Genomic DNA, 121896 nt, shown 5'->3' on the forward strand with positions numbered 1-121896 from the left:
ATAGCAGGCATAGAAGCAGGGAAGGCAGAGGGATTTTCAGGGCTCAAGAAAGGCGGTCTGTTCCCCAGGAAAGGGATAGTTGTCCCTCTCTAATTCAGTCATGTTATTTATTGCCATGGTTTTGTTTGGAATAGAGTTAAAGCTGGTAGAGTGTGGTGATTTGGATTTAGTATGAGAATAATATTGATAACACAGTGATGTTTTTAGTTGTTGCCAAGCAGTGTTTAGACTAAGTCAAGGACTGTTCAGCTTCTCACGCTCTGCCAGTGAGAAGCTGGAGGGGCACAAGAAGCTGGGAGGGGACATGGCCAGGACAGGTGACCCAAACTGGCCAAAGGGACATTCCATATCATATGGCATCATGCTCACCATATAAACTGGGGGGGAAAGCTGCATTGTGCATCACTAGTTTTATATATTACTATTATTATTAATTTTATCAATATTTTATCTTCTTCCTGTTCTGTCCCTTTAAACTATCTTTACCTCAATCCACAGTTTTTCTCACTTTTGCCCTGCCACTTCTCTCACCCATCCCACTGGGGAGGGCAATGACTGAGTAGCTGTTTGGGGATTATTTGTCAACTGGGCTTAAACCACAACATTTACAGAGCCATAGAAAAATAGCAATGACAACATACAGGGAGATAATAAAGTTACAATTATTATATCTGCATCTATCACATTAAAGTGTAGCTAAAGAGTTCTAGTTTACTTTGATAGAACACTGCCAGTGAAAAGTGCAGCCTTTTGAGAGGATTTTGGTCTCTTCTCCTACCTATGCCTCTTTTATTCAGACCTGTAGACACCTATGTTTGAGGGCCTATGTTGAGAACAAGTTCTTCTGGGAACGGGACAAAAGATGCAATTTAACAGTTGCTAGATAGGCTCTGTGCTCTTGGATCTTGCTGCTAGAATCATCGCTCTCAATAAAAGAAATAGAAATCATTTGATATCTGTACTAGTTACAAATACAGCTACAGTAAAAAGTAGAGAACCCAAGAAAAGAAGAGAGAACCCAGGGAAATGCAAAATTAACAAGCCTATGTGGCTAAAGAAAGACTCAAATTTATCATAAGAAATAGTTCACAGCAATTCCAGAGTTTCTTATTTTATGGACTCAGAGACTTCAATTCCTGTATTTCTGATGTAGATCTCCCTACATTGAAAATCATTCTCTCTGAATTTTGTAAATATGCACACATTTTATAGCACAATCTGAGCACTAAATTGGAGAAATAGAGAAGCCTTACATACCCATCTCCTTCATCCTGGGATTGTCTTGTCAGTCTGAGTTAACCTAAAGATACCCTGATGTTGTTGCAGAAGATAGTTCAGCCTTGCTCTTTCTATTACACTAGCCAAAAGATCACTCTTATCTGAAGATTTGGAAACCTCTGAGGTCTAAGTTTTTCATTTGTTTTATGTGAAACTCCATGCTTCATTGTAACAAAAATCACAATAGATGTGTCTCAGCAATGCACTTTCCTTTCCTTGGCTTAGGTTACTTTCACCTTCCTAGTACTAGCCATTCAAGAAGACCCCTAGTTTATTTTACTCTAAGTCATAATTTGCAGCACCAAACTGAGGGTTTTAGTATATATTCCTTGAGCACATATAATTCCTTATGCATGAAAATTACATGCAGTCACAGAAACCAAAATGTAGTCTTGCAGATGTAAATTCCTTAAGGAAGGCATTTTACTTTGCTTTTTGTACAGGCCAGAAAGTAAAGCCCTAGTTCTTCTATGAACCACTCATATTGGTGAAAGGTCTCAGAAATTACAAAATATATACATAAAAAGGTATTTTAAATCTTTCCTTCCCTCCACCCTCTCTAAAAATTATGTTTCTGAGCAGTTAAATCTTGTTGGCCAATGGTGGAAGAGCTGCATTTTGAGTTGCCTTCTGGCAAGGCCCAATGAGCAGAGAAGTTCTAGAAAGACCATCTTAATTGGCCCAGCTCAGGAGAGCCTTTGGTTCATTTTAATCCTGAGATCAATGGAAAACTTTTCTTATTTCAGTTTCTGCAACAAGTATAATTCAGCTAAAATGAGAGTCTGGCCAAGCAAGAAAAATAAAGGCTTTAAAAGTACAATTCCTCTGCCACATTGTTTGTCAGAGAAAAATCATTTTATAGGAGATTCAAAATCAGCATCATGCTTAATCCAAGGTTCTTTCTAGATTTTTAAAAGCTGAAATAACATATAACAAAGAGAAAGACTATGGATCTCTGTACAACATGTAAAAATGTCAAAGCTGGTATTTTGGTTTTGAAATAACAGCATATCTTAGCATAAAGCTGGTGAGTTATCCACATGCTAAGCATTTGGAAAGTCCAGATGCTCTTGAGAAATTTGTTTTTAATAACAGGAAAGATTTTGTTTCCTTTAATTTTTTTAAAAGTGGAAATAAGAATTATTCCTTCTACTCCAGGTTCTGAACCTGGTTCACTGAGTTGCTATTTTTTTCTGAGGTATCCTAAGCACCTTCTTCCAACACTTGAGCAGAAACTGAAGCCATACTAAAGTCTGCCTACGAAATGGATTTTTTCACACTCACTTTGACAAGAATAACGTCAGCAACCAGATTGAACTAGAACAACATAATTATTTTGCTGTTCTTTAGACAGTATTCCCACTTAATAATAGGGAGTCCTAAAGATAAAATTATTCCTGGGGAATGGATCTTCTGGTGCTACGTGCAGCACTCTTACTTCAGCAATCACATTGATGACTTACCATACATCTTTTCATTGCCAAAAATGCAATTGGAATATTGCAGGACTCATGGGTTTTGGATTATACTCACCCAATTTTTGATTTGGCAGTTTATCCAAGTAATAACAGAGATGTACAGATAAGGGATGGTGAGAAATAAGATAAACTTGTTAACCTCAGTACCTACACTGTACTTCTGTTACGTTGATCATTAATTATTTCCGCCTTCATTAATTAATTACTTGAGACAGAAACATAACATCCAGTATTTCTGGTGTGTAGGCTTCATGCAGGAAGGTAGGCACAGCCTCCCAGGGCTCTGCTCAAGGCCTTACACAACCAGCCCAAGGCTTCCTCAAGCAACTCCCATTCTGCTGCATGGCACAACACTATACCATGTTCCATGGCTGGTGTGTGCCTGGCACCACCAGGAAGATAAATAGATTTGGAATTTAAACATTTTCCTATTGCATTTATCGTGGAAAGTTTATCGTCTCTAGGATAAACTATTTCTTAGATTACAAGAAAGTAGAAAATAATCAAGGAAGGAGATACCTTCTCAGTGGCATGGACACAGGACACAAGTTGTCTGGATTAAGGAGATATATCGAGCTGTTATTCAGGCACATTTTTCACTCACTCATAACCAAGCCTTGATTAACATTAACTTTTAAAATGGATGCCTTGCAGCCATAGGTCCGAGAAATGCTTCAAATTGTATGTCAGGATTTACAGTCATTTTATACTATTGGAGAACTCACATACAGCACATGAAGACTTCCTCCAATCCATTTGGAAAAAAAATGCACCGGTCTTTCAAATAACAGTTATACATTCTCAGATTCTAACAACTGTTTTGGTTAATGCTCCAGGACTTAACTCAGCCACCTATTTATTAAGAAGTCAAGCCAACATTTTCTACTAATGGTAGATGAATGAACAACTTTCAGAATTTCATCACCATTCACCTTTTGCATTACCAAATTAAAAGAGATCACCATTTTTGTACAGTGTTTTTTGACTTAGCATCTCCAAATGCCAAAGATGAAAATGAAACCTTATCTCCCAGAATACACAGTAAAATATTTCAGTATCTCTCCTGTACCTTTAGGATACAGATAGAGGGAATTGTTTTCCCTGCTAAGTATGAAACACAGTAAAGGTTAAATTGGCTAGTGGCTTGAGGTGACACATTTTTTCAGATGTTCTGGATGAGATCGTCCCTGAAATTCTATTCTAGAGGTCAAAGTCCTTTTTTTCCTCATGGTAAATAGGCAGTGACTAACTGAAGAACAAGGATAACGCTCAGGTTTATTAGGTGTTCCACAACTACTTGGAAAATGTTTACATCTTTACTTTAAGTGAGTTTGATGGTGACTGAAGCCAGTGATCAAGCAGAGGGTTTGGTAATGCAGAGTGCACTCTGAAAGAAGAACAGCACTGACTGGAACATAAGTGATCGCTTGTGATTCTAGCAGAGGAACTGCAGTCATCATTTAGTCAATGATGTTTATTATTAACTGTGAAGAATGAGCTTTAGGCAGCAGAGTGGGAAATCACTGTGGGTGCAGTGGAAGTAAATGAAGATTTTTGTCCACTCAAGATAGGTTCTTAGATATTTCTGTTAGATATTGATTTTAAGCCTGAATCGAATAAATTATGTTAAATTCACCCTGGCTTCCTATAAATATCATAGCTGCTGTATGGTTCTGTTCCTTTCTTCTACCAGCCCTTTATTGCTCACAAACCTACATGCAAAATAGCATTGATAAATGAAGTATAGCAATTATGAAACAGTAAAATGGGAAAAATTTTCCTGAATGTTACTGTTAAGATAAGAGAACACAAGACGGTCTCTGCTTTGGTGACACTGTCAGCAATTTACTGTAGGATAAATAAGTTTTGGGAAGGTACCATAGTTTTTTACATCTTTCTTAAGCCATATACTATTTACATCTAGTCCACTCAAGTGCATTCCATGAGTGCTGGGGGACTTCTAGATGACTCCAGAAGGTAAAAGCAAACCAACAAAGATGATGTTATGTACTTTCCTTGAGCTTCTGTGCTTAGGAAGCATGAAAGTCAACTTGTGCCTGTGCCTCGTTCAGAATCATTTTTCTTTTATGCTCCACTGTACTCTGAGCAATTTCAGTTATAATGTGATACATTTTCTCAAAGTCAAGGTGACATAAAACAGTAAGTGTGTTTCATAACAGATAATTCCTGACCACTGTAATGTCATATTAACATTTTGGTTATCTACCTGAAGTTCAGGGACCCATTTAAATTGAAATGATCCACCTAACAAGATATTAATCAGTGGAGAAGAGATACCAGGGTCTAATATCATTCCAATGATTTTATGTTATAACAGCTTTATTACAAGAAATATTTTAACTGTAAATGTTATGCTCTCAACTAAAATTTTGTAGAAAAGCTTTTCTGTTTATATTTCAAACATTATAAATAAATAAACATTATAAACAATATAACTCATTTTACAACAAAAGTGATTGATAGCATTATAGCTTCACAATTACTAAACTGCCATGGTGGCAGATACTCTAGAGATATATAAAACCCACAGAAATGTAAAAAATTATAAGATTCAGCCTTAGTATTTCTCAATTATTCATCAAAAAATCAAAGCTACCTCCTCTTCAGGTTTGTGTAAAGAAATACTGCCCTAACAGGAGTCACGGAGTTTGCCGTGGAGCACTGTAAGTGTACCTTAAAACAGATGGCTTCTATAAGTTGCTCCCAAAATCATATGAGTTCTCATGCTGGCATGTGATTCTCTCACAAAAGAACAAAGCTGGATATTTATACAAAACTTGGGAATTACTTAAGGCTACAGTCTCAGGACTTAACAAATCTCAATCATTATACCAAACACATGATCCAAATAAAAATATATCAGATGTTTCTTAAGCACATGGTTGGCAGGCACCATATGGGAAGTGGGCTTGCCCATGTTCCCATTAGTTTCAATGGGCGTTTTGTCCCTTGGTTTCAACTGCAGCAAGGGGAGAGCCTGCTCCAACCAGCATGAGGAGCACAGACACAGCACATGTCCTTGGGACACTTGTTGGTGCTGCCTGGAGTTAGGAAACAGTGACCCCAAAGTGATGTCTAAAGCAGGAGCCTGAGGTTTCTCAGCCACTGCAGCTGCAAATGAAGTGCCACAGAGAAGTAATGACGGTAAGCCATGACAGCCTCTGGCAGACATGTCTCACTTCACACACTGCACAAGTTTTGTGACTGACTCCTGCCTAGCAGCATGATCTGCACTGCTCCATTTATGCAGCACAAAGCCAAGGTCTCTGTCCCACTCCATCACTCTGTGCCGCTGCAGGTCAGTCTAGTCTGCAGCAGCTGACCAGCTGCTGGCATCACTGAGCAGAAGCAGATGTGCTGACCTGTTTAGTACGTGCATACTTAGGAAATCAACAAGGTCAAGTGCAAGCCCCTGCATGTGAGTTGGGACAATCCCAAGCACAAATACAGGCTGGGTTGACAATGGATTGAGACCAGAAGAGAAGGACTTGTTGATGTTGGTGCATCAATGAGAAGCTCAGCGTGACCTGTCAATGTGCACTGGCAGCCCAGAAAGCCAACCATGTCCTGGCCAGGTAGCAAAAGAATTGTAACCAGCAGTTTGAGGGAGGTGTTTTTCACCTTCTACTTTGCTCCCATGAGTCCCTACTTGGAATACTGCATCCAGCTCTGTGGCCTCCAACATAAGAAAGACATCAACCTGCTGGAGTAAGTCCAGAAGAGGACCATGAAGATAATCAGAGGGCTGGAGCACCTCTCCTATGAAAACAGGTTGGAAGAGTTGGGGTTCCAACCCCTGGAACAGGGGTTGTTCAGTCTGGAGAGGAATAGGCTCCAAGATAACCTCATAGCAGCATTACAGCACCTGAAGGAGGCCTACAAGAAGGCTGGAGAAGGGCATTTGACAAGCATGTAGTAACAAGACAAAGGGAAATGGCTTTACACTGAAAGAAGGCAGGTTTAGATCAGGTATTAGACATTCTCTACTTTCTGAGGATGGTGAGACACTGGTTGCCCAGAGGAACTGTGGATGCCCCATCCCTGGAAGTGCTCAAGCCAAGTTGAAAGGGGTTTTGAGCAACCTGGGCCTGTGGCAGCATTCCTGCCCATGGCAGAGGGGCTGGAACTAAGTGATCCTTGAGGTCCTTTCCAACCCAAATCATTCTATGATTCTGTGCCTGGACACCTGCGCAGAGTGTGGATGCCACCTTACCTGTGGCTGCCCATTTAATATACAGCTGAGGTTTTCCATACCATTGAGGCAGAACCAGGTTTTTTTCCAGGATGTACCAGTGTGGCAAGAGCCCTGGATGCAAACTCTTGAAATGTGCCTTGAAATGCCAGCTTTCACTTCATCTGTCAAAACAGTACATATAAACAACTTCATGATTGCTCAAGATGCATAGCTGCAATAAGCAGAACTTGCTCGATTTGCCAGGAAACAGCTCAAAGCAATGAGAGCAAATGTGACAAAATATGTTTGGCACAAAGAGCAAAGTCAAAGACTAGAGACCCTGTAACAGACCTACCCCTTTTTCTCAAAGTGAGAAAAACACTTTGAGTTCTTGTTTGAGAGTTGTAAAACACTTTGCCTTGTTTTATAAATTCATTCAAGTATCAGAAATGTTTTTCCTTTCCAGAAACAATGCTGTTGAACATATAGCCGTCGAGCAGGTTTTGCCTTCAGTATGGTTTCTGAGAAATATTGCTTTAAATATGAGGGCTAGACTAAAAAGACAGGCATTTGTATAGGCAGCTATTGCTTCTCTCCATCTTTTGAAGAATTGCCTGTTGAAAATACATTGGGCTTCTATTTGCTTGCACCTTGAGTCATCATAGAGGAAGCTCAAGTTTTATTGGGCAGGTTCATGTAGGAAATATGTTGGCACAACAGAGGTAGAAGGTGATAGTAGGAAAGGGACAGATTTTATAGCATTTTAAGAGAACTGAGACAGACAGTGAATATCAGAGACGTCCACTGGTGGGTTAATTTCCAGCTTTGCCAGCTCAGGTTGTTAAAAGCCCTTCTGAAGCTGAACTCCCTCAGCTTCTGACCTGCCCTTCTATTCTCCTTTCTTGATGTCATATGAATGTGATACCTGGTGAGGGGACGTTGGCCTACAGGCTGTTCTGACATATCTGACTGAGATGAGTCAAGGCACATGGGCCAGACAGCAGCCACGCCACTCTTCACCCTCATCTGAGTTTTACTTGGAGTAGTGTACTGAGGGCAAGGCACAGCAAATAGAGCTTCTGCTCATCAAAAGTTGTCTGCATGTCATGCGGCTTCAAGGCTGAAGCAGGAGAAAAGAAGCTTATATAAACCTTTCTGGGTTTGGTCCCTTCTTAAGAATACTGAGGTAGGTACCACCATGGTCCACAGGAGCTGATCTCTTCAGCACAGGGAGATTCCTCAGGAGACTGATAGCAGTGATTCTTGCCAGCATATTTTTCATTCACAACATGTGGTATCTTCACAACACACACGTGTACATCTCATGCTTCACTGGTTTAAATAATTTTTTTTTTTTTTTTTTTTTTACCATTTGGCATTAATGTACAATGTCTACCCTCAGAAGTCCTCATAGGGCTGGAAGAAAATCTTTAACCAGATGGCAAACTCTGTGGGTAGCAGACAAGCAGTTACAGTGAAAAGGAGGTTTCTAGAAGGCTGCCAGCAAAATAACACTGAAGCTTCTTCCTCGGCATGTGCTTAGATTTGCTTCCCACAAGGCAGTACAAGCAGTGGTGGAGTGGGCTGGATTAAGAATGAGCAACAGTGAGTCACTAATCATTGTCAATTCACTGATAATCACCAGAGCACCACTCCACAATGACAACCTGGCACTGCCATTGATGTCTTACTGTTGTTGAGGGGATCCTTCACAGGACTGCAAGCAGCTTTACTGCAAAAATCAGGTAGCTGCATAGTAAGATTAAAAAAAGACCGGCACTTTTTCTAGCCAAATACAATTCAATTATAATGAGTTCACTTTGTGTGTCATTGCTAAAGGAAGGAACAGTCTGCAATGTGACACGTGCTGTATCCTACTTAGCAGCCTAAAATTTCTGGCTAGTCTTCCCTTCTGATTTTTTTTCCTGTTGTTTACTCTGGTTTTACAGTAAGTGCATGATGAATATACCCCCAATTAAGTACTTTTTAACTGCCCCACAAAAAATTAACCACTCTTTAAAAAAGATTTTCCTGGAATCCTAGCCTTTATCCATTCTGAATTTAACATAAACACCAGTATCTCTGATGTCATCTTCTAAACAGTGTCAGACTGGGGCAATGCTTTAGTGAGAAACTTCCAAGAAAAATCTAAGTGCTGCAGTGACTCATTCTCTTCCCTCTGACTCAGTACTAGATTGCTTTCCTAAGATGCTCTCCTGGAGGTGTTATCTTTCAGATGAGATAAAAAACTCAGAATCTGACCACATACAGGAATTTTTTTAAACAGGGGGAGGAGATGTATGCTGCATTTTGCTATATATCCCCCATATCCCAACGGAAATTAACTCAGAAACTGTCTGGAGTGGATAAGGCACTAACACTCCCACCTCAGATGTTTGTTCCCACTCTCCCGTTGGAGGGTTAGAGGACAGAGGGATAGCGCACATACTGCTTAATCTCCTTCAGCCAGAGGCAATTTTAAAAAACAAGAGTAGGTGATTGTTAGCTATTCCAGCTTCCTTCGGGTGAGTCAGATAGGGAGAGAATTCACAAGTCCTCCCACAAAGAGAGACCGGGGCAGGATGACCCTCAGTGCTACTGAGCACTGATAATGGTGCAGAACAGTGATGTGAGAATGAATGTCACTCTGGAGTCTCCTGGATGTATCCCAGAGGAGAGTTTCTATTATTTTTGATTTCTTTGTGATAGTACGTCACACCATTCACATAATTTCTTTCTACAGGCAATCAGGGAGTGAGGAGTTGCCTGATCAGCTAAATCATAATAACTAAATAGATTTCATTTTTACCTTCTCAACCCATATGCCTTTCTTCCTTACCATTTCTAATTTGCTTTTTACCCAAGCCCCCACAAAGTATCTTGCTATGAGCTTAAGGCTTCCAGACCATACCTAATGAGCCAGATCACAAAACATCAATGAGCTGCAGTTCAATGAAGATTCCATTCCATGGTCCCAGATATTTTCCTAAAAAAAAAAAAAAAAAAAAAAAAATCACAAACAACCTTTTCTCCTCCACCATCCCAGAGAAACTGAATAAACCTCCAGCCCTCTGAATTATGGAAAAAAAAAACCTCATGGTCATTTTAGAAGTCAACTGATAAAGTGATACCTTTAATTGCTGCTAATAGGCTGAAAAAAAACCCACTCTGAAAATGGAATTAGCTACTCAAGCTGTGACAATAGGTGATGATGATGATGATGATGATAATGTCTTGACTTTTCAGTCTGTGTTTGCTAATCATTGTACATGCATGTACATGGGAAGAAAAAAAGAAAAAAACAAACCCCAGAGGTGTGCACAGGTTTTGGCACTTCCCAGAATTTTTCTGCTTGGGCAAGCATTACTATTTTCCTTTACTGCCTCAAAATTTTACCCAGGACAGCAATGCAAGAGGAGACCCTGGTTCACGGGTGCTGCAGCACCCTAGAGAAGGGAACAATGCTGACGAGTCCCCTTCCCCGTCAGTGCCTCAGGGATCAGTCTCTGCCCTACTGAAAAGCAGCCAGAGTATCTATTCACCCCGCTGCGTGTGACTCCTCAAACCGGCAGAAAAGAAAGAACAAGCAGAGTTTGGCAGGGTAACCTTGCCATTTGCACCTCTCCCAGTTCAAACATAGTAACTATGAAGGCTGCATTTCTGCAATGAGTAAGGAAGACTGTGCTGTACACGATGATTCATTTCTTAAGTCTGCCTGCAACTTTGAAGTCTTTCATTAACTATGTAATATGCATTCAACAGATTAGCTAAATGATCTAAGTATTATATAATTAATCAGCAGGGTGCAGGATTCCCCATCTGACATTTAGTTGGGAGCATAGAGGTGCTTGTACTTTATGGCCTTGTACAGGCAACTCAAAGCAAATATTCACTAAGTGAATAAAATACCTTGCCTAATTAAAACAGCTCTGGTAGAACTCCTAATGTACCACATTGCATCAGTCTGATGTCAGGCACAAGGCTAATGTGATGCAATGGTATGCCACGGAACACCTTAGGTGCAAAATAATTAATTGTATCCAAGGCAAATAATAGGAATACTTTCAGATAAATACAGCTACACTGTGTGGGTAGGCAGAACCCTTTTCCAGTTCTGCATTAAAGCAAGCTACTAGCAGCTTCACTGGTCTCCAAGGAGCCTGGAGGAAAAGTGTTTCTCTCATCTGCCTCCAGTTTTTCTAAGTACAATTTTATGAATAATGGCCTTTTAGGTTTCATGAAAAAGATTGGTTCAGACTGGTTCAGAAAGCAAATATGTTTATGTTCTTGTTTGTGGAATCTCTTTTCTTTGAGTAAAAAAATCTTTAAAATAAAATAATTGCAAAATGTAAAGATTTCCTGACTAGAAAGGTATACATAATTCTTTAACTATCGAAACAAGTATTTTGGGCTTTTCTGTCCCCTCTGAGACTCTTCTGTGAATTTGACCCATAATTTAATTCCCACCAAAATTCCCATAGTGTTTTTTCTTTGTCATAGAGTACAAAAAAGTAATAATTCCTCTCCTGCATTAGTTTTGTGAGGCTTAACATGACCTCTTAAAAATATATATATATATATAAAAAATATAATCCTTAATATTCACTATTATATTATATTCAGGCATCTTTGAGAGAGTGAAAGAGAGATTGAGGAAAAAGAGAACCATGAAGGATTTACTCTTCACAAGGAGCAAGTGGCAGTCAGAAATTAACTCTTCCCATAACCCTCAAGCCACATCCCACCTCCTGAGATTAGTTATTGAAATGACAGGAAGGCCTTTAAGTACAATTAAGTTTCTGATGGAAGCAAATTCCTTCACCGTATTTCGTTCCCTCTGTTCCTAAGGGAGGCAGATGCCTACTTGTACTACCTTCTACTAATTGCTACTTATCACAGTCTTTCAAGTAAGTGGCAAATAAAAACTGCAGCTGGACAGATGAACAAGGAAAGAGGATTTATCCCTGAGAACACCTGGTCTGGAAGCAGGTGTTCCTTGTTTTTTTCTCGGGTCAAAGCTAGCTCATGTCAGAGACACCAGAAGCAGCAATCAGCAGAGGTGTCAGAAAGGCCACAGGCTCAGAGAGCATGGATTCCCTGTGCCAGAGGGCTGGAGACCAGGCTGTCTGCTGCAGCCAAGGGAGGTGTCAGAGGATGGGGTGAGAGCTGACAGGAGTGAAATGGTGAGACGATTAAGCCAAGTCCTCTAAATTTTCTGACCCTGCCTTGTTCCTTTTTGTGCTGCTCTGACTGTTCTTCCCATTACACAGAAATTTTCAGTTTTGCCTCAAACTCAGAAGCTGTGACTCAGCTCTGGTCCAAGCCTGGCACACAGAAGGAGCAATTTATGCATATTGAGTGAGGCCTTTCAGAAGGTGCATTTTCTTCAATCCTTACAGACCTGACACTAAAAAATAGGACGGAGTTGACAAAATGCAAATATCTATAATATGCACATCCCCATCTGAGCTTGTAGGCTAAATGGGCTCTAGAGTTAAGAAGGAGAAACAGGCACTTACAGGGCATAATCTCTCTCGTCTGAAAGAAAATGGCTAAAATAGGGCAGTTCTTTTCATTGACTATAAAAGGAGTAGCATAACTTGGTCAAAGGAGATATCTACAGCGTGGGTGTTTACAGTTAGGTGAGATGTCTCATATCTCCATCTAATAAAGAAAGATAGCAGAGTAGCATTGATTTTAGTTGCAAAAATCATCCACACTTACATTCCGTTTCCATGTGAATGAGTATTCTAGCATTTCAAATTTATGTGTTTCTCTAATGGTATTGCCCAGGCTAAAGATTTCCACAAAAAAATTTACAGTCAGGAGAACAGTAGCAACCTACTGGTATATGCACCAAAAACCAAAAATCTTCTCTGACATCTCACAGCCCATATAAAACCCTTAGAAAAAGCTGTTATTGCTGTATGAAAGTAGTGTCCCATGTAAAGACAGAAAAGTAGATGCTAAAAAGAATGAAAACAAACAAACAAACAAACAACAACAAAAAATGGCAAAAAAAACACAGAAAAATTAACTACCTTGCCTCCAGAAAGTTACATTGTAAATTTGTAGTATTCTGTTTTTAAACTATTCCTTCATGTGATATGTCATCTCAAACATTAATCTAATTGTTTGATATGCTTCTTTTGTCATTTCTGTCATGAGTCCTGCAAGGGCACAACTTGCCACATTAGAATGATACTTTTTGCTTGGTTTCATGACGATATTTAGCTCTTGTTAAAAAGGTATATTTTGTAAGGAAAATAAGTGGGTGGTAGACAGCAGAAAGCAATGAAATAGCAGGACTGTGCTGAAGCATTGTTCATAATGAGTGTTCTGGTCTCTCTTTGCTTTGTTTGTGTTGGTAGGACCCAGGAAAGACAATCTCTCATTAAGAACAGGCACATTTTTACAATACTGCACTTAATTGGAATGCCTTTCTTATTATGGTAATGCCTGAGGACAAACCAAGATTAAGTCTCCATTATTTGTACAGCACTTAGCTGAAAACACTGCTCACAGTGTATGGTCCAAGTAGGCAATACAAAAGAGAGGATAAGCATGAGGTATGTAAGCAGAGTTAGCAGCAGTAGCAACATCAGGCCAGGTGTTTGGGTTTTTTTTTAATTTTTTCCTTTTTTCCTTTTTTTCTTTTTTCCTTTTTCTTTTGTGGTAATGATAAACAAAATGAAAATTTATTCAAGAACTGAAGAGACCAAGGAAATATGGCAGGTCAAGAAGGAAAAAGTGAGGACTGCGAGGATAATAGTCGGGGAAGTTTGGATCATAACATCTTTCAGCACAGGGCACAGCAGGACAAGGTCTCAGCAAGCCTTCAGCTTCCTTCTTCAATTGCTCCTCCTGCACATTGCTGGTATCTAGAGTACTCTGCCTTCACATTTCCATCAGAGGCTTTACTGTCAGGGGGACCCTAGTGCCGCTGATGGTGAAGGGAGGGATGGACTTGAACTGAGTAACCCTTCCACATCTAATGGAGTGGTTGCTGCTTTAATTGTTTCTGAGCAACTCCAGCAGGTTAAACATACCTATTTAACCAGGTGCCTGTTGGCAGGTTCGAGTACTTTAGCAAGCATAAATTAGCATAACCTTAATGACATTAACAAGATGGGACTGATTTACAGTCACTAAGGAGTCTCAGCTTTGTATCCAAGTAGCCAGTAACACTCCTGCACCTTTCCATAGGAAAAGAAAGCTTCTCTGCAGGAACTCCTTCAGATAGCATTTGTCAGTAAAGAATTGTTTTGAATGTTAAAAAGTCTAATTTGTTGTTCAGGGCTGCAGGGAAGAGTGATTAATCGAGGAGATGTACAGCATTTTTTTAATTCTCATTGTTCTGTTGTCTCACTTTGTATAAAATATGTAGGTGATGGGGTTACAATATCTCCATTGTTATGTGGGTTTGAATTAAAGATACTTCCATTTTTTTCCAAACATATGACTATTTTTCATAATTTTTGTGAACACTCTAAAAACAATAGCAATTTCTGTCCCTCTGCTCACCCTCTCACCATACATTTAGCACAGAGAAGAGCTGGAGCATGTCTCTGCCCGTGCGCTTATTTCAACAGATGAAGTGTAATAACAGGCCAGTTGCACAGCAAATTTACTATTGCCAGGATAAATGCAATGCTTTCAGAACCATCAGATGGTGAGGCTCAACGAGCAAGTAGCCATCTATAGGTACAATACAAGGGGAGTTGTACAAGCACCCCTATGCTCACCTGCAGTAGCCTCCCAACGTGGACTAGGCGGCAATGTCTCTGGAAGGAGAAAAACACCATCAGACAAGGAGTCCCTTCTTGCATTTTGCACAGGTATGAAGTTTGTGTGGGTGTGTATGCCACTTAGTAGTTTGCAAGTCCCAGAGATAAGCTAAAGCTGGGACATTTTAGAATCTACTGCTATTATTGTGCCATTGTTTTTTATTTGACAGTCACAGCAGTTTCCTATCTCTCTGTAAATTAGTAGTTAGCATCTGAAAACTCTTGAACACTGAGTCTGAGTGTCTGTATGATTCTGAAGAGACAGGAACAAGACTGTCATTGACAGACTCTGGTTCCTCTTAATTCATTCCTGGGAGCTGATGGATTCCTGTGGTTATGGATAGGAGAGGTTAGCATTAAAGTTATGGCAGCCACTGTGTGTGTCAGAGCCCACCTTGTGCCTCTGTGCTGCCAGTTTTCAGTCTAGCCTGTAATCATTTGGCACTTTAATCACAGCACACATGAGTTCCTCTCACTTTGGAGTCCATTCAAGTTATCTAAGGGTGCTCGGTGCTATGGATGCACATGTGCTTCTCGGTCTCACACGGCTTCAGTTTTATCTCTGGTACTTTGAGACACATTTTATATGTGAGCACAAAAGGGATCAGAGCAGCCTTGCAAGTGAAGCACAAAATTCAGTGGTTCACACATACCTCAAGCACATTGCTGCTCGGAGGTCTTGGCAGCCAGCCGGCTCCTTCCACGGCAGTCCCATGTCATGCAGCTGCCTTCACTCCTGACATCTGCCATTCAGGACTTGTCTTATCTCACTTGTGTGAGCTTGGCCAGCCACTGCAGAGTCTTAGCCAAGAGTGCTGCTTGAGAAAAGGCATTCATGATAATAGGATATTCATGCAGGAATAAATGAAATTCTTTTACCAGGCCTTCATCATTAAACAAGGTCTATGCAAACATGACATTTCATGGCCTGTAACAAAGTAGATGCATGAGCATTTTGGTTTGTGGTCAGTAGCCTAAAGTAGTGTTGGAAAGCTCAATCAGTTCACTGGATGGGTTTGTAAAATACTCCCTTATTGATTTACTTACAAAAAAAAAGGGAGAGTTTCTTTTCCACTTCCATCCCTTTAACCCTTGCCACTTTCTCTGTAATGATGAGCATTTTATACATATATGTAAAATATATAATTTCTTTCTTCCTACATATAGAATAAATTATTCTTGTATGCTTGTACTTCCTAAAGGACATTTTTACATATTTTAGGACACTTCTGCAGTTAAGACTCCTGAACCATATAGAATTTATTGCCAGAAACCTGTAAATGGTCAGTCAGTACTCACTCGACTGCATCTAGAATGCAAGGTGTTTGTGATTTCTTGCTTCAGCCATTGCATTATTTGAAATTTTTGCAGCCCACATTAGTCAAACAAAACTGTGTACCCATACAATTTGAAATTAAAGGGGGAACTGTATTTAAGGCTGCCATTATTTTATCTGATTGGGATAAACCATGGAAACTTCTTATCTCTATATATCAACGTTCTCCAGTAGACTGATAACATTATACAGCCACAACAAACTGGCAAGTTAGCAGTAAAGGAGAAGACTGACAATTTATATCAGCCCACAACATTTTGGTTCATTAGAGGATCCTTGACTACACAGTCCTGAGTGATGGATTTTGAAGAATCATTTTGTCCATCTGCTCATCACCTTTTTTTAAGGTGTTCATTGAGGGGAAAATAGCTTTCGGTGACCTGGAACATTATAAGCAGAGTTCTCAGCTATCACTTTGCTAACAGCAAAGGGAAAGCACTTATCTCCTAGGCTATTCCAGGCTATCCCAGGTGAATTGTGATTACAGTTCACACACTTCCATGACATTATTAACAATGATGTCTCTGTATCTAGAAGGCCTCAGTCTTTCCTATGTGAAGTGATCTAGCCCGATGAAGTGTCAACCCATGATCTTCCCTACCCTCCACATCCATCTTATCTGGAAGAGTGTCAGGGGTACCTGTACTTCATGTGAGAATCCCAAAAGCAGTTTTCTATTACCTCTTTCACTACAAAAAAATTCTAACATCACATGGTCAGACGTTGATTATTTGCTACTCCAAGTGCTTGATGCCTGTGAATGAAGTCCAGCATAGGACACAGGATGAAATTTCAGTAAGATGCCTAGTAGATATCTAAAATCTACTTTACTGCCAGCTTTCAGTGTCACAGGTTGTAATTTGGTTGTAATAAGGACTAGGAAATACCTTGTTGCCAAAATCAAGTTTGATTTGTTCATTCATTTTATAGCAGTGACTATCTTTTGGAACAAGCTGCACAGCACTGCAAACTGAAAAGCCAGCAAAGATCTCTAGCTTCAAAGCCAGCTAATGAAGGAAGAAAAGCGTGGTTTAGAAAGGAATTTTGTCTGGATAAAGTCTAGGAAAGTTTGTAACCTTCCAGATCTATCATCCTCCTTAATGCTTATCTTCTGACTTGATTACAAATGGATCCATTATCTACAGGTTTTAGCTCCCAGACTCACTGTCAGGGATTGCAGTTGTGGTTTGCAGACATTGAGGCAAAAGGTATATTAGTAATTTTGGCTTTCAAAGTGTGTGCTTTATCAGAAATATAGTTTGATTGACTGATTTCAATACCGTCATCACATAAACTCATGAAAATAAGATTCCCAAGATTTCACTTCATGTCCCTGGAGTTCTTCAGTAGGCTCTTAGTGGCCCAAAATCCAAGTCTGATTTTCATAAATTACAGTAAAATGAAGATCATTTAATTCCAATAAGATTATAAAAGACGTGTTTCTAACTCCAGCATCCATCTGACATCCATCCTTGACTATAAGTCTCAGGTATGCAACAGGTACTAAGAGCATTGGTGCACCACTGGTCTCACCTTGGAAGGAGAAATGAACAAGTCACTTTGTAGACCTAGATAGGAAGCTTTTGGACCATTCCTCATGAAAGCACACCAATTAACACTACCTAATCTTCAAATGGTACAAGAAAATTCTTCTAGACACTTGGTGTTGGTTAAATGGCTCTTTCCTTTTAGCTGTACTTAAACTTTATTTATGGAATAAGACCTCAAAAGGTAACGAATCCCTAGTCACACTAGATCAGCACAGATGTTGAAATCCTGGCATATCATTCAACAACTGCAACATTAAATATATTACATTCCATATTTATAGAAAAGAACAGTCACACAGACCTCTTTTGTAAAATGCTTTGAGGACAACTTTGCATGAGTACCAGGTATTGTGCTTTTAGTAATAGATAACCTGTATAACAGGTAACCATATGAAACAGAATAAATTATTCTTTTCGTTAGACCACCTCATTGAAAAACTTGACAAACCACATGTTGATGACACACCTATGTTTTAGTTGTTGTCCAGTAGTGCTCACCCTAAGTCAAGGAATTTTCAGTTTCCCGTGCTCTCACAATGAGCAGGTGCATAAGATGCCAGGAGAGAGCATGGTCAGAACAGCTGGCCTGAACTAGCCAGAGGGATATTCCATACCACAGAACACCAAACTCAGTATATAAACTGCGGGGAGTTGGCAGGAGGGGCTGATCACTGCTCCGGGACTGGCTGGGTATCAGTCACTAGGCAGTGAGAAATTGTACTGTGCATCATTTTTTTTTCTTGGGGTTTATTCCTCTCTTTTTGTTATCTCCCTTTTCATTACTATTATTATTAGTTGCAGGAGCTTCAGTGGGTTGGACGGTCGGGACGGACGGAGATGAGAGATCTCTGAAGTCAGATCTTGGAACATGCGGTTTATTGCAAAGGGCGTGGGTACAGGGGCACTGCTTAGAGCTGCCAGACGCAGCTCGGAGCAGGCCCAAGAGAGCAAGAGTGTAAAAGTCAGAGCAAGTAGGTAAGAGCGGAGGAAGAGTGAGTGACGAGGAGGTAAGTAAGAGAGTAAGGGCAGAAGTCCTCGTTACAATACAATAAATCATCTTCTGTACTGAATATTCTAATTTTCACTAGCCAATCTTGTACAAGATACAAATCCTATAGCATTTACCTACAGCCTATAAGAATTATTATATTACCATAGAGTGTTACATTTTAACTCCTAAAAACTACTCTTTGGACCCCTTCTGCTGAGCTAGTAGGGTCTGCTCTGACCCTTGGACCTGCCTGCAAGCAGAGGGTATTGTTCCATCAAGAGGGGATTACCTTCAGTCGGCCATACCATTGTTTTCCAGTTGTTCAGTAACTAAGACTTGGTATCTCAAAGGTGGCCTTCATTTCGATGCTGCTTATAGTTTTCATATTCCCAAAATCTTTTGTCAGGGAATCATATTTATAAGGCTTTCCTGTTTCATCTTCCCCAACAACTAGTATTACTAGTATTATTTTTGTTGTTATTATCGTTATTATCAGTATTAGTATTATTTATATATATAGTTTTATTTAAATATTTAAGCTGTTCTTAACTCACGGATTTTACCTTTTCCCAATTCTCCTCCCCATCCCACTGTGAGGTAGGGGAGTGAGCAAACAGCTGTGCAGTGGTTGATTGCCAGCTGGAGTTAAGCCATGACACCATATTTTATTATTATGATTATAAGAAATACATACTTTTACTGCAAAAATCATTTCTTTCGTTATATTAACCATCTCAAAAAGCACAGGGTTGTTTAAATCATCTAATCATCTTGTCATACTTTCCAAACTGAAGCATTAGTAGCTTGATCAAGGGTCTGACTGCAGCTGAGACCTTCAGCTTTGATTTAATCTGACTCCCTGCTGACATTGAATGGAAACACATAAATCTTATTAGGCTTACAGTGATTTCCTTCAATCATTAATTTAATAAAGCAGGTTGGTTTCTTCTGGTGTGCCAAAAACTGTAAAGTTCCGAAAGCTAAGTACCTTTCTATTAAGTAAACACAAAGTCAGTCTGAAGGAGTATATATAAAAGTACAGTATACAGCACCAAGACTGGAACTTGAGGCATCATTTGCAAAAATCTGAACCTATTATGAATTTCACTTCTTGAAGGGAAATACTTGTGCATTGGCAATAAAATCCTGTTATCATATCTGGAAAGATATGAATTTTTTATTAACTGTGCCAAGTTAGGTTAGTATTAAAATATAGTCTAACCTACACAGTTGTGTGCACCATTAGAACAGGCACACAAATGTTTCATACTCATCTACGATGTAGGAAACAGCAGAAGAAGTTGTGCATTCAGTGATCCCAATCCACTCTGCTATAATGTGGGATAGGTTTTCCTTCTGCTCAACGCCCCTGTAACTTAGAAGGTCATGTAAAGACACAAGATGCTTGCTTGACTGGAGCTGAAATTTCTTATGGAAAACCAAAGCCAATCTTACAAACGCAGACGTGAGGAGATAGAAAAATTGCTTTATATCTTTTCCCCTTTAACCTCAGAAGAGAGTTGCCATGGGTGTATCTGCAACTGCTATACCAGGTGACAAAAGAGACTGATGCCTTTCTGCTGCTTGGTCTGTTACTATAAATGATTCTGTATTTGAACTTTTAACTGGAACAGTTAAAGTTAACCTAAAAATCCTTACAATTAATTATTAGAGGACTCATTTAATCCTCAGGTGAGCTTCATAAGCCCCACTGAAATCAGATGAAGTGGTATGTGCATGTCCCAGAGGGAAGCTGTATCCTTAGCTAAATACTGCTTTTATTTTCCAGAAGAGCAGACCTACTGACAGCCAGAAGGAACAAATTCTTCACAGTTCATGACCCCTGAAAAAATGTCTGATAGATTTACCATTAAAACTTCTGACCTATTTGAACGGATGCTTTAGCAGAAGTTTTATCAAATCTGACATAAACGCTCTGAGCAGTTTTCTTCATCATGAGTTGCTGGAGCCACTGTGGATCTAAGTGGGTGAATCCTATGATGTCTAGTTAGGTTAGAAGATTGCTTCCATATTCTGGCTGCATCAAAATTACCATGGCCAGCAGGTCAAGGAAGGTGTTTTTGCCCCTCTATTCTGCTCCTCTGAGACCCCACCTGGAATATTGCATCCAACTCCAGGGTGCTACACACAGGAAAGACATGGACCTGTTGGATTCACAAAAATTGTTAGAGGGATGCAGCATGACTCCTATGAGTAAAGTCTGACAGAGTTTGAGTTGTTCAGCCTGAGGATGAGGAGATTCCAGGGAGACCTCATTGCAGCCCGTCAGTATTTACAGGGGGCACATAAGAAGGATGGGTGCAGACATTTTAGTAGGGCCTGTAGCACTAGAAGAAGGGATAATGGTTTTAAGCTAAAGGAGGGTTGATGCAGACTAGGTATCAGGAAAAACTTTATACTGTGAGGGACGTGAAATAGTGGAACAAGTTGCCCAGAGAGGTAGATTTATCCTAAACTTTTTCCTATAAAATATCTTAGAAGATACATTTATTGCAAACATATGTAAAAACAGGCCTGCATAAAACATGAGAATACATATTTGTGAGTGCTGAAATCTTGAATTCAATATAGAGTGCATTAGATACATTCAAAATGACCACATATATTACATTGGAACACAATTCATAAAACCTTGCAAACAATTAAGTGTATATAAAAGTATGATTGCATTGTTAAAATGAGGGTACAATGTTATTGATGACCAGTTACTGTCAACAATTACTGTTATTTTCAGTGAAAAGAAGGGGCATATATTGCAGAAGCTACCTACGAGTGTGGGTAGAACCTGATGAAAAACGTTAGATAAAAATATAAATAGAGTTTTTCAAAAGCCAAAAGATTTCTGAAATTTTTATTTTGGAAAGGTCAGAATTATTTCTTTGCTTTCTATGCTTTCAAAATAGAAGAATTTCATAGTAGATTAAAATGAGGAAGAAAGGGTTAAAACTCTTAAATAGCCCACAACCAAATGATATTTTATTTTATATTAAGATTGTTTTTTGACTGATATGAAAATGAAGCAGCATGGGATTTCCTTTCATTTTGCAGAAATCCTCTCTTATCATGCCAAATTTATTTTGACTTGAACTGGCTTAATTTTTTCAATGTTGATGTTTCAATGACTGTATATATTCATAAGAGTAGGTCATATCACATTACCATTACAAGACAACTGTGAGTAGTAAATTTCATATCTTTGAGAGTCTAAAGATTAAGGAACTACATATTCTTCATTCTCTTTTCTACTGAGTGTTTTCCTTGGACCACAGATATTTGCTTTTTGTCTTATTTGCTGTTTTACAACGTAAGTGAGAAATAAGTAGCTCAGACACTTCTTCAGAACATTATCTGTTTTAAAATATATATGTATTAGTTTTCATGATGTGCTAAGCCCACTGCCATCATCCAGAAATAGTTGAATGCTATTCCAAGATGCTCAAAATCTAACAGCCAAAAAGACAGAGAGAAGGACGGGAAAAAGAAAGGCTGCTTTAAAAGGAAACTTAGTGGACATATTAAAAGTGAAAATATAAATTGCCTTATCTAAAGACTTTCTCACTTTACACATGGATGTCAGAACATCTAGTGTCAGTGAAAAGGTATCACTGAACATGTAGGCATAAAAGAATCCAAGATGTTACACAGGCAAAACTGCCTTCAAGTTGGAACAAAGGAAAATAAGAATAATCTCACTATTCTGCTGTGAGGATTATGCAAGTTGCACTGTTAGAGAGCTACAGCCAGATTCAGGCCCACAGCTCCTCTGGCACAATTTGACAGACTGAGGAAGGAAAGTAGCAAGTGCAATGGGAGCTGTGCTTGTGAGCATGAGCGATACAGTGCCTCAGTGATTCACACGTACACCATGTGCGCGCACACACACGCAGAGCATGAAAGTCCCTGGCCAGATCCAACTGCAGCAGCCATGTGCATGCCTCAGTCACAGCACCATTTTATTCCCAAGGCATTTCACAAACTGTGCCCATCAGATCTGTGTGGGTAGTACATGTGGAGGAGGTTCTTTTTCTTCCCAGTTATTGGTATGGCAACAGTTAGTTATGTCTTGGTTGCATTCAGAAAATGATAGAAATTCTTTGGCTGGATCACAAACAGGCAAAAAAATGTGACAAATGTTAAAAAGTGTTTTTATCAGATCATTTTTAATTGGATAATAGCCTACTGCATTATGGCAGGGAACTGGTTTTTTTCCCCAAATGTGTTTAACTGCTTGCTGAATAGTGTCACCCCTGTGATAGAAAAAGACATGTCAACCATGTACTGTCTGAGTTTCTATTGATAGATTAGGTTTACTCCATACAGATAGTTTTTAAGATTCACAGAAAAAAAAAAATTAGATAACTTTTCTGCTTTGAACTTTGGCACCTCTTGGAAACCATGGAAGAGAGCATCCAAGCAGAGTGAAACCTGAGTTTCAGCTTCCTCCCCTCCTCACATAGTGCTAATGAATTGAAGCAGATCCAAACGTTCTAATGTTATAAGAAACTGAGCATTTTTTTTAGGCCAGAAGTAGCATAAAAATCCTCACAGAATCATAGCAGATATATAGTTTAGGAATAAAGTCTCATAAAGGACCGTGTTGTACATCTTGCTTTCTGCAGATTCAATTTTCTGGAATGTCTCTTCTCAAGAAGTCTCTTGACCATCCCAGTCTGAGATAACAACTTGAAATATGTGACTGTAGTCAACCCTGACGGAGCTGAAACAAAACATCCATGAACTCTATGGAGGGTTGGGTCCAGGTATAAATGCTATCACTGGGAGACACTATGCTAATTATTGCCCAGACATGCCCTGATAGCCACAGTGCTGTAAACGCAAAGCTCATGCAAGGCTACCTTCCCTAGACCATCAGGGCATTTATCTACTTCCATCTTATAACACTTTGGGAAAGCTGACTCTTTTCCAGTGATTACATCCTGAATCTTGGGATATATCCAAAATGCATGGGCATGTATGTGTGTATAAGACATTTAATCTTAGTCCCACAAGCTGTTCCAAAAATCCTTTCTTAAGAGAATGTTCTATCTGCAAGGAATCATCTTGCTTTCTGATTCATTCTGTGAAGCACAGATTGTCTAATCAAACTGTAGATTTTTATTTTATGATTAAGGAAGCAGTCCCTTGTTATTTATGCCTAATAACACCCTTTTTAGATGATACAGTAAAGTCTACCTTCAGAATGAATTAGGAAAGAATGAGGAAAATACCACATATATTCTGCAATGAAAATTCTTGTTCTCATACAAGCTGTTTATAGTATTATACATCTTTTTAATTATATGGCCTTCAGAAACAAACACAGATTTATTTTCTTCTCCAATACCATCCAGCACTCCACAGCACTGGTTAAATTCCAGGCTTACTGATACTGTTTCTGGCATCACTTCTGCACGGCAAAATATATCTGTTAGATGTTATTTCCTAGACAAAATGGTGCTGATCTGCTACAACCAGTCAAAATCATAAACTATGACATAATTAGTTGAATGCACAAGTTTTGCTGATTAATCTTCCCAAAATATGTGAGATGGATGTATTATTTTTAGATAATCACTTTTCAGCATATCTAGATACTCAAAACATCAGAGACTAAAACTCAAGTGAAAAATACTTCCATATTTCTCGAAGCCAGAGAGTGAAGTCTAGATAGCAGTGATCAGGACTAGCAAAATCTGTGTTTAGAGAATCCTTTACTTCCTACAGAACTCTTGATCACCTCTAGTTATAACAGTAAATCAACTGGCCCTCTGCAGTGTTCTTCAGGCATGGTTTACAATTTTTTTCTTGAGTAAAACGTTGCTTATAATAGACAACAAAGGGTGTTTGTGAAGGGCGTGTGGTGAACAAAAGTTACTTCCTAAGCAAAGTGGAAATCAAGAGAGAGGTCATTCCTCAGATATGATTTTTCATATTGTTAGATCCTTGATTACACATGCTAACAAATACAATTTCGTAAAACAAGGAGACAATACCAGACTACATGATAATGGGCACCGATCATGCAGGATGATGTTAGTTTTGTAACAAAAAGGGTTGGTGAGGTCTTTACATCCTTCTCACATGGAAAAATTGTCCCCATTTCTCACAGACCTTAGTGACAGACCTGAGGAAGGTTTCTGAAGTGATTGAAAACCAGGTATTTTCTGAAGAACTTGTCTGTGTAACTCAGACAAAGGAAAATCTAAAACAGCTTCCCATGTGTAGTGTTGCTTGTAAGGGTTCTCTGAGGAGCACAAACTCTGAGGTACAGCACAGCTGATAATGACATCGTTTTCTCCTGAGCTATTTCAAAACAGCTTAGGAGATCAGTCAGGTAACTGTAACTGACATACATATGTTTGTAAAGTATTCCTCCCTTATTCCTATCAAAAACCTTCACTGATTCGTCTCCTGCAGAACTGGTTGAGAAACAAAATTTTCTTCCATGGTAAATTAGTTTCTACTTCAAAACAGGATGAAAAAAACAAAGTATGAAAAAAAAAAAAAAACCTAGGATGAAAAACTATAAGAAGTTTCAAAATGAAAATGTCAAAGTGAAACATTACCACACCTCTGATTGGAATAAATGTTCCTGAGCAACTTGACCTGGTTTTTTGTTTGTTTGTTTTTAATTCAAGCAATTATTTGGAAGAAAAGTATCTTTGTTTCAAACTGTCACTTTGAAATGTGGAGGGTTTTGTTTTGATTACCCAAATTGTAATATAAAAAAATATGCATTGAAATTGACGTTTTCTCACAGAAAGTTCTTATTTCAGCAAAGCCACATTTTCCAAGAGGAAAATTTTTCAACCTGCTTTACTTGCTTGCCAAGAAATATGAAGCTGTCTAAAATCAGCATCTTACTAAAATTTTTCCAACATGAAAGCTGCTGCAATTTTTCAGTTGAAACTTTTAAAATGTTCTGTTGATGAAGAGAATTTGGCCATGAAACAGAACAGTGGTTATTATAGCACCAATGCACGGAAGTCAGTTTGCACACTTCATGGCTATCACATGTTCAATTACAGTGGCAAATTCTAAGCATGGGTCAAACGCAAATAAACCCAAGCATTTAAATTCCTGCTTCTTTAAACATTCCAGATGTAGGGGTTTTCCATTTACTTCACCTCAGTCAGCCGAGTTCAGTATGGTGGGATAATTAATTCCCTCAAGTGTTCTGCAAATATTTCAGTCCAGATATAGCTTTACCTCTTTGTGAAAGTGGATATACTTTCTAACAAAGGTATAAGAATAAAGTGATCTAAATCCAATTGACAGATTAGGATCAATACAAAATCTTACCAAAAAGTCTGCAAAAAAGCAGAATATAAATAACATGCTTTAGAAATGTTTGTTGTTACTACAAAATGCAATGCTACATAAGCAAGATTGTTATATAGTCTTATTTGTAATAATTTTCTGGGCACTAGTTGTAATCAAGCAGAACTAGATGCTTTGGTACACCTCAATGTTTTGATATCCACACTGATAATTTTACAGATGTTAGTTTTCCATAAAGTGATGAAGATCTACTCTCAAAAAAATAGGTCTATTCAAGGATCTGAAAGTAGTTACGTCGAAATTACAAACAGCATCATTCTTCCAATTTTACAGTTTTGTTTGTTCTTAGTACTTTAGCTCCATATAAATGACTGACCAATACTGTCACAAAGGACTTAATTTTAAAAACTAGGCTAATATTGGAAAATTTACTTTCTGAATTAAACATTTCAGTAGTTACTTAGGTACACTGAGATTCATTAGCCTCCTTTGTATCAAGGTTTATGATTCCACCACTACTCAGAAGCATGTGAATATCTTAATATGCACATACACACATTTACAAACCTCAAAAATTCTACCAGTATGAATTCCAAATCCAGCACTTAAGACACCAGTATAGGAAAGAAATACATATTGCAAAATAAAGCTTTGACATTTCTGGATAGAAGCTCAAGTGTCTTCTACATTAAAAGGCTGCCTTTATGCCATGTTAACATACAACGTTAAAGAAGGACTTCTCACAGTCCTTTAACATTTTTCTTGTGGTCAGAGCACAATTATATGGGCAATTCAATCATATAATCCTGGGAACACCATGAGTGATGAAGTGAGATCCTGCCTTGGAAGAGATCTTAAAACAAGAATCCTATGCAGTATAGGATATTTTGTCTCCAGGATACTGAGATTTCTCACTCTGAACCAATTCTTCCCACATAGTTACCTTAATTCTCTCTCCTGTGAAGTCACTAGGTTAACCTTTACAACATGAATAGAAGAAGAGGTGATCTTTGTTTGACAGCAATAATAAGCACAGACCCTTAATTTCAATTATGCTGAGAAAACCATAGAAACAGCGGAATGAAGCAACCTTAGTCTAGGTAATATCAGGGTCAGTTGGTACCAAAAACATTCAATTTCTGCTTCCATAAAATTAAAAACTTCATGAGGAAAAGGCTGGAAAATTAATAGCAATGGAGTATGGAATACTAGGGGAATGCTGACTACTTTCTCAACTGGTCTAGAATTACTTAAAGAATTAGAATATATTCAATTGCACTATAGTTGGGGCAAGTTCTACATAAAGGTAAAGGAGTAACTTGTCCACAGTAGTAGAACCAGGGACAACAGAGGAGTATTAAAGTCACAGAAAGGCAGGTCTGCAGCAGTTGCTAAGAAGGAAGCATAAGAGTATGCTGGTCAGCTGTGGTTGCAATCATGAAAGGACGGGAGAATCTGGGATTAGGAACAGAAATGTTTGTGGCACCTTTTCCAGGCAGAAGCAGACGCTGGCAAAACAGACACTTTATAATACTCCTTGCATTAAAAAAAGGTGCACTGACTTCAAAGCTTTCCTCTCGCATCTTCCCTTTACATGGAAGAACTGTCCAAGTCTGAATGCTTCCAGGGGATGCAATTCAGATATTTCCACATTCCTGAAGAACTTTGAGCTATTTGTGATCATGGTTTACACAAGAACAGGCTCTTAAATCTCCTTTTTGATCTTCCTCAGTCTGGGGTCACTTTGGGAATAACATTTCTCTGGCTGCCCAAGACTACAGCAGATTCACGAGGACCACTCCACCAGCCCAGAATAGGATGAATCCATAAGGTTGGGGCTCAGATTTCCTCATAATCCAAACCTCCAATTAAGACAGTTCCTTTAGGCAGAATCATGGGGATGAGTGCTGTAAAAGCTGTCTATTCCTGATTTAGCATTTTGCAGCTGTAAGGAGAAGGGAGTAGGAGTCTGTAAAAACAGGGATTAGATTGTACTAAGAGCAGATTCCTCATTGTCTTGCTCTGCTTGAAAACCTTGGGGTGACTGGACGTGAGGCCAGGGACCTGACCTTCAAGCACGATGGAATATTATATAATTATTTCTCTGTGTAAGTCCACTGCTTCTCTCCTCCCAGCTTTTCCACAAGCTTGGCTGACTAAGGATCTACTTTGAGATTTAACATATTTAAAAAATATTGTATTGTACCTTACACAGAAGTTGATTTACTCACTTTGACTAACTCATGTTCATACTATCAATTTGCAGGTCCAAAGCTATCTTCTAGTCAGGCTGCTTTTTAGGGATCACCCATTTCCAGTTGGAATATAAACTAGTTTTCAATTACTAACTAATGATTTTTTTATATAGATTTATTTTTATATCTATATATATGAAAGTAATGTTAGAAAATAAATTGTTCAGACTTTGCTAGCTCTGAGCATACAACTATGTACAACTCTGAGTATATCAAGATAGAGCCTGCCCACAGTGGATGAGGATTAAAAATGTCTACTCAAACAAAACAAGCATACAAATAACTCCAAAACATTCAGAAAAACATTTGGAAATTAACAAGTCAGAAAAGTAAAATTGAATTAAATTGCTATCCCTTCCTAAAAAAAAAAATTCTTTGAAATATCTTAAATTTTTAAAATTACATATTTAATATCCAAAGACAATAAAGAGAAATAAAAGAGAAACAACAACATATGAAATTATTATTATGAGTTATACAACATTAAAACTCAGTGCATTGTCACCTCAGTGAGTTAAGATACGGAATATTTTCTCTAAGAATAGCAAAGGACCAAATAAAGTACTTGTGGTTCAGATCTCATCATTAGTTTATCTTGATTATTAATTAAGGACACATACACCTCGTAGGTCCCTAACTCATCTGAGGAGCCTACATTCCAAAGAACTGGCTCCTTGTTAAATCACTAAACAGCCTTAGGAAGCCATTGCCTTAGTTTATGGGTCCAGGTTGGAGCATAAGAAGCAAACATGCAGTGAAAATTTTTGGACCCAGTCAGACTTGCTGTTATGCAAGTTTTTATTGCAAGCCCTAGGTGAAGTCAACATCATTAAGGACAGATGGTGGTGTAAGGCAGCAGGCAGTGTTGGAAGGAGCCTATTCCTTCTGTTAGAATCTGTCCTTTGTCTCCTACTGTTATTGGCTACTTGCAGCCTCAACATGATTTAAAAACTTTGTTTCGAGCCTTTCACTGTAATTCACAACTGCATGACTTTCACAGGCATTTAAAAAAAAAAAACCAACAAAAAAACCAGACAAACAAAAAAGCAACAACAACAAAAAAACCAACAACAAAACCAAAAACCTCTACTACCAATCTTAAGTGGTTTCAGGATTAATGGCTACTTTGTTGACCCGCAGCCATGTCCTGCTCATGTCATCTGAACTGGGTGGCATCAGTTCTTTTCCACATTCTCTGCAGATGAAGAAGCATGAGTCTAGAGTACCCAGATCAGTGAATTAATCAAGTGTGTTAGTGACAGCACTACCAACCTCAAGCATGTAAAATTTATGAATCGCTTCTCTCAAAAAAAAACCTCAACTATTTTTTTCTTAATTATGTATGTGCATACTTTTATCTCTCACTTTCTGAGCCTTCAGGGTGAAACTGTGCATTGTTTTCAAGTTTCTCTTTGAAAGGAGAAGGTTAGGAAGATATTGGTTTTTCTGTTTTAAGAAAAGTTAAAAATTCCAATCATTGGTTTTCAAGAATTTTGCTTCTGAGAAAAATACATGCAATGTCACTCAGACCCATGATGAAATATTAATACTTGCCATTGCTTTTGTAGCAATAGAAATTAGTGGCTGATCTCCTTATTCATCAGATCCATCACCCCTGTGGGCTGAATAGGAACAGGATTAACATCCCTCTCTACCCCCACATTTCTCCTTAGTATTATTAGGAGTTATGCAGGCTAGGAATTGTCTAGCAGTCTGCTAAGTGTAATGACTGATACTTCTGATCCCTGCTAGGCTACAGGACTTTTCTCAAATTGTTCCTGTTTGAATTACAGCATGTTTAAAAGCAAAAATCAAACCAAGCAAACCTTCTCAAAAACTATCTAATATTTAAGCTTTTGTGATGAAGAAGCCACCTTGGTAAATAATTCTGATATCTAATTATCTTTTCTGAAAAAAACCAAAACAAAACCAAAAAAAAACCACAAAAAAACCCCAAACCCAACATGTTCATTAATTCAGAACATGTTTTACTTCAAATGCAGACAAGGTGTCTGCTGAAAAATGCTTTGCTAACACATTTATCATCCTCTCAATAACTATTCCTTTCATTTGTTCTCAGTTTCCAATACTTCTCTTGACTTCTGAACACATGAAATGGATACATGATTCCAGTAGAAGTTGCTTGCACCAGCACCAAGGTGATAGAGCCTCCATGGCAATGGGATCTATTTCTACTGTTAAGAGCCACACCACAGCTTTTAGCTACACTGTCACATTGGGGGTTTCTTCAATGCCTATAATTCCATGTAAAGAAAGCCCCTCTCCCTCTTCTCCATTCCTTCCCTCTCTCCACCCAGGATATCAAAGTAATCTCCAGGACCATTCGAATAATTTCTTACTTTCCTTGGTCTTTAAACAGAGTATGATTCTGTTACACATTACCTTTAATTTGAATTTCAAGTGGAGGTCTTCAATAACAAAATCAAGAAAACAATATCATTCCTGTCATGAAAAAGTCCATATTTACAAAAAAATACCACTAAATAGCAAGTTTTATTTTGCCTAAACACTCATTTCATGAGTGGTTAATCTAATCAACCAGTTTGCAAATGAAATTGCAACTTTGAACTTACCTTACACTTAAAGCAAAGTACATGGTGAAATTCTTTAGCATAGCTCTCCATAATGACTTTATAAATTTCTGAGACAGAAGCCATGAAGTGTTGTAACAAATGTAATTATTATCACAGTTCTCTTCAGTTTGGGTAGCAACCATTCTTGAAATTGAAAAAGAAAAGAAAGATCACATCAGGTACCTCGGAAGCAGAATGATGTAACATATATTAGCAGAACACCTCTATTGCACTGTAAAAACTTGTGTTTAAGCCAGCATTAACCTACTACCTATTTTAGTTGACAGTAGTCACCTCAATAGAGGGGCATAGGGCTCAACATGGTACTCTTGATAAGGTAATTAGATTATTCTGAGCTCTGTGCTTCTATGATAGGTTTTACAAGAATAGGACCAAATACCTGATGAGACAAATAGAAGAAAACTCATTCTGTGGCACTGAACAGGACAATAGAAGAGAAGGTGTTATGGATCAGCTGTAATGAGAAGAAGAAGAAGAAACTATGACAAACTATAGTTTTCTTCATCTCAGCAGGCAAACCATTTGAGAGGAGGAGGTTCTACAGATTCCAGGCAGAATAGAAACATGCTATCAATGCTATCTCTTATTTCTCTGATGAAAGTAAAATGGACAGGAATAGTTGTCAGGTAATCAGGCACTGACATGAGGATAGCTGAAAGAAGAAACTAATTCCATACTAGAATGGGTAAATTGCAAGACTTTGAGTATTACTGGAGATTCGGTGAAGAGACAGGTGGTTCACATCACTGAAGAGGACTCAGTCAACAAACAAGGAACAATTGCACTCTGTTTTGTGGCATTTTTTACATATGGCTTTCAGAGGGTGTGAGGTGAAGAGAGTTTTTTTCAGTGAGTTTTGACTGTAAACAGAGTTTAGCATGTATGAACCCAAAGATCTCTGTGTAGAGCCACTTCTAAGGAATGTCGGCTTATGAATTTAAAAGCTTGGCTTAGTTGAAATATGGATGTCATATGTCTCTAATAACCAGACATCTAGCTAATCACAAAAACTTTCCACAGGCAGAACAGTCTTTTCTACGCATTTGCACCCACAATGAATGAGACACCAGTCCTGTTTGGAGTGCATATACTATTCTAATAACTAACCATAAATAAATGTGATTCTCACCTAGAGCTACAATAAATTGAAAGCAAGTTTTTGATGACATGCCTATCACAGATGAGGGTATATAAATGATTGGCACAGTAAGTTAGCCCTTCTCTAAGATAGAACATGATTTGATCCTATTGCTGAATCAGTCTATGTATTAAAAAAAAGAAATGAAGGCCTTTTCTATTAAAAGAACAGATTTAGTTAAAGATGATTTTTTTCAATGGGGCATTTTGAGCACAAGTGTGTATATTATAGAATAAGTGAATTGAAAACCTGTGAGGACCATGTCTTCACAACTAAATTCAAAATAGAGTGTGGTCCAAGAGATTTGAGCTAACTCACTCTGCCACAGATTAATTGAACAACCTTGAGCATTTAATATCACTCTTACCTGTTTAATGGTGCAAGAAGCACACAGATATAGATGTTTGTTCAGAGAGAAATTTCCTCTGAGAAACATCATAACTATTGTAATCACAGCCAGAGCACAAGTAATGGCAGAATAGTCTCCCATTTTTCCTTTGTTTAAGTTGGGCTTAATTTAGAGTTCAGTGTAGGAAATGTGTTCATCCATGTAGAATCAAAGAATCATAAAATCACAGAATAATTCCAGTTGAAAGGCATCTCAGGAAGTCTATAGTCCAAACTCTCACTCAAAAAGGATTCACCTTTGAGATCAGACTGTGTTACTCAGAGCCTTATACCCAGTCAGGCCTTGGAAACCTCACAGGATGGAGACTGCACAACCTCCGTAGGCAAATGCTGCTTGACTGTCCTCATGGTAAAAAAAATATTTATTAGGTAGAAACCTTTGATAAATTGCCACTGTTTTTTGTCCTCCCACCATGCACCACCATGTAGGGCCTGGCTCAGTCTTCTAGATACTTTGTAGGTACTGAGCATTGTGGGAGAGGAGGCAGCTATTAGGTCTCCCTGAAACCTTCTTTTGAAGCAGCTGAACTAGCCTTGGTTCTTTGGTCTCTCCTCACAGGCCAGGTGCTCCAGCCCCAACCAACTTGGTGGTCCTCTGCTGAAATTGCTCATGATGTCTTTCCTGTATTGGAAGGCCTAAAACTGGATGAAATATCTAGATGTTGTCTCACAAGTAAGGGAAGTAAAGTAAAGGAAATAATCAGTTCCATCTACTGCCTGTGCTCCTGTTAGCACAACCCAGGATGCTGATGGCCTTCCTTGCAAGCAGGGCATTCCACTGGCTCATCCTCAATCCTGAACCGTTTGATGCTAAATCTGTTTTCATCTGTCAGCCTGGTACATCTTCTCATACATGCCAGGACGTAAATGCAAGTGTGAAAACAGGTATGCATATACAGGTTTAAAAGCACAGGTTTCCATCTTTCTGGTTCTTCCAATACTGCCTCTCTCAGTAGCATTAGTAGTGCCAGTGGAGGCCCGTGGGATTACACAAGGAAAATGTGAAGCAGTTTCTGCTTGTATATCTTGAGTATCTGATATAAGACAGGGTAGAGATAGTAAATATAATCAACTGTTCTTAGGTAAGGACAGCAATGTGGCAGCAACAGGATTTCATTATTCCTTTGGCTGGCTACGGGTATCATCAGCCAAGCTAGAAGCATGTAAGCCAAACATGATATGGTTGAATCAGTGTCCATCTTCAGTTGGATGATGGTTTTGTTAAACTTCATGGTTGACCATTTAACATCCAACTGCTCGCTGTCAACCCAATCCAGTGATAATCTAGTACAACATTTTTTGTTCCTCTGGATTCATTCTTTAGGCATGAGTGTTCATACATCCTTTTAGCATAGTTCAAATGAACTCAGCTACCAGCTGGGCTTGAGGAATTTCTGTTCACAAGTTTAAAGATTGTATACACTTCTGAGTAGTTCAAGATGCTGACTATTGCAAAAATAATTTTAAAAAATCAGTAAGGGGAATTACAACTTCATATGAAACTCCAGTTCTCATGCCTGTCTCATCCATAGACAATGCTGTTGATGTTAACAGGAAAAATAAACAAGGAAGTAAAGATGAGAATAAGAGGAAGAGAATGTTGGGTAAAAACGAGATAAGTATTGAACTACTTTGTAAACACATGGGCCATATGGTGCAGGCATAAACAGTGTGAGCTTTCTTTACCAACATTATGCAGTCTGTAACCTCGCTTTCAGATAACTCCTCTCTGCCAAATGTTTTTCGTCTTTAATACTGCAGACTCTACAGACATGCATGCTTATATATACCAGAGCTAGATTAAGCAGACAAACTTTCCTAAACTACATCCATTTTCTGTTGAGTACCAGTAACAGCTGGATTGCCTCAAAAAACAAACAACCAAGCAAACAAAATGCTTCTGCCACTTTAAAAACAAACTAAAACATTAACTTTTACTGAACTGTGCAATGTCTACTAAAGGTATAGATTTTTTGCATAGATTTCGATTGTAGTATAACCATTGCCAGGTCTGATGTTTGCCATGGATTGCAATTGCAGGGACACATTAAGATTTTTATCTGGTTTTACTGTACCTATGGGTTTGAAAATCCATGCCCAGCTATTTGGCAGCCTATTTTTGATCTCTATACTTTTGTGGCTAATTTGCTTTAATGGCTTTTGAAGACCCAAGGATTGCAGGAGAGTACTTTCAGAAGCAAATTGCATGCCTCTCAGTCACTATGCTGATAAATATATAGATGATGATGTTGAAATATCAAGTGTTCTTAATGTAGCAAGCACCTGGTTTTAATTTCATCATCTAATATATCATTTTGTCATTAGCCCATCTTTTACAACTCATTTTAGCAGTATGTACATGGATACTTTGCAAAATTAATGTAATAATCTTAAAATGTTTTGGCTTTTTTTTCTATTGGCCCGCCTGCATTTTTTCCCAAGAGTTTTGCAGCAATGCAGACTTCTGCAAGGTTTTCTTTTTCAAATGACACCTTCTGCATAAATCAGCCTATTTCTATTTCAGTCAATGAGTGTTATACCAGTTTGCACAGTACAATGGCCTGCTGCAAAAATGCAGCAGTCCCTTTTAGGACTGTCTGAGAAGTCTAATGCTCCATTTACTGTGCTAGTAAGAATGAGAGGACAGTTCTAGAGTAGTGCCATGTTATTACTGTCTCTCTACAGACAGATAGAATAGATAGATACCTTCATCCCAAGTCTGGTAGCTGTATGGTTGAACACATTACGACAACTGGATAAGTCGTCAATGTTTTCCCTGCTAGCAAGCAAATTTTAGGGATCTAGTCAGGCTTTGTATAGTTCAAACCCTCATAAATCAAAGCCAATGTAGAAGTAAGGTTTTGTTAGACAGGTTCTGTACTTAAACACCTTCTGAGAGCAGCCAACAAACTTATCAGTGACTGCAATGAGGGTGAGAGCAATCTGGGAATACCATTAGGATTTACACAACAGTGTTTGTTACATTTTGTCCTGTTGCCTCACTTTCATTTCAGCAGCTGCTCCATTTTGTTTCTAAGTCAACAGCATATTGTTTGAAGGATTACAATATCATCTGTTTCCAGGAAACTTTCTGAATTTTACATTATTTTTTATTCCTGCAATGTACCCAGCAGGGAACTGAAGCTGAGTAGCCCCTTCCCCCTCACAGGATATTGTGTTAACTACCAAACTGCATGTCCTTGCATGGGACTTTTTCCAGGAAACTTAGGTTCATTAATAACTTGAGGACCCTGTTCAGGTAATACAGGTCTATTTCTATATTATTTATTTTAATTTATTCTATTTACTATAGATACCTGAGCCTAGACTGCATTTCAAGTGCCAAACTTCTGATATTGCTCTTTGTGCCCATTTTTTTGAAGTTACTTACTTTATTTTCAGACTGTGAAATACTTTTAAGTGGAAGCTGCTGTATCATGTATACTGAATGCTAAGCACATCCAAACCGGGTTAACCTAAAGGGCAGGTATACTTTAAAGATATGGTGACTCTACCCTGTTATCAGGGTTCAAGATACTAAGAATATCCAGGGACAGTTCTGCACAGTTTATGTTCTGCAATTGCTATTTTAAGACATCTTTCATTCCCTTTTTCTCCTCAAAAATGGAGACCCAAATCCCATTAATGCCCCAATTACATCTTACATTAGTAAGATGTAAATATTATTCTCATTTCCAGCATATAGAACTTACTATTTCAGTCATTCCTTTTCATTTTTGATCAAACTCAGCAGTTGTTCAGCAAAACACTAATTGTAGTTTAAATCTCTGTTCACCTGCACAACAGTTTCTAGAAACTGTACCTAGAAACAACCTCACAAGACACTGAGAGCTGATAATAATGTAAATCCTTTTACCCTAGCAGACATTAAATGCTCACAGCCCGTAACCATGCAACCAAATAAGTGTTGTCAGTTTCTAACCACAATTCCTCGTTTGTATTTTTAGCTTTTTTTAGAAGACAGGAAAGGTGCGGTCAAAACTGATCAAACAGCATTTTGCAGAAAAGAGTTCACACATCTGCAAAATGAATCCTCAGTCAATGCATGTTTTCTCTATTCTTTCTAGCACCAGTGCTCAGGACTAAAGAAATCATTAAAGCCAATGAAGTCTTAGTAACTTGAATTTTTTTGCTTATGAGCATGCACTGGGTCTTATTTTATACCCAGCTCCCTCTCCTGCATGCTGCGCTGGAGAGGCCACAAACTGTGGACTTTATGTCTGAGGGTAGAGATCACAGAACTTACTGCAATCAAGAAATCATAGTAATTTATATATGACTTACTGTATACTGTTGTAGACAAAGCCATATTGAACATTCAGAGGTGACTCAAACTCACAATTCTGTGTCAGCTCAAGTCTCACTTCTTTCTTCATAGCTTTTATTATGAGAAGTAAATCATGCCAGAAAAGAGGAGTGCTCCCCTTGGGCATTGATCAATTATACAGTTTATGCCAGCAAATATAACTGCTACAAATATATTTTTCAAAATCTCTTGAATCTAACACTGCTTTCTGACCACTTTTTTCTCTCAAGTCTAAACAAAATTGTGTGATCTCTTCAGTAATACACACAGTAACTGAAATTCCTCTGCTATCATATGGTTAGGATGCATTTCTAAGAGTAGGGAAATATGCAGACAATCTGATAATGCAGGAAATATACAGATAATAACAGGAAAATGTGCCCTGCTATAACTTTTAAATTATTATCTGATATATTAGTTTTTATCAAATCTAGCTTTATTTTATTTAGCAATATGAAGCCATGTAAACCCAGATTAATCAAACAGTTTTGCATTGTTGAAGAGCAGTAGTCAAGCTGGCTTTGCACATTAATTTCCATACGTTACTTCTGTCAGGGTGGCACAATTCACATACACTTACAGAAACATGGTTTAATTCACGGTTAAAAGTGACCAAACACATAGTCACTCAGCTGAAAAGAAACTAGAACTGCATCTCTTTTCAAGCTGATTCCTGCCCTGTCATTTTACAAATCTGAATGCTGCTGTGTGACATTTCAGGAGAGCATGAGCAGAAGAAAAGCTGAGCTGCTGAGTTTGCATGTTACATGCAGCCAGAGAGGATTCTCTCACCGCAAAACATTCAGCTTAAGAAACAGATGCAAGATATCTCTCAGCAGTGTCAAACAAAATGGGGGAAAACCCCAAAACACCTAGAGCTGAAGGCTAACATGCAAATAAACCAAGAACATGGAATTGATGACAGACAAGCTAGATTTGTCTGCTCTGTGCATGATACCACCCAACTCTCACCCTGCCTTTCCCTCTCTCCCTGTCAGACACATGCCAAGCGGAAGGGATGGTAGTGGTCTTCAGGGCATTAGCTGTACCAGTTATTTAGTCCAGTGGAAAACTGACCCAACAACCCATTCCCTTTTTGTTTGGAAGCCCAGAATTCTGTGACTCCGGTGCAAGATAATTCCTTTATTGCCCATTTTTCCTAGTACAGGATATCCAGGCTTCACTCAGCCTCCTTTCTCTTGCTTTTCTCAGATCTGCTGACTGACACAATTGGCATTCAAATGTTAGGCTTTCGTTAGCACTGACAAACAGATTTGGTGCTGGTGATGGGTCCTAAGGTCCAATCTGGAGCCCAGGGCAGGGGCACCCCCCTGGACAGCGGGGTGTCCTGGCATCCGACCTTGCATGGCAGCCCCACAGAGCTCAGCCCCAGGCAGCAGCAGGTACACAGCTACCTCTGCCCCAAGCCTGCCAGTGGCATGCAATCTCAGAAACCATTTTACAACTCATTGCATCTTCAATTGCAATGTGTGGGCATAAAAGATACAATGGAAAAACTTACTCATGAGAAGCTATCAAGTAATTTTTTCCCTCCATAGCCAGTGATTGCTGTGGTAAACAAAATGAGCTGGTAACCTTTACTCCTTGCTTTTGATATCAATATTCCATATGACTTATTTCTTTTTGAAACAGTGTTTATGACTTGCTTGTGATTCACTGCAAACCTGTGCCAGTTTACATCAGAATAGGTGTACTGACTTCAGGGATGATTTTTGCAGTTTGCATTTATGTTTAGATTTATTTTATTTAAACTACATTGATGCCTGCCTATTCTTTGCAGCTAGATATAAGCAGATTAGTGCATGGACTCTGTTTACAAAACAAATATATTCTCAGTGATAATCTAGGTCAATTTTAATCCAACTAATTTCTGGATAGAGCATCTGATTGAACTACAGTATCTATGAAATAGAAAAACAGTCTGTAAGAGCTGAACAAAAAATCCACTGTCTCTTTTGATAAATTATTCTAATAGTCCATCAAGCTTGCTTAACATGTATCTCTGTATCTTGGATTAGTTTTGCCCTCTTAGGGAAAACGAGTGGATCCAGTCCAGCAGAGTGCAGAAGATGATGGCCGGAGCAATTCAAGTGCCTTCTGAAAGGAGGGTGGTAGGAGGCTGTGGTTGTATAATCTGTATGTTTCTCAGTTGTATAATCTGTGTGTTTCTCAGTAACTTGAAACTGCATCAGATTCAAGAAGCTTCCTTTTAGTAAGTGGATAACATCTGCCAGGATCTTCTATATATAAGAGGTGGTTATATGTGATATGACATAGGTGTCTCTAGTGCTGCAGATGACAACAGGGTAAGCCAAAATTACTGTATGCACACAGTAGAAGCAAGAAGAGCTCCGAGTGGGTGGCTATGGGAAGATGTAAAATGAAGTTACATATGCCTATGCATTCTAACATGCTTTTGGTGTCATATACCCTTGCAGTAGGTATTCATGATACAGCTTCATGCTCTCATCTGTGTAGCAGTCAGAACCACGCAAATCTACGCTGATTTAGCAACATGCAAACTTTATCACCATGACACATGCGCCGCCTCTCGAATCGCTGTCTGTGTAGGCATCCTGAAATTTACATTCCCATGAACTTGCAGCATACTGATATCACTGAGAAGTAAAAAAGTGCTGATTTAATTCTCTCTCTCATGATTTCATTAGAAGAAACATGGGGAAGTAAAATGGAGGCAGCTCCTCCCCTTTCCACTATACCCCAAGTGAAATCTGCTTGCGGTCATGTTACAAGTGACTTCAGTTGTGCAGTTCCTGCACATCCATCTGTGGGGCAGCAATAGTCAACAGCAGCCAACTTACCTATTGTAACAACCTCAAGACAGGATCTGACCCTGATTTGGGAACCTAAATACACGAGCAGGACCTTGCTTATCTTCACAATAGCTAAAAATGGTACTTCTGAACACCTTAAAATTGCTTCCTCTCAGCCTTCCTTCTGCCTTTCCCTAGACTCTGATACAAATACAAAAGAAAGTTTATTAATTTATTGGAAACAGGAAAATCAAACCTAAGAACTATACACACAAGCAATTTTTTTTTCATTTAAATCACCAGAATATGTTTCACTAGAAAGCAAACATAATGCAAACAACTGGAACAAGACTGCAAATTAAATCCATGTCAAATGTTGATGTCCTCAGTGTTCATATCCTAATGCATTGACCACACCTAGCATGACATTTATGCAGATAATTTATTAGACTATGATTTAATTTAAAGCATCTCTAAAGAGACTGGAACAAGAAATCTGATATCAAAAACCCCACAGCTTTTAAGCATCATTAACAGTACCAGAATATATTCATATTGTTCCAAACACACTGACAAACTCCTATCACATATAAACAAGCTGTTATGAACTTCTGACTTCAACACTATCTGCAAAAAATTCTCCCTGTTTAAAACCTAGAGGAAGCAGCATGCAGTGTAAACAAAGATGATGTTTGAGTATCAATATTTAATTAAAATGTAAAACCCGCCAAGCCAAGTCTCAGATCAATGTATTTTTTTTTCCCAGCTAAAAAGGAGTTGCTATTCAGGTTCTGAGTCACAAGTCTCAGATCTCAGCCTTGTTCATTTTGGCTTCATGAACAGACAGAGAAAATTGCTTTTAAGTTCTCTTCCACTATCGAAATAAGGAAAAGAGGGAGTAGAATTGGTACATCCTAGTGGCTTTAAACACAAATATATTGAAATTAATTTTTAGTACATAATTCATTCCAAAAGGAAATGAAAGTGGAGAAAGACAGTGAAAAGTTTGATAACTGAAGAGATGGAGATTCTGACAGGGTAAAAAACATGAATATTAAGTGTAATAGAACTGTAAAACTTCAAGTGACCCTTTGTGTCCGTATACTTTGGCTTCTTTCTTCATTTCTTTTATCTTTGTGCCTCTTTCAACTTTAAAATTCTGTAATGTTGTTTTGTACTTCACTCATTGTCAGCCAAGCATCTTTCTTTGATTTCAAGCCCTATTTAAAACTCAATACCTCACTGCACCTTTACTACCCTACACAGTTTTTGTTCACGCCTTCCCCTTCCTGAAATTATTCCACAATCTGTGCTTTTCAAATCTCACCTTTGGAAGATCTCTGTGTTTGGAACCATGCTCAGGGGGGTTTTTTTCTTTTTTTTTTTTTTTTTTTTATTTATTTTTTACAAAGCATGGAAGAACAAACCAGTTACTCAATCGTCTGGGTGCTCGAGGGTTTTTGTGGAAGCATTCTGCTACTCACAGCATATTCCTGAGATAAGTTGCTGTGTCAATAAAAGGGGAGGGGAAGTCAACTGGTGCACATTTTTGCAGATAAAATATCCATTTATCAGACCAGCTAGTGACCTTTTTTCCCACTTCTCCATTGTTTTCCAACATCTATTTCAGGATGAGCAAATTGACGGCAGCTACCCTGAGGTCTTACCAAAATCTTTGCACAGGCTATAAAAGAGATGTAATTTGCTCCTTCCACATCCTTGTCTGTCTTCTACAACCATGTAAGGGAGAGCAAGACTGCCTCTTTCTCATCTTCCTTCCTCCTACCCATATTAAGTATTTTTGCAACACAGCTGAGATAATACCTACAATATGTTGCCAGAAATTAAATACTGCTTTAGTACTCCACAAAGCATGCTTAGAACTATTCTGTTTTCAATCATTGCACTAAATCTAGTCAGAACACAAAAGTACATAGAATAAGTGAAACAATGACACCATATACGGTGGTGGGAACTTAGCAACAAATTAAACTTGAAGAGAAAAAAGAGACAACTCTGCAGTACTTTGAACTTGGCAGAGTAGCAATACAAAAGGTCAGTGAAAAATAATTTCTGCCTAGACTAAATCTCCATTTTTAGGAATGTTATCCTAAACTTGAAAGAGAAATGCCAGTTGAAGTGAACTGAGAGTTTCCCCAAGAATCTCACTTAACACACTAGAAAGGATTCCAATCAAGATTTGAAAGTTTACACTCAAGCCTTTAAAGTTTACACTCTGATGATACTATGACAAAATATAGTGTGAAAGACATACAAATAACATAAAGGAAACTAGAGCTTAAAATTAATTAATATATTAATATTAAAAAAAAAAATAAATATGCAGTAAAAGTAAGACAACCCAAAGCAAACATAGCAAGTCAGTCAAGGTACTACCAAGGGCCTTCACCAAGCTTTCTGTCTTTATTACCCTACATTAAAATATATTTTTATATCATGTAAGGCACAACAGAAGGCACCATGCAGTTTTCCAGCTGTGCTCTATAACAATAGTTTTTCCTTATCTCTGACTCTTAAATAGATTTTTTCTACTTTGCAGTACAATGCATATTGGAAAAAAAGTGGTTTACAGTGCAAAGCACCATGTGTGAGGACTTACAGATCAAAATATGATTTATATCACAGAAGCTAAGACTTTGACACATGGAACACAAAAAAAAAGTTTTAATAAAGTCATCTATAGTTTAAAACTGTGAAAGTTTGTGTGTTCTGACCCAGCTGAAATCCACAAGGCTGTATGTGTGCAGTCTGGTTCATTATCTAGCTTGAGGTTAGGAAGAGCAGTTAATTTACTAACTTTTAATTGAAAATATATATATAATCATTTTTATTCTGCTATGACAGAAGATTTGTGTTACATCACTGGTGATGATTGATAGCAATTCTCAAATAGCAGCCTCCTGCCTAGATAAATATTATGATCAGGTTTTCTACAGGGCTTACCACATGACACCCCTTGCATTCCTTCCAAACCTCCTATGCTTCTCGCCATCATCCCGGTTCTTAAGGAGCAGCTAAATGTGTTACTACACTCTGTAAGCTGCAAAGGCTCTAAACCATGTCAAAACCTAAAATCTTGACTGATTTGTCTACTCAGAAAGCTTGGAGCTGTAGCACAAACAGAGCACAGAGGGCCTCTGGCATTTTAAGCAGTGTTGATTAGGTCTGGTCTAAGTAGATAAGTGTTGAAAATACTGGCAGCTTTGTTTACCCCAAGGCCTCTAAATGCTGCCAACACCTGAGGACCAAAACAATTGTTAGCAGCACTTGGGACCAGTTTGAAGCATTTGCCTGTGCTGAGGAGAGCTAGATCTCTAAAAATGTTTGACCCACCTCTCTCAAGCAACATCTGCACCACCTTGGAGGAGAGTTAAGAGTGCCTGCAATCCTTTCATTTAGATTGGATTGTGTCTTCTCTCAACTTTATTTTGGTTTTGAATGAAACACTGACCACTTATTTATATAAACATAAGGAAATAAAACAACCTATCCCAAAAAGAGTAATATTCCAGAATACTTTAAAAGCAAATTTAAAATCCTCTCATCATTACAAGAACTGAAGAAAGCCACTTTTGGGAAACAGGACAAGGAAAATCTCATATCTTTTCTGAGAAAAATGGATGAGTTCAAAAACTGAAGCACCCCAAGTAGAAGGAGCCCCCCTTATCAGCCTGGGAGGAGAGTCACAACATATGTTCAGCCATCCACCAGTGCTGCTGGCACCCTGGATGCGGCCTCACCTAGGTGAATGCTGTGTTTCCACAGAATGACTTTTCGTTCTTATTTTTCGTCTGAAGAGGCTACAAGGACCCAACACCAAATATCTTAGTGGTTGATCTTTCACCAGGAAGTAGCAGGTTGAAATCTCCTGCAAATGGAAACCAGGGTCACATGCCCTATCTAGCAGGTAAGGGGTTTAACCATCAGGTTAGCAGTTAAAGGGGACCCTTTCATCATCACAGCTGGGGTTTAGAGTAGGTTTTCCTCAGTAGCGTTCTCTGAACAGAGGCAGTGGGTTAGATGATTTGGGGGCCAATTCCTAATTTATGCATTCCAGTGACTCTTTCAGTGCTGTGAGTCTGTCAGTACCTCTGAGCACACTCAGGTCAGACCTATGCCCACTACCAGAACTCTGCTGGTAAGAACAGACAACACAGGTGACAGGCAACGGCAAGTTTGAATTTCCATATTTTAGAATTAACTACCTACACTTGCAGCCTATAAATAGCACTTCTGCATTGATCCACTTTCCAAACTCCACAGGAACAAGGTCAGCCCCTGGGAAGGACATTCACATCCTACAGAATGAATCTAGACTCCGCTAGAGTAAACCTTAGGTATATGTAATGTAAATGGCCAGCAGATCTTAGCTGGGGGTCACCAGCGGGGTTAAAAAAACTATCAGTGAAGACACACATAAATACATGATTTCTGGATCTAGGGTCAGGTAATGCAAAGAAAGGGATCTAGTTAAGATAATTATTGCATGAGATGCTCATTACTGCAAGCCCATTTCAAGTCTGTCATGCTACATACTATTTAATATGTCATATAAGGTAACTATCATGTAACAGTTTCTTAAATTGAAGGTTTCCAAGTTATGGTCTACATATTCTTCTTAAGCTGATGCCAGTATCTTTAACAGCAGCAAACTGCTTATTGACAGTCAGCTTAAATCAACTGTGCAAGACCTACACTGCCAGCGGAGCCAAGAGCACAAACAAATAGGGGCTGAAAATCTTTCACATGAGTGACTGCTTTGGATCACAGGCAGGAGGGTATGTTCAATCTGACATTCCAAAATCTGTTTAAAAGGAGTTCTGACTGCAAATGCTGAAGCTCAGGGTATTTGTTATACTCACTGTGCAGAGAAGATGATCTACTAAAAGAAAGTGCTTTTAAGCCTGATCACCAATGAGATTGCCACAAAACTTCAAAGCACAAAGAAATTAAAGTCATTTAATTGATGCAGATATACCTAATTAGAACACATTTACATCAAACCAACCTGCATATTAAGACTATTATTTAAAAGAATTGACTCTTACAGAAAAGGCTGCTAGTAGACTAAAGGCATTTCAGACTGTCAAGATGGAGGGGTCCTAACCCTGTCTATTTTGTCAGCCACAAAACCCTGTGCAGTATGGATAACAAGGTTTCATGCTGTCCTTACCTAACCTAAAAATTCCATTTAAAACTGGTTTCATTTTCTTTTCACTTCTCTATTGGCCCTTTTCAATGATCTCAGCTCTTGTACTCACTTCATTCTGTCTGAAAGTTGAAAATAAGGGTATGTATTCCCCCTCCGATCTGTTATTTTGGTCAAACTTTCATTTCAGAGTTCTATCTCAATTTGTTCTTCAGGATACAAATTTTAGGTATTTTCTTTCCCACTAGTACACAAATATATCACAGATATTCAACTTTCAGTTGCACTGATCTAAAAGTAAGTGTTACTACATAGATGGCGAAAACTTTGAAGAAAAATGCATTGATTGTAGAATCACTTTTTTATCAATATGACAAAGCCACCATTATTTTATTATTGCATGTCCCATCTTACATCTCAAACTATTTTTTTCCATAATTTCATGTTTAAAAGAAAATTAAATTTGCTTTACCATCATATGACTGGAGGAGACTATGTAATCTTGGTCTATTAACCCTAAGTGCCTAAAGGTTTTGTTCGTGTTTAAGTATTTACATGTTTGAATTGTGATAGTTTCCCTAATTTTCTGCAGGTCCTGTCTTAAGGCACTTAAGCTGGTAACATGCTTCTTCAAGTACAACCATACAACCCTTACAGACAAAACAGAATTGCAGTCTGCAACCCAGTTGTGTACAGCTTGCAGTATTAGAGACACAAATCATCACAGATACATGCTTTTATATTTGTACTTGAAAATTAAATGCAGGAAAAAAACAAAAAAAACAAAACAAAAACCAAGAATGTACATGATTATTGGAGATATTAACATAAAACTGAGATCCCAAAGGGAATTTCATAAGCCCAATGATAGAAGCAACAGAATATATGGTACAATGAGAGTTCTCACAAAGGACTGCTTATCCAATTTAACTGCTCTATTGTACCTTGTAGGGGAACTGTCAATCAACCTTTCTTTCCATGAAAACTGTAAGTAGGGTAAAAGAAGACATAGATTCCTTGCAATAGCAAAGAATGTGCAGATACAAGCTGCTTGCTCTTTTCCAAGGAAATTGGTCTTAAGATTGCTGTGAAAGAACAATGCAGAATTTGGGAAGTGGCAAGCAACCAAGAACACATTGTAGCCCACTTTGCTTTGTAATCCCTCTGTCTAGATGAACAGGAATAACTAACACCAGAATAGGCTTTAAAAAGCAGGTTGGGAAATGCAAAGTTATCCTATTAAAGAATTAGTGATGCAGAACTCAGAATGAGGTATATTATCCTCCAGAAGAAAAGTACAATGTTTTTTCCTGCCATGCTGTCAATAAAAAAATTGTCCAATTTATGAAGTTATTTGTGAAATTATTTTTAGAGCGTTGTGGTGAGAAATATTTTTCATTGCACTGAAATATTGTTTCCATGGAAATTTTCTCACTAAATGTCTTTTTTATTTGCCCTGACACAGAAGAACTATTATTTTAATGTCTAGTTATATAGTTACAATCAATTCAGAAATCTTACTGAATTCCTTAGTGGTTCTACAGACAGGGAAGTAGAGAAGAAAAAAAAAAGAAGAGAGGAAGGGAGGAAGTGTGGGACAAAAGGGAGAAAGAAGGAGAAGAAGGAGGAGGAGAAGGGGAAGAAGAAGGAGAAGGAGAAGAGAAGGAGAAGGAGAAGGAGAAGGAGAAGGAGAAGGAGAAGGAGAAGGAGAAGGAAAAGGAAAAGGAGAAGGAGGAGAAGGAGAAGGAGAAGGAAGGGAAGGAGGGAGGCCTGCTTTTAGACACAACTGATTGAATTCCAACATCCTTCTTCAATCTCTACAAATGAAAAGGAAAAAATACAAAAGCACAGGTGTGGCTACAAGTAAACAGTGTTCTCTGTCATAATGGTCCTAATGCTATGCCTGATGAATGAGCCAGTTGGAAATAAAAATGCAAGAAAATAGTGGCTTGAAGAAAACATTAAACTAAATAAGAAATAAGATCACAAGACTTAAGAAAATGCAGAAATTAAAAATGAAACCTGAAAGATGGGAAAGTCACTGAACTTTCCTGTCACAGATAAGGCATATCAAACAGAACTTTATGTAAAGCCTTGAACTCTTTCCTCCTTAACGTGGTTCTGTTTACTGAAACTATAAAATCCTGCAGGTCAACAAGTTCATATAGGGTTCATTGGAGTACTTGAAACAATGGGTTTCAAGTACCTACTATGCACTGAAGTGCTGCAGAGCAAAGAATGAACCAGCATGGTTCAACTGCCTCTAAAGAATTTTAGGATTCATTTGTCATACTTCTTTCCAAGGGCTGGGAGAAGAAAATGCCTTATCACAGCCAGACCTGTATAGTAAGCATCCTAAAGACACGTGTGCACCAGCCTAGAAGGAGAGCTGTCTGTGACTTGCTAGCTGGGCAGCCCTGGGTGAAAGATTTGTGTCTGGTTCTGGTGAGTTGACCCCAGCTGGATGACAGGTGCCCATCAAGTCACTCTATCATTCCCTTTCCTCAGCAAGGCAGGGTAGGAATTAAAAAGAAAAAACAAAAAAAACAAAAACAAAAACAAAAACAAAAAAAAAAAACCAAACAAAAAAAAAAAACCAAACAAAAAAAACCACCAGGTCAGAAGAACTCAGTTTATCACAGAATATTCTGAGTTGGAAGGGTCCCAAAAGTATCACTGAGTCCAACTTTTAAGTAAATGGCCCATACAGGGATCAAATCCACAAAATCCACAACCTTAACATTATTAGCACCATGCCCTAACCAACTGAGCTAATCTCAGGGTTGATAAAGCAAAAGTAAAGGCCATTAACAGAACCAAGGGAATACAAAATATTTCTTCTCTACTTCCCATCAGTAGGAGATGTCCAGTCACTTCCTGGGAAGTAGGGCTTCATATGTGTAGCAGTCGCTCCAAAAGACAAACCTCATAATAAATGCCTCCATCCCCTTTCCCTTAGTTTTCATTGCTGAGCAGATGCCACAAGTTATGGAATATCCCTTTGGTCAGCTTGGGCCAGCTGTCCTGGCTGCGCCCCCTCCCAAGAACTGGCCCACCCTCAGCCTGCTGGTGAGGGGGAACGCTGGAGAGACAACCTTGGTGCTGTGCCAGCACTGCTCTGCAGTAGCCAAACACTGGTGTGTTATCAACACCTTTCCAGCCCCAACACAGAGCACAGCACCAGGGGAGCTGCCATGGGGAAAAGTAACTCCATCCCAGCCTGACCCCATGCAACCATAAATTCTGTCCCCTCGTATGTACTGATCGGCCAGACTGAGTCTTGTGCAATTGAAACACTGTAGGCAAGGCTGGGGACTTCTGCCTGGGAACACTTTTAACGCCTTAAAACACAGGAATGTTGCATAAAGAAAATAAATGTATCAGGCCAAGGATACATAAGCACAGATTAATATTGCTACATTTCACTAGTTGCAAGTTCTTAACATTTCCTGTGTTTAAGTGTTTCAGTAGTTCAGTTGTGCTTTTTGTGGGTTTTTTTTTTCCACCGGAGTCCACCCATCACACAAGACACTTACTTAAAAAGTGATCTAAAAGGGTCTCCAACAACACCAACAACACCTATTAGAACTTTGGCAATTCTGAAAAATTACCAAGCAAGTATGGATTTTGTTTTCCAAATTAGCAAGGAAATGAAACAAGAAGTTAAATGAACCAAAGACAATATATCACAGGACAAGTAACTTGAGAAGTACTATTTAAATCAAAAGTAGTATTTCATGCTAAATAGTAACTTTCCTAAAGTGCATGGAATAAAAGTACTAAAATCTCATCAGTGACGCTTCTTTTTCCACACACCCCCTCCCGCCGCCCCCCCCCCCCCCCCCCATTTTAAATATATGATGAAAAGTGACAGAGCCATTGTTTGTGTGGAAATTGTGAAGTGTGCTAATTAGCTAAGCACGTAATAAAGAGGTTATGAATTCCCAGCAAGCTGACAGAAATTTAGGTGTCTGAAAAATACATTGCAGACTTGTGGCTATGAGTTTTCATTTCCGTTTCTTATTTCTTTTTTTTTTTTCCCCTATGATAACTGAACATATGGAGATTAATTTAAGTGTGGGAGTGACAGTGTAGATGCTTAATGAATTACCCTAGAAAATAAAAAATGTTTCTGCCTTACCCATAGAGGCAATTTGCTCAAAGTAGTGTCTTACATTATCAAAATCTGGATGCAATATGCAGTACTTTATGTAAAAACTGGGCAAAAGGCAGGAAAATGTAGTTAAGAACCCATCCTAGCCATTTGCAAACATTTCAAGTTGAGGTAGGTAAACTGTGCTGACATATAAGTGGTTTGATTACTGCTTGTTGGCTACTGAAGAACTATGAATATGAATAGGTACAAGTAAAATAGCAATGAATTTATAAATAACAAATATTATGATCAAACGGACATGTAGGTGAGTTTTCCTTCTCAGCTTCAGCAGAGGATGTTCTCAGGAGAGATAAGGGTGAAACAGAATGTGGTTTGCTACCCTCATATAGCTCTGGTAGACACCGGGTTTACATTTTCAAGATTTAGGTCTTTATGCTTTGTCAGTTCTTGCCTTATTCTTTCTGTAACATTTTTTCCCCCATAGCATAAACAATCTGGCAGATAGTTTTTAGTAAAGAATTTCCTGAAAGCTCTTCAGTGTGATGTTACCTACACTATGGAGTCTGTTGTGGTTTTTTTTTTTCTGAAGAGGAGCTGATGGATGTTGTCATCACACTGTACAAGTCCCCTCTCCTAAGGGGAATACTCTGTAAAGATTTTCAAGCTGCTAGGGGAGAAAAAGGTTTTTCATGGATAAAGCAGCTCTGACAACACACAAGGGGAGAGTGTCTGAAAAACCTCAGAAATGTGCAGTGGTCTCTGTCAGATAGGCTGTAAGGCTGATGTGACACCGCTCTCCAAACCATTATACAAGTGGTGGTGATTACAGATTTCATGAGTAGATATTGCTCTACAGACAGGACACTTGAATGAATACCTAAGTTTGTAAAACTTACAAAACTTAGTAGTAAAAGACCACATAACTTATAAAATAAGACAGGTGCAATTAAAGGAAGACAACCATCCATCATCAAAAATAGAAACTTGAATTATTGTACTATAAAGCATCTCCTCATTATCCTGCAGAGGCATAGCCCTCATATGTTTACATTGGCTATGAAAGACAACTTATATTTGATTCAGTCTTCAGAGACAACATTATTTTTTCTTATGTGTTTTCCATTTCCAAAGGGCAGCGCCCAACGAATCAAATGTTTCAAACCTTGCAAACCTGTCATCCAATGTCCAAAGTCTGGGAGAATGCTTAAATCGGCACTAAAGAAAAGGATAAGAGAGTGATGAAAAAGCAAATAGTTTCACCTAAAATTTGGCAGCAATTCAGTGGACTGAAAAAAAAAAAAAAAAGAAATCATGGAAACCTTTTGTGGGTAAAGCAAATTGTTTAATTGCAAGGTTATGCTATCATTAAATAGGGAGTAGCAATTATATCAAACTATATTAATAAAAATACAACAATGTTATTAACTTGAAAAATTAAATTTAATGAGTGAACAATATATGAAACAAAGTGTAACAAAGAATAATGAATATCTCTTTGGAGATTAGATTTCATCTTTAGGAAAAAGGATTTTAAACTTTATTAAGGACACTTGAATTTTATAATTTAGAGAAAAAACTGATATTATAAATGGTTGATACATATTTTCTTTCATTATATCTTCTCTTTGCCAAAGCAATATGAAACCCATTGTTAAGATAAATATTAACTATGAAGAACAGCAAATATCAGAGGAGACAATAATAAAATGTGGATATTTTCTCCCCAGCATTTCAGACTGTAGGAAGCTTGACTCTGCCATGTTCATTCTGGTGAATATTGCTTTATTTATTTACCCCCTAAACTGGTACTATCTAGCATTTAGTGAATTAGCTTTTTTAAAAGCTCTTGCACAGACAATCCATTAGAAGGCTCTTGCCTTTTCAACCACGATAAGAAGCATATTGTCTTTTCAATGTACACAAACATTATTTAAGCTCATCTGAATTCTCATGAAACTTTGCTATGTCTTCCACAATTTTCACAAATATCACCTTTTATTCCTTCTTGCATTTGATTTTGACAATATAAAGTTCCTCCTTATTATATTTTGACACCTAATTATATTTTGAATTTTTTTTTGCTTTGTAATCAGATTTATACATAACAGATATCATAATATAAGAACACTGTAGAAGAATAAAATTAAAGCATCAAATAATAAAAATTATTTCTCCTAAGACATTTAATGTACAGCAAAATATGGCAACTATTCTTTAATCATTGTATTAATTAAACAGATCCTCCAGTCATCAGCTAAATGTACAAAATTGAGAAATAACAATAGAAAAGCAAGCCAAAAGTAGAGAACAGATAGTCACTATCAGGAAGGAAGGAACATTGTCTAAGCAGCATACAGAAACCTTATGAGTAGTGTGTAAAACCAAAAAAAAACCAAAAAAACCCCAAAAAACAAACAAAAAAACCCCAACCCAAACCAAACCCCAACAACAATACCCCAAAACATGTGTCACTAAAGCCAAGTGGAAACATACCATACCATACAGATTATGGCATAAAAATGAAACATTTTTCTTAAACACTAATAAAATATTTTTGACATATAATTTAGATACGTTTGGATGTACTATACCTCTTATTTCACTGCTGGTTCAAAATACAATCTAAAGGAATTGTAACACAGGTGAATGTGTTTTATATGATTAATTATTTGTACTTTTTGCTCCGTTAGTTTTTAATTCCTGTAGACTAATAGAGTTCCTTTAAAGACAGCCCTGAAAAATAGGAAATGGCTGGATTGCAGCAGTCCACTAATGAATATCTAAGATACAATGACTCAGGATCTGCTTGAGATACATTACCACTCTAATTTCTCCTTACTCTGAAAAATTAGTAAATGTCTTTCTAAATCCCTATACTCCAATAGGTCAACATACACAAAGTGCTAACTGAGTAAGGGTGTGTGGAACCAGGACTTGGTTATTTAATTATCTTTCTTCCTCCCTCCCTTCTTCCTACCACTTCGGGAAAGAGGTGAGCACTCAGCAAAGTTGTTCAGCCTTTCCACCCAGTGAGCCATAGGTAAAAAGTGAGGAAGTTGAACAACAAAATAAGTTGGACCTGATTGGTGATTTCTATTTTAAAAAATACTTGCTGATCCTTGTAACCCTGCTGAAAATGACACACACTTATGAGGCTTCAGATCAGATGCTTCTTCAATGTATTTCAGAATTGCAATAAAGTTGAAATATATTAAGAGAAAAACCCCAACAAATATTCCTTTTTCTTGTAAGGATGGCAAATAAGTGCACTTGTTTAAATTTTCAAAGGACAGACTGGAGTTCTGGTAAATGCTTTTTAATATTGCACATGGAAGACAATGTCTATACTGAGAGAGAAAAAGAAGCTCCCTGACACAAGTAGTATAATTTCATGAGTTCCTTTAGGCAGTTTATGTCCTAAACCTGCACAGTCATGTACAAGTTAATCTACATACCTGTTCTGTTTGGAGTTTGCAACACAATGATTTTAAAAAAAGCCCCATCTAATACAAGTATGAGATATATTCATTGATTTTTCTCACATCATTGTATTTAATTTTGTCAACCATAAAACCAAAAATATTATAAGAATATATCCCAATGTGCACATTGCAGGAGAAAATAGAAGTGTTGTAGTAAACTATTAAAAAACTCTACCCCTCAGCCTCAAAACAAAAATTTTTGAAGGGAGGCAAAAAGTTGTTATTTTTATCTGTCTCAGTCAACAGTGGGAAACTCCACACAGTAAAAGTACTGCAGTATGGGATAAGAGTATTATTATAGCTTCATCTCTGAATTTCCTGGCATTAAGGGTTTAAGAGAGGTACTTTATCTTAGCTTTACTTGCTTGCCAATTTAATGTTTCATGGAGTTCTTTATCTAATTTAGAAAAGAGGAATAGATCAGAGGAAAAGAAAAAAAAAACCCAAACAAACCTTATCTGTACAATACTATCTTTTTTCTGGCTCTAGAGGTCTTAATTAACTCCTGCTGATTTCACTTCTTATGGTTAGCATCCATGGTTTACCATAAAAGTTCTGGTTCCTTTTTAAAAACAAACAAACAAAACCACAAACAAACAAACAAAACTCAACAACATTTTGTATGGATCCCATCTAAAACCATCAGATTTCCTAACTTTTTTTCTAAAATGGATATTTCTGCTTAACTTCACAACAAAATTAAAATGGATAGGGATATGCATGAGGAAAGAAACATAATAAGGAAAGGAACAATTTTTGGTTTAGGTAACAAGGTGTATTTTCTAATACTGACAGAATTTGTGGTCATTTTACTGTTGTCTCACAATTTAATTTTTTTTTTTTTTTTTGCAAATTATAATACTGTTCTAGAGTTTCAGCTGGACATCTTTTTAGATTGGTTTCCTTCTTAAGCAACATCTCTATATGTATTTGTATATTTTTATATTTGTTTATACATGCCAACACTATTTTTGAGGGAGATTCTTGACCTTTTTCCAAGTGCTTACATTTCCCTGTACTTTGACAGAGCATCACAAGCTTAAACAGAGCCACATAAAGGTCGGGGGCAGATAAATATACGGTGATTACAAAGATCAGAGCTTAGGTCTCAGTGTCATTTTCAAAACATGTTGTGAGAGTCCTGTCACTTGGACCCTGCAACTCAAACTGTATTCCTAAGAAACTCCATGCACCGCATCCATTGCAGGACCCACAGTTATTTTCTTCCTATGGCCTGCTGGTCTTGCAGCACTTTTAAAGGCCACTTACCTATGCTGCCAAGGACGCCCCGTACAATCACTCTTATCTGTAGTTTCACAGAGCAGCTGTGGGCCCTTTCTGCTGTCCTGGGGGCCATTCTGAGTATATGGCTTGGTAAAAAAGGCACTGCCCAGGCTTGGGGGCTTGAACGTGAAAGGCACTGAGAATTAGTTGAACAGTGAAAATGGCCTGGTTGTTTTTAACATCAAGCTGAGCGAAACACAATAAATAAACAAATTTAAGTTTTACTGTAAATCTAATATTGAATAGATCTGAACACCTTTTACATGCATTCATTTTAAAATACCTTCTAATAATCCAAGATATTTTAACTAAAATAGACATCAGCTTTAGTAATTATTCAGTATGTGCAGCTCTCACCAAATCCAGTCAGAACTGAAGATAACAAATTGTCAGTGTTTGGACTGCTGACACGTACAAAATATTTTTCTATTTTTTAATCCACTTCTCTCCTAAAACAAACTGCCTTTACTGCTACCTAACATGTTGTAGCCTGAAGATATCCTACAGCAGTACTATTACTAGATGTACCCATAACATGATATATTCAAGCTTCAGTAGCTCAAGACAAGGCTGCCGTGTTATCATATTGAGAAAAGAGAACTTAAAGGAAAATTCTATTGATCTTTTCTACTAGAACATAATAGAAATGTAGTTTATGTTATAAGAACTTAGTAAATTTTCCTCATTTTTATGAGTTGGCAAGCAACATTCTGAATTATTTTTAAAAGTTTGTTTCCACTTACCTTAATATTTATGATTCTATTATTACCTGATAATAGAGACAACACCCAAGGCAAGATTCATCTTTTGACTGCTCATAGTCTACATTTAAACACTGTAAGCATACTTGATTTTATGTATACAGAAGTATAAACATTTTTTTAAATACTTTTGCTATAATTTATACTACTGTGGAGAGTGATTTTTTTTAAGCTTTGATACTAGGTATTTTATATCCTCACCTTTTCATAGATATCCAAATTTTGACCTTGAAAATCTTCAGATCTGTATTTGTAATCTGAAAAAGATTATTTCTGAATAAATCTTACAAGGCTGAGCCCAGAGGTTGAAACTATTTAAAAATGCATGTGAAGTAGGTCATTAGTAATATTCTTTAAATGCAATTTTAGGTAGGTGGAATAATTTTCTTAGTATCTTAAACCTAGACAAGATGATTTAGAGCTGTATGTGATTAACAAAATAAACAATTTATTCCACTGTGTTCTGGTCATCATTTATCATTTGAATGATTAATTCTTGACTAAGGTAGTAGAAATAAGGTAGTGCTCTTTTCTGTTACTCCTCCTTAAAAGAAATGCAGAATGGGAACTGTTACTTCTAATGACTCTTAAATGTTTCAAACCCGACTTGAGCAATCACCAAGGGGGAGAAATGCTAAGGTTGGCTGAAGGAACCCAAAGCGTAATTGAGTTATCTATTTTCTTATCCAAAGGACTTTGAACTAGCATTGTTAAGAGACATTTTGCTCCTTAAGAAAATTTTCCAGCACTGATGAGATCAGGGAGGGGCTACTCTTTATAAGACCAATTTTTGTGAGTCAGGAGTGTGACTCAGACTGGTCAGTGATGTTGATTTTAGTTAGCATCAGAAAGAGATAGCTTGGTTACCCCTTTTGCTTCTTATCTGGTGGAGAGGAGGAAAAACAAATAACTCCCTTGTCACTTAATCACATTGGAGAGGAACACAACAATTTACAAACCAAATATTCAGTCAGCATGAACTGGAATAGGTCACAAAAAGAAGTGAAATCAATGAAGCCTCACTAACATCAGCTGAAAAGAGGGTCTCAAAGGTAAGGCCACAACTTCATCAGACAAGTTAGAAGGCTTAAAAAGCAACACATCTAAAAGCACACACAGTATCATAAATCTAATGAACTAACATTTTTATTTCGGTCCAGAATTGTACATACCATGAACCCCCAAAAGGTCCTCTGTAGTTTGGTAAGTAAAATAGTCACTCCTACATTTTGAGTCTTGGGGTGATAGGTGAGCAGCAAGAGCAATGCATGTCCACACCAAGGAGTTGATGTCTAACAGCAGCTCCTGGGAAATGGAAACAGTAGCTTATTTTTAACAAACCCTTCTAGTCAACTGGACAAAACTGCCTCCAGGACAGCCTTGCTTGAAACTTTGGCCATCCTTTAGGGATTCAACAATGAATTTGCCTTGGGGGAGAAAGTATCAGCTCCAAACTGGGGAAGTACAACATAGGAAGTCACTTCCATGGAGGTAGCTGGATGCTCTCTAGATGCATTTTTAGTAGTTATTTACTGAGTGATAGCATACATCCATTTCCCAGTCATTTCTCACTTTCTAAGAGGCAACCATGGTCATACTATGTCATCACCATCCATACTTGGTTCTAATGATTTATGTTTTCTCATGAAAGGCTTCCCAAATGGTTTTATTTTTTCCTGCTCTTTATAAATGTGTCAGTTATTGCTATCCCACCCTGCTCTATATTCCCCTTCTCTCTCATGCCTGCTCAAATTCCTTTAACTGGTCAAATTCTTCATCAATTTCAGGATTTATGCTTTGTTGTTTTTTTTTTTTTTTTTTTATATTTGCATGTAGATATTGTGCCCTTGTTCATGAAATACCTTTCCACTCTTTCATCTGCTCTGGGACTGTAATGTTGCTGGGCTGCAGAGGTGCCTGAAAAGAACATAAAAAGAAGAAACAGTTAATATATTAAGTCCAGTGTATCTTTTTCTTTATATATTTAATATGCAATATCCATGAAAACCAGTATGTGCAATAACTGTTACTTCTCACATTGCCTTGTTTATTCTTTTAATCTTTCACCCTCCTGATCCTGCAGTATCACAGTAAAACATAAAACTGAATGAAAAAAAAATTATCCAAAATTGTTGAGGGGGAAAAATAGAGAAAATAAAATCAACTATTTGAAATTATCATATGCATTCTCGAGGGGAAGCACATTATGCACAAATCCTGAGCTCCAGAACAGTCAAGAGAAAGAATTTTGAGCTTATAAAAATGCAAATGTTTACAGATAGTCATCTTTCCTAAGGGCGGGGTGGAGTATTTCAAGATTAAATGGTGATACTGTTTTGTTACACAAGGTCATTGCTAGGCTGCAGGGGTGAATAATAGAACAATTTGGTCATTGTGCCACCTACAAGATGAGTGAGTGGTCTACTGTTTGCCTATCTAGATGGCTGTTTAGTCTTTTAGGCAACGATTGATCTTTTAGGATGCAGGATACTGGAATAATCACAAGATGCAGCCTCCAGGGCCTGTCAGGAATGAGCTCAAGGCATCAGCCAAGAGCATGGAAAACAGGAATCTTCTCCGTGGTGGACTGAAGAGATTGGTCAAACAGCAGTATTGAACTGAGAAAGGCAACTGGGAGAAGTGTACCTGGCACAGAAACATTTGGTTCTGCAAAACCCGTGGAAGTTTTAGACACTCGTATCTCCTTGCTCACACACAATTATTCCCCTAACTTGGCATGCTTACTCTGTGCTCTCCACTTCCATCCAATTTAATAAACTGACTGAGTTTGAACAGGATAAACACTAACAGAATAGTCAAGAAAACAGTTTCAAAAAAGTTAAGATGTAGACACTTATTATGAAAAGCCTGTTTTCACTCTTCTCCGATCAAACCCACCATGAGATTTTGCCAAAAGTCCCCTAGTTGATACAGGATGGTGAGGTGGGCACTCAGACCTTGGTCACCTTAGTAATTTTTGACCAAATATTGTAACGATCCAAATACCCTAATTCTTACTCTTATGTTAAAAGTCTCATAGTAAGGAGATTAGATACAGGCAATCCACTTAAATTTTCTGTGACACATTTTCTGTGTCTATTAAAATGTGTGATGCTTGTGTCATTAGCATGTTGGTCATGGAACTGAGCTGAAGTACTGGCACTGATTTGTCAAATCTGGCCTTTCCAAATGGTCTGCAAACCAGTCTGAATTTTCCTGAAATGGTACTGTTTCCTCAAAAGTTAAATGAAAGGTCTCCAGAAATATTTCTTTGTGCATCTTGGTTTTGCTTGCTTTACACCATTAGTGACCTACATTATATGGAATGTTTTCTGTTTGTCAATTATATACACTAACCCTTAGAAACAGCAGAAGCACCTATTTTCTCACAGAAGAAAAAAAATTATGAAATCTGTTGGATATTGAGGATTAATTTGGAAAATTTTTAAATCCTCAGGGAGAAGATTCTGTGGAGATATAAGAAATTTCTCCTTATTTTCAGTCAATGTGTTGCATGTTTTTGTGCTATCCCTGTGTATCAATGCAAGAGGAACATTGACTATTGTGTGCCTTGAAAAATGTATCCACTTAGAGAATTCTACCATAAAAGATAATGATTATATGTACCCCTCCCACCTTTGCTTCCTTTCTGTGAAGAAAATAGGACATTATTCCAATTTCATAGAAAAAGTACTGAAGCACAACCTACCTACCTTCCCTCAAGACAAACGGAAGCAGGTACAGATATGTACCCAAACTGCAGTGCTTTAAACACATCATCTCCTTCTTAGCTATACCAAAGCTAATTTTATCTGCCCGAGAGCGAGGAGATATGACAGAACTGTGCAGAACACATCTGCCAGGCTTATAAAGCTGTACTGAGAAATGCAATTTCCAAGTGCCTGGGGAAAGGAAGCCTCACTGAACTACAGCCATAAGTACAGAGGAGGATGCTGAACTGCAAACAGAATGCAAGAGAATTTGCTTTATGTATGTTCAGGTAGTTTTATATTCTCCTTCTGGGAAGAAATGCAAGAAATGTCCTCAACAGAACAGTCTGCAGGATTGCTTACCTCATTATTTTGATTTTTCAATTGACCTCTAGATACGGAGAGGTAAGGTAGTATTTTTAGCAACATCCAAAATGGGCAGGAGCCATTTACTGCTCACAGTCTCTTTTGATTGCTTCTCTTGAACAAGGAGAAAAATGTAACAGACATTCAGGTAAGAAAGAAAGAGACAATGAACCTCAGGCAAGCCATAATAATAGCGTAGTTAGGATGATTTATTTATTTCCCAGTCCTTGTGGGCTGCTTTGTGCTGACTTCATCCTGTTGCTTTAACCCTCTAGGCTCTGCATCATCTCGGGTACAGCTGCATAAGCTTCTCCATTCATTTCCTTTGCAGCACTGGGATTTGAACGATAGCGAAGGTGAAGCAGGATATTTATGGCAGGCTCAAAGAACCTGACAGCTTGGGACACAGCTGGCCAGTCACTCCAGCGAGATGTCCAACAGGGGAGAGGGGAGGATGTCAAAACACAGCTCAAAAACCCACACAAATAGGTTATAGAATGGCATACAGTTTACGGATGGGTATTTTTCATTGGGCGGGGGCGGGGGAGCGAGAGCGGTGAGAGATCTACTGCACTGGAAAAGAACAGAAATCAGGGTTTTCATTTCCAGTTTAATTCCCAGTCCTGTTATTCATTTCCAGCATCTCCCCGGACAACTCACTTGGGCTCAAACGTTGATAAACCCATTTGTTTTTCTTTCTCCAATCGAAGAGCCTTCGGCTGGAGACTGGGAAGCGCTGAACACCTGCGGCCCCCCCCCCCCACACCTCGTTCTCCAGAGGGAGCTGCCAGGGTTCTCCGAGAGGAGGACACGCCTGACGGGAGGCTGGACCCGGAGCTCCCTGATCCCCACCGTCGGCAGCGAGCGACACGCTCGTTCCTGCCGCTCCGGACCCGCCAGCGGCCCCACGCAACAGGGACCTCCTGCCGCAGCGCACCCCGGCAGACACAACGGAGCCTCGCCCGGGCTCCACCGCGCTCCCCGCGCCCTGTGCTCAGCGTCGCCAGCGCGGCTCCCACCGGCTGCTCTCGGGAGGGGGAGGCCGTGGGGGGACAGCGCCCCGGGCCCCGGCGGGCACGGCACTGCACGGCGCCCCCGCGCCCCCTGGGGCAGGGGAGGACCGCGCCCGGGGCGCCCGGCGGTCCCTTAGGGAGCCTCCCCCGACGGCGTCGCCCCCGCCTCCGGGACGGCTCCGGCCCCACGCACGGCCCCCGCCCACCGGGGCAACAGACGCGTCCCGGTCCGGACGGTGGCCGTCCCTCCCTCGTGGGACCGCGGCCTCTCCCGCCGCCGGGGGATCCCCGCCCCTTCGAGGCAGCCCGCGTCCCCGCAGGCGGCGGCCCGCGACCCACAGGCGGAGGAACGCGACACGACAGCCCGCCTCGCCCCGCCCCCGTCCCGCCCCGCCGGAGCCGCTCGTGGCAAAGTCACCGACCCCCGAAGCCCGCCGGGCTCCATCAAACGCCGCGGCCCCGCCCGCCGACGTCATGGAAACAAGCGCGTCAGCCTCCCGCCCGCCAGTGGCGGCGGCGGCGGCGGGCGGGCATCCGCGCGGGGCCCCGCCCCCGCGGGCGCCGTGCCTACCGGGGCCCCGCCTCCGCCTCCCCCATTGAAGACTCCGCACGTCGGGTCCCCCCTTCCTCGGTCGAGAGAGGGGCCCCGTCACGTGGCCCGCACTCCGCAGGCGGCGAGGGAGGCGGCGGGGACCGGCGGCCGCGGCGCCGGGAGAGGAGGGGGCGGTGGGCGCGGGCAAGTGAGTGACCGCGGCGGGCGGGCGGAGGCGGGAGGCGGGCGGATCCTCGCGCTCCGCCCCGCCCCGCCCTGCCCGGTGGCGCCCGGCTCCTGTAGCGGTTGCTCTGCGGCGCCGGGGCTCGGCGGCGCGCTCGGCGCTGCCCGGTGCGTGCGGGGGAAAGGAGGCGGGCGGGCCCCGGGGAGCAGCGGCGGCGGTGGCGGCGGCGGTGGGAGCGCCCGCGAGGAGGGCGAATCGCTGATTCCTGCCGGTGAGGCGACGGGGGCGGGGCGGGCGGTCCGCGCCCCCCTCCCTCCCTCCTTCCTTCTCCTCCCCCGGCTCTCCCCGCGCCGGTGCCCCCTCCCTCCTTCCCTCCCCAATTCGGTCGCCGCTTCACCCCCCCCGCCCCCTCTCCCGCCCTCCTCGCGCGGCCGCAGGGCGGGGGCGGCGCGGCGGGGCCGGCCGGCCGTGGGCAGGGCGGGGAGCGCGGGGACCTTGTGCGCTCGGCGAGCGAACGAGCGGGCGGCGTCAGGTTCACGGGCGCCTCGTCCTGGCCCCCGGCTGGCGGCTGTGTCGGCCCCACGGCGCAGAGGTAAGCTCGGCGGCGGCGGCTCGGAGCGGCTCTCCTCCCGGCTGGCCGACCGGGGTGGGCAACAGCGTAGCGGCAGGTGCAGCGCTGCTCCGCTCCCGCCGCGGGGCTGCGAGCAGTGGCTCGGGGGGGCGGCGCGGCCGGAGGGGCTGGGTGCCGCGCTTCCGGGCTTTCGCCGGTTCTCCCCGCAGGTAACCGGAGCGTGCACCTGGCCGCCACCGTGCAGCCGGGGCACGGCGTGACCTTGAGGGCAGCAGATGCGGGGCTGAGCCGCCGCGGGAGCGCACCGCCATACCGTCGGGGACCCCGCGGCTGGACACGGGCGGCACGCCACGGTCCCGCAGCTGCCGGCGGGCGGGCGCGCACACGCCGTGGATTAAGGTGGTGCTCAGCCCTCGCCGCCCGCCGGGTTAAGTAGCTGGGATTAGCCCGCTGCGGCAGCACGACACCGACATCCCGGGCGCTTCGCCGCCCCGCGGGGGCTGGGAGCCCGGCACCCGCACCCGCGCAGCCTCCCCCGCCGCTTGCCTCCCTACCTCCCTCGCCCGCCCGCCGCGCCCCCAGGGCGGTGTTTTTGGCCGCGGCTGAGTCGTACGCAGCTTTCCGTCGGAGCGGGCGGGCTGCTTTGATTTATCGATGCCTGGCCGGGCTGCTCATCGACCGGCGCGGACGAGGAGGGGATGCGGCACCACTTCGGGTGCCGGGAGAGCGAAGCCCTTGCGGGCGTTTCGCCGCGGGTGAGCCTGGCCCCGCGCGGGTCCGCTCCGCGGTGGGAAGCGCCTCTAACGGCGGTGTCATCCTCGTCCCAGGGGTGCGTGTAACCTTTGGCTGTCGCACCACGTGAGTTTGGGAGCGGACTGGAGCCTCCGCCGGGGATGGCTGGCCGCTGCGAGCGCCGGAGGCAGCGCTCGCGGTGGGGAGAAATGGGGTGGGTGTCCGCGCCGCCGTCTGCCCGGGCTTCCGGCCGAGCCTCTCGGTCGGTCGGTAAAGGCTGAAGTCGGAAGGGACTTAGGATTTCGAGAAGAAGATCTCATGAGAAGCTGTCGGGCTGAAGTGGTCTGTGGTCCTGAGGAGCGTTTCCTTTAGAGCGGCCGTGCGAGTGGTGTTTACCGGGGGCAGGAGGGGGCTCAGCCTGAGCCCGGGGAAACGTTCAGAAACCGAGAGCTGTGGTCGAGTCCGTCCCAGGGTTCGCAGCCTGGGGGGCAGTGTATTAGTTCAGCTGTAATAGGCGTTTATGTAGTACTGTGCATGTTCCATACTCCACAAAAATCTTTTTTACGTTTGACTTTTTAAACGGTCGCGGGTGGTGACGAGAGACACGAACAGTAACAAAATTTCGGGGGCTTTTTTTTCTCGTGATTTTGAGATCCACGTTACAGAAATCCGTAAATATCTGTTATATACGGCATTCGTAAATTTGTAACTCCAGATGCGGGGGCTTTCTTCTCAAGGTCCGTTCAGAAGGAACTGGTGATAGTACCTTATGCTGTGTCTGAAACCGTCATTCTGAGAATGTTTGCTGGTATCTTGCCTCACAGTGCTTGAGAGGTGACTACCTAGGTGGCCATTCAAATCATATCCCTTCTTAGAAGTCAAGTTCCAAGCCCACTTGTGAAATATCTTCCATCATTAGTGGCTGGCAATCTTGACTTCCTGGGGAATGAAGTGGGTGTGCCTTTGGAAAACCACTGCCTGTAGAAAAGCTGCTGCATCTCTGAAACATTCCTGGGTCCTAATGAATTTGAGTTAAAATAAAAGGTTTAGGTGCTTGAAAAGGTGTTGGTTAGATAATTTGCTAATTCCTTGGTTCACCATACAGTGTGTTCAGAAGGTGGTAGCTGTAGCTATAGCTAGGGCCATTTTTTCCCCCGTTTGTTGGTGCTTTTCAAGGATTTCTTCCAAACACCACAAATCGTGAATTCCAATAGAAGTAAACTTGTGTATCTTTAAACTATTGGCTCTTCTGGCAGGAATAGCTTCCAATGTACTAGGACTTTAATACTTATGGCATAATGAATGGAAACTCTCGGTGTCAGTGGAAAAAGTGGTCACTGAATTCAGTGAGGGAAAAAAACTCATACACTTAAATGTGAATTTTCGGTCTGGAACAGCATCACTGTGTGGTTCGGTTAATTGCTGCTCCCACTGTTGATTATGGTAACTGACCCAGGTTAGGTTAGCTGAAGGAAATGTGAATCCTGAGTTGTGTACAGACACTTGCAGGTTTTCCCAATCAATGTTCCTATGTCGGTGCTAAATTGCCACATTATTACTTCTATCCACTCAAAGAAAAACGCTGCTTTCCATGTGGATCATTAAAATGATACAAGTCAAAAATAATTTTAAAGGGAATTGTGGATGTACTCTTTGTAAGAACACATACTGTTACTACTGCATATTAAGCAAAAGTGTTTGGGAATTCAAAGCAGAAAACAAGACTTCTGTCACATTAGCATTGAGTAAACTGTGTATCGGTTTCTTACACAAAGTTGCATTACATACAGATAGTGGTACAAGGAAAGGATCCCCATTCATGTAATATATATTCAGCTAATAATCTGGGGGTAATCCTGCAAATTAAAATCCACTGTTGTCTAAAATTAGAGTGTCATTTAGAAAGTCAAAGTGTCCTGTAGCAAAGGCACAAAGGTCTATCACTACTATTATCTTTAACTGCTTGAATTTATTTGGAAAGAAGAATATGATAAATGAGGGGCAATCATGAGATGATACTAAGAAGGAAGAAACATAGGCTGGATCTGCTAAAGCCACCTCAAAAACAGATGCTTTGGGAGAATTAACTTCACCAACATTTAAGATTTTAGAGCTGGGAGCTTGCTATTAACTGCCAAGTTCAAAATGGACCTGCTGAAACAATCAATAACATGCCATAGCAAGCAAGTCTTCCTTGACATGAGGGTGGACAAGATAACCTAAAGTATCTTCTAACTCGAATTTCTTCCATTAAGGTAGGCTAAATATTAATGGCATTCTTTACCACTGAAATATGACCCCAGTAATGTCTTTCAGTGTTTGAACTGTTTATTTTAATATATGTTCTCTTCTATTTTTAAAGAGAAAATAATACTAGTGCCACAAGGGATTCACATTTTGCTCAAAGTCAGGTTTCAGTTAGCAAAATTTAATGCAGAATAACGAACAGCTATGATTAGTCCTCGGCATTTAAAGGTAAATATCTTTTGAGAAACAAGGGAGACTGCTTGAATCTCTAAGAGATCTCTGTTATAGAAGTTCATGCTTATTTTATTACAAAAGGATCAATACAATTGCAGTAATAGTCTTAAATTTGTATCTAGTATTCTCTACTTGTCTTAAAATGAGTAATAATAATAAGACTTGTTAAAAGTTGCAGTACAGGTGATAAGGATCTTTATAAGGTATTTTAATTAAAAGCTAGATAAAATCTAGGAGTTGCAGTATTGTGTCTAAAAAGCTAAGATTAGCTCTGCCTACTGCCTTTCTAGAGTGTGTGCAATGGTCTCAAGCAGGTTTTTGGGGTTTTTTTATTCAAACCTGTTAAGTTTTTTCTGAAGACATTTTTATTTCTTCTTGCAAAATTTAACAGATTGAAGAACAAGGGAGGCAGGAGAGAGGAGGTGATACTCTTGCTGATTTGAAAAAGAAAAGTGAGCCTATGATGCTTTATGTAGAGGATGGGTATTTCTCACAAGCATTAAGATTTACTAATTTAATTCAAAATAGCTTGCCTTTATAAATGTTGGATTCCTTCACTTTTCACTAACTAATGTTAGTGTTCTCCTAACTTAGGTTTCAATTAGCTGAAATGACCATGTTCATTAATTGAACAGCAGAGTGATAAAAAAGTGAGAATTTTTTGTTAGTGAAGCCCCCCAAACATCTGTTATTGCATGTAAAAAATAAAAATGTGTTCAGCAGTTTCACACAGATGATGTAAGCAGTGATAATGAGCAGTAGAGAAGGAGGATTTCCAGGAGGTGACATGTACAATGAAATCAACAGGCAAAATATTAGACTAACCCATCTTGAAACAGTTGCACCTACTCACACTGAATGTAATTTCTGCACAAATACATGGTATTGTCCGGTTTGTCTTTTATTTTTAAATTATCAGGCGTTCAAATACAGTTAATTAAAATGAATTTCTAGTTTTCATGACAGATTTCACTTGATATGAGCAGTATCTTTGAAGGATCTGTCTGTTCAAGCTATTCATATTCCAATACATGTTATGAAAATTATTTCTGCTGCCACTTATAAGTCTTACTCTAACTGACAGATGACAGCAGGAGGTGTTATTAGTTTAATTTTGGTGAATTGCAAAGTAGGAATGAGGCTTTCTCCATTGGTATTGCAAAGGTCTGCTGGGAGAAGAAATCTAAGGAAAATGTAGGAGGCATTTAAAAAAAAAAAATCAGAAATAGCTCTGAAAATAATTTTTTTTTTTTTTTTCCAGTAAGAGATAAAACGTAATTGCTGTTACAAAGCAGACAAATAACATCTGCCTTGCCTTTGAAGGGTAATGGACTGAGAAACAGAATATATTCCTCCTTACTGGTGTTTGCAACAGTACTGTGCAGTTAAAGAGTGCATGGATGCATTTGGAGGATGACATTTGATAAACTTTGTTGCTGGCTGCTAAGTCTGGCTGGTTCTGCCACTTACAGCATAACTTCTCTCAGCACTAGGGGTAGCCCTGGCTTATTGCTGGCCATAATCTGATGCTGGTTTGGAGAAGAGAGTTAGGTAAGTTTCTGCATGGCCTCCTATTTACAGTGGACTTCAGTGGTTTGTATGTCCAGTTTTCTTAATATTGTGTATGAGCTGGATGTCGCCTTAATTCCCAGTGAGCACAGGAAACACCATGTTCTTAAAACACACTTCGGGGAGCCTATCACTTGTAATCTGCTACCCTTACTTGTGCCCTTATATTCACAGAAAGATAAGGTAGCAGCAGGGAAAACAACACTATTGGGTTCTCACCACTTGGTGTACAGTGTCTGGTCAGAGGAGCCCCAGGATGTACCATGCTCTGCATAGTTGATAGCAATAAACCCCAACTCAAGGCAGGAAAGATGATTCAGCCCACTCTGCTTTAAGCAACTATCTAACTTCTGGGGCTCAGCCCAAGGGTCATAGTGGTGTGCTCTTTTTCTGCTTATGTCTGCATTAAAACTTAAACTTTAATATTGACTTTAAGATTTTGAATCAAAGATGAACTTAATCACCTTTACATTAAATACACCAGGGAAAGAAAAATCAAGTGCTGTTTGCTGGAGTGTTACAGATGTGCCCTTATGTAGAAATCACATAACTTTTCTTCCACTTGTTGTTTGACCAGTGACTGGTGGCTTGTCTGCATGGCTCTTTCAGGATTGCCCCTGTGTCTCTGCAAATACAAGGATGTGTTGCTTGTGGTGTGTATTTTGGCTTCTGTCTGGATTTTAAATAAATCAAAACAACTGGTGGCTCCTTATGGGGATAGGAGGAAGAGTCACTCGCTGTGTTTGATGGAGTTTTTCCACTGTAGAAAGAAATAACCATAGTGCTATGGTCTTTATTGAAATAAGTAGCTTAGGCCACTCGCAATAAAAAAGTCTTGTAGTTACAGCACAGGTTTGTTTTTTTTTTAAATACTTGTAGAGTGTTCTAAAAAGTTTAAAGGTGTTCACTGTGACTCTCCAAAAGCTTGGAAAACGTTTGGTTTTGTATGGTAGGCATTTCAAGAGATAGGAGTCTTAAATCCCTATCAAATGATTGGTTAGTAATTTCTGTTAATATGCTTGATGCTTTTTTAATATTCCAAAGTTTTGTCAGGCTTTTATGAAGACCTTCTAAAGCTGCCTACTGATCAGCATAATCCAAGTGACTGAGGACAGAGAGAGCATCATTTGTAATTGCCTATTTGGCTTGTCACTGAGTGTGTCATGGGCTGGCTGAGGTGGCCTCATGGCTACTTTCATTTCCACCTTAGACTAACTGCAATAATTCCCCCCTCCTTTGTGCCATCTCTGCCACTTTGAGTCGACTCAGTGCACCACTAGATGATTTTTTACACAATCTTTGTGCACAAAGTCTCTTCAAGGTGAGAAGTGAGGCTCACGTGAGGGAAGCAACATGAATCTTTGGATTGGTGGTTGGGAATGTTCCTCCTTGTGTCACATGAAACGATTCCCCGGAGAGTATTAACCTTTTCACATAGGAGAACTTGAGGTTATTGTTCTGACAGTAGATGGGAGAGTGGTTTGAGTGCCAGCTTTTAACTAATGGTGTTCCAGAAGAGTATATTTGGGTTAAGACACATGAATTATATTCCTAGGTGGTTTCTGATACTACAGTGGAGGAAAAGATAATGTGCTTATTGTGTTGTGCATCCAGACTTTCTTTCAGATGTTTTTACACAGACAAACCTGAGTAGATCGTAATAAGAAATGAGTAGAAAAGGTGGCAGGTATGGTTAGCCCTTAAACTATCTGAGAAAGGGTGGTATTTTTGAATCTCTTCTGGTTATTTAGATATAGTAGAGAGTAGATCAGCATCTTAATATGTATGTTGAACAGGAGTTTTTTCATTTCCATCTAGGTGCTGCTGCTATTGGTGCAGACATTGCACTTCATATTACTTTACATTGCTTGGGTCTGCCAATTTTTCTCTAGGGAATGAAGCTGGTGCAGAACTTCATGAAGCCTATGGAATACAGTGCAAATCAATACTTAAATTAGAGCAGTGTCTAGCAGCCTCACTCTGTTGAGGTTGTATGAAATGTGAAATGATTTAAACTGGCTGCCAGGGTCTGTGCCAGATGGCTTTCAAATATGCATAGTTGAGAATGACAGCTGGGGAGGGTAGGGAAGGTTCTTTACCACTGCTAGCACAACTGCTTTACTTCTGCTTTATTAATAACGCAAATCATTTCAGCTTGTGTTCACCTACTTCTGCTCCGAAATCCATGTAGTTAACAGTGATGGTGATTTTTCATATTCTGCAATGAACTTGCTTTGCACAGTGAAACATCTTGACGTCTTCACAAGAGTCCGCTTTCAGATGCATTTTGATAATAGGCAGATCTTGTTGTGGTGACTGCAGATCTAAGGATTTGTTCCTGAACTAGAGCTGTGTTTCTAAAGTGAGTTGAAAGAGATTTGGGAATAAAGGACTAAATTCTCTAGGATTTGAGGAAAGCATGGCCTCTTTTTTTCCTGGATTTGTGTGTACGTGTGTTGTTTACTGGTAGTAGAGGCACTTACAGTGGAGTTATCCTTCATATAGAGTCAGCCACTCTGCAACGCATACCAGGTTATGGGAACCATTTGGAAGAACTTTAGTACAAATACACATATCAAAAAAACCCCCAAAAACCAGCATATACAGCAGTCGTACATACTAAGTCTTGCTTGTGAGTGATCAATTTGTGTATGGCTTTCTTTTTTTCTTATTGATCCTGGTGTTGCTGGGCACTGGACAGCAGCTTCTCAAATTATATTAGTAAAATAGTTTAGAAAAAGTCTTGGTTGTGTGAAGTCTGACACCCTAAAGCTGTGTTGTGCTACCTTCTAACACAGAAAATTGGTTACCAGATGGAAAAATACAACGGATGTGTGCTTGAGGGGAGTACTTCATGTTTTCTGGGAAGATAGTAGTAACATTTTTGATAGGTGGACCTCTCATTTCAAAACTGCAATGCTGAATTTGCATAGGCTCAAAACTTTATATTTACCTTCTATTGATAGTCAAAACTAAGGCTACAGAAATGAATATGGAGAATAAGGTTATATACATAAACCCTGGGCAAAATGCTTTGAACTGGACAAAGTAAATACATGTTACCTTAAGGCAGTGATTGTAAAACAGGCCAATTTCAAGCTCCTGATGGGGAGCTGCCAAAGGCTTCTCCTGAGCATTACTGAGCTGACAAAGTAAAAACACTTCTGACCCGCTTTCCTCTTCACTGTCACAGCTGACAGTAGCTGAAAGTGGTGCCGTGGTGGTAGGGCTACTGCATGGCCTTAGATTCCTGGAGCGAGGGTGAACAGGAGACCTGAGGCTGCCTGGCACCTGTACCCTGCTGTGGGGAGGAGGATGCCTGTAGGAAAGGTCTTGGCCATCCTGCAGACAGAAAGCCTGAGCCAGCTGCAGGGCTGTCTTGTGCTGGCAAAGACTGGCCCATGCTGGGGGCAGCATGAGCAAGAGCGTGACCAATGGGTTTTAGTCATGCTTGTGAGGCCACATCCAAAAATGGTGCCTTGTTTTGCACCTCTCCTGACAGTTGATGAGGGGCCATCCTGCAGTGTGTGGGGAGAAGTAGAGTGAGGTGGCTTTGCTTGACCTGGAAGGGGGAAAGCTAAAGAGGGACCCTGGTGATGGTCTGTAGTGGGGCCTTGCAGGGAAGGTGCAGCTAGGCTCATCTTTTTCCCAGGATGAGCGTGGGGGTGTGGAGAAGAGCTTCCATGATTGACTTGAGCTGGTGAGGCCTGTGCTGGCTGGAAGGGGCAGTCCCAACACCGTGTGACCTTCAGGAGGAACCGCTGGTGTTGCTGCTGTCTTCCTTGTCACCAGTTCTCATCTAGGCTGTCCCCTGACCTTGAGGTCAGGTGAGCGGTGGTGCTGGCGCAGGGCTGTACCTTCTGGCAGTGGCACAGGCTTGGGTATTCCTAAACTAACTGTGAAGCCACATCCTTCCTCTTGCTCTGACATGGTAGTGCAGCTGCTTGATATGTGAGTTCAGCCCGGCCAACTGTGCTTAACTTTGGCAGAGCAATCCTGGCCACTTACATAAGCATCTTAAAAAACTGAAACTAGTCACTCTGGGCTGCTTCTGTTGCTGAAGCGACACAAGCGCATCTAAGATGAGATTCGTGTGACTATTTTAGATCATGTCCTAGGTGGCTAAATTCAATGTTTTGATAATTATGTTTGAATTTATCCATTGCCTATTTACAAAAAGCGCCTGAAGTGCCTACCTGAGAGGTAGGTGTTCCCATTTGGTCACGTGAATCTTTCATATGATGGGAGGAATGTAAAGTTTTAACCCATTAAATGCACACAGGCTTCAGAACTTGTGATAGACCCTTCAGGTGGTGAAAATAGGTGATGGGGAAGAGCACAATTTCAACACTGACTTTTAAAAAAACTCTTACATCAGCTGCATGCTGTCTATTACCAATTATTGAAGTACTAAATCTTGGGGAGTGATTAATGCTAGAATCAGTAGTTGTTCAGCTGTGTACTAAATAGAAAGTTTTCAGGTTAAAAACTGAGATAACAACAAGCCTCTGTAGATCCTTAAAGACAGCTGTAGTAATTCTAAAGTGTAAAATTCTGTGGAATTTGCTGTAGAAACTTAACCAAGAGGAAGGATGCTCATGTTTCAAGGGGCTTTTCAGCCCTTTCCCCTGCACCCTACTTACTTTATATAAATGGATCATGTGTCTTAACTAGCTGATTAGAAGCCTAATGTCAGCCTCTCAAATGTAAAGTGTGTTATAAACATAGCTATTTGGGAGCTTAGCAAGGGTTCAGTTGTGGAATGAATTAGAATTTGTGGTATATTTCTTGTGAGTATGGTTTCATATTTGCTTAACTCAGGCAGGTTCAGTGTAGTTCTGTGCTGTGTTTTGAGCTGGCACTGGTAATGGATTATCTGTATGGTGAGTCTGGTTAGATAACCAGTCTGCCTGAAAAAAAAAGCATTTTTCCTATCTGTATAAGCTTTTCATGTATTTGCAGGAACTTCACTGTTGTCACAAGAGACTGCAATAACCTGGGGAAGGAAAGGATGATCAGAGTGGTTGGGATGCATCCTGATACTTGATCATCACCATGTTTGTGATGGAAGAAGCATGGCTTTCCTTGCTGGGGTTGCTCTGCATAGAACATAGCTGGGGTCCTGGGAACCACCCAGGCACAGCACACAAATAGTGAATACTGCAGGAGCCCTGGTTTTCAACAGCAAAACCGTGAGATGGCCTTGTTGCGTGATGGGGGTAAAACTTTTTAGTCAGCTATAAAATATCATGTAAGCTCTGTAAGATGGCAACCAGTTCAGCCCACTCTGACTTACTAATTTTGTGAATCTGCCACGTGAAAATGAAGCTGAGAAGTGAACACCACTTTCTTGTAGATGGGGAAAAGAAACAGCTATCTAACTTGCTGAAGGGTGGTTCTTCTATTTTTAAAACTTGAAACAAGTGAAGGCTAAATTATGTAGCTATAGGCGCATTCTTCTTTGGTAGGTAGTAATCAAAATCTAATGATTCAAGCTGTCAAAGCTTTTTAAAGTTCATGTGAAGTTTAAAATGATGGGAATTTATCTTTTCTTTGGGAGGAGGAGTGTTTTGCTGCTCTTCTAGAGGAAACTTTGAGACAAAGGCATTTATTGCACTTGCGTGAGTTTCTCATATACAGACTTCTAAAGAGTGAAACCTAGAAATAGCCACCCAAAAAATTATTTGATAAATGCTTAAGATTGGAAAGAATTTCATATTAGCTTAGCCTCTTACCAACAAGTTAAGAATTGCTGACTTTATTTAAGAAAAAAAATCCAGTCAATTTTGTAGACTAAAAAAGCAAGTGGATGTCTGTCTGTGGAGTTTTTGCAAGGAAAGTATGTTGTCTCATGTTGGCCTAGAGTTTTGGGTTCACCTCCATGAGGTGGCAACAAAATATCAATCTACCTGCTCAAAGTCTATTCCTCTTTCCAAAACTATTTCCACAGCCACCTCTGTGTCAACACCGTTCGGTCATAATTGTCAACTCCAAAGCAAGCTGATCAATGGAAATGCTAAATAAAGCACCAGAGCTCTTGCCTCAGAGGCTGTGTAAAACCAGATTTGCTGGTAGGTGTGTGCCTCCGTGAATGCCAGCAGAAAGGTTTGCTGTTTGTTACCTTCTAGTCCAACGCTGCTACCTGCCTTCCTGGCTCCTTTGCTTGTGGTCGTCTTGAACTCCGAGTTTTTCAGCCTGTTTTCCATGTGAAGTTGTTTTTTAAGAACTGGAAAACCAAAAGGTTTTAGCTTTTCTGCAACTGAGAAACAGCAGAATCCATAGGAATAAAAACTTGAATTGCAGCTCTATAATGGTTTTGGTTGTTGAGTATTTTGGTTGGTTTTTTTCTCTTTTTTTACACATATGAAGCATCAGGCCTTATGGTACTTGTTAGTACTGTTAAAGTTGCTCCTGCCATTTGTCAGGTATGAGACTTTTAAGATGTGACAGCTGGTTGAGGATCAGAAACAAAACACCAACTCTACTGCCCATTGACATACATGTCTATGAAAGACCGAGGAAGTTCTTGGCATGCTTTAAACCAAGTGCATTAGATTTGCAGGCACAGCTCTTTTTGTGCTTTCTTACAAGGTATCTTTTTCACAGCTGATAAGTGAAATGATGTTTGTACTCCCTCTGCTGGCTCTGCAAATGTAGCTTTCATGAGCTTAAATAGCTGAGTAGCACCTCTTACATATATGCCTGTGTGAAATTCTGAGTTAAGAACAGTGTAATGAATGGAAGAGGGATTTTCCTGAAAAATGGGTCAACAAATAGTTGCTGAAAGCTAATCAGGTGTCTCAGATGCTATCTCCTGCTATAAGGGTAAACACCGGTGTTGTATATACCTTTGTAATTGTAGTCTGATCTGGTTTTGTGTATCAACAGTTGGATGGGGCTATCCATTAAAATACTTGTACATCTAGTCATACACATAAGCCCTACTTCTGTAGGTATTGTGTGCTATATGTACTTGAAGAGCTATGATTAGAAGCCTCGCGTGGGGGAAGAACACTTATCTGCTTCCATAAATTAGAGTGCCATATGCATTTATTTGCTTATTCTGAGACTACTTGTTTCTTTCTATGTGCACAGATATTCAATATAAAAATTCTCCGGCACAATGGAAGAAGTTTGGGCTTGAACAAAGTCTTGGTATAGATAGGTATTATGTACATAATCAAAACCATTGCACTTGGAAGTCAATAGACATCTTTACATGCCAATGTGGTTCATTCTGTTATCTTGTTTTCTGATATTATTATTCTATTATACTATTGCTCTAGTTATTTTTAGTCTGTGGAATTCAGTGACAGTTAACAGTTTTAGAGAACCAAAGGGATAACCCACACTAACATACTGGTCAGTAACCGAATAAGTGGAGAAATAAGCCAAACTGGCTTTTTACCATTTTCTAGTTCAAAATATCTCTGAACAAGAGCCCTTGAGCCTTGTAATATGCAGTCTGGATCCTTGTTGTGAAGTCTGAGGATATTTTGTGGATTTTTGACCCTGCAAGGTGCATTTCCTGGAAAGCAGTCTTTTGTCCAGATGCTTTACTTGTATAATTCAAGACTGTCAAATATTTGAGAACAGTAAAACTCAATTAGGAATTCAGGGCAGCCACTGTAGTTTCTCCTGAGGAATTTCTCTTTGGGTGTACCTGTGGCTGTCTGCAGATGTCTTCAGGCATTGCTGTACTGAGAAGGGACTGTTTGGCTGCAAAAAAACAGGCAGTTGACCAGGTCTTCACACAGAGGTTAGAACAAGTAGTCTTCTCCTAGCAAGTGTGTTCCCCCTACTTAATATCCTCCTCTTTCCCCTGCTATTGTGGATTGAGTTTTTGAAGCTTATCCCTGTGACTTGGCTTATGATCAGAATTCAGAGTTTTACTGCCATGCTCAATATATTTTTTTTTTAATGTCCAAAGTACTATTTTAATAAGCATGTAAATTGACAAGTAAACCAAAAATTGTGGACCTCCATAATATAGGCCATTACATTTAACTTAGCAATGTCTGCCTTCAACCCTGGTCTTGTCAAACAAGAACAATGGAGGATTCTCAGTGCACAGGGAAATGCATCAATTTTTTTGGAACATCTAATAGTAATGTTTCAGAAATCTCCAAATTAAGGAGTCAGAGATTCCTGATCTTAATAATAAAATAACTTGGTTTAGGCTTCCTGTGGGTAATTTTACCATGATGCAATTGTTTAAATACTTGAAAATATTTGCTCTGTGAAAAGTACTTTGTGACAGGTAATGGCTTATTTTAATAATAATTGCTCAACAACAAGGTAATGTTTTAGTAACTACCTGCTTTTTCAGTTTTAAGGAAGAAAGCTGTCTTGAACGCCGTTTAGCTTAATTATGTGCCTGAGGCATCACACATCAAACTAGATTGTGACTTTGACAGACAGCTGTGTAGCTGCCTAAAATTGTTTGTTCCTTTATACTTAGTTTGATTCTGGATTCTGACTCTACTCTTTGATCACATTGCTGAGTTCCTTTATAAGATAACTGCTCTACACTGTTCAAATACTAACAAAATTAGTTATTGCACCACCACCCCACCCCTACCCGTCCCTCCCCAAAAAAAACCCAAACAGAACCCCAAACAAACCAACCTCTACCCTAATTTCATGCTGTATTGGATAGAGCAAAAGATTTCAAAGGCAATGGATACATTTGCAGAAATCTGACTCTTGTAGCAGGAATATGACACACTAAGTAGCAACTTGCTATTAGTAATCTAGAGCAAGCTATGAGCTACTGGTAACAAGTCTGAGTGCAAGATACAAAACTACATCTAAATGTTCAGTATAATGCCTGGATTTTTTTCTGAAGGTGAGCTGGCAACATTGTTAATGAGCTGTGCTGCTATGTCTGAATAAACATGAAGGAGATTTAGGCATCCGTTGGTATAAATTTTTGTCTCTCTTAAAGCACCCCTTTCCTTGAGAAAAGGAGGAAATGGAAAACAAATGTTGTAAAACAATGGAAGTAAAATCAAACTAAGAAGTTAATAGGTTAGAGACCATTGTAGAACCTGGCTGTCAGTCTGCTTGTCATGGTGTACAGATCTGAACATGTGTGTAACTTAAATGAGCTAAATTCATAACACCTTTGAAATAAGGTGTGTGCTTGGTTTTCACTGTGTAGGACTGTTCAATAAGTTTCACTTCATCTGCCTTACCAGTGTTTTCCTTACCTCAGATCTGAAAGTGTGAATAAGAAGTCTGCCACTTGTTACTAGCAGACTTCATGCTTGCACCAGTTTTTTATAAGTCTTGTCTACCTCAGGTAGATTTTTTTTTTTTTTGGAAAGGCTACTAAAATAGTGCTTAATTATTGAGGTTTTCGGATGGCTTTTTCTATACTCTCCTTGACAAACTAATTAGAATAAATCATCCTTAATGGGACTGAAAAGCTAGGAGAGCAGTCCTAGCACAGCTGCTTCCTAGTAGTCTGCTTTCTCTTCTCCTAATGCTAGATGTCCTTCAAGCTTAAGGGTCTACTGAAAGTGCTGAGAAACCAGTTGATGGCATCCTTTGAGGAAAACAGGGATACAGGAGTTTGCTTAGGAAAGTCTAGCAATAGGAACAGAGAAGGAATCTCCCAAAATTACCTTCAGAAAGACTGAGTCCCTAACTGTGGGAGATTGGGTAACTCATGTTACATTTTGCTTCATGGTGTAGCATAATTTTTTGTTTATTTCATGGTACTTTATCTTCTCTGTCACTTCCCTCCACTGGGGAAACAGGCATTTCCCTGAGTGTTACTAACCTCAGGCTAGAGAAAGCTCTTGTCTTCCTTACTCTGCTTTACCTGCATGCTGCATAAGAGAAATTTGTGAGTTGCAGGGTTAAGATTAAAAATATAGTTGCTTTCTGACTTAACAAGGGTTTGTCTGTGAGCCCCTACTCAGCTGTTTGGTCAAAGAAACTCGTGCTGAGCTGAGGCATGCTACAGTCAGACGTGCAATGGTGCTGGTCCTTTGAGGAAGTTGTTGGAAGCCATGAGCTGAACATACAAATTTAGTTTATTTAAAGAGTTTGTGCCATGAGCAGTGATGGCATGCACAAATACAAGCAGGATGCTTGAAGTTTGTCACCTAAATGGAGAAGCTGATACTCCTTTCCCAATTCCCTTTCTTCAGAGACACTGTATGCTTTTGGTATTGCTAGAAACAGAATGACTGCGAAAGTTGCACACCGTTACAATGTGCCACTGTAAAACAAACACTTGTGGGAAGTAGCTTTATGCAGAAGGAACAAAGTATGTCTGACTTTGCTGAGTCAGAATAATGATCTGTAGTCTTCATGGGTGGATAGACTCTTGGCCCTGAGGGTCAGCTGCAGCTGAACTATGAGCATTTAGCTGAGCTAAATTCACTTGGCTCTCAATCTAGACACCATCTTTTGGAAGGAGAAATACTAAGCTTATCAAATCCACTAGCAATTGCTGCTGAGGATTCAGAGCTACCTTAGCAGAAGACTGACACCTCGCTGTGTTTGCCAATGGTGTTATGCTCCAGGCATGTCAGTGGCTGCTGGTTTACCACATCAGTTCTGCTAGCCTTGTGCTTTGATAGGGCGGGGGAGTGAAGGGAGTCTAATAGCTGATCCTCAGCACTGAATAGGTTCAGCTGGTTGCGACGAAGTTCTTCAAGGCATGGCATTTCCCTACCTAGGGCAGTGGTGCCAGAGCTAAATTAGACACCTAGCTCACCTCATAAGTTGAATGCTTACTGATTAGACTTGAAGCACAGCTGTTTGCAAAGTCCATTAGGATCCATTGATGCTGGTGAAGACTTAAGACCTTTGGTTTATGGGAAACTGGAGAAGAGATTTCCTTTACTGGGTGGCATAGGACTTTTAAATATTATCATGGAGCATGGTCTCATTTGCATTTTTCCTGAGGGTTTGTTTTTTTTTTTCTAATTAATTAATCAATCATGCACTGATGTCTTTGTAATTTCAGAAGCCTAAAGAGCCATGCACAATAAAGATCTTCACACCTGAAAACTTCAGAAATGAGTATTGTTAATTGCACATAGCCAGTTTGTATAGCAATTTTATATAGCCTACCAAAATGGAGAAATTAATTAAATTTTCTAAATCTGCTTGAGCCATTGTCTGACAGTCAGGTGAATTTGCTGTTCAGTTCAAACAAAGTGTCTGCCTTTCACCAAAAAGTGATGCATCGTGCTATTTGTTTAGTGGCAAGTCACTTGACAACAGAAGGGAGATGAACCTTTCCTTGAGGGGAAATTTAATGCCATCTTAATGGTGGCAGCCACATAGTTCCACGATAAAGATGGTTCTAGCATTAGCTGAATGTGTGTCCTGTCCCTTAAGCTGGCATATGCACACTGCTTGTATGACTTCTACAAATAAATGAGCCTTTCTGGTATCTTGTGGAAAAACTTGTTCAGACAGTAGAAATGCTGCTATTTAAATTTTTTCACGGGGGAGGGGGGAGATCCTTTTTGGATGACAGCTTTCTGCACCACACAGCTACAAGTAGCCCACTCACAGATGTAGAGATACAAAATGCATGGCTACCATCACATCTAGTGGAAGGATGGAGGCTTGGGAACATGGCATGGTGCTTTCTTGCTCCTTGGATCCTGCAGGGGGGCAGATTTCATGGCTAAGAAAAAACTATGTTTTTAAGGATCATAGAAGTACATGGAGAAAGCAAGGCCAGTGGAAAAAAAAACCAAACCAACATTAGTGAAGGAAGAAGTGCCAAAACCATTGGAGTACTGTATAATGCATGAGAGATGGACTTAGAGCAGACCCAAAATGAAGCACCTTCTCTCAGTGGCTGAAGTGCTGTAGAGTAGAAAAGCACACAAGAAGTTACCGTTCTGGGCCTGGGGTTGCCTGTGTGTCTGTTCCAACAGCAGACTTCCCATACTCTATTACTTCATTAATGCTGCTGGCAGAGTCAATGGCTTTTCCCAGTGCAAAAGGATAAGGGTGGCAGGTGTAAGTTGCAGTGTGGTTAGTGTCAAATAGTGAGAGCTGCTTCAGGACCCCTGTGAGTGGGAGTGTTCTGCCTAGTGGGAGTGTGCTACCTACTGTAGCACAGCCGTGCCTTTGGTCACCTGAGGATGTGATGGAATTGCTGCTTTGCTAGATTTACTAAGTGCTGCTAAAATCTCAGCTTTGTGCTTTCTGTCTACTAACACTGCTTATACATTCCCTGTCTTTGTTAAAGAAACAAACTGCTGAGAGAAGTGTTTATTACCTTATATTAAATGATGGACCAGGGATTATCATGTGTGTGCTGATCACAGAGCAGTTAATTTACCATCATTCTACAGGCAGGTGCTGATAGCTATATTGCAGTAATGCCTCAACGTGTGTAAAACAATCCCAGACCAGCAACCAACCCCGCATAAATGAGGAAGTTTGGAGTAGCTAGAAGTGTCTGACAGTGCAGGGTGCATGACAATTTAGCCTTGAAGTGGGTGTCAGACTTCAGAAAGATGGAAGAGTATTATCATGAGGAAAGACTAGTTTTGAAACCGGAGAAGTCCCTGAAGTATAAAGCAGTATGTAGCCTCACTAAATGGTAAAATGTGTCAGATAATACCATGAGATGAAACCTACTGAACATGCTTCTTACCCTGTACTAGAAAGAGGAGGCCAGTATCTAATCCAGTAGAATGGATTAGTGAGCTAAGCTGTCGAAACTTATCAAAAAGAGCTAAAGGGATGACCAGTATAATCATAATGAAGAATTTTGCAAGAGATTTCACACTTGCATTTCTGCAAAGCCACACACTGAATTTTCAAATTCAAGTATTGAGGTAAAAGAAACATAAAAAGGACCCCTGAACTTCTTGCCAGAACCAGCAGGAGCAGCAAACTTGTGAAGTATTTCTCAAAGTGCTGCTCAAGTGTGAGCTAGTTATGATATTTGAATTAAAAACCCCTCCGTCTCCTTGGAAAGAGAAGATGGCAAACATAACTGCAGTTTTTGAAAGGGATTTTCTCAGAATGACTCTTTAGCCAGGTTATTTGGTGTGTTTCTGGCAGGCAGGAATTAATGACATTCAGGGGAAGCTAGCATAGCTTTCAAAATATGGGTTTCTGAACAAGTAAGGCTCTTTGAGGGTTTGAGGATAAAGGTATACTGTGGTCTGGTATTTCCACAAGACTTGTGAAAAATCTGAAGATGAAGGTTCTCAAACTGGCTTGTTACAGGATGAGAGGGAAGCTTCTTAAATTTTGGCCACAAGAGGACAAAACATATATATAAGACTAATTTTAAATTTCCCTTGAAGTTTTCTGAATACAAGAAAAATTGGGTAAGAATGGATTTTTGCTTTAGCCTGAAAACTCATAAATCTAAAACCTCTTGATATCATAACGCATGGTCACAGTCAAAAGCATACTGCTCTGCTTAAATGGACACAAGCATAAAAATACTTTCTGAAAGGAAAAAATGGGGAGTGTTCAAATCAGGATGAAATGGTAAATATAAGTTCTGCGAAAACAAGGTAAAAAGATTTCTCAAGACAAGTCATATACCTGTAGCTGATAAAGTCAGCTGCTGTTTGCTGACATTATTGTCAGAACTGACCAGCTGGATGCATTGCACTGAGCTTTAAATGCAACAAGTAACTGAAATCCAGGAATCCATTCCATCTCTGTTGGATGAAATTTGGTGCCATCTCACTTTACCTTTACTTGAAACTTAGTTGCATATAGTGATGTCATGTGCCTCATTTAACACATACCTGTCAGGGTTTGTGACCAGAACACTTTTTGCATTTTGGGAATGTCAGTAAACTCTGTTGTAGTCTTATGATGCATCATTTTAGTGAGTAGGTTGCCATGCTACCATCCTATCTTTTTTTTTTTAAGAATTTCAGCTTTGTCTTGTAATTTTTGTCTATGGATTTGATGAATGTTGATGAGAAAAGCGTGGTAAGTTGTTAATGAACTTAGTAATGTTAATGGATGACTTTACTACATTTAAAAAAAAAGCACTTTTAGGTTTATATATTATTAATATGACAGATCTGATAATAGCACTTAGTTTACAGCATAATTATCCCAAACTGTGCAGGATTAAGAGACTTGAAATCCTCAGTCATTTATTTAGGACTCAGTGGATCTGAAGGGAAGGAAAATATTGATGGCCATTGGGCAAACATTTTTTTCTTGCATTTTGAACCAACAGCAGGTTTGCCTTCAGCCATCAGCTGCCTTAGTCCAAATTTTGGCAGCTTCACTCACCTCAAGTTAGATGAGGAAGCTGACACACACAGTAAATGCATTCTAGGTACTTGAACACATTCAAAATTACTCTGGAAGGGACTGAGTCCTATTTAGAGGTTAAAACTTTTTTTTTTCACTGGGATTATAGTCTTAAACTGGAATAAGCTTGTATCGCAAACAGTCCTTTTGAATGTAGCCTTCAGTTTATGGTGTCATGGAGCAGAAAGTAGATGAACCTAGGAAAAGGAAGTACAGAGAAGGAAGCTGCAGGGCCTGTGGGTGGAGAAGAGAGAAGCTGCCTGAGTGTTGGTCAGAGCTGTGCACTGCAGGAAAGTTTTAAGTGGTTACGCTTTTGCAATGTTGTCTCTTAAAGTGTTTGTCGTCTTGTGGACAAACCAGCAATGTAATATGAAATAGGACACTATAAAAGCCTAGTATTCTAAACACATGGGATACTTGATGCTTTCTTTAATGATGATCACAGTGGTTTTGTCCTCTGGGGTTTTCCAGTATGTCTCAAAGTCTGATGCTACTTGAAAATGTTCATAGGTTTTCCTGAAGCCCTTCTTGTTGTATCAGTCTGTCTGTTTTTGGATCAGTAATATCTATTTAGTTACCTCAGAAAGTTAATAATTAGTTATAACTTTGGATAAAATAGTTTCCTACTCAGACTATTCTATACAGCACTTTCTCATCTTTTTTCTTAATCCAGCTGTCACTACAGCTGGAGTTGAGTTGTGTGGTGAGTGTGGAGAGGCCATGGCTTGGACAAGGCAGGGCAATACAGGCCTGTGCAGATGGTCGATGGCATATCACCATGTCTGCTTGCTTGCTGGGCTCCTGGCAGAGGCTGTGGACCAAGCTGCTTTGTAAGAGGAGCTCATGTCCTTCATGCCATAATAACTCACCTTCAAGATTTGTACAATTTTTCCTTCCTGCTACCAAAATAGGAGGGAAATGATGCAGAAACCTGTGTGTGAACACTGCTAATTTGTACTACTACCAAACTGACTTCAGACTACTGAAGTCCTAATTTATTAGCTATCATTTCAATACGAAATAAATTAGGGGTCTCAAAGGAAAGGAACCACCAATGGATGAAACTGTTACTACAAGTGTCAATCACAGTAGGCAGCAGCAATCCCTTAGATTAAGTGCCATAAATCACAGAATCACAGAATAACTTGGGCTGGAAAAGACCTTTAAATGTCATCCTGTCCAGCTTCCCTGCAACGAGCAGGGACAATACCAGTGTTTAGACCCAATGCAGAATCTAGGCCAGTTTTTATTTCAGATAGGTAAGTACATCTGCTTCCCAGGAGATTAAGCTTCAGGATGAAATCAGATTTCTCTTTGAAAATGAAGCAGAAGTCGTGACCTTTGATGAATTTACCATTTATAGCACATAAGCTGTGATAGCTGAAACTTGTCATTACAACACTGTTGGGCATATTTAAGGCTGAAGATGATATGCTAAAAACTTTGTGCCCTTTCTCTCTTAGTTCTTCAGTCTACTTGTACTCATCTCTTCATAAACCAGGCTGAGATGTTTGCGCTAAAACAATAGCGTGGCACAGAAATGATTTAGCTCCTATTTGTTCAGTTAGGCACAGTTTAACTTATGGAATAGTGACTTGTAAATGCATGCTATTCTGTGTTAATATTTTGCTTTATCAGCATTTATTCCTTTTTCTTGTGAAACAGCTGGTGAGTTTCTGTCTCCTGTCAAGTAGATGGGAGGGTCTGTCTTACAGTAAGAAGGCTGACCCTGCAGAACAGACCTGAGTCAATTGCAGCGTGATTTCCAGGTTACTTTCTCAATTACAGCTACTTTCCATTGTAATAACATTCCATTATAATAATATTACAGACAGCTTCCCTTTCTTTCTTCCCCCCACCCCTGCAATGTTATGTGATGACGTGAAGCCGTGGATCATACCCAAACTAAAGTACGCAAAAGCATATTATATTTTTTCAGTATATTCAAAGCTGCAAGCAGGTTAAAAGGCATGACAACTGAAACATATGGGGACAGTTATTATCACAGCCACCTCTTGGTATGCAGATCTGTCTGGTATTCATTGAACTAATTAGATTAAACAAAGGCTTTCCTGAGATAATCACTTTGCAAGCCCTTTCCTATATTACAGTGTCCAGTTCTAGTGTGTTGTTGGAGGTCAAATGCTAGTACCAGTTAATGCTCAATATTTGAATGCATACTGTTGTATAAATTAAAGATGTATAAGTTAAACTGTATAAAGGTGTATAAATTAAATTGAATGACACAAGATTTATATTTGCTGGAGCTTTGACTCTTAAAGTATGAGTTTACTTAAGTGTTTTAATATTGATTGAGAAAATTGCATTTCCTTGTAGGTTAGTGAAGCAAGTATTAAATGTAAATGTAATCATAGGAAAGGCTTGGATAGGGGTCTAAGGTATGCTAGGTCCTGTGCATCTGCGAAATAGTAATTGTGCCACTTTTAAGCTCTGCTGTTCACCCTTGTCAGTGCATAGCCTCTGTAAACTATCTCTTCAAGGCAGCCTTAATTTTAATGACTGTAGAACACAGATTATAGCTTTCTTTAAATAGAGGGAATCTCTACTAAACACTAAATCACTAATTATGAAATACTTTCAACTGTGAAGGATGTTTTCTGGAGGCCTTGCTGAAGCATAATTAATGTTCAAGACTGCCTCTATAGTAGCAGCTTTTTGGGGCAGGAGGTTAATGTGGGTCTGTGTCTAAAGTGTGGTCACAGGAACACTTCAAGAAACATGTCACAGCTTCTAGTTTGGTCAGCACAGAATGTTCTGGTAGCACTAAATAGACAAGTAATCTATAGTCTCTCCATGCTTTGGTAAGCATCTCTACATGTAGACTTCTGTTTAGAGCTTTTCCTTTCTCCAGTCCAACTACAGAAGCTTATGAGGTTGTTGAACTTCCAGCATTGGCAAAATTATTTAACCTTTGTTTCATGGGTGATGAGTTTGAATTAGTGTCTTTGTCTGGTAACAAAGCACACTCCCATAGCAATCAACAGTAATTTGATTTGGGTAAGGAAGTTACTCCTCATAAGCAGCTACAATGAGGTGATGTGTCAGTGAAGTTACTACAGCCAAAGAGCAGCAAGGTCTTCTTGAAGGGATTTACACAAGTATCCGAATCCTACCTATGAGATTATGTGCTGCTACTGAAAGGTGCCTCTGCAGTTCAAGTTTTTTTGTCACTTGAGTGTGACAGAGAATAGCTTTTAAAGTTATTCCTAGTCTCAGTGATATAAAGCGATAAACAAAAGTGTCATTGGTAAAGGATTATCCAAAAGTTGATGTGTCTAATGAAAGATAGACGTCTTAATTATTTTGTGTGCAGATTGTTTAAGCTGGACACTAACATAAAACTTCAACTGAATTAAACTTTAAATAGGCTGGAACTTCAGCAGTGTGTATAAATGAGTTTTAGCTTGATCAACTATTTCTTTAATTTAAAATTTGAGATATTAACAGATTGGAAGTTGGAGGTGAGTTACTTTAAACTGTAGTGCTTCAGAGCTCATGCTATTCAGTTATTTCAAATGGCTGATGCAATAATTGAGAACTGGAACATTGGTAAAAACAAAATATTTCATTAATTGGGAAGATCAATACTATTAGATGGTCTGTGTAGCTTAAAAGTGCACTTTTTTATGCTACCGAATTTCACTGTTGATAGTTTCATTATGCATCGCCACTAATGTTACAGAAGTGGACTGTTGGAACTTGCTGTAACAGGAAGTGATTGGATGTTGCGAGATTTGACATCAAAACTGCATTAAGAATATTTCTTAAAGGAAATTTCTTTGCTGATTCCTACAGAAAAATCTCTGTTAAACTAAGTCCATCCTGTACCTGTATGACAAGAAGCTATTGTGCCCTCTGTTGAAATGTCTGGTAAAAATGGGCTACTGAAGCAGATTCTGGTCTGATTTTGCGTAACAACTGATAACGTTTAATCGAGTTTTTATGATCTGGAGCAAAACTGCACTCATGCAGTATTCAGAATTTGAAGTCTTCACACTGTTCCTTTCAATTTTCCTCAGTTCTTTCCTAAAATGGATGCGCCAAACAGTTCGTATCACTACTAGAGCTGCTCTGTAGAACTGCACTGTTTTTGTAGTGTTAATGCATGCTTATTGAATTTGCCTGTGAACCCTAGGGGTCCATTGGTATGTTAGCATGTCATTTGGAGCATATGAGAACCCCCTTCAGTATAAACTTAGTAATGACCAATCACTGGATTATTATTTATTAGTAAAAATTGATATAGATGCATAAAGATGCTAAAACTGGAGTGCAAAGCACATTGAGTTATATTAAGCAGTGTTACTACTCTTAAGTTTACTTACATATGAAAGCAAGTCTTGCTTACTCTACACATATATATGGAGAGAAAGTCTTAAAATGTTTGATGTCAACTGAACAGTGACTAGAGGTGTAGTTTTCCTATTCTTTTCTCTTGGATTTGGGTGTATTTGGGCATTAAGTACAGAGCTCCTGCTAGAGGTTTGAACAGAGCTTTTCTTAATTAAAATTGAATCAAGTTTGATGTAATTGGTTGTGGGGCCTTCTGCTTGGTCTATTTTTGCCTAATTAGCAGCTGCAGCATCTTCTCCATAGCTATACAAACTCATTTGCCTGATCTGCTTCTTGTTATACTGTCATAGCTTATGATCAGATGCCAGCTGATAAATCCTCCTAGGCTACCAGCTGGACAACAACATCCAGCTTTTGGGCATTAGATAACAATGTGGCGTGTCTTTCATACATGGTTTGCATGAATTTCTTCACTTGCAGGATACTCTTAACAGAACACATTACAGTCTTAATCATAACTACATCCTAGCATGCAGGCTAACAATATCATCATGAACTCTTCAACTATTGTAACATTTCCTTGCAAGTAACAGAGAAAACAATGAAGATTTAAAATTAATTTTTAAATTAAATGCTTTGTTGATGTTACAGAATGTTGGAAGATTTATGCATGTGAATATTGATTGCTTTATGCGTTTTGTCTCTGGAAAACAGTGGCTTTTTCAGAATCTCCTGTGATGGGCAGAGAAGAGCAGTTGTAGTTGCAGAAATTGTAGTTCTGCCAGTGATGGGACTGTCACTTGTGATTGTGTGGCATCGGTTAAGGGACTTAGTGTCAGTGGTTGTTCTCAGTGCAAATGAAGTACTGTGGTATGGTGCTTTAAATGGTGGATTTAGTATAGCTGAAACTGATTATTTCCAGAGCAGAAATCTGAGTCCTTCCTGGAACTAGGACCTCAAATTTCTGGTAATTGGGTGCTTATACCTTTACTTCAACATAGACTCAGCAGTTCAGCCAAACAGTCCTCTAACCTGTCAGGGCAGTAGCTAGAAATCTTTTGTTTCCTGATGCTTTCCCTTTGTATTTTTGCCTTTGCTAGGCATATGACACCTGAGGGTCTTGTTGACCTGGAAATGTCCAAGTTATTGTTCCTCTGAGACTGGGAGTCATAATGTTTTGTGGGGGCATATATTGTTACACATGCTCATTGCACTCTATTATGTCAATAAAGCTGACTTACATGATCAGATGTCTGTTTTTGGCACACAGCAAATCTTCACATAGGCATGAGGAGTTTGTGTGTGCACTTCACTGTTGTGTGGGTACATGTGTATGTGCAAAATGCGTCACCTGAGCAGGGATTATGTATAGAATGCCTGTGCAAGTTCAGAGTCCTGTGACTAGATGGTAATTTCTCAGCTACAATGCATTGATCATCAGATGGAAGAGCTGCTCTCAGTCTCCTTATCCCTTCTGTAAGAAGGTGGTATTGTGCAATTTTCCCCTCTCTTCGAAGACTTAAATGGAGATACTGTGGGAGGCTTGAGTTGTGATGAAATAGGCTGGAGCAGGGCTAAAACTGTATGGATGTGATAAATTTATTAAGCGCTAGGTCTGCCTGAAAATATAATCCTGCTTGGAGTGCAAGAGTACTTCATGTGTGGGCTAGCTTAGTGTTGAAGTGTTTTTTCTTGAGGTTTGCACAAATGAATTAATGGGAACACACAAAAGCCTGCTCTTCCCAAACTCTGTGGTGAGAGTGTCATTGGAAAGTGGGGATTTTTAACTTAAACATGTTCCTTTCCCCATGTGACACCACTTGTGGATGTTACAAGCTCCATTTCCCTGGAAACAGATTTAATTTTAGGTATTTTTAAAGGTTCCTGCTTGATGATGAACCATATGGGCATGTGAAGGAAAATGCCAGTGTTAAAGGCAACAGCTGTTAAAAAGTTAATGACTTAAGGAAATCCAATAATGCAAGGTTGTTTTGAGATGGGAAACATCCATTTTTTCCCTTGTCACTCTTGCCTGCAGAATGCAAACTAAAAATATTATAGGAAATTAAGAAATTTGTTCTGTAACCTCAGCACAAAGAATTAGGGTTGTCTTGCAATGCATTTCAGTATAGCTGTTATGTAACTGAATGTGTGTTTATTCTCTCCCTAGATTGTACATGCCTTTTGGCTTTGGGGAACAGAACGCGCCATGGGACAACCTCAAAGATATCTCTCCAGATGGGGTCTCTTGCTTGGGTGATGTGTCTGCTCTCCTGACTGTCTTCATACCCAAAGGATTTATTTTCCTCTTGGAAATATTTTAAGTTGAAATCTTGTTCCTTGCTGGAAACTGTCTGCACTAAAGACTGCATGCATCATGGGTGACATGGCAAACAACTCAGTTGCGTATAGCGGCGTAAAAAACGCAGTAAAAGAAGCTAATCATGGAGATTTTGGAGTTACTCTTGCAGAGCTCCGTTCTCTTATGGAACTTCGAGCTGCAGATGCACTGCATAAAATACAGGAATGCTATGGTGATGTACATGGCATCTGTACAAAGTTGAAAACTTCACCAAATGAAGGTAAGTCAATTTTAACGCTTATTGAGGAAACTCCATTTAGGAAAAGCCTTAGTCAGCAAACTGCTTTTTTTAATAGAATAAAGTTTGTAAAAGTATTTTAGTTACCATAACAAAATATTGCTTCTTGTTCCTCTAAGATAGAGGTATTCCATGGTAATAAGTAATCTAGAGCTTTTTTCAGTTGGTCTAACTGCATGTGAGATGATGTACCAATGAAGTTGCACTTTGAAACACACTTCATTGATGTAGGCACCCATATACGAAACAGCAGTGCGACATAGCAGTGTTCAGCTCACTGTGAAAGCTGTGTGAAAGCTGATGGGAAAGCATCAATTTTGTGAACAGTTCATATGACGGATAGTTCACAATTCAGATCATGCTGTTGTAGACCCTAAGGTTTTAGTAATCTAATGCAGGGCTTATTAATGCTTCTGTGTGGCTGCTTAGTTCTTGCATTTGCTAATGCAGCAACTTTTAAAACTGGTTACGTGTTTTCTATTTGTGCTACATTGAATTCTTAATAGCAGGATCTAGTTTTTAAACCTACAGTATTTCTGTAGATTCCGTTTAAGCGATGTAAAATAACTATGAATATGACTTGAAGCATTAACATGTACTCTTAGTGGAAGGTTTGCAAAGTGACTACAGGATCTTATTCTGTAGAAATAAGTATCTTTTGTGGAGTCATTGCCATGTTGGTTTTAGTGGCATTCTGTAAAGTGTGGCTACATGATGCTTTTGTTATCTAGAGTTATTACTCCAAGATAGATGGTACAAATGTGAAGAAATAAGTAAATAAATTTGTTAAGTCTCCTTCTTGAGAACATTCCAGAAGTTCTCCTTAAGACTTGGCTGTTTCTTACTGCTTCTTCCAATGTAAATGAAAGCTATTAAGTGTATTTGTGAAAGATGGAATAATGTACTGTAGTATCTACATACTGTAGTATTTACAGTAAACTGTACTTAGATAAAAATATGTAAAAACATTAACTGAAACTTATTGTGAAGTCCTGCTGTTATGAGTAATTGAGAATTACCAAAATCAAGATTCTGGCAAATTGTAGTGTCTCTGCATTTAAGGACTCACATAGCTCTTAAACAATGTGGTGTCATGTTGGTGGCAGTAAAGTACCTGCTGTCTTAATCCTGGAGAGCCGTTGCTTTCTGTTCTTCAGAAATGCTATGGAAAGATTTGTCTTCTTGGACCAAGAGCAGCCTACTAATGCCGTAAGGTACCTCTGGGTACATCTGCATTTAGCATGTTTTGACTTGATCTGCTTTTAAAGCCAGACTCCTGATTTCCAGACTCCTGAAATTATCAGTACATGAACTGGGCTCCTCTTACCAAACTGAAAGTAGCCAGCTGACATAGCTGAACTACCAGTGAATGGGAGTAGACCAATTTCAGGATGAAGAAGTTTGTAAAACATAAAGAGTACAAACCTCTGTTCCTTGGCAATTGTAAAGTACAGTGCATGTGTGTGAAGCACACAGTGTAACACATCTCAGATAGGAGCAATAGACTCTCATTACCCTGTTGACCTGTTGCATAATATTGAAAGGCAGTTTCCTTTCTCCATGAAAAGGGATATATATTTGTACAACTGGGAATTGAACCAAGAGTCGAATCTGTTGTACAGTGATCTACAAAGTTAAAGGTCCATTATTACTGCAAGCTAGGTGGGCATACGATTTTAGATAGCCACAATGCACTAAGCACCAAGTTCCTCATATACTGCAGGATTCACTTTGTCTCTTAATGTAACAAACACACAGGCTAACACATGGGAGTGATGAGTGTCAGTGTATTAAAACTCAAAAAGGTTGGATGCCCTTTCCTGCAGATTTATTGTGTTGTACTGAGGGCTGTGTGATCAGGGCCTCTCCCTTTCAAAAGGATTTGACATTGAGATGTACACTGCAATCAGTTAAATGCAGTTGCTGACTTGATAAAAGGGCACTATTTTTTTAAAGTGTGAGAGAAGCTCATAAACACACCAAAGCCTCAACAATTGAACATGGTAACTGGCTCAGAAAAGGCTAATTAAGATGAGTTGGAACAACATCCAACAGAGGTGTCATTTTGGCTGTAAATCACAACATTAAATTTTAGAGAATCAGGTAACCTGCTATAAATTTTTCAGAGGTAGTTCTGGAGAGCCCTTGTAAAAGTAGAACTAGGTCTCTGCTTTTGTCAAATTCAAATCTTAGGTATAGAAAGGGAGGCAATACTAATGGAAAGAAAATCTAGGCAAGATCTTGCAGGAAACTGTTACGTGTTACACTAGTACTAGCTCTCTAAAATCTTGTGGCCCTATGACACTTTTTCCTAATCAGATGCTTTCTTTATGACATGACACTCTTGCCATTATGCAATTACCAGGAGCTTCACAGGAAAAGTACAGGTACTTCTGACATGGTACTCAGTGAATGAGTTCAGCTTGTTCTTTGCTGTGAAGTTGTTTACAATGTAAGGCAATGTCTGTTTTCAGGCAAAATTTGAATCAAACTTATCTGATTTGAAATGAGAAATGGGAACAGTCCTTTACCAGTATTACTTAAAAAAAGGACACCGAGCAGACTTTACTGCTTACATTTATACAAATGTGCAAAATGAATGTTAGACATATTGTTAGTAGCAAAAGTCTGTCTTACATTCTGGAGAGATACAGATATTTCCATAAGTCTACATAATTTTGATTGTCTAGTAACTTATTTCTAATAAAATTTGTATATGAAGCATAAATAGTCCCTTGTCTAATATTTTTCGAGCTTAACCCCAAGTAACATAAATTACCCTAGTTAAGACACATAATGAAGAATATAATGACAGTAGTTTTGACCTCAGGACTGTAGATTGTGAACTGTGAAATTGCCAGCTGTGTGGTAAATGTAGCAAGTTCAGTAATGGCGCATGGTGTATTATGGTGTATACTAAAAATACAAATGGTTTTTGTCTTTGCTAGGCTTATTTACTAATCTTCGCTAAGTGGTTCTGATAGTAGCTTGACTTTATATAGCCTCATTGGGAAACACTTTTCATTCTTCAAAGACCTTTGCTGTATACTTCTGATGTTCTGCACTGTGGTACCCTGTGAAGGGAGGAAAAAAGTGATGTTGCTATGCTAACATTACGTAAATAAATTTCCAAACTCTGCTGTGTTAAAAGAATAGAGAAGTGGTATCTATTGCACAATAGCAGTATGGCCCAGCCTTTTGGAATGACCACACTGTCCTGAGTTTCTCTAGATCCAAGTAATGGATAGCTTGATTTTGAAAACAGTCTTGCAGTGCTCTTTGAGTTGAGAATGAAAGTAAGCACCTTAAAGCTTGAACTGCAAGAAGTGTAGGGTTATGGCTAATGAGTACAATGGCTCCTTTGTATTAAACATGAATTCAAGGTGAATTGAAGAGTGTTAGAATAAATGTAATTCATTATATACACAGAGTATGTTAAATTTGTTTCACTTTTGAAAAGATCTGCTCATAATTTGCTTTTCGGTTACGTGATTATATAGCAGTTGTTAGCATATAAAATTGAGCTTTGCAGTTCAGTAGTCTTTTCAAAGTGTCTTGAAATATGTGATGATTCTAGGAAATGTCTGTTAGAGGTGTTAAATAGCTCCCTTGTTATGAAAGCCAGCTGCAGTGACTGCTGTTCGTATTTATTACCTAGTATGTTTGCAATGCCTTTATCACTAAGCAGTTGGGTTAGCTACTAAAAAAATTTCAACTAAGAAAATAGTTGTCTTTAAGCAGGGGTTGATCACAACCTTGGGCAATATGGTTGAAGTATCCAGACCTTTGCTCTGAACATGCCTTGAAGTTTGGCAATTTTGCTTTGAAAAATGAGCTAGTAGCTTAATTCTGAATGGTGGGTTAGTTAACTGGAAACTTTCAGAGGAATAAACAGGAGGTGTGCTCACAGAAGACCTTGAGTGCATGACCTTGCACTGAAAACACTTGGTATTCCTTTATTTTTAAGATCTTGGCAAGTTCTTGAAACATGCAGTAGCCTTTGGTGTAGACCCCTCACTCTTGTCTGCCTTGTTTCCCTTAAGGATGGTACAAGAATTGAGACAGAGGAGGACTCAAATATGCCATATAAGAAAAAAGATAGATACAAAACTGAGGTGACAGACCCTGCATAGTTCTAAACATGGGCTTCTCTCTGTGTGAGAGGAGATAGAAAGTGAAGCTTCAGAAGAGCAAATAACTACCACCAATCCAGGTGGAAGCAGCATCTTTCCACATGATGCCTGCAGAGCTTCAACAACTTTTAATAGTACTTTATATAAAAATTAATATGGAAATATAATAATTATAATAGTTACATTATTAATTATAATATCTCATTATAAATATTACATTACTTTTAGGATCCTAGGATGTTGTCTCTGAATACAGAATCCCTACACTGGGAACCAGAGCTGCCTTCACGGGCTGTGGTCTTGCTAAAGCTTTATGGTGCTACTCAGTCTCAATAGTAGTAACTCTACTAATGATCTTGTCTTGCAAACTTGTTTACTTTGAACGAAGGTATGTGTGTTATTATTACTCTGTTCCTATGTCATATTAAGTGACATATTAAGCAGGTAGACCATCAGCTTTATTTTGGCAAGGTGAGAATTATAAAATATAGCTGGCATTCTATAGTGATTCTGATTTAAGGATATTACTTATGTTATTACATTTGAGATATGGCTTTTTGGTATTGTTACTGAAATATGGAGTGGGACTTGATTCCATGAGTGGGAAACCTCAGTCACTTCTAATGTGAGGGTGAAATGCATGTAAGTGTCACTAACTTTGTCTTATTGTTAAATAGGTTTAAGTGGAAATCCAGCAGATATAGAAAGGAGAGAAGCAGTTTTTGGGAAAAACTTTATACCTCCTAAAAAGCCAAAAACATTTCTTCAGTTAGTATGGGAAGCACTACAGGACGTTACACTAATTATATTAGAAATTGCAGCCGTAGTATCCTTGGGCCTTTCTTTTTACCAGCCTCCAGGAGGAAATGAATCATGTAAGTAAACTTCTTAAAAAGTAGGTATCTACCTTTATTATACTACTGACTTTCCTGGTTCAACATGTCTATACTGTAAATCTGATGGGAGACAGTAAGTCAGTGGAAAAGCAGCTTATTGTTCCTTATTGAGAGCACATTATTAAAACTCTAGCTTGCCTTAAAAGGGCAACATGAGATTTCCTTGGTCATGATCGGTATTATTCTGACCAAAATAATGCCAAAGGTAAATTGCAAGCAGGAGAAACAAGGGGACTTGTTTGAAATCCAGTCTCTGTGCAAGTGGTTTGTTGTTGTTTTTTTTTTTTTTTTTTTTTTTTTAGCTTTGCCTCAAATATTTAAGCAATTTATAATTTGAAGTCATGGGCTTTCTTTGTGGAGTCAGCAAGTCCTTAAATTTTCCTTGATTTGCAATATGACACTGGTAACTTTCTAATTTAAGAAATGAAGCTATGTTTATACTCTAAACAAAAAATAGAGGGATTGGGCCTTCATTTAACTGAATTTTTGCAATAGCGTCTGGCTTGCTAAGACAAACGTAAAGTGGGATATGTTGAGAAAGTAGAAGGTTGTTAACCAGTCTGGCATTCTTATGCCATCATTTAACAAAATAAAGACAGGTAACTTTCTCTATATCAACTTCTCATGTGTTCAGATAAGCAGGGTGGTTTAACTTCCTCAAGTTGCTCTAGCTTTCAGGTTCTTTAGCTTCTTTGTGTGCTACCCTTATGGAAAATGAAGGTAAAATTGCAAAGAAGGGTAGCATGGAAAGTGTTTAGCAACTATTAGTTTTTTCTGTTTGCTAAAACTTTTCATTGTTGAAATATCTTTGTGAACTTTCTTAAATCTATAACCTGTTTTCTGCAGTATGTGGATCAGTAAATGTTGGTGAAGAAGAGGAGGAATCTGAAGCAGGTTGGATTGAAGGAGCAGCAATCCTCCTATCTGTAGTTTGTGTGGTATTAGTAACAGCTTTCAATGACTGGAGTAAAGAGAAACAATTTCGGGGATTGCAGAGCCGTATTGAACAAGAACAGAAATTCACAGTCATCAGAGGTGGCCAAGTCATCCAAATACCAGTAGCTGACATAATTGTTGGAGATATTGCACAAGTGAAATATGGTAAACATATTTTTAAAGTTGAACTTTCTTTTATTTTTAAAAAAGGAACTGCAGTCAACATACCCAGTGATCTCTCGTAGGTGACCTTTTACCGGCTGATGGTGTACTCATTCAAGGGAATGACCTCAAAATTGATGAAAGCTCACTGACTGGGGAATCCGACCACGTTAAGAAATCTCTGGACAGAGATCCTATGCTGCTGTCAGGTGTGTAGTGTTTGTCAATTTTTCAATAAGGTAGTTTGTTTCTGAAGTAGGCTGATTATTTAAAATTCTGAGGTTAAAACTAGCAAATTGTTTTTTTGTCTAGGTTGACTCCTAAAAGTATCCCAAACCAGTACAACAAGTACAAAACTTTGTTGGAGTGATCAGACCCATAAAACTGTCTTTTGTGTAGTTGCTTATGGGTTTACTTTCCAAATAGCTTTGGCAGCTAAAGCTTTAGGGGAGCACATGTACATATACACATCTCAAGGTTTCATCAAAGTCAAGTTTGGAAACTTATTTCCTTGTGTGCTCTGCCATATAACTGCTCAAGTCTCAGTGGAAAACCGGATTCAATCTTTCAGGTACACATGTGATGGAAGGCTCTGGAAGAATGGTGGTTACTGCTGTAGGTGTGAACTCTCAGACTGGAATCATCTTTACCTTACTTGGGGCTGGAGGAGATGAAGAGGAGAAGGAGAAGGAAAAAGAAAAGAAGGAAAAGAAAAGTAGGCATAATAATCTTGAATACCTTGGCGGGCGAGTGGGGATGGTGGTGAACTTTTGAATGGTACTGGATAAAGGCATGTTCCAGTCATCCAAAGCCAGAAATCTTTTTATAAAACTCATACCTTCTGTAGGTTTCACAGGAAAAAAAAACCAATGCAGGTCCAGTGACCTGAGAGTGCACCACTACTACTAACTTTTGTCACATGTAATTTAATTAAACTTCAGATCTCATTGATCAATCAGAGTTTGGAAAGTTTGCAATTCCTAACCAGCCATACATACCATGTATAAATAGTTAAAACTGTAATCTTGTGTAACTTCAAGGTGCACTGATGCCTAATAGCAAATACTTGTTTATGGAAAACAAGTTATGTAGTTCAACCTAATAAGTATCTAGTTCTGCATTTGACAGATAGAAAATGCCCCTTATAGGGAGTTTTTCCATAACACCTGAAGGCGAGAAGCTTAGGTCTTTCATACTGCTGAGCTTGTGGGTAACTTAGACATATCTGACTGATGTTAAAAAATGAGCACACAGCTTCTTCTGCCATTTCTTTTCTTCAGAGTAGAAATTTTAAATGCTCAGAGATATATGCAAGGCAAATTCCTAGTGGCACTTTCATGTAATCTTTATTTTTGGAAGGATGAGAGGCTTGTAACTGAGCATATTTTGGAGCCCTTCTGTGAAGAGTGAAATGGGCTGTCTTCCTTATTATAAGGTCACTTATCTAACCTTAGCCTTTATCCTGAGAATCAAAGCTTAGAAATGTTATGCAGTAATGTTTTGGTACTAGCGCTCACAAGGCATGTTCAGGACTGAACTTCATGGTGAAAATTTTTCATGAAACAGTCATGAAGTCTTCTGGATGGAACTGAGTCTACGGCTTCTTGGCACTAGAACCAAAAAAATAAATATAAACCAAAGTATACTATTTTTTATCAGAGAGATATGAGACAATAATGGAAAATTCATACAGAAATGTGTTTAAAGATCTCAGGACCCTTCAAACTCAACAGGCAATTGTTAAAATATGTGCTCTGTGCAGGAATTGGGACTAAAGTTTTTTTTGTCTTGTCCTAATCCACAAATACTTTACAATTCTGACCCTTCTTGAAACTTGAAAAAAAGTAGTGAGTTTCTTCACAAGTTAGAAAAAGTGTTACAAGAAGAATTGAAAATTCTAAGTTAGTTTCAAGCGCAAGTGTGATAATGAAGAGTAAAAGCTGACCTGCAGTGCTTGCAGGCATTAGTGTGAAACAGTTGGCATCCTGTGCTCTTCCCCATACAGAGGAAGGAGAAGGAAACAAACAACAGTACCAGCTGCTACGGGAGATATGGAGAGGACTATAGCTTTTATTAATACTCTGTCAGTTTTTATTGAATAGTAAAAGCAGAAGTCTCTTTGACAAGTAGTGTTTTGATGTATCCTAGGACCCAAACACTTGTGGGGTTTTTTTTTGTCTCCCAAGATAGACAGCTTCCTCTTTCCCTTAGGTTAGGTGCCTAATAAGATTCTCCGTGATAAAACTCAGGTTAAACTAAATTACCTTCTCTGTGAATGTTAAGGAGATTAAAGGGACTATATTTAGCTGGCTATGCACGGCCTGGTTCAGAGTGAAAGCAAATGTATGTACAAGGAGTTAGAAGTAACTCAAATGTAGAACTTCACTCTTGTAAGAGGAAGAGGGAAACTAGGGGAAAACAAGTACAAGATTAGGAAACAATGATGAGTTCTTAAGAAGTCTGAGGTGTCATCTTCTGGAGAAAGTGAACATGCTTTTTCTTCTGTTCAGCTGTTGTGAGAATGCTGGGAGAAATCTTATGTATAGAAATCAGACTGTGTCTACAGCAATACTGTAGTGGGCATATTAAATGTCATGCCAGACCAGGCTGCTTGATAATTTGATCTTCTTCTACCTGAATACTCTTGTAAATTTCAGTCTACATAGCCTAAGGCCAAAGACTTGGTGAATTACCAGTGATACTAAAAATGTCTGGGTTTTGTTCTAAGTTCCTCAATTTTGTGCTTTCATTTCAGGTTATCACAAACAGTAATTATAACCCTTGCTCTCTCTACTTAGAAGTAAAGTTTTTCACTTGCTAAGCCCCAAAAAACAACACATGATGTGTTGGTCTTCTAATTACCTTTAATATTTCACTTGTTAAATTCTTTCATTATTTCACTGTCCTTCTTTATGATCTCTTGTTGAACTCCATTTCTGAACACAGGTAGGAATGATATTTTATATGAACTTGAGCTGTTCTCTCAGTGATATATGGTATGTCGCCTAGACATTATGCTTATGTTTGTGTAAATAGGGTTAGCATAGATCCAGTAATCCAGTGCTGTACCTCTGCTAAGCTTTGCTGTGGATTTATGAATATTTTATACTACAGTGGCTTCTGCAATGTTGTACAAAAGCACTGATTCCCAAAGTGAGATCCTGCAGTTTATTTACAGAGGTAGTCAGATACTAGTGCACATATTGGAAGAACAGAGCAAGGTGGAGGCCACCAGAATCACTTGGCACAAATATCTTTCCTAGAAAGATGTGTCTTTTGTAACGCTTTCCTCACAAGCCATAAGTGTCAGTATCAGTAATTTGTACAAACTTAACCATGGTAGATTAACACTGCAGCTGTGTTGTATGGGAAAACTAAAGTCCAAAAAGTGACGTGAGCTGTTTCTGTGAGCTGACTTACACATTTTACTTTTTTTTTAATGCAGTTTCTTGTTTTGGCAGAGTAATGTAGTCATTATATAAAAACATATATAAAATAATGAATTCTGCACAGCCAGCTTAAAACACAACTTGTTCCCCTCTCTGACAGGTAAAAAGCAAGATGGAGCTGTTGAAAACCGTAACAAAGGTAAGTGCAGGTGCTCTTTCTTGCAAGTCTCTGTTTTCTAAGAGCGTAGGTGATGAATACAGACTTTCCTATAAAAATGCATATTGAATCCTTAGATCCAGAGTGCTTATGGTAAAGATGGCATAAGTGAATCTGCCCAAAGCAAATGCTTCACTGAACCTGGTATTCAAGCACCTATACACAATACACTTCTTTAAATATTCATGTGCAATATGGCCTCTTTGGATACAAGACAATATTCAGTACTATTATATTTAGTGGAGCTGGGTATTAAGCTCTTTAGGTATCCTTGATTTGTGAGACTCACCAATGACTAAACTTTTTTTTGATCTTAATTTCTAGCTAAAGCTCAGGATGGTGCAGCCATGGAAATGCAGCCACTGAAGAGTGAGGATGGTGGAGATGGAGATGAGAAAGACAAGAAGAAAGCAAACTTGCCAAAGAAGGAAAAGTCAGTTCTCCAAGGCAAACTCACAAAGCTCGCAGTTCAGATTGGCAAAGCAGGTACAATGTCTCAGTACTCTCCTTATGGTGATGTCATGTTAAAAAATGTTGGAACATGCATAGTTTGCAAGGACATAAAATTATCAAACCACTCAAGGCTGACTACTTAAGTGCAAAATCCTAATGCATGCAAGTATGCTATTGTGCCTGAGTATGCTGATGGCCTCTCAGGCTATGTCATGTGGATGGCTTTTATTTTTCCTTAATTTAAATAGATTTAGGCTTTCAAGTGTCAGCTTCTAGGAGAGGAAATTCCAGCTTCATAACATTTGACAACTGTTACGAAAGACCTTTTTAGGTCAGATATAGTATTTAGCAACGTACCAAGAGAACCGTAAGTTGAGTGAAGTTTGGAAAATGTGGTACTGTTAACCAGGTTATCTCTAGTACTTTCAGAGGCTTAGAATTTTCCACTTAACATGTGCCTTGCTGATATGTAACATTTTTATTGACTTCCTACATTTCTATCAGCTAATTTTCAGCTGCTTTGTCAAAATATTTGGTAGGTTGAAAGTAGACTAAAACGGCAATGAAGTTCAGTGTAAATTTTAGGCTATATTATCTAGTGTGTAGTGGTTTAATTCAAATATTTCAGGATTTATTTTGGTCCATGTAAAATTGATGAAAGATTCAGGCTGGAAGAATTTCAGGAAGATTTGGAGCCCAGCCCCCACAGCTCAAGAAGGGCTGGCTTTAGCATTTGCATCATTAGACAGTTACAGCCTGAAATGGAGCAATTGAACTTTTAGCTGTAGCACTCTGCACTTGTGTATGGCAGCGGTAATTTTTCAGTGAGATTAACAAATTCCATTATATGTTTACTGTAAAGTACTCTCCTTGTCAAACATTATTTTTTTTTCCCATATCTTCCAAGAGGTCTTGCTTTCCTTTATGTACCTTTTGACCCATTGCAGTTCCCCACACAGCTTTAATACTCATCTACTTCATGCATTTATTTTCCTGTCCCTCTGCTTTGAGACCGCACTGAAGCACTCTACTGAATCAGTCAGCATAAAACTGGTGAAGGACTCCTGAATTTTTTCACTTCTTACTCTGCTTAGTCAATTGACTTTACCTATTGGTCTGTCCTGTTACTAATTAACTCTATGCTTTTCAATTGAATTGAAGAAAAAAAGATTTCTGGAAATTTCTAGGTGAAATACATGAGGAAATACTTGCATTGGAGCCTGGAACACCTCTGAGAACTACCTCAATGTTTCGACTTGCCTGTTTAAAACCTTAGTTCTAAACTATCTTCTATAATGGCAGAAGTATCTGCATGTATCCCCAGTCTGTATTGCCAAATATTTGAGATAATTTCTTAAAACTGTTTATTCTCTTTTTAACAAGGTTTGTTGATGTCTGCAATCACGGTCATTATCCTTGTGTTATACTTTGTAATTGATACCTTCTGGGTTCAGAAGAGACCATGGCTTGCTGAATGTACCCCAATTTATATTCAGTATTTTGTGAAGTTCTTCATTATTGGAGTTACAGTCTTGGTGGTGGCAGTACCAGAAGGTCTTCCACTTGCAGTCACTATATCTCTGGCTTACTCTGTTAAGGTAAGTGGGTAGAGGGCAAGTAGATTTTAAAGGCAGGTGGGTGTATTGATCACCTGTTTAATGCAAACTGAGTTATGCTGCATCACAGATATATACATATATAAATAACAGACTGGAAAGAAGCTTTTCATGTTTCCGTGAGCTGCATGAGAATTCTCCTGTAGTACTTTTCTTCATCTTTGAATGAATTCACACTAACAAGAACAGTGAGCACTGCCCGCCTATTGTCACCAACTAAAGATGAATGGGTTCAGTATGTAGCATTATACTATTTGTTTACAATAAATAGATGTCTTAGAGTTTGTAAATAACAAATGCCTCTGTAAATCTGAACTTCTACCTAGCTAATGTGTTAAGCAACTGCTACGAAAGCTTCCAGATTGTTTTTTTGAAGACTGGATAGTGTAAAACATTTAGCTTTCTGTTTATTACACAGTATGTTTTTTAACTTAAGCTCTTTGTGTTCTTAATTTTCTTACTGCTTCATCATGCTGAGACTGATTATTTATCTAAAATCTAATTGTAAAGGCAATGGATGCTTAGGCTGTGTTCTAAATTCTTAACTTACAGCACTTACTAGGAGTGGCCTTATGGTGGTATTATTTGAACTTCATCTTCCTCTTAGAGGTGAAAATACTATACAAGTCTGTTAAGAAAAGAATTTAAAGGGATATTTAACCTATGAAACGCGTGTATTTTAGTTGAAACATTAGGCTTCCAGTTGGTATTTGATAAGTCTGAATCTAGGATCTTTGAAATCTGTATTATCTGATTGTCAGATAGATCAGATAAGCTGTGTTAGACTTTTCTTGTAAGCATAAAAATTTTCTGAACTTGTCTGGTAAAGCTCAAACCTTACCTCTCCTCCATTTCTAAATATCACCATAACCTGTTTGGTCCTAACAGTCTGAATGGTATCGGTAGTCAGTGTGACATGCAGTTTCAGGAGATTCAGGCTGTATTTATGTACCTTGTTCAAAATTAAGTTGACAGCAATTTAATAGACTTAAGGGAATCTATACTGAAAGTGGCAGCTGCAAGTTCTTCCTCTGCAATATGCCAGATGACTTCATGACTGAGTATTTTCTGAAACTGCTGTGTAAGACTGGACTCCATAAATGAGAATTTCTGAAGTAATGGTCATGGATTGCTGTTAACTGCTTTTATTTCCTTAGAAAATGATGAAAGATAATAACTTGGTGAGACATCTGGATGCATGTGAAACTATGGGCAATGCAACAGCTATTTGCTCAGATAAAACGGGAACATTGACTATGAACAGAATGACAGTGGTCCAAGCCTACATCAATGAAAAACATTATAAAAAAATTCCAGAACCAGAAGCTATTCCAGAGAAAACTATGGCTTATCTTGTGACAGGAATTTCTGTTAATTGTGCTTATACTTCCAAAATACTGGTGAGTGGATTTCTTCATTCCAATCAAGATAACTGAAAAACTTCCTCAAAAGATAGCCACATAGCAGTTTCAGTGTAAATGTGTGGCACAATGCAGCATAAAGTATTTCGTACCTGCTCTAAATTGCTCAACCATTCATTTGAAACTCAATGGAAAAAATAGCTTATTTCAATTAGAACTGATAATTCAAAGATACAATCTCAAGATAATTTCCTTTTAAGTTCACAGTTGTTTGTTTTTGTAAGTGAGGCTGTTTACCCCACTTAGAGAGTGTCTTGGCTGGCTTTAAGTGCTACTTGAAAATAAACATTAAACAATAAATATTTAAGAGTAGTACACTAAATAGAATATAATGAAAAAATGTAAGTACAGGTAAGGATTTTAAAGGATTTTTATTCCAGATGCTGTTGTATAAGTTTGTAAGCTTTAGAATTGTAACATATTTGCTAAAATCTTGTTTGAAGCTTGCAAAATATTTTGAAATAAAAAGAATAATGAACTGTTAAACATTTAAAATAGTGGATTATTTAACATTTTTTGTGCGTTATTTTTTAAAACTCTAAATATAGCTTCCTTGCTGTAGTTATTCCAACATGTTGTATAACTTTCATTCTTTAAGGCAGTAAAAATAATAAGTAGGATTTAGTAAATGAATTAGCATTTCAAGGTTTTGTAGAAGCCTCCACTATGGATGCTTTGTACACAAATAGCAGTGAAAACTCAGTTCAAAAGCTACTTATCAGCCAATAAAAATGGTACCTCTGCAAGAATTTCCACAATAGCAGTACTTGAGGCAGCACATAAAGTTTGATTTCTCTGAAACAAGATGGAAATATTCTAATGAGTTACAGTGTGCGAGGAGGTTCACAGTGTATTTTCTAAAGCTCTTTCTATATCAAGAAAAAGGTAGCTGCATGTAAACTGACCAAGTCCCTTATTACTACAATTTTAATTGAATTATGTCCACTGCAGTAGAGTTAGTCTGCTTTACAGAATCAGAGAGGGCTTCTCTTGAGAGAACCTCTGATCCACTCCTCCTGATCAAAGCAGGGTCGTCCAGAGCACGTTGCTCTGTACTATGTGTACTCAGGCTTCAGAATCAAGAAGTATGGAGCCTTTGCAACCTTTGGGCAGCCTGATCAAGTATTTGATCACCCTTTGAGTGATAGGTGTTTCCTTATCTTAAAATGGAATTTCAAAAGCTTCAGTATGTATCCATTGCCTGTTGTCCTCTCACTGGGCACCACTAGGAAGTCCGGCTAGACAGTCTTTGCCATTGTTCTACCCACCTGCCTTATTCAGGCATTTAAAAGCTTCTCTCCCAGAGTGTTGTCTTCTCCTGACTGAAAGGCTTCCCTTTCAGCTTCTCCTCATATGTCAGGTACTTGAGTCTCTATTATCTTTGTGTGCCATGGATGTACTTACTCCTGGATGTTGATATCTCTCCTACTGGGGAGCCCAGAACTGGACATCTTAAACTGCATGTTAAAGGGAACATTTTGAAAGTGCAAGTATTCAGTGCAGCCAAATTCAAAATCTTGCAGCTCTGAACAATGAAAATGGACCACTGTCTTATGATTAATGTAGTTCAGCTCTAGCCACCTGAGACATATCAGTTTGAGTAAGTGCTTCTCCCTATTTTGCCGCAAAAAAACCTGCAGTGTTATAGCTAAATAAACTCAAATATTTTGAGAGAAATACTCCTTTACTTCTAGGACCAGTATGTGCATATCCCACATTGTTGAGATAAGAAACCTTTTCTGGTATTAAAGGGTTGGAAACTTGTTTCTGAACTCTTTTCAGTTAAATAGGCCATGGCCTGGGAAACTGAACTTGTAGTGAGACTTAAGAAGCTTAAAGACTTAGTTTGTTCAGAAGAAGGCTAACAGGTGATGTGATCATAGTCTAAGTCATTGAAGAATTATTACAGGAGAGGATACTTTAATTTAGCAGAAATAATGCCATTAAGCTTGCTAAAGTCAGTATATGCGAACTTATCTGTACTTTTAAAATCCAAAATAATTGTTCAGGGTCTACACTCAATTGATCAGATAAATATCTCAAGTAATGGAAAATGCCTTTTAGAAAGGTCATGTTGGGATTGATACTAACTTAATGGGTGATTTCCGAAGGACTGAAAGATCCTAAATAGGTACAGAAGTTACTTTAAAAAAGCAGCGGTATGACTTTGGATCGTGACTCATAGGAATTTATAAAGTAATTACTGAAAAAATGAAACTTCCCCACCCCAGAACTAAGCTTGTCCTTCCTTGTTTTCTAAGTGCTGTGCTTCAGTGGTTTATAAGTTAAGCTAATCAGTGATGGTTCTTATTCTTCTTGCAGCCTCCTGAAAAAGAAGGTGGCCTACCACGTCATGTTGGAAATAAAACTGAATGTGCCTTGCTGGGATTGCTCTTGGATTTAAAACGTGATTATCAGGATGTAAGAAATGAGATACCAGAAGAGGATTTGTACAAAGTGTACACCTTCAACTCTGTTAGAAAATCGATGAGTACTGTGTTAAAAAACTCTGATGGCAGTTTCCGGATATTCAGTAAAGGTGCCTCTGAGATAGTTCTTAAAAAGTAAGAACGACTACTATTGTAATTCATCTCTTAAGTCTGGCTAAATGTCGTGACACATGGGGAGACTGACATGCTGAACAGCATTGCGACATAATCTGTGAAATACTTGTCTCTCTAATCACAGATAAGTGCAGCAGTCCTACCCTTGTGATTGCAGCTTCGAAGCTTGTCTCCTTCAGTTGTTTGACTTTCTACAGAAAGATGGGCCATCAGCACTTTAGTTACTTTACTTCAGCCCTACCCCTCACAAAAAAAGAGATGGTCTCATACTTGAGTTAAACTATTTTACTTTTAGGTGTGGTTGGTCAAAATGCTCACCTGTCTCCTAGTAAAATCCCATCAGTTGATATGCCTAAATTCCAGGAAGGGCTTGTACCTTCCACAAATGATAACTTTTAGCATATGACTGCTTAAACTGTGCAACTTTATGTTCAAGTTGATCATTTTAACAGGAGGTTGAACTTGAATGTTCGAGCAACTTGAGGGGTTTTAATGTGACAAAGCAAATGCTTCCTTATCCATCTGCCCATCTATAAAGGATTTATTACAATGAGATTAGGCTTAGTGAGTGATTAGGCACCACTGGGACAAACCTTTATAAGTGTGAAGTCAGCTGTGGTAACTCCTAACTAGGTGAGGAGAGACGTCAAACATGTATGCATCATGTTCTCTAGGAACAGCTGTTGGTAGCCAGACCCATTTTGGTTCTAATGTCAAACTGGTTTTAGTCTGAGTGGCACATAGATTATATTCATCAGTTTAACTTACTTTTTTGCTTGCTAATAGCTCCCCAAATCATTATCTAGGAAAGTACTAATGTACTAAAGAAAAAAGATTAGATCTTCCTTCTCCTCAACTTTTGTGCTGAGAGCAAAAAGTCAGTCTTTAAAGAGCTCTTGTTCTTCTTGGTATGGAACTTAAAATATGTACTTTTTTGTGTAGCTAAATTTTTGAGCAAACCTCATTAATGAGGTTGACTTAATAACTGAGATAAGAAAATAAATGTTAAGGACATTTGGCAAAGAACAAGAAAACCTAGACTGACTTGGATATTATTGTAATACAATCCAAATAGGAAACTACTTCAGAGTATGCACTGAATAGGAAAAACACTTAGCCATCAAAAGCTGCTTCCTATGCAGTACTTGTAACCTGGTTTTTCTGTTGTGCTGCTCCTTCTCTATTATAACATATATAACTACACTTGAATGCTGAAACTTAAACATGAACATTTATAAGACATAAATGAGTCACTAAGAAGTGTAGAAGAAACTTTGCAAGTAGAGCAGTTTCTTTTTTTTTTCCTTATCACTATGTCAAATATTTGAAGTGTTTCAATGCAGTCTTTGCATAGAACTTATTTACATGTACTTAGTCATTTTAGAATGTTTGAATTTGTCACCAAGCTTTATGATTGCAGCTAACACTAGATATCCTTAATGATTGCTGACATTTGAACAGATAACCAGAATCAGAAAATTCACATGGACTTCAAACTTCAGTTATGACATAAATTTTGAAGCTCTAAGGGACTGCTTCATTTCAATTTTCTGTATGAGGTGGAAGCTTTTAGGAAACTCCCTAAGTCCTTGCACTAAACACTTAACTGTAACAGTAGTCATCTTTGCAGATCTGCAAGGTGTGAACTTGATATTTAATAAAAGTCATGAATGGTTTTTTTTTTTTTTCTGGTGCTGTATTAGTACTAATTTGTAAAACTAATGCATAATGGTGTTACTTTATGGCAAAACTTTGTCTAGGACACACAAACAAGACTAAATTTCTTGTTCAAAATCATCTGTAGTGTTATATTCAATATTGGTAAAGTATATATGCTGTCTGTGAAAGCAGTGGCATCTTTGGACTGAAGAAACGTAACTAAGAGAGCCTGTATTGAAATGCTAGAGTGCATAGTGGTGCATCTAGTCTCTTATACAAACATTTTATTCAGTTTAAGTATCTGGTTTTAATTTAATATTTCACATTGTCTCACATACCAGATCCTCTCTGAATTCTCTGCACTTCGATTGCAGGGGGTAGGGGAAAGGCTGCAAACCTTTCTGTTCTGAAGGGCAGCAGTCCTTGAGGTTTGTTTATTGTGCTGCAAGTTTAGTGCTTGCAGCTGTTTAAGCAGCATGTGCATGTTCTGAAAGTGTACTTAGTTCTGAGACTGTTGCTGTTAACAAGGTGGGATTATTTTGTCAAACTTGAAACTGGATTGCCTGACCCAACCAGTGCAGACACCAGTCTGTTTATGTACAATGGAGAAATGGATACTTCTGGGATGTTTGTATGTGAAATTCATTGGGCATTACTTTCATCCTAGGATGACTGGCTCAGCTAACTTTCTACAGAAAGTATGTTTTGCAACTGAAGAAATAAGGTATATGGAGAAGATTACCTTAGAGATGCCACTACTGGCTTTTTGTGTGTGTGTAGCAAAAACAAAGGTTATAGAAACTTATTGGAGTTCACTAATAAGCCAAAGAGTGGGTTGAACTTCTGGTTAAAATTGGATAACTCTTTAAACCTTTCTTTCCAGGTGCTTCAAAATACTGAGTGCTAATGGAGAACCAAAGGTATTTAGACCTAGGGACCGTGATGATATTGTGAAAACTGTAATTGAGCCAATGGCTTCTGAAGGTCTCAGAACCATCTGCCTGGCATTCAGAGACTTCCCAGCAGGGGAGCCTGAGCCGGAGTGGGACAACGAAAATGATATCATTACTGGTCTGACATGCATTGCTGTTGTTGGGATTGAAGATCCTGTGAGACCTGAGGTAGGGTCACCAGCTAAGCTGCAGTGATTCTGTTACATGGGATTCGTGTTTTTCATCATGCAGAGTACAAGAAGCTGAACTGCTATTGTATGCCTTAAGCATAGTTAATAAATGAAAATCTAATTTCTTGAAGGGAAAGTTAATGGAGCTATAAAAGCTGATTAAAACTACTTAATGTCACTTATGCTGTGTTACTGAAGCTCTGTACAAAGTAATAACTTAAGGTGCTTACTATGCAGGGTCTCAGCAAATGAAACAACTTGTTATGTTTTTACCACTTGAAATATTAGGACTTCTGGCTTGGATAAGATTAGCCATTGTGCTTTTTACCAGCTTCTCATAGGGAATGATGGAGGAAGGTGAGCTTGTCACCTGAGAACTGAGGGCAAGGAGTTTGGCTTGTGGTTGAGGTGTAAGGCTTTTCAATAGTGAAAGCTTTAATGTCCCATGTACGAGGAAATCAGGGCTGATCTACACTATTGTCACTTTACAGTAAAGGTCATGGGTGAAGCAGTGGAGTATGAGCTGTAGTTTATTTCACATAATCATAAATAAAATGCCAGTATTCAGTACAGTCTAATATGTTATGAAGATTTTTGTAGTATTTTTGAGTACTGCAGTATTTGAAAAATTGCAGAAGGGAGGGGAACTGACAAAACAGAGACGAAACCTCTTGCCAGAATTGCCAGTTGTGTGGCTTTTATGAAAAGAATTGTGGTCTGTTACTTAATTTTTTTTTTAAATATTCCATAACAACAGTTTTTATTTTAAAATAGCAGTTATCCTGTACTGAGCCATAAAGATTCCTTTCACTCACGTGTCTAGATTTATTTAACTAATGTACAGTCTCTGAGCCTGTGGGGTTTTTTTCTTGCTTACAGGTACCTGATGCAATAAAAAAGTGTCAACGTGCAGGCATAACTGTACGTATGGTCACTGGTGATAACATCAACACTGCTCGTGCTATTGCATTAAAATGTGGTATTCTGAATCCTGGTGAAGACTTCCTGTGCTTAGAGGGCAAAGACTTTAACAGGAGAATACGCAATGAAAAAGGAGAGGTAAGCATACTGACTGTGTCATCAAGTGGATCAACAGATATTCTGTCTCCTAGCTGTGTGAAATACAACCAATGTTCTTTCTGCAGATAGAGCAAGAGCGAATAGATAAAATTTGGCCAAAGCTTCGTGTTCTTGCAAGATCTTCACCCACTGACAAACACACTCTAGTAAAAGGTAGGTAAAAATTCTCTGAGCTTCTAAGTAAAGCTAGATTTTTTTTTTCTTGTGCTTCTAGGAAAAAAAATTAGGACTGAACCATGAGAAATGTCTATGAAGTTGTTTCCAACAGATTTTTTTCTTCCTGCTTGAGAAATGGAGCCAATGAGACCTTTTTTTGGTGACTGTTGTTTTTGTTTGTTTGTTTTTGTTTTATGACTGACAAAGACAAAAACTGGGTTTCTCTTTCAGGTTAAGTCTTTGCTGTGCTTCAATTTAGAACTGTAACACTTCTATGGCATTTTATTTTAGGTATAATTGACAGCACTGTCTTTGACCAGAGGCAAGTTGTAGCAGTAACTGGTGATGGTACTAACGATGGTCCAGCTTTGAAGAAGGCAGATGTTGGATTTGCTATGGTATGATTTTTTTTTTTCAGTCTTCAATATTTTATCAATAACTTATCAAATCACTTAAGATTAAAGAACCTTATTTCATGAGGCTTATATACAACTGTGTCAATTAAGTCAAGATTCCAACCTAATAATGTTTTTATTTGATGGAAAATAAATATGAATGGTGAATGTCCTTGTGGCATTCACCATTGAATAAAACTTTGAAAAATGCAGATTGCCTATTACTTGCAAATTAAAAATCTTTTACTCAAAACCTTGTTGCAAAGTATTGGAACAGAATACTGAAGATTTCTGAAACATTTTCAACATAAAACAAAGTCACTTTAGGCAGTAAATAGCATACTATGTGTTGACTTTGAGCAAAGCTTATATGCAGTATGGAATGAGCTTAATCATCTGTTTCCCCTTAAAGGATACATAGGTACAGGGGGACCATAGTGAAAGGGACTGCCAGTTGATGTTTAAAATGGCTTTGGAGGCCATATCTAGTACATCTGAAGTACAACTGAAGCAACAGAATTTTATGACAGTGTAGGATCTGCACTTGTCTGGATGATTCGTTAGATTACATGGCTTTCTCAGCTACCCTTTCCCGTGGCTGCCAAGCCATGTCCTGGTTTTAAAGTGCTAATACTGGATGGCCTCATGCCTTAAGTATGTGGGTTTCAGCTTTCTTTCAAGACACACGGTAGGACAGAGTCCTCAAGCTTCTTTTTGTCACAGGATTCCTCCTCAGCCTTAAATGTAATAGGTACACTTTGGTCTTGGCAGGTAACCGTAGCCTTAAAGCATTTGAAGGGAAAGAAAAAATGAAGACCACACTCTTCCTATGCCACATGCAGAAAAAGAAACACTGAGTCAGATTCTACTCCTGAGAGAAAAAATGGGAAAGAGATTTCACATCATTCTCAAGGAGCTTTCTTCAAAAACATAATTTAAAAATTTGACAGCTGCATATGAAATGTTTTCTAGACTATAGCAATCTTGTCTTAGCAAGTATTCTGTGCTCTGGTATGGTACACCTGCTGTAGTTGCCACTGTCAGGGGCAGATTTGTTTATGTTTTAAATGTTTCCTTCAGTTGCTGTGTTCATCCGTGTAAGGAACTATCTTCTCCAACTGCTTATCTAAATAGCACTTAAAATATACCACCCAGTATATGATATCTAAAGGTACCTTTTAAGGTGTACAAATAGCTATGCAGGTGACTCATTTCCTTGACAAAATAATATATCAAGAATAAGAATTATTAAATTTGCTACTGATTTAGTGGGTTTGGAATGCCAAAAGAAAAAGAAAATCTTTGAAGTAGCTGTCTTCAAGCGTCATTACACAGAACACAACACTTTGGATACTGTAGGAGACTAGAGGTGCTTAAAATTTAAGAATGTCTTGTTGCATTGCAATGCCTATGCAATGACATTGCATATTCTACTGTGCAGTGCCAATGCCCTTCTGCAAAAGGTTTTCGGTAATGTTTATCTTTCTACTGTGTTGCAAGCACAAGTGTTGCCTGCTGCTGGAATCCATACAACAAATGGATTTGGGCAGAGCCTGAGCTGTTGCACTGCACCATCTGGTGGCCTTCAGCTTGAACAGGGTTCAGTAACATTTCTTCGGGAGAACTTAATATGTCTTTACTGTCAACTCTCAAATTCATATTATGGTCTTTATTTTAAAGACAACTTAATTTTGTTTGCTAGTTTACATTTTCCCATGCTTGAGCAGAACTTGCAAGTAGAACTTGTTTCAGTAGGCTTTTAGATGCTTACATTAAAGGAGTCCTTCAGACGTGGTGCATCCAAGTGAATGCTGATTAAGGACATGATAGCTTTTGTCATAAGAATTCAGTGCATCCTGTTATATTTCGTAATGTTTTTCCTTTTCTACCAGGGTATTGCTGGAACAGACGTAGCTAAAGAAGCTTCTGATATTATCCTTACAGACGACAACTTCACCAGTATTGTTAAAGCAGTTATGTGGGGACGAAACGTCTATGACAGTATCTCCAAATTTCTTCAGTTCCAACTTACTGTCAATGTGGTAGCAGTAATTGTTGCTTTCACAGGAGCTTGCATAACACAAGTACGTACCAGTGGGGGATGGGTCCAGCTAATAAAGTTTTAAAAAGTCATGATTGATTTGAGTTCAAACTTCCAGTTCAATTGTACCAAAGAACATAATGCTCTTCAGAACATGCCAATATTGTATAATAAATGCCTTTAATAGCTGTAACCTGTGCACTTCTATTGGAGAGTTTATGTATCTATCTTTATAGGATTCTCCACTTAAAGCCGTGCAGATGCTGTGGGTAAATCTCATAATGGACACATTAGCTTCTCTTGCCCTGGCAACAGAACCACCCACTGAAGCTCTTCTGCTGAGGAAGCCTTATGGTAGAAACAAACCTTTGATTTCTCGTACAATGATGAAGAACATTTTGGGTCATGCATTCTACCAACTTGTAGTGGTCTTCACGCTCCTGTTTGCTGGTAAGAACACTGAGGCTTTACAGAGTTATTCTGAATGCTGTAGAGAGATGAGATCTTAAAATTATTTTTTTGTTGTAGTGTGTGTGTATAAAGACACTAATTAAGCTGTTCACAAATGCCTTTTATATACAGGTGAGAAAATTTTTGATATCGATAGTGGAAGAAATGCACCTCTGCACGCTCCTCCTTCAGAACATTATACTATAGTATTTAATACATTCGTGATGATGCAGCTTTTTAATGAAATTAACGCCCGAAAAATTCATGGTGAAAGAAACGTTTTTGAAGGAATCTTTAACAATGCTATCTTCTGTTCTATTGTGCTGGGGACGTTTGTTGTGCAGGTAAGCAGATTCTTGGAGAGGGGGGGGAACTGCATTTAGTACACTGATGTACTTGCTTACCTGGGAAATGCCAATCAGCTAGCACCAGAGATCTAATTTCTGCATTGTGGAAAACCTTCAGGGTCAAGCACACAATAAGTTAGTTGTAAGTGCAGCTTGATGGGGTTTTCGGGTAAGAACTCTTTAAAATTGGTAATGCTGGAATGTAGTATCTGTAGTTACCTTTTGAATTTTCTAGCTCTTCAATTTTATCTTAGTCTTCTAGTCTCTTGGCAAAATATGAAGACGTTATATGTGACAGCTGTTCATTCATCCCTTGCCCCTAAATCTTCCTTATAATATTTGCCTGTGTATCTGAATGAGAGTCCATTTAAACAATTACAGAAAAGGTAAAATTTCTTGTATTTTTTTAATGAGGTTAGGACATGAATAAGCTTTAGAAATTTAAGTATCAGTTTTTACCTTACTGGCACAGGAATCAGTGATACCTACTGTTAAATATTGTAGAGGTGCTGTTTTAAGTGAAAAAAACCTGATGCCCAGGGACATTCTGTTGGGGCATGTAGGGGAATTCATAAAAGCTAGTTAGTTAACTCAGTATATGCTAACAAAGCAAATGAAATTATCTTCCGTTGATGGGTTCACATGCTGGTGTTTAGAAACACCAAGTTAAAACTGAATCTATAGAAAATCATTTACAAGAAATGTTTTCACTCTCTAAATAGCCTTTGCTTTAATTAATCAGAAGAAATAACAAACAAATCAGTATACCCATTTTCATTTTGGATTAAGTTATTTGGGATATATAACCTAAACATTAAGCTACTCCTTAGACTTGATAATTCATGAAGCTGATGGAAATCATTTCAGTTCAGACATTGGAAATGTATGCACTGCTGCTCCACATTAAGTCAGGGCACTTTCTCAGGTTTAGATTTTTATAGATGACACTTCTTCAGAAAGCTACTCTTGTTTTTGGGGTTACATATGCAGCAGATTGACCATTGTTGTGCAACACTGTGTTCCCTTTATAAATTTGGCAGACTGAATGCATTCCCAACTCCTGATTTGTCATTTCAGTGTTTTATTCTGAGTTAATAACAGGAGATACTCTTTGCCTTTTCAGCTGGCAGGTGTCCTACTTAATGGTCAATACTGTCTCCCTTTCATGCCTGCCCTGCTACTTTGAATTGTTGATTCTCCAGGGCAGACTTTCACGCATATAATTCCCATGCAGAGAGACACCTTGCTCATTAGGGCCCATACAGCTTGTTGTTACAGCTAAGACAGTAGGACCTCATTTAATTTAGGTTTTGAGATCTCTGCCCCCTTCCCCCAAGGTTTACTACACTTGGTGATTTAAAGTCTGATATTTAACACTGATGTGATACATAGTAATATCCTGTAGAATTATTTCTGAGATATTTCATGTCTTATGGATCTGTGAATTCTATTAATACAAGTTTGTGAATCGACTTAGTTCCACGATGGGTGTTCATAGCAAAAGTAATCACTGTACATTTGTAGCACCGAATACATGCTGTAATTGCAAAATCAAGGGGAAAACACTGCAAGCAAAATTAAAGAGTCAACAGGTTTTCATGAGTGTGACATTTGAAGAATAAATGGGTAGTTCTTGAAATACTGAAAAGCGTAAGATTATGGCTTAGGTTTGGAAACTTGCTCAAACTGCTGAGGCAGTGAAAGAGTATGCTTAATAAGACGGGAAATCCTGTGTCCTCTTGCAGAGCTGTCTGTCATGATCTTAAAGCATTAGGGAAATTTCTAGTAACAGGTCACTGATGCATGTTTAATTATGTTGTTCTTCACAGATAGTTATTGTGCAGTTTGGTGGAAAGCCTTTCAGTTGCTCAGAACTCTCAATTGAACAGTGGCTGTGGTCCATTTTCCTGGGCATGGGCACACTACTTTGGGGCCAGGTAAACTAACATTTTTCAAAATGCCAAATATCTACTTGCAATAGTATACTTTAAATGGAAAATGCAAATACACTATCTTTAGCATTCAGATCTTTCAACTGGACTATATGAATATATGGAGCCTAACAGTAAATATTAATTAAAATTGACTCGTTCAACAGCTAGAAAGTCCTTAGGTGAATATTCTTTCCTCAGAGTTGGTCAATTATTTATATTTCATAACTAGATGCTGTGGCTGGTTTGTTTAGCAATTTTTAACTAGAACCAGCTGTAGTTACCTTTTAAATATGAAATTATGTCTTCAGCCAGATAGGAGTACCAGAAAACATTGTAAGAATACATGATGCAATGAACATGCTAATGTTAAATTTATTTTAACTTGGCGCTTAATGGTTTTCTTGAAAAATCAGAATTGTTAAACTTGCCAGTATTTTCTTGATTTAAGAGCCTCCTGGAGTAGCAAGAAATTCAGCAAAACTCAAACCAACTTTCTCTTTAATCTTCATTTGCATAATTGTGATATAATTGAAAAGTCCTCCCACCTATTAAGCCATTACATTTGGACTTTTATTTCCTTCCCCCTCCCCCCCCAGAGTGTCATTACTATTGCATGCACAACAGTGCTTGTAAGCAGCGAGCTTATTTACGTGAAACTTTAGAGCTACAGAGTTTTCTATTATTTAATGACATAGTTGTCTAAACTTTTCATACCACATGAAGAGTTTTCCATTACAGTTTCTTTCCTTCCACTAAGTAAAAGACACTTCATGTTTCACCATCAAATTGGTAGGATGAATTTTAGTTGTAAATAGCTACACAGGCATATATTCTAAAAGTGACTAAGCTTTTTAACAAGGTTCTCTGGAAAATTAATTATTTAAAAAAATCAAATAGAGTCACTCTGAGGTTTAAAAGCAGCCTAGAAGAGAATCGAGATGGCTTGAAATACCTTTGACCCAAAGTGTCTTGCAAGGGCAAAGCTTCCCTGCTGCAGTTCATGCTGCTCTAGCATCTCATTAAAGTTGAAGAGCTTCAATTTTCTGAGAATAATAGAAACTGAAGGGTGAGCTGGGAGCATTCATAGTAGCAGTTACAGCATAAAGGGCTGTTTATCTTGCTTTTGGAGCAGTCTTTTTTCCTCTGCAGCTGCAGAAATGGTCGTCTAGGTTTGTGATGATCAAGCAAAGCAGTCTTGGAATTGATCTGGATCTCCTAGATATAATGTATTAAAAGATGACCCCCCCTTAACCACATGTAGCTATTGTTTAATTTAATATACATAAACTGCTAGACATCAAGTAGCAAAGTAACAGCTTGAGATGCATACAATTTTGGAAACATCACTCACCTTGCAAATAGATTGATTATCTTGCAGGTCAAAAATGAATGAATGTCTCTTCTGTATTTCTGAATTAATTGTGGTTACTTTAGGTGATGGAGGCCCCATGTGAGGTGACACATCATGATCATCAAACTGATGAAACTCTAAAAGCTCTAGATACAAGTATAATCTACAGGACTGATGGCTTTTGTAGCTTCAGTACTTCTCCTTCCTGGCATTTTCAAGTAATGTTAATGTGGAATTCTTTGTCCCTGGCAAGGTTGTTTTGTAGCCCAAGTTTAATTTCACACCTTGGTTGAGGTAGTAAGTATATTCACAGCTATTCAGCTGGAGTGATTGTTTTACGTTGATACACTCATCCTGTCTATGTAATTAGTTTTTTCAACTTTGCTAATTGTATGCAGGATATCATGTTAAGCCTTAAGACTGGTATTACCCTTTTTTTTATTGCTAAAAAAAGAATAATCCTGATTTATATATTTCATTCACTGTTAGTTGATTTCAACAATTCCAACCAGCCGTCTGAAATTCCTTAAAGAAGCTGGTCATGGAACACAAAAGGAAGAGATTCCTGAAGAAGAACTAGCAGAAGATGTAGAGGAGATTGATCATGCTGAGAGAGAATTGCGTCGTGGTCAGATCTTGTGGTTTAGGGGCCTAAACAGGATACAAACTCAGGTATGGCCTTCAAAAAGGTAGGATGTAGTGGGTGTTATGAGGGAAATCTCTCCATTTCTGACTAAGGTGGCCATTCTAACTGGTGTGACTGAGCCTGTCAAAAGGGGGTATGGATGGATGTGTAATCCCTCAGGGTCCTCTGTTTTCTTCAGCTTTAAATGCGACTCTTGCCTGTGTATCTGCTCTGTTTTTAAAAAGTGCCTTTTTTCTTTACTTTTTGTGTGTTATAGATGAGATGGTCCTTTCTCTTGTTCTCTCTCTCTCTTGCTGAGCAAGCTGTCACAATCTCTGATTCCTTGCAGATGGATGTAGTGAATGCTTTCCAGAGTGGAAGTACCATTCAGGGGGCTCTAAGGCGGCAACCCTCCATCGCCAGCCAGCACCATGATGTAACAAATATTTCTACCCCTACACATGTAGTGTTTTCCTCTACTACTGCTTCTACTACTGTGGGGTGTGAGTGTGTGTTCCTAAAGTGCATGAAATTAACATTTCCTAATTCACGTACCTAACGTTTCTCATTTTCTCCTTAGTACTTAAAATCATCGTTCAGGCTTTTATAGAGCTCTTCCACAAAGTGGAGTCCTCAAGACTTTTTTTTCTTAGAGGGCTGAGAACAGGTGGAACAGTTTCAACAAAAGACTTTAATGCGAAAGCTGTGAGCCTGCACATCCTGTGCCTTCATCCATTTGTGTACAGAGGGACTATTAAGATAAAATGGGAAAACTGTTGTAAATTTTCGAGTATATGCCTCTTAGGGTGACTTGCATTGAATAAGTGAATTAGCTGCATAATCATGGACCCAGGTCAACAAAAATAGATCTCTTGCACTTCAGCACAAACAATACTTAAGTAAGCAAGCTGATTTGAAAGCAAATGGTATGTTGAAAATATGAATGTAGGTAGAACACTGAGCACTAAATGCATTTTCTTTGTAGCCTGTAAGGAACTTTAAGAATCTCTGCTTTCCTTGGACCCTATTTACTGAATAATGACTTTTTCAACATCAGGATTTGGGTGGTGAAACAAGGCTTCTAAAATGCATACAAGTCAGAAGAAATATGAATTAGCTAATATGAAAAGGAAAAAAGCTTTAAGCAATAAATGGTGAAACTTTCATTCGAATCTGAAGGGTTCTTTTTCCTCTCTAGGTTCTTCTGGGAGCAGTTCATAAGCCGTCAGTGAAAGAGAAGTTTGCCTCACCTCAATTCTACCCTCTCTATATTGTGCTCTAAGTGGCATTTCAGTTTCAGCCTTCCTCTCTGTAGAGGCTAGAGATTTATTTACTCTTGGATGTAGGCCTAAACTATGGAACCAGAAGATGCATAGTAGTTGTAGTTGAATACTGATAGCCAATATCTTTGTTCAGTTTTCCATCTTAATACATGTTTAACTTTCTTCTCTAACTTCCTAGGGAGTTCCTAGGTTTTTAAAAATAACTCTGAGAGGGCTGCTGCTCCCCCTTCCCCTCCCTGCTTAAACTTTCAGATTACCAGATGGATGAAGACCCTTAATTTCAGGAGCTGTCTTAAGGGAAATGGTCTCTTCAGATTTTATTTTTTTAATTTATTTTTTATTTTTGGGCTTGGTCAGAATTCATGTGTGAACTTGCATAAGTATTTACCTCTGTATTTGTTCCATTGGTGAGACAGGTATTTCCCTACCTTGCAGTAGTACTGAGAAGCTCAGCTCACAAATTTGCATACCTCAAGAACACAAAATGAAAAATAGATTTAACACTTAAGGATGCACAGGATTGCATCTCCTAGTTAAAATGCTAATTAGTAACCTGTATCCCTAACTACACTCCAGAACATTAATTAGACATTCAGAATTCTCTAGAGAGCAATGTCATTCCATGCTGCTACTTGAGCAGAATCTACCGGGCACTGCAGCATCTCATTGCATCAAATGACCAATGCAGATACAGAGCTACCATAGCAGAGAACTAGTTTTTTTATCCTCACTATTACAGCCTTCTACTGCACCCTCCAGAAGAACAACTTTTGAGAACTAATATGGATTAATGGGAAGCAGATGTGTTATTGTCTCTTTTTTGGAGCTGTTTGTTGGAAAATAGTTCCTATGAAGTAAGGTTGCAACTCTTAAGCAGCCATCTGTTTAGGAGGATTTGGAGTGCCAACTGCATTCCTTGCTATTCTGGTATTAATATGAGGAAGGCCTGATGACAGTATGAATTACGCTTAACAAATTGTCTTGTTTGCACCTCAGTTACATGATTTATTTATAGTTATCCCTCTAGTTTAATTATCTTGAGTGGTTGAAAATAGAGCTTTCAAAACACTAGATTTTCCCATTTAAAGCGCTGTAAGTTTGATTTCTGCCTTTGTGGTTGGACTCTGAGGGTCCTGGTCTTGCTGGAGTGTCTAGTCCACTTGTGTGGTATGCATTCTGCATGGGAACCAAGCCTTTATTGTGGGTATGCTTATAGTCCATGATAATTACAGCTGTCCTCTTAAGCCAGAATTGTTTTTCATTGCTGCTGATGTTCTAAATTCTCATCTGTAGGCAATGAAAAACCAGTCCCATGAGACATTCATATTTCATTTTGCCACATAAATGGCACAGTGGGATGCAACATGCCAAATAAAGTCACTGCAAACTTTCAGTCTGGCATTGTCACTGCTAATTTTCTTGGTAAGTGCCAAGACAGTTTAGGCAGCTGGCTGGACTTATTTAAACCTCATAGAACTCGCCAATGCCTTGGCAGCGTGCTCAGTTTTTTCATGTGATGAACAGTAAAGCACTAGCTGCTGTTGTAATCTTTTCTCCAGCACATTCACTCTGTTTCTTGTCCTCCCCTTACTGGTAGTTACATCCTTCCCCTTGAGTGCGTGCCCCATCCCTGTGTCCCCTTATCCCCTGTGCCCTCTTCGCTTGCCTCCACGGTTAATTGGGCTCAGCATGTACCTGTAGTATTAAAATGGGGACATTATAGCTTTGGAGTAAAATTCTTTGTGCAAGTAGTCTGAGGGAACAGAGGTGGGAAAACAGTGCTATTTCTAGAGGTCAAAGAACACAGTCAGGACATAAGACTTTATCATGTGTGGTGGTTCTATTTAACCAATTTGATTTAACACATTGCTTTTGGGAAGCCCTTCTCTGTTTACAGTTAACTTCCCTGGTGTATCTTAGCTGTTTTGAAGTCTCTGCTTTTGATCTGCTGACCTTCCAGCTTCATTCCTTTACCTGGAAGTCACTTTATTTTTTCTGTCAGGGAACTCTGGGAGCACTAGTCATGATGTATTTCTCAGTTTGAAACAAGTAATCTTGGATGCACTAAAAAAAGCTTTAAATTTGACTAGCTGTTTGTAACAGCAAGTTCTTGTTTACTACAGAATTGCTCTGCTGCTTACTATTTAACACTATTTCACACTGCTTTTTTGGAGACATGCTCAGGGTAGGGATGTTGAGAATTGAGCAGGGAGTCAACAGTAGGGGGAAACTATCTCTGGAAAAGTGTTGGACAAATGGGTCAATGACTTCTGCCTCACCTTACTTGTTTTATCAGTTCAAGAATGAATCCTGAATTTCTCTAGTTGGTCAGGGAAACATGGGGTATGGGAGAGGGGGGGTGTGGGCAGCTGGTTTCATCATTCAAATAATAGTTTGGAAGGCTTAAATTCAAGTCAGCCTGGACAAGCACAATTTGCAAAACAAAGCTGTAATTTTTTTTGATCTAATTTAACTATGAAAGTTTTATTTATGAATTCTGTTAGCTTAGCTTTCTTATTCAAAAAATATTTAACAACAAAAAGACACAAAATAGTCCTCAGCCTGGGAATTTTGTCCATGAATTCAATGTGAATTGAAGACTCGCGCAAAGGCTGATCATCCTGCTTTTCTCATACTTGGCGCTACTTAAGTTCTCTCTTCAAAGTTACAACCTGTCCTGGCTACTAAACTGTACAATACAGTATTCAATTTCCTAGTTCTGGTCTTAAGTTTCCAAAGCACATTCACTAAGGAGCTTTCTCTAGCATGGTAAATGGCTATATACTCGAATATTTACAGCTGTTACAGCGGTATCCTTTTTTTGCATGACTTTGTAAATGTTCGTTCATTGTGACATTGGCTTACAACTTGCTTGGCTTTTTCATAGTCAGTTGACATCCTAATTCCTAGCATGAGAATTAGTGACCCTTTTATCCCCTAACTTATTTTCAGCCTCTCCCCTCCTTCCCTCCCTCCAATCTCACACAAATATTCAATAAAAATCACTCATTGAGATATATTTAATTTGTGAATAAGTAAATATTTGTTGGCCTTACTTCTGAAAAATGCTTAGCCCATGTTACATAATTAAACAATTCTAGTGCCATGTCTGAATTTTTAGGGCCCTTCAGCTTTTTGCAGTACTTTCACAATTTTTATTCCTACTGTGTACTGGCAGTGCTCTACTGAAATGCTCTTCATTTTTTACAGTTTATTGCAAGTTCCACTGCATCATACAAATTTGATTCACTCATGTCTAGCTGTTTGTGGATTCAAACTCATAAGAACCATGCCATTATCAGTAAATCTGCAGCATTTTAACAACATTTTTTCTTTGTTTACAGATCCGAGTGGTGAATGCATTTCGTAGCTCCTTGTACGAGGGGCTAGAGAAACCTGAGACGCGAAGTTCAATTCACAATTTTATGACGCATCCTGAGTTTAGAATAGAAGACTCCGAGCCTCATATTCCCCTTATTGATGATACTGATGCTGAAGATGATGCTCCAACAAAACGCAACTCTAGTCCCCCTCCCTCTCCCAATAGAAATAACAATGCGGTTGACAGTGGAATTCACCTTACAACAGACAAGAACAAGTCTGCTACCTCTTCATCCCCAGGGAGCCCACTACATAGTTTGGAAACATCACTCTGATTGTAAGCTGAATGTTAACACACTAGCTGCATTGTAAAGAAATTGAAACTGGGTCTCTTCACACATTATGATGGACAAGATGATATTCTTGTCTTGGACTTCAACAGAAGAAACACTTGTACGAATGTAGATTTATTTTTTTAAAAAAAGCTTTCTGCCAGACTGGAGGGTGCTTTTCTGGGGGTGGGAGTAATAATGAACTCTGACAGATAAACAGTAACTCAGCATAAGTGACCTGTGGATCATCTCTTGTACTAAGAATGGTCCTGAACAGTGTGTTAGCAGAGCTTTAGTTTATCATGATCCTTTTCTGAGGGGAAAGCTGGGAAGGGCAAGGAGGCCCTGGATCATTGAATTGATACTTTAATTTCTGCTGTTGGCTGTTAATAATTTGGATTATTTATGTTTATAAATGATACAGATCTGTTTACAAGGTTTGTAGATACTTTTTTGTTCCTGTTCATAGATGGGAAGCTTCCTTATAAATGATGCAGAGAAGAAAAAAACAAAAACAAAAAAACCAAAAAAACTAGTCCTTCAAATACTGCTGTATTTTCAGGAAAAGGGTGTTTCTATTGAAACTGTACTAAATTTTGCCTGCAATTTACCTTGTTAAATATTGTAGATAAATTGCTACTACTAATAGCCAAATAGATAACACTAATGCTTTGTAAAAACATGAGCAGTGGTGTTCTAATGAAGTTATGGCCTCTGTCCTAATTAGTTTCTTAAATACATTTACTACTTAATGGTTTTGAAACAACTGTTTAATTTTTAAAAATTTTGAGAAACTTAATGAATAACTTTTGTTCAGAACTTAGTAGGATTGTTTAATGCAGGACATCGATACGTGATGGAACTTGCTTGAAATATTTCTGTTATCTCGGGCAAAATGGATTAAATCAAAATACATCAGAATCTTAGTCCTTTGTTTTTGTCTAATCATGTTAGTTTAGTGCTGTCTTGGTGAACTGTGAGTGGAACTGTGATTTTTTTCTAATCTATAGAATCCTTCATGCAGCATGAGGGCTGTTGGCATTTTGAAAGGTTGTTAGTGGGTAGCATATGTGTTCTCCTTTTTGTTTTTGAAACTTGTTTGTAAACATGAATAAATCTGCCCTTTTGTTAAAATAAAATTGCAGCAATGGTTTCTTACAGATTTTTTTTTTCTCAGCTGCTTCACTGGAAATACAGAAAGTACTCTTGTGTTACTGGTTACCTTTAAACTGCAATTTCAAGATGGTAACAGCCCCACTCCAAATAGCTCTTTGCATAAATGGAATCATGGTGGCTGCCTCCAGAATGAATGTAAGTTAAGGTTCTCAAAAGCCTTCACTGAGCCAAAAGGATACTCCTGGGGAATTAATAGGTCTGCCTGTAATTCTGAGACTTACTGTGAGTACTGTGTAATAAATGTCTCCCTGATCGCTTAAGTGAGGGAGACTGAGAACTGACATAAAGCACAGGTGAAATGCACCAGAACTGACCGACTAGAGATGGACTGAAGAAGTTATGGTCTGCCTCTGCTGTATTGCTCAAACAGCGAAGGACAATGAAACAGTACTTGGTCTGGTACTTCCTCATGTTTTCTAGGTACAATACTACTTAAAAGAGCAAGAGAAGACATGAGTTGTAAGATTTTCTTTTTCCAGCTCTGTACTCTTTAAAATAGCAAGTGAATCTTTTTGTCAAGTAATCCGGAATTATGGACATTTTTAAAGTGGTCCCTTCAAAGGACTGCAAGGATTAAGTTGGTAATGAGGAAGGAGATGATACTAGAGCAAACTGCAGAAATGAGCAGGTTGGGAAGCTCAAGCACATCTTTCTTTTGTGGTGGGATACATGCATGCTTGGGGTTGTCCTTTAGTGGATATTGTTCAACCTGTAGCACTGTATCCCACTGTCAACCACTCCAGAATTCCATCTTTTCTATTGTACTTCAGTAAATACACTGAATTCTAGGCAAGGGGGTCGAGGGTGGGGGGTTGCACTTGACACTTTGTATAGTAATTTCTCCCACATGTTTCTAGCACTTTTCTTACATCATAGTTCTTATCTAGAGCGCTTGGTAGGGGGGTCGATTTTTATGTAAGCTATTTTCTCTTTACTACAAAAGTCAGATGAGCATTGGCTTAAAATAAGGGGAGTTTTCTTTACCTGTGAAGTACACTGCCATGTGAAAAAGTATCTTCATTTAACTTCATTAATAAGTAATAATTTGACTTCATTTCAGAACAGACTTTAATTTTCCCCTCTTCTCTAGGTGTGATCATGACTGCATGTTATCTTTTTTGGAATAAAATCTACACTTAAGCCTTTTGTGGGGGGTGGGAGGGTGAATGTAGGCTTTGTACATCGGTGGTCCCTCTTGATTCTGTTAACATCAGTGTGCTGTTCTTACAGGAAACTTCCTTACAGAAAAAAGGAAAAGTTGTTTAAGAGGGGGGTATGCTTTCTTTGTGATCTCAAGAAATCATAACATTGCCTAGATAATGAAATGGTTTTCACTAAGCTCATGAGGCCTTCATTGCCTTGCTGGTTGTAAGGTTTACTTGTCTTTCTTCTTGTAACTGAAATAAATAAAAGTGCTGTTCATCTCAGTCTGTATGGGGACTGAAATTCTTGTATGTCAGTACAGTACTGATTTAAACCTGAAATGCATGCCAGTTCTATAAAATATCTCTTACTACAATTTTACTCTCATTAGCTTTCAAGAGGTCATGGTATATAGTGTACGTGGTGGAGCAAGAGTGACTTTGAACAGAAACTCATTTCTAGATTGACTACTATTTGGACTGGCTTAAAATGTGGTTTCCTGGGTGGGATGTCTACTGTAGTTGTGTATATGTTAGGGCACCTCATCTTGGCCCTGAAGGAGGGGTGAAAATGGTAATACAAGAGGACTCATTTTTTTTCTTCTGTATTGGCCTTAACAGGAAGAGGAAAATGCTGCATCATGGAGTAGTCTGGAGAGAATAATGGAAACAAATGCCTTAATGCTAAATCAGTGGGTAAATGCAGGGGTCTGTAGCAAGTACAATCAGCCAAAAAATATGAAATAACATACTTGGAGGCTTTCTTAGAATAACAGCAAATTTTCCAATGTGCTTTGAAGTAAGCAAGCAAATGTAATATTCATGGAAGGATAACTTGTGTATGGCTGAGTATTGGAAAGTGATTCCAAAGGTTTGATAAGTTTGATTTTTACTCCTAGTAGTTCTAGCTTCTGCAGAGCTTTAAAACAATCCAGATCATAAATTTATAAATTATACATCATAAATTAAAGTAGAATATCTTAATGTCTGTACTACTTTTCTGATGCAAATACTTGGTTTTAAAGCGCTCCTGTTTTTTTCCACCTGCACCGTCTCCCCCAGCAGTGCATCTC

General features: G+C 38.9%; 1 protein-coding gene across 6 annotated transcripts; it reads left to right on the plus strand.

Annotated features, from left to right (window-relative positions):
* The first annotated feature begins 60253 nt into the window (after nucleotides 1-60253).
* On the plus strand, nucleotides 60254-121108 carry ATP2B1 (ATPase plasma membrane Ca2+ transporting 1). 6 transcript variants are annotated; one of them, XM_048301423.1, is made up of 22 exons: nucleotides 60254-60345; nucleotides 86192-86603; nucleotides 91432-91629; nucleotides 92497-92751; nucleotides 92832-92957; nucleotides 93320-93463; nucleotides 96298-96336; nucleotides 96679-96840; nucleotides 98191-98405; nucleotides 99581-99823; nucleotides 102167-102408; nucleotides 104951-105188; nucleotides 106070-106249; nucleotides 106336-106423; nucleotides 106718-106824; nucleotides 108714-108905; nucleotides 109099-109312; nucleotides 109445-109656; nucleotides 111489-111596; nucleotides 113434-113616; nucleotides 113847-114005; nucleotides 118197-121108. In XM_048301423.1, the coding sequence occupies exons 2-22, from the start codon at nucleotides 86399-86401 to the stop codon at nucleotides 118506-118508; spliced, it is 3822 nt and encodes a 1273-aa protein (XP_048157380.1). In that variant the 5' UTR covers nucleotides 60254-60345; nucleotides 86192-86398; the 3' UTR covers nucleotides 118509-121108. The 6 variants fall into 6 exon arrangements, with proteins under 6 accessions (XP_048157380.1, XP_048157379.1, XP_048157381.1 ...); XM_048301422.1 differs by lacking the exon at nucleotides 60254-60345 and adding an exon at nucleotides 60560-60666; XM_048301424.1 differs by lacking the exon at nucleotides 60254-60345 and adding an exon at nucleotides 60560-60666 and having other exon boundaries at nucleotides 113919-114005.
* Nucleotides 121109-121896: the final 788 nt, after the last annotated feature.

The sequence above is a fragment of the Corvus hawaiiensis genome, chromosome 4 (genome assembly GCF_020740725.1).
Source record: "Corvus hawaiiensis isolate bCorHaw1 chromosome 4, bCorHaw1.pri.cur, whole genome shotgun sequence".
NCBI lineage: Eukaryota > Metazoa > Chordata > Aves > Passeriformes > Corvidae > Corvus > Corvus hawaiiensis.

Coding starts and splice junctions, on each gene's coding strand:
- ATP2B1 (XM_048301423.1), top strand. CDS start 86,399: ATGGGTGACATGGCAAACAACTCAGTTGCGTATAGCGGCGTAAAAAAC. Junction 99,824..102,166: donor CTTATACTTCCAAAATACTG/GTGAGTGGATTT, acceptor TTCTTCTTGCAG/CCTCCTGAAAAAGAAGGTGG. Junction 113,617..113,846: donor TAAACAGGATACAAACTCAG/GTATGGCCTTCA, acceptor TGTGTGTTATAG/ATGAGATGGTCCTTTCTCTT.